The following is a 117900-nucleotide window of genomic DNA, read 5'->3' on the forward strand; positions in this document are numbered from 1 at the left end:
ATGTCGCCTTCAGACGTCGGCGCTAGAATACAATCGCACGCCGGAATGGCGGATAACTTTCTGGACAATTCAGGCGGTTAATAATGGGTCCTAAGGAAAGAACGTCCCAGGGTGGGTATTAGGAGGGCTACCGGGTATTTTTTTTTACTTTATTCTGTTTTGTGCTATGTCCTTTTACTCCATACCTGATTCCTATTTAACTTCCAAATCTAATTTGGTAACGGTGATTTCAAATAAACTTCTTTATCTTTAACTTTATCTCTGATTTTTTTATGGAGGATAGCAAACTTAACGCTTCGAAGCTCTGGATAAGAAAGACGCTTATCAAGTTATTACCCGGATGCTTGACCCTCCTTTTTCCATATCCTTTGTTCATGTTCCCTTTTTGACGTGTCCAGTTCCGGTATCTGTGGCGAGGGGGGCGACTCTATCTACGATGCAGGAAATATTGTGTTTTGCTGTGGCTAGCTGCGCGTACGCTGAGTAGATAGAAAGAAGATTTATCACGATTTTGAAGATTTCCTGCAAGTAGATGCGAGAAATGAAAGAAGATTTTTCGAAGATTTATGCGAGATTTTTTCAGCATCTAGAATTGAGATTTAGATGTGTCGCCCCCCTCGATCTGTGGCAACTCTTGTTTTCCCTTGTTGGCTCACTTCATACTGTTGTGTAGTGTGTGTTGTGGTGTGAAGTGTGTTAACAAATTATGTCCTTATTATTAGCTACTCCGGAGTATTTATCAATTTTTAGCATAAACATTTACTAACATTTATAATTATTTACTTCACTAACCTACTAACAAACAAACATTTAATTAATTTGTTACAAAATCTAGGTTAATTAATCTCAACAGTAACATTAGGGCGTAGCAAACCCTCACTACTTCTTTGTTTAAATATTCTTGATGCAAAACATTCTTTTCGATAACTGACTTTCTTGGAACCAGAAAACGATACTGGCACTGTTATCAACACAGGTAATGCACCGCTGCAACATTTCATGCACAACAGACACAATTAATCGCATCCGCATCGAGATGCTATAAAAGAATGACCACATACAATTTTGTATATCAGAATCAATTCTACCTCAGAGTGAAAATCATTCTTCAAGTGATCAAGTTTTAGCCCGTTAAATAATTAAACAAAATGAAGTTGTTCACTATCTTTATTCTTATTGCAAGCATCATTGCTGCCGTAAGCTGTGCCCCACAGTATCCAGTGTTGAGCCAGCCCTGTGGGTTACTGGTTCCGACGGTGAACCTCAACCAGCCACCTTGCTGTATTGGACCACACGATTGTCCTTGCATACTCCCTGCAGTAACGAACGGAGCTGTCTTCTATAATTAACTTGCACTTTTGGAAATGGTCGGCAGTCCAAGGATTCGGATTCGGCGGTTGAATATAATATCATCAGAGTGTGTTACAAAAGGTCAATCAAAGTGTCAATATTTTTCCCAAAACCGTTAAGACCAATAAATATTGTTTTTGACATAAAAGTGTCTGCTGATCATATCATGATGACATCGTCGTATATTTTCCTCATATCATGATGACATCGTCGTATATTTTCCTGGTAGGGTTGGCCACGAAGATGTAACATACCTACATAATTATATCGTATTTCAACACCCTAATGAAAGGACAAAACGGGGCAACCTGCGTAAGCAGAAAAATGAGAAAAGATAAACTGGATTATACATGGCATGTAAAAAGTGTCGAAAAGTAGAATTTTTCGGCACGGCGTGCTGAAAAGTAGTTCTTTCCGGCACTGGTATTTTAGTTTAGAAAAGTAGGTCATTAAACAGTGTCGAAAAACGACACTTTTCAACTTTGGGAGGCAAAAATAATCTAACGAAGATTTTATGCCAAAAACTTGACCCTGGTAAATGCTGCTTGTTCACTATAGGCTGCTGTTTAAACTACCCTAGAAACTACCATTAAAGTTCTCTCAAAAAGTAGAGAATAGAACGTCACAATAATAGAATTTTGTTATTTTTTTTTATTCTGTGTTGATTGGGTTGGTCATTAGACTCAATTGTGAAAAGTGAGAGGTTGATCTCCGAAATTGTTTAAGAAATCTTAAATTAAAAAAATAGTGACCTAGTGAACAAATTCGGAGGTCTCACACACAAAAAATCAGGTTTTAAAATCAGCGGGATTTCATTACACCTATTTGCAATGAGAGAATGCTTTGCTGAACTAATCACTGCCGGAGACGAACCAGCGTTCGGATGAAAGTCTCCTTAATAAAGATAACTAACTAACTAACTAACTAACTAACTAACTAACTAACTAACTAACTAACTAACTAACTAACTAACTAACTAACTAACTAACTAACTAACTAACTAACTAACTAACTAACTTACTAACTAACTAACTAACTAACTAACTAACTAACTAACTAACTAACTAACTAACTAACTAACTAACTAACTAACTAACTAACTAACTAACTAACTAACTAACTAACTAACTAACTAACTAACTAACTAACTAACTAACTAACTAACTAACTAACTAACTAACTAACTAACTAACTAACTAACTAACTAACTAACTAACTAACTAACTAACTAACTAACTAACTAACTAACTAACTAACTAACTAACTAACTAACTAACTAACTAACTAACTAACTAACTAACTAACTAACTAACTAACTAACTAACTAACTAACTAACTAACTAACTAACTAACTAACTAACTAACTAACTAACTAACTAACTAACTAACTAACTAACTAACTAACTAACTAACTAACTAACTAACTAACTAACTAACTAACTAACTAACTAACTAACTAACTAACTAACTAACTAACTAACTAACTAACTAACTAACTAACTAACTAACTAACTAACTAACTAACTAACTAACTAACTAACTAACTAACTAACTAACTAACTAACTAACTAACTAACTAACTAACTAACTAACTAACTAACTAACTAACTAACTAACTAACTAACTAACTAACTAACTAACTAACTAACTAACTAACTAACTAACTAACTAACTAACTAACTAACTAACTAACTAACTAACTAACTAACTAACTAACTAACTAACTAACTAACTAACTAACTAACTAACTAACTAACTAACTAACTAACTAACTAACTAACTAACTAACTAACTAACTAACTAACTAACTAACTAACTAACTAACTAACTAACTAACTAACTAACTAACTAACTAACTAACTAACTAACTAATCAGTGGCCAAAAACTAAAGCATTCCTACGGCCAATAAAGCAACATTGACATCTGATGTCTAAACGGGTGCTCATAGTATATAATATAAGTATATATACGACAGTTAGAAGATACTGTGTGAGTGGTTGCGGTACAAGCACATATCGTCGGTAATAGACGATTGTTGTGTATTGAGAACGCTTGCGCAAGAAGACTAAGGGAGGGAAACGGATTCGAAACTCATATGTCATTAGCCAAATACATCCGTAGACCATAGGTCCACCGTTGTATAATTGGCAATGCACCCGTGTACTGAATGGGAATTGTGGGTTCGAATCCCACCGGTGCCCTTAGATTTTTTCGCAAATTTTCTCACACGCACGTCTCTTGCCGATGATATGTGCTAACCTCTCAGTATCTTCTAACTGTCGCATATAACAAATAAAAATTGACTTTCAGTCGCTAACCTAAATCGTTAAGTATATACACAGACAAACAGACATAACACTCGCAAGATGTACATCGAACAAGCATTTATCGGTCAATTTAAAAGTATCTTAGTTGGTAGTACCGCCACCTGTGGCGCGCATAGTCAATTCCCTTGCGTTTGACGTTTCCACACTACCGCCATCTGTTCAGCGTACTACCCACCACAGTGTACTCAACAGATGGCGGTAATGTTTTAACTACGATGTTTTACAGTGAGAAATATTGAATGTGTTATGTCTGTTTGTCTGTGGTATATATATAAAAGTATAAGTCTATAATTAATTATAAAGGCAATTGTGGTACAAATTAAACCCAATCCACATCATTTTACTATTCAGAATGGATTAAACTTCAATTTAATGGTATAACTTGCTACACTAATTAATGCCAAAACTGACTCACCTCCCCATTAATAACTTAAAAACAGTCTTCTTAGATTACGAAAATATTTTTTAAACATGCACTTGGGTCTAAAGCTTCGTATTACTTCTGAAAGCACTTCTTTCTTGCACCGGTTTTAACTTGGATCATAGATGCTAATTTTTAAATTGCGGACCATAGTGCTTATGTCCTCATCGTCCAACAACAGCTTATTTGTGAAACTTGTTTTTTGCAGATCGAACATGTTGGTACCGATACCAAAGATGAAATGTAATGAGTTAAGTTACCATCATTATAAGCAATGTATGCTAACCACAATTTCCTGGAATAACGCGTAGAGGCAGCAGTTTCCTTTAAGAACGTCCGCATATTAAGGTTCTATATTAAACCGAAAATGATTCAAAAACAAGTTTAGTAGTAATTCAATTTTAAACCAATAACCCTAACCAAATACTGATCGAAAATTCATCGATACACTTCAATAATATTTACATTTTTGACAAAACCCGGGTAATCATGACAGTTGCATTGGGGGCATTTTTTTTATTTTTTCATTGCCCGCTTCATCAAAGCAGACTTTGTTCTAATTGGTGATATTTTAAATCTAATTTATTCGTTGTTTAAGGAGAGATACCTGGCGCTGATTTGTTTCAGAATGCGGATTTAACAGATCGGATTATGTTCAACTATTCCCATTTGCCAAGGCATTTACCAGGGGCAATTCCTATTTAGGCTTTGAAAATGGGTTGAAGCTTTGAAGACGGAAGACAAACAAGCGTTGTGGTTCATGCACGGCGGGAAGATCTACGTGATGGACTGTGCGATATTCGGAGCGACGTGTTCACCAGGTCAGGCGCTTTTTGTGAAGGATCGTAATACCAGCAATTACCGGAAGCTGTTAATGCGATCGTTAACCGTCATTACGTCGACGATTACTTCGACACCACGGAGACTGTTGCGGAAGCGGTGTAAAAGGCGAGCGAGGTTCAATACGTCCACTTCAAGGGCGGATTTGAAATCCGGAACTGGGTATCCAACTCCGAAGAAGTACTTCAGCAGCTAGGTGAGTCAAACACGAAGCAAATTGTCCACTTCAATTCTGACGAGACCACGGGGTATGAGAGGGTGCTGGGTATCGTCTGGGACTCCGAAGCCGATGTGTTCACGTTCGCCCTGAAGCTGCAGCCTTATCTGTCTGACGACAAGCGACCTACCAAGCGGATCGTGTTACGTATAGTAATGAGTTTGTTCGATCCATTGGGCCTGATGACCCTGTTCACCATCCACGGGAAGATATTAATACAAGACCTATGGCGTATGGGCTGCGACTGGGATACGCCAATCGACGATGGTAGCTTCGAGAAGTGGCAGCGCTGGACAGCGCTGTTGCCAGATGTCGAGCAGGTGAAATTCCTCGTCACTATTTTGATGGTGGTAGATCTCTGGACTATGAATCGTTACAACTTCACGTTTTCGTAGACGCCAGTGAGTACGGTTGTGAGGCATATTTCCGTATGCTAGTAGATGGATGTCCCCTTTGTTCCTTGGTGCAAGCTAAGTCTAAGGTAGCTCCACTAAGACAGTTTTCGGTTCCACGTTTGGAGCTGATGGCGCCAGTACTAGGAGCGAAGTTGGCTGAAACCATCGAGGTGAACCACAGCTTTTCGGTCAAAAGCACATTTTTTTTGGACGGATTCCAGTACGTTGCTTACAGAATCGGCGAAATACTAAGCAAAACGAGTCCGTCGGAATGGTGCTGGGTGCGTACAAGGCGGAACATAGCGGATGACCTGACGAAGTGGAAAGATGGGATCAAGATCGACTCGACTGGCCCATGGTTTACTGGTCCGAGGTTCCTATACGAAACGGACGATAAGTGGCCACATCCAGAGCCACCACGGCCTAACGTGCAGGAGGAGATTCGCGCGAGTTGCATGTCTCACAATGTCGAAAGCACAATGGCGTTGATTGACTGTAGCCGCATATATCGATATGGAACATCGTAGGAAGCAGATGGGATCGGCGATTGAGTTATTACCTGTCGATTTACGATCTCGGATAGTTCAACGGCCCGCAGCAGTGACGGCGCGATCGTTATCAAGAGAGGAGTATCAGGCGGCGGAGCGTTTTCTGTGGAAAATGGCGCAGGAAGGTTTGTTTGCTGACGAAGTGAGAGTTTTGAAAAGATGCCAAGAAGGGAAGAATGGAGTAATAGAGCGGTCCAGCCCGCTTTTCAAGCTATCTCCGGTGTTGGACAAATACGGTGTAATGTGAATGGATGATCGAGTACAAATGGGAGATTTCGTTCCGTTCGAGCTACAGTTTCCGGTGATTCTTCCAAGAGGCCACCCCGTAACAGTCAAGTTGATCGAATACTACCATCAGTTGTTCGGTCACGCTAACAAGGAGACTGTGGTGAACGAGCTGAGGCAACGTTTTTACATCCCTGATGTCCGCAGAGAACTCGACAAAGTGACGAGACAATGTGTATGGTGCAAGGTATTCAAATGTAAGCCGATGATTCCGAGGATGGCCCCTCTTCCAAACTAGTGTACGACCAACAATCAATACGAAACTAACGATTTTAAATTGGCTCACTACTCGACTAGCCTATTGGTCCCAAGCAAACGATTAACGTATCCCATTCTAGTCGAAATTCTAGTACTACGCAATGTTTGTTTTGATTTGCTATGAAGATTTGACAGATAAAATGAGGGGTTCGTGGATTTTCCTATGTTTCGAGGGGTGAATCGATTAGCTTGGGACCGAAGAGAGTACCAGAGCTGAGCCAAAAAGTTGAGCACGTCATTTCGGGACCTTCTAGTCTTAGAGTTACCTCTATGGTACGACTCCTTTCCTTCGACCGTTCAGTTACACCGGAGTGGACCTTTTTGGCCCGATCATCGTTGTCGTTGGGCGGCATACAGAGAAGCGATAGGGGTTTGTTGTTTACGTGCTTTGGAACACGGGCTATTCATTTGGAAGTGGTTCACAGTCTCTCTACGCAGGCGTGTCTGATGGCTATCCGACGTTTCGTTTGTCGACGGGGAGTTCCTGTTGAATATTTCTCTGACAACGGAACAAATTTTGTTGGTGCGAGTAAGGAGATTGTGAAGAGAATAGAAACAGATTGTTCGGAAGCGTTAGCGAGTTCACGAACACGGTGGAATTTCAACCCACCTTCGGCGCCACATTTCGGTGGAGTGTGGGGACGGCTGGTCTGATCAGTAAAGGAGGCGATGAAGGTATTGGACGATGGCCGTAAATCAACGGATGAAGTGCTGGTCACGACCTTGGCTGAGGCCGAGGATATGATTAATTCCAGGCCACTGACATACGTTCCACAAGACGTAGGAAATGTTGAATCGTTAACTCCGAACAGTTTTCTCAAGGGGCAACCGGAAAGCGAAACTGAATGTATCGTGCCACCTAGCGACGAAGCCAAAGCACTACGAGACAGCCACGAGCGTTCGCAGATACTAGCTAATCGCCTGTGGGCTAGTCGAGTATCTTCCGCACCTCAACCGGCGTACGAAGTGGTACAGTGAACAACATCCGTTGGAAGTTGGTGAGATAGTCTTCATAGCGGATGACAACAACCGGAAGTGCTGGGTACGAGCGATAGTGGTAGAAGTGGAGCGAGGAGTCGACGGCAGGACCAGGCAGGCGGTGGTCCGTACATCTAAAGGAGTCTACCGACGACCGGTCGCTAAGCTCGCGGTGCCTGAGATAGGGAGCGGTGTTACGGTGGGGGGCTGTTGAGGCACCTGTGACGTCATAGCTGGCGACTAATGTCGTTTTCGTTTTTGCGGTGTAGCTACACCGGTGCTACACTGCCGTACACCGAAATATTTTAGGGTATAGAGTGCTCCTTTGTTTACAAACAAATGATGTTAAGCTGTCAAAGGCTCGCGCTTATTCCTGCTTACACTACACCAGTGCTACACCGCAAAAACGAAAACGACATAAAACATGCGCAGAGAGGGAGAATGTGGACCTGAGTGTAGCTGTCAACAGCAGCTGGATAGAAACGAAGAGGAAAACAGAATTAAAACATTAGTACATTAATTCGGAGAAAAGTGATTCTGGATGTGGAAATTATTAAATTTGATCAGTTTAATTTAGTAAAAGTAGCTAAATACAGCGAATTAGATAGAGGAAAAAGTGGGTGAAAATTAAAGATAAAGGTGATGAGAGCAGTAAAAAACAGAACATTGGTAACATTATTGCAAGGGAAAACTATTGATGTAGGAAAAAGTATGAAAAGTGCGGTAGCTAAATCACAGACAAACAGACGTAACTATTTGAAAAAGTTTTTCTTGAAAACATAGTATCTCAAAACATTAGACCTCAGTAACGACATCTCTCGGACTTCTCGCGGAAAACAAGCTTGCTCGCTAGCTCGCAAACAATATTGCATAAAAGTTCTATAGAATGTATAGAAACGTCAACGTGATCCGATGCCAGCGCTGCGGCGAGTAGTTCGCGGAACTGATAATATTCAAATCAACCGTTAAATGCATGAACTAAGATACACAATGAAGTGTTACGTCTGTTTGTCTGTGGCTAAATCATAATATATATTTTAGTTTTGAGCTGTTGTCTACAAATCGACTGCTGCAAAAAATAGTACTTTATTGATCCGAACAGTGAAGGTTTCGGGAATTCCAAATTCCGTGTTTTGAAATTATTCTTACAAATATACAGTGACCGGCAGAAAAAAAGATAGGCCAACATTAGAGCCGTTACCCCTATGTTATTTTCATTGGTATGACATAAAAATAGATCCACTCTCTGTTTGACAAAAATATTCAAATAAAACCAGCCCAAAACTAATCACTGATAGTCAATTTGACCTTCCTTCGATTCAGTGATCAACTGCCACCGCTTTGACATGCTTTCCACAAAGTTTTTTGAGCTGCTGAAGATTAAAACTGTCCAAGGCCTTATGCAGTGCTGCAAAATATGTTTGTTTGCTGGTAACACCGGTTTTCTCCACACAACTATCGAGGATAGCCCAAAGAGTTTCGATAGGGTTCAAATTTTCACAATGAATATCGATATACCCATCTGCGGTCATTAGACCAAGGATTTGGGTCAGATTCCCTACAGCAAACCATGAGCAACAGCCTCAAACCATAACATTTCCTCCGCCGTGTTTCATGGGTGGATGAAGATGTCTCTCCTGTACAGCACCTCGTCGCTTTTCCGCCATACTCTTCGACGTTGTTGCTTGAACTTTGATTCATCCGACCAAACAACAATTTTCCAGAACTCCAGCGGCTTGTTAATGTGTTTCCTTGCGAACATTAGCTTCGTAGGTTGGTAGCTTTCGAGTAAAATTGCTCTTCAAACCATGTTCAGCAATACGTCGACAAATGGTTTGATCAGAAATCGACAGATTCAGCCTTTTGACGTAGGACTACGTCTTTGATTTCTATATGGGGGTACACTTTGTGAAAACCGAAAATGGAACACGTAACAAATTAAGAAAGATTTTGAACGTTAATAACTCAGCTGCCCCTGGTCCAATTTCAATGATTTTATCACCAATCGATCAGAAATATGGCTACGCATCGATAACAATGCTTCCGAATGTTGATTTCCAAACAAGAAACTATTGAAAAACTGGTAAATGTCCAGCATTGTCCAAAAGCGTCGAATTGACTAACAAATCCACCAATTACCTACATGCATATGCTGCTTCCCCAGCACAGTCATCAGAGAGTAGTAAGTAGACAAAACAAGTCGAAGTAGCATTCGCCTCCGATCCTCGGGCGCGTGCGAATAGGGAGGATGGAATTGCGTAATATTTTGCACACTCATCGCCATATTTAGAACCAAACGCAAATTCTTCGAGATAACCACCATCCGTCGTCTGGCTCGCCGTGGTGGTGTCTGACGTATCTCCGGTCTGATTTATGAGGTGTGCTGAAGGTGTTTCTGAAAAATGAGATCCGTGATGCTGTCACCTACACTAAACACGCCAAGCGTAAGTGGCCATGGATGTCATCTACGTTTTGAAGTGACAGAGACGCACTCTGTTTGGTTTCGGAGGTTAAATCATCACCAACTTTGGCAACAAAACGGCTCTTTTAAGGGCCACCAAGCTTATTACAGTAAAGAGTAGGAATAGAATTCATCTGCCTGTTTGTCCATATTCAGAACCAACGACCACACAAAATGCTCATGTAATCAAACTGGAAGCAGGGGTACAAATTATTTTGATCAACCTTGATCAACTTTGAATCGCCACGGCCGGATATTTTCGATGGAAGAAGCAACAATCTAGCATCTAATTCGACGAAGACGACAGGAAACATTTGTGAAGCCGAGTTATTTACGAAAGAGAGTGTCGATGAAGAGAATCGATCAATGTAGATAGGACCTATTGAAAAGTGACGCCAGATTTGTTTTCCGTGCTGAGCACCAATGCTACCGACGTGCCAGGAAGGCAGCTCCCACACCTGGACCCTACCTATCGACCCATCAACTCATGAACCGGGGACCAACGGCTTTACTTCCCATCCGAAGGAAGGCGTGATCAGAGATGTTATGCCTTAGAACATGCCGGTGGCGCCGACTGAGATTGGACCCAGGCCTGCTGGGGTGAGAGGTAATCACGCTAACCACCGGCACCGATATCTTTCAAGGTGATATCACGGCGAATGAGAATGACCCAAATTTGAGTTTAGTTATCTCAGAAATAAGAAATAAAGTGCAGGAACTCAGCGATGAGTAAATTTGCCTCATGTTTTCGCAGGTTTTTCCAGAATTTTCCAGGTAAAAATTCCCGAATTTGAGAAAAGTAAAGCTTGGATTCACTCAGTCCATTGGTACTACTCCGAGACTGAATAAAATTTTCGTCAATTTCCTCATTTTATGGCAGACTTTTAGGTTTTCCACAGGAAATCATGAGACAAATTTACTCATCGCCGAGTTCCTGCACTTTTGGCGATTATGAGTGAACTAAACTCAAATTTTGGGTCATTTTCATTCGCCGTGTACGAAAAAGGAAAACAGCCAGTGTCGCTACTTGATAGCAAACTTCTCATAATGGGAGGAGTCTTTGTAGCTTTTATACCACTTGGTTGCACATCATTCTGCTTTAACCTGAAAAGATATAAAAGAGCGCTGCTGTATGGCATTAGCTCATTTTCGCTTCAGACGGCGTGGTGAACAGCAATAGCAGCAGTAGGAAGGTGGTGGCTAGTCCACTCCTTCACACCTAATAAGCATCTATTGACTGGTCGTGGCAAAGGAGGAAAAGGTCTGGTAAAGGAGGCGCCAAGCCTCATCGCAAAGTTCTTTGAGATAACCGCCACCGGTCGTCTGGTTCGCCGTGGTGGTGTCAAACGTATCTCCGGTCTGATCTACGAGGTGTGCTGAAGGTGTTCCTGGAAAATGAGGTCCGTGATGCTGCCACCTACACTAAACACGCCAAGCGTAAGTGGACATGGATGTCCTCTTCAATAAACGGCCCTTTTCTCATGGCCATCAAGCTTACATCAGTAAAGAGTTGGAATAGAATTTATCTGTGCTTGTTTGTCCATATTCAGAACCACAAGCCCCCAACGACCACACAAAATGCTCTCTAGAGAATTGTAATCTTGTAACCAAACTTGGAAGCAGGGTGCAAGTGATTTTGATTGATTCTCTTAATCAACGTTCTCTTTGAAAAAAAAAAACTACTACAAATTTGGTACGCCTACAATTCAAAAACGGAAAGAGTTGAGACAATAGATAATTGATCAATTAAAACAACTAAATGCTCTTCACATTTATTCTGTCCACTATTGGTCCTACGTCAAGCTTCCGTTCGTGCCCCTAGGCACAGACCCTTCTACTTTTTTCACTGCGCGGATAGTGATGCGTGAATCTTGTTTAATCTCATGGATTATTCTGGTGTCTGTTCGTGAATAACTTTTCCGTTTTTGTCCACTTCCAGATTGATCAGCAACACTCCCAATCAATTAATACTTCAAATAGATCTTCTGAACTGTACCACGATTTCCACTTCAGAGTTCTACGCAGCAGACTTTTGTGATGCATATAAACAATGAAATGCCAAACCATGAAATACGAGGGGTGTGCCAATTTAACTCAGACGACTTAATATTTCTTTCGCTGGTGGATCTTCTTTTATGTCATTTCGGGATCCTTATAAATTTAATTTACAGTTGACTGAAACTGATGTTTTTTTCAGTAAAGTGGTATGAAATTTAACATGGAGAGCAGCATGCTGGAGCAAATTTAAAACATGTTTTGAAATAGTTTTTATATGATAAATAGACATTAATAAGCGTTTGAGTTATATTTGAGCGGATGGATCTTTTTTTGTGATCTCAAAACTCCAAGCATTTGGAATCGAAATAATTCCATACACAGGATCCCTAGCTCAAGGTTTACAACTTTCTCTTCTGCTGCTTTGATGAATTTTCAGTTCATTCGTAGCTGGAACGGTGTTTTAGGAACAGTGTTCAAAACTAATTTTTGGCCAATATTTGATTGCGGCAAATGTTCGATACAGCAAATGTGGCAAAAGTTCGCAAACGGAGAACGTTCCCGGTAGTAATAGTAGTCGCTCCTGTTGAATTTGAGCTCAAACCGATCCACTCCTGTACCGATCCTTTACATCCGGTGCTTAGCTGTCAGCATACCGAGACAAATTTTGAAATCACAAACGACAAAAGAATCAAATCAAATTGAAATCGAACATGTATTTTTTGCTAGTCATATTTTGAGGTTATCTTAGCTAGGTTATACAAATATTTTGAATTGGTCAGCGTCTATTTTTCGATTAATGACAGTATAAACTATACGGAGAACTTATAAGTTTTCAATTCAAATATTACAACAATCTTTTAGCTACCGCATGGTTCCAGAAATTCACCACCCGACGAAATGCGCCTCAAGTGATCGCCTCTCGCATACAACATAGCATACAATCCACCACCCACAGGGACAGCACTGAAAGTGGAACAGCGCATGACGCAAAATGTCATCCTTATGCTGTTTTTGTCTTTCTCTGCTATGTTCCTGCCATTCATAATCTCAACCCCTTCTGTGCAATAGCATACATAGTAGCGTTCTCGCTTGTATTTACATACAACGCACTAACAAACGTTCTCAAAATTGGTGTATTTATTATTTTATTCCATCAACCGACAATGTGTGGTACTGTTGCTGTGGCTTGCAGTTTTAATTAGTATTACAGAGATCGTGTACAATTTCTTCTTTCGTTCGACACTGGCTGGCGGCAGCGTCTGGCGATTTCAATCGAGTGAGTACATTCTGGAAGAACGGATCGTCGTAGTCTTCGTGCTGGAAGGATTCAATCTCTTTCTCGCTATAGGCGTCGGTAGGAGCGGCCATTTCACACGGTTGCGATAGTGTTTTCAAAGGAATTTGACACGGTCCTGTGAATAAATGTCCTAGCATTGTAAGCAAATCAAGTCGAAATGTGTTCCAGAATAGTTTTAGTGCAGTTTGTGGCATTGTTCATCATCGGACTATGTCACCGGTGCGTGGGAGAAGGTAAGTTGAAAATGATCAGTATTACAGTGGGATCTTGATTTCAGCAACATGGCGATTTTAATTCTTCTTAATTCATACAAAAAGTCAAAATTGTAAAGTTCATCACGTACATTCCATTTAGAATATAAAATGACGTGTCCAAAAATTAAGATCCCATGCTAAAGTAGTAATTAAATGATTTATAAACTATGTCAATCCATTGAGTTCCTATCAACGTTCTTCTGAACGTTTAAAAGCCTGTTCAAATTTTAACTTCGCGTAGCACAATCTAAAAACCAGATGCGACCCGATGATAAGCGATTTCATTAGCACGTTCAGCTATAAGCTGTTCGAGTCCCGAAGGAATGAAAAAAAAAATATGCCGAGTGTGGAAATGCTTCCGTTCTCCTCATAGCCGTTAATGTGAAAGCATGTAAAATAAACATTAACAACTCTGTGTCCTACTTCTACCATCACACCCGGCCATATGTACCACCACCTTCCTACGCACCATATATAACAATTCCGTCAAGCTGGAAATAAGACAAATCACGTACGCGGTGCTACTGCTGCCATATGTTGCCGTCGTCGTCGTCGTCGTCGGTCGGTCGGTACGGATTCTGTGATCTATAAACAAACGCTGCTCTCGGTTTCGGTACGATCGCTGCACTTGATGGTGTGTGCGGGTGATTGACTGACTATAAGAAATAGTGAGATCATTTCGGTGCAGTCTGCAGTAGGATTGGGTATACCACATGTGCTGGCATAGGGATGAGTATTCGTACATGCATGACTATAGAGTCGCGTCTATGCATAAACATTTAAACGTGTTGAGTTTATCCGCGTGTAGCTAAATGAATATAACAGATTTTTCACAAACTAAACGAGGGTAACTTATTTGCGTTTGGCTTTTATGAATATAACACATTTGCACTAATCTAATGCGGAAGTTTGGTAGACTTCCCACACCCAAAAAAAATTAATGAAATTAAAAACTCATCCTTTTAGCATTCGTAGTCAGTTTGATGATCTTTTTATGATATATCGTCAAACATGTAAAACTCAAATTTTAACGAAACTTTATGAATCATTGAAAATCTGTACGCAGATAACAATCCACGCCAGTCCTCAACTCAACTGCTCTTCCAGCAATCCTGCAATTGTTAATTGAGAGTATTCAATTCAAAGCCTGCTAGTAGTTTTGCATTCGTAAACAAATACGTGGCACGCAGAACGATACTCTATGTGCCCTGGCAAGTCGGGAAAATTTATAACCCGGAAATAAGGCTAGAGGTTCACGACGAAGAAAACGAAAAAGACCGTTAACTGATGTGATGGAACAATCAGCGCAATCGACGGCGACTCATGGCGTCCATTCAAACACTCAAGAACAGTGTCTGACAACATTGAAATGAATGACAATGTAACAACATTTAAACGAAGCTTTATTAAACTAGCTGCGGGGTAAGGGGTTCTCTTTATCATTATCGGCGACAATGTTTTCGATAGTATAATATAGAGGTTTCCAAGTGAACTAGAGGCATATCTACTGTGAGAGGGTGAATGAGTGAGAATGGGTGAGTGAGTGAGTTAGTGCAAGAATAGGTGTGCCAACGAGGGGTGACAAAATAAGATAATAAATGAATGGTTTAAACACAGACAAACAGACATAACACATTGTATATTTCTCACTGTGAAACATCGTCGTTAAAACATTACCGCCATCTGTTGAGTACACTGTGGTGGGTAGTACGCTGAACAGATGGCGGTAGTGTGTAAACGTCAAACTCAAGGGAAATGACTATGCGCGCCATAGGTGGCGGTACTACCAACTACGACACTTTTAAATTGACCGTTAAATGCTTGTTCGATGAACAACTTGCGAGTGTTATGTCTGTTTGTCTGTGGTTTAAAGTTTCTACTCACAGAATGAACGAATGAGTGAAAACGTAAGTAAATGAGTTTGTAGGCGAATGAAATCAATGAGAGAATAAAGTGTGAGTGAGTGAGTAAAAAAGTATGTAAACCAGTGTTGCGAAAAATCACGATAGATTCTGTCACGTCTATCAAGCTTTATTTAAGGTGTGCAGAAAGATTCTGCTTTGCTGTCGCGAGATTAAATAGACCGAAGATTGATGCAGATTTCATCGATGTCCTGCAAAACGAAGGAGCGTGATGTGCGTGGATTGATCCGCTGATGTGACATTTTTCAAGATTCTTATGATTGAGATGTGTCACAAATGACAACAACGCAATAAACAATGTGAGCTGAATAATAGCAGAATAGCCAGCTTTTAGCTGAAGAAGTTTATTTTTGAATGAGTAAGCCTGCTTGCAATGTTTGTTGGAAAGGTGCACAAAGTGCACGGGGATGTCCACTCAAGCTGGACATTGCATTAGTGCATTAGGTCCTTAGCTGGGCGGGAGACGCAGACGCGAAAAATATGAACGTCAAAAGGAGCCAGAATCAAGCTGTCACGAACTGTCATTGGGAGCCAAGCAGTTTGATGATGTTTTTCTTACAGTTGAACAAGAATACTCAAGGCGGTATTGAAATCTTGCGTGAAGTATTTTATGACAAACTGTCGTTTCCAGCTATCATATTCAATGGTACATCGTATTTTAAATTCATTCATTGAATATACACAAATCAATATTGATATCATTAACCAAGTTTTTAGTCAAAATGTTTAATGGCATAACATAATACAGAACAGAAAAGTACATTTTATCACTGCACACTGGACAATCTCAAAGACAATCTATTTTGCTACGCCTATTTTGATTTGATTTCAATGGCACAAATTTTCATGACAAGTAGATCAAGTTATAAAATAAATTCCGTGTGTGTTCCCTCTTATCGTTTTCAAGAGCTGACATCTACTAAATTGATCTGAAAAAGAAATGGCACCACTTTTTTTTTTTTTTACATAAAATTTAGTTTATTTTTGTTGATTTTGTTTAAAACTAATTGCATAGGAATTAATTACATTTCAACTTGCAGATAAAAATCTAGTTCGCCTACGTCTACTACATTATCACAATTCATGACAAAGGTGACATAATTAATACAAAGTTTTAATATTTCATTTTTTTGTCTTCTGCCTACACTTCCCAAAACTGGGTGCATGAGTTCATCGAAAGAGAGCCTCCTCTGGCTGCCTAGGTATGTCGTCAATATGCTCTGCAAATGCGTCCACGCCGCAGTCACTCGTGGACACTCACTCAGCTTGTGTTTCAGTGTTTCTGTGGCTGCATTGCAGTGTATGCACTGTTGACTATCCGCGCGCCGAATGGTGTGCCACAACTGTCGGTGCTCGAGTTTTTCGTTCACAAGTAGGTACCAGTTACTACGCTGGGTTGATGACAGCATCCTACTTCCGATGTTGAGCCACACGCGTCTCCAATTCACTGTAGGGTGGCGTATTTCTACTCTCGGTTGGTTCGTTTGGCCGAGGTAAAAACTATGAATTTGATCGGAGGAAGGGTTTTGTTGGATTTGAGGTGGCAAACGAGGGTAAGTTTGCAGGATTGTTTTGAGGCAAGGAAGATCTGCAGGGGGTGGGTGAGGATTTGTACGGGTGAGGAAGGAATTGTAAAAGGGAATGGAACCGATCTCCTGGAGATGGCGGTTTATCAGCAATGCTTTGGATTTCAGCGCCGGCAGCTGCAGCTTTAGTCCTCCTTGATCGCGTGGTCTAGCCAGTTGTTGGATTGGTACACGCGCTGGCTGTCTTCTCCACAAAAATGTCCCCATGGTGGCGGTTATTTTGGCCATGTGTACACAGTATAGCGGCAATACGGATGACAAGTACCAAATCTTGGCCGTGATGACGTGTTAAGGAGAATCACCTTTTGATGAAGGGTTAGCGTGCGCAGTGAATGTAGCCACACTTGATGCGCTATTTTCCCCACCAGCATGTCCCAGTTTAGGGTGATCATGAGCCGTATAGAATTGGCAAAGATCACACCCAGTATTTTGATCTTATTTTCGGTCCTCATCCAGTTTGCTTGAATCGGATTCCCATTGATGAAGCCGACATCAATGGACGTCGTCTTGTGAAGATTGAGTACCGCTCCAGACACTCTCCCGAAACGATCAAATAGTTCACGCATTGCTTCGATTTTGCTCGCCGATGTGGTGATGACACTAATATCATCCGCATATGCCACGAGCAAGTCGGTGTCGCACACTCGCTCGAGGGACTCAACTAGTGGGTGTAAATACAACACAAACAAATGCATCGAAATGGGATCCCCTTGCCTCACTGATCGCTGTATGGGGAACGATGTCGTCAGGTGCCCGTTTATCAACAGGCGGGAAGAGGATAGAGCTGAAATCCGCGAGAGCAAGTCCACGAGCCGGTTGTTAATGCCGAGGGAGCGCATATTCTCGAAGAGGAATGAGTGCCTCACCCGATCGAACGCGTGGTCCAGATCGAAAGAGATTAATTTTCCAACCTGTTTACGAGCCGTCAGTTGAGCGATCCTGTCCTTCAAAGCCAGCGTGGCCTGAAAGATGTTGTTGTGTGCGTTCGAACACTTTTGAGCGTTGCTCAGTATTCGGTGTGTTGTCATAACATTTTCTAGGCGCGCCTTCAGTATACGGGAGAGCAGCTTGTAGTCGAAGTTGAGAAGCGAGATGGGGCGGTAAGAGCCAACAGTGTTACCGGATCCCCTCTTCTTCACTAGAACGATGACACCGTCAACAAATTCCGATGGAAAATTTGACGATAGCGCCTCGTTTAGCAGCAGATTGAGCTCGCGATGAATGACGTTGAATGTTCGAAGGTAAAATTCTTTCGGAATTCCGTCTGGCCCTGGTGACTTTTTGGATGCGCTGGATTTAATCGCAGTCCATATGTCCGCCGTAGTAATTGTGTCCATACATGCCTCGTTCGAAACATCGTTTTCTGGAACAATCTGGTCGCACTGAAAATCCTCGGGCTGAGCTGCATCTCCGCCTGGCTCCGAATATAAGTCGGCGAAATATCGATGTACGTGATCTTGAATGGATTGTGAGTTGTCCAGGATCTCACCTTGTTCGCCATCCAGTCGTGTTATCGTTGTTCTTTTCCTTCTCCTTTCGCCAAGCTGGAACACGGAGAGCGGTTCTCCTGCTACGATTTGCTCGTGTATACGTACAAAGGCTTGCGTGAAACCTCTCTGTAGAGCGAGCATCTTTCCCTTGAGTCGGTTGATGGTTGCTAGCATTGCCGGATTTTGGTAGTAGCCGTCGTAGGCCCGTCGCAGCTGGTCGTGAAGCGACTGCTGCGCATGATGAAATTCGTCGTATGCTTCTTTGGATTTCCAGCGGAAGAAACTAGCAATTTTTGGCTTACCACACGCCAGCCACCACTCCATCCAGCTTCGGTAATTGCGTCTTTGGCGAGTCCAAAACTGCCATCGTGTCTGGAGCTCCGCCACGTTTTCGTCGGTGAGAAGATGGGGACGAAGTGCCCAAAACCCGCGCCCTTGTGCTTGCCCGAGATGTGGCAAACACACTCGCAGTGTAACAGCCATGTGATCCGTGAATGAACACACGTGAGTATTAACAGTGCGCAGCTGTTCACACAGTCCACTGTTTACATATATGCGATCTAGTCTGGAAGAAGAGTTTGCAGTAATATAGGTGTGACCAGAGTCTCTCGGGCGCAGCTTTAGCCACACGTCGTGAAGCTGCAATTGTTGAATTGTGGCTTGGAGTGACGGACTCATATTGTATCCTGTTGCGTCGCACTGCCGCAGAACACAATTGAAGTCACCTGCGAGAATTACGTTTTCGGTGTGGTGACGGAGGTAGTAGGCGATCGTGTTATTGAAAAATCTCTCTCTCTGGGCGCGGAGTGCTGTTCCAGATGGAGCGTAAACACAGCAAAGTGTGGTATCGTGGACGCGCACTGCAACAAGGCGTCCATCCAGGCTCCTCTCCACATGCGAGAACTGTATGTGTTCTTTCAGTGCGATGGCGGTGCCTCGTCTCGTGTGGTCAACGTTGGCAATTACGTTGAAACCAGGCAGAGTGAGCTGCTCGTTTTCCATCTCCTGGAGAAAAACGATATCGAGCTCCATCGTTCGGACAAACGTTCGAAGTGCGTTTATTTTAGTTGTATTCGTGATGGTGTTCACGTTTACCGTTGCGATGTTATAGCTGGTGAAGAGGATGTTTTAATGGTGGGGGTCTTTGTCGTGCGAGTTGTTGCCATCATCGCAGCGCATTTTTTTGCTCGTCAGCCTTCGTGAGCGCCTACTGGACGTTGACGAATCGGTCTCGTTGCCGTCGCTTTTTGGATGCGAAGCTGATTTGCGGGCAACTTTCGTCCATGTACTGTTGTCATCTTCTTCCTGCTGCACGTCTGCTGGTTTCAGAAAGTCGTCGAAATCGACATCGATCGGCTCTGTACCAGCAGAAGGGCTCGTGGTATCACTTGGGCACGATTGTACATCTGTTAGTGTTGGCTGTTTTTGACCTCCCGGCTTCGGTGCAGCACCAAGTGGCTTCGGGGCATGTGGCTTTGGAACAACTGGCTTTGGGGCGAGCGGCTTCAGGGCGGGCGGCTTCGGGGCGGGTGGCTTTGGAGCTAGTGGGTTTGGGACGATTGGTTTCGGCTTGTTTTTTAGTGCGTCCGCATACGAGGAGCCGGTTGCTGCCAGTTTTTGGATCAGCAGTTTTTTGTTCTGCACACACGAGATACCGTTGTGGATATACTCGCAGCAGTACCGGCAGGTTTGCTGCTGGCCGTAGTACGACACGAGTGTCGTTTCTCCGTCAATTGTGACGTAGGATGCTATGCCCTTTTTAATAGTCATCCGAGCGATCCGGACCCCGGTCGGCAGACCAGGAAAAAAGTGTTTCTCGTCTGCTAGCTCCTCTCGGATTGAGAGTACCTCCCCGTACGCGCCTAGAAACTTGGCAATTTTATCGTTCGTGACAGCTTCGGACAGATTAAAGAGCCTCACCACTACCGCTCCATCCTCCATCATCAGACGTAGTTTGTACACTTACCCGTCGATCCTCAGCTCAGATCCTCAGCGTCGCACCGACGAACTGGTGGACCTCCTCGGACGATGGCTTCTTCGGCACATTCGCATAGTCGATGCGAAATGTGTTTTCGCGGCGTTTTATCGCGGACATTTGCACGCGGTAGCATCCACACGCGACGCGAAACTAACATTGATCACTCACTCACTCACTTTCGTATTAGGAATCGCTCGAAAAATAGTCGGCAAGAAGCTTCCGTAGACGATAACGACACATGCGTCTGTTCGGCTCGGAAGTTGAGCGCTAACTGTGGGCACTGACAAGTTCTACGTAAGGAGACTTGCTTAACGCATCAGTGGCTTCACCAAGACAAATGCGAGCATATTCCTTACTAAAACGTTATTTGCGAAGTGTGTGATTGTGAGTGTTACGTCTGTTTGTCTGTGATTTGATCGTAGGCAGCATAAAAAGGTTAAAACAAAGCAAGCGTGGGCCCGCGGTTATGCTTGCTACGGCTACTTGTTATTAGTAGAGATAGGGGTGCCACTTCCCTGGTGCAAACCTTCATATCACGCGTTTTCATTGACGTCGTTATTAACTAAAGTATCGTACCAAACGCATAATTGACTTGTTTACTCTGAAATCATGGACTTATTTGAAGTTTGCTGCTCGATAGGCCCAAAATGGGCGATTAGGCCGAAGTAGTTCACTAACCTACCAAGATTGGTTCTGTTTGTTTTCTGACAAACGTAAGTTTGATCGTTTGTTTTTAAAACCTACCTCAGTTTGAGGTTCACACTGAAAAAAGTTCGGTTTCGCACTGATAATACCATTTACAGAAATGATTTTAGTACCGTGGTACTCCTTTAATCTAGTACGTCGGTTGTGGTACTGGAATTGACCAAATTTGCGTAGAATTCACTCAGATCAGACAAAACTGAACCTACCCAAAAATGGGTAAACTATGTTGGGAGCGACAAATTGACAAATGGACAACATCAACATGAATTCGATCGACTTTGTTCATTTATAAAATAGCGTGTAATACCCCGTAATAATCTGTAATGTGAACATAGTCTGGCGGATAGAATTTCGATTGATCAAAAAGCGGAACCAATTCAATATATTTTAGACCAACAATTGAAAAGGTACTATCAACTATTATAAACAAAACGTTGATTATTCTTTCCTCTCCAATCGAACGAAATTACCGGCATCATCGGATAGGGGAAACTTTCCTCAACCCAAATATGGCATTAGTTTGCGTTGGCGAGCCTTCACACTAGGATTTTGTTTTCGTGTTCGGTAAATTTTACCGAAATCAGATCTGCTGAACGTTCGGTAAAACTTGGACCTTCATTTTAAAGGCTATTGAATTTGAAAATAATTTCAAAACATTTTCAACCTTGTTTAAATGATCAAATCTTGTCAGCTTAGAGGAGATTTAGTTTCAAAATACCTGAAAAGCAATTGAATTTAATTGCATAAATTTTACCGAACAGTTCAGCTGTTCAGATTTCGGTAAAAATTACCGAAGTCGGCGATAATTTCTAAGTGTGTTGAGTCACGAGAAAAGGGTTTCCGAAGTTTTGTTCGCAAAAGCTGATGTGCTCTGTTCTGTTGTTGGTCGTGATTTGCTCGATTGGTGAACGGGGTATAAACCGCGGCAAATTGACACTGAATGAAAACATCCACCAGATACTGAATGTATTTTGAGTTGACGGAGCTCTATACGGCTTTTTATTAGAAACAAGCGACCGATTCAACCTCTGGTGGTAAATTGGAGAACGTCAAAAAAAATGTTGTGAGAGCAGAAACTTCGGAACAATTTCTCACTTTTCCGGATAAATTTATTCATCTGAGATGGTCCAAAACATGATTTACAGTGGAAAGTCAGGTTAATGTTTCCTCTGGAACTCGCGTGGCGCACTCTACGTTAGTGATGCATTGAAAAGGCCTATACCAATAATCTTTTGATATTCGAATCATTGTCTTTCGCTCTTTCTAATCGCTCATCCAATCTATTTCACATACATATCATCTTGATTTTGATATACAAGCATATCATCATTCACTGCTTGATCGTCAAGCAGTCCAGTCCGGTTTCGTCCGATCTCTCTCTTGAGTATTAGTTTTGTGACAGTCCGTTCGCGTCTCCCTTTCGCGGTGATAAGTGAAACATCGTTCGATCCCAGTATGGGAAAACCGCCGCGTGGTGATGCGGTTGCTAGCGCGTCCGGGAAGCGTTCCCGTCAGGAAATCGCCAACGCTCAGTCGGCCTCGAAAAAGCTGCTGTCCAACAACCGGTACGCCATTCTGGAAAATGGTGATGAACCGGAAATAAAGAAGAAGGAGAAACTACCACCCTTTTTTGTCAAGGGATTCCCGCCTGGACTTCGGGAAAACATCGAGTACTACATCGAGAAAGGCTTCTTGAAGTGCACCATGCGCCTGTGCTCTGAAGGCATCATGCTGATGGTACCTGCAAGGAAGGACTACAAGGCCGTTGAAGTGCTGCTGAAGCAGAAAAAATGGGAGTATTTCTCTCACGACATCGAGGAGGACAAGCCGCTCAAGGTGGTCGTGCGTGGTCTGCCCGGTATGGAAATCGCCGCGCTGTCGGATGAGCTGAAGAAGAACGGCCTAAGGCCTCGCAAGTACCGTGACCAGCTATATTTGGTCCACCTTGAGCGAAACACAACGTGTTTGAAGGACCTGCAGTGTATTCGGGCGCTTTTCCACATCCTGGTTAAGTGGGAACGCTACCAACCTCGCCCCCGTAACGTCACCCAATGCTCAAACTGCCTCATGTTTAAGCATGGGACCAAAAATTGCCACATGGCTCATCGCTGCAACGAATGTGGCAAACAACACGAACCCGAAGAATGTGAGAGCATGGAGAACGCCGATCCACAATGCGCCGTCTTGTCCGAAGCGTGCGGAATTCATGGAAATCCGCAAAAGGTCCTCCACGCAGAAACAGCCGGGTCGGAAAAAGGTACCGGCACGCAATGAGCAGAATTTCCCCGCCATTAGCCAACGGCGTCCGTTTCCAATTCTTCCGCCACTACCGCTCAACAACCGTTTGGCTGCTGCTGCTGCATCGGTCCCACCAACTGCTGAGGTGCCAAACCATCCGGCTAATCCAAGCCGTCAGTCCTTTGTGGCAACGGTTTCGTCCCCTCCCCCGGGTCTATCGTGGCGTCGAGATGATGCCCTACCATCGCATGAAAACGAAGAGCTACTCACAACAGAGGAACTTATTACCATCATGGCAGAAGCAATCATCATCAAGCGCTCCTGCAGAACCAGAACCGAGCAGATTCTTGCTGCATCACGTTTCATCGACAATTATGGACCGTGAAACCATCAAGAACGCTTGCTCAATGATCTTGCTCTTCATCGAGTTCATTGACTTCCTCAACAAACAAAACATCGACATTGCCGTTATCACCGAAACCCACCTGAAACCGGAGGTAAACGTCTACCTTCCTGACTTCCGGCTTCTAAGACTAGATCGAACCAGCTCCGGGGGAGGAGGAGTTGCTATTGCTGTAAGGAGTCCTTGAAACTAATTGATTCAGTGCAAACTGAAAACTAAATTTGATGTGCATTTTTCCTGTTGATAACAAAACAAGTCGGTATTCAATTTGATGTTTTGTAAGGCAATAAAAACAAAACCACAACAACATATTGTTGAAGAGCAAATGTACAGCAAAATGAAAACCAAATTTGTCAATTGCGAAAACTGAAATCCAACCAGTCTTGTAAGCGGTCACGGTAGTCGACACATTTTCTGTGATAATCGACTGCCTTTGCCTCCGACACTTGCAAAACAAGCTATCATAGTACAGTACCAAACTCAAATGTCATTTGACAGGCTCTGTCATACGACACTGTCACCGAAGACCGTCACGAATGTATGTATTTTAGTTTCTCTCATTATAAGAGCTGCTGATGTTGTGCTTGAGTGAATTCTGAAAAAAATCAATCTATGATGTCCTAGGAATAACATTTCTGATCAGAAATGGTTTAATTTACACCAAACTGAGGAATTAGAACAAAATCACTCATATCATTTGATAGTTATTTGATCATTTTCTTTTTGTTCGAATGTTATTCTACCGGTTGTGTTGTGTGAGAGAGACGACGGTAGAGCATGATAGTACGAATAAAAACAGACTGTCGCGCATGACAACGAAGCGAGTGTCGTAAAAAACGTCAACAGTTTCAACCTCTGAATCCAACTATGATTTCAGTTTGATGCTGATAGCAAAATTTGATTTCGATTTGCTGTCATTTAGGGGCTGGACTTTGCTAGAGCCGTACAATCAACATCAGGTGCTCATTATGCCCCTAATCCCCCTACCTCCCTCCAATTGAGAAACTAAAAAACAAATTACTCCATCATAAATAAAAAAAATAACGCCCAAATTCAATATGATTGTCAATAGTTCTAAACATGTCAAATGAAAGCCCTAATGTTTTCCTTTCGAATAGTGTGCAAACATTTGGATTTTTAGCATGAATTTTTAGATATTATTGGTTTAAACAATCCAAGTATTTGCAAAAATCGATCTTTTTCTAAAACTGTTTGAGTCTCTAGGTAATAAGGGTCCATCGATTCAACATACTGTAGAGTGTTGAACCTCGATCTAGTCCTCGGACAAATAAAGTGGCCGGTTACAGGGACATGATTGTAGTACCGTGGTACTTCTTTAATCTAGTACACTCAAAAAATAAATCACATTTCCAATGGAAAATATTCATTAGAATTTCACATAACTTTCATGTGTTCTCATAATTGGGAATCGCACCACAAAATCACATGAACCTTATGTGTCCAATGAAGTTTATGAGATTTATCACATACAATTCATGTGATCGTATGAACGTTATGTGAAATTCATATAAAAATCATTAATTTTGTTATTGGAAAAATATCATGTGCGTTCCCAATGGAAACTATATGAAAACTTTTTTCAGTGCACGTCGATTGTGGTACTGGAATAAAGGTGGTGCTGGACTTTGCTAGAGCCGTATAAGATAAAAAGAGAGAGAGAAACGTGAAGACAAATAAAATAATAGGCAAAATGATATTTCCTCAAACCCACTAGCAACTCTAAAGGCCCAAGCGCAATGACAGCGGCAGCGGAAATACCCTATCTGAGTAAGCCTACTTGTCGGATTGAAAACTAGTTAGAACCAAATCGACTTCGGTTAGGTATCTTGATGTCATTTTTGAACAACTGTCAAACTTTCCGTTTCCGTTCCGCTTCCGCCCACATTGCGGTTGGGCCTTAAATGTTCTTGTTGGGGTGAAAATTGAGATTTGCAGTGTATCGTTATTAAAGATATGTTTAAGATGATCCGTAATTTGTTTTTAACTGTTTTAATTTAGCTCCTAACTATGTCTAATCCTAGAGCCAATCCAACCCATGGTCGTTTTATTTTATTAAAGCTTCGTCGTATTATTTGTTGATAGATAACAATACTTCAATTTAAAAGTTGAACACGAAAAAATCCGGCACGAAAATCTTGTTGAGGTTTAAAAATGCGTTTTATTTTCATAGTTCCAATATAACAACTAAACATTAGTAGGTATTATGCTGATTGTAAGACCATTGTTTCTGTCTTTCTTCTTATCATAAGCCATTGCTCGAACTTTTCTTCGTACACGGCCCATCATCTTTTGCACGAGCCCTGTTCCCATTTGTTTGGCTGCCAAATTCCATTTCCGCTTGAAATTCTTCAGGCCAAATGCAGTTTCACCTTTTTTCTTCAGCATGTGCTTCACAATTGACCAGTGTTCCTCAATTGGCCTTAGTTCCGGAGTATTAGCTGTCTCCTTGGGAATCACTGTGACAGCATTTTCGCTGTACCACTGCTTGGTGGAATTTGAGTAGTGGCAACTTGCCAAGTCCGGGCCGTAGACACACCTTCTGGTAAATTTTCTGGTTCAAGGTCCCAGAAGTAACGAAAGTCTCGGTTTTCAGCCCACAACTGCAGATTGTTTGCCTGACTTTTTGGGAAATTTCGACTTCTTTTTGATTTTACATTCTTCCGGGGCACTCTTCCGATCAACCAAGGTATACAGTTCCTACCCAGGAATTTGATCGAAAACTGCCAGGAGCAGATTTTCGTTTCGAGCGTGAAGCCATGATGTAAACAAATGAACTTAACCAGACAACCACTGCCTACTGTGATTCTATACTCTCTTAGCTTGATCCAGTGAAATTCTGAATTTTTTCTTCCAAAAATGCCTTAATGGCAGCGTTTTTAATGTGTCCGGATTTTTTCGTGCCTTTAATGGTCCATTTTTTATTCCGTTACTCAGTAAAATTTAAAATATCAGAGAAAATACATACGACTAAAAATATCTTGAAAAAATTGCTTGACACAAAGTGGTCAATTTAGTTAGTATAATAGACAACATGTGTTTGTCATCGAAAATAGTGAAAATAGTCTACACTGTCTATAATATAAAGAGCACGTGCCTCCTCTTGCCCCCCTCCCCAACATCTGCAGTTGCCAGTGAATAAAGATAACAGATATACAGATTCTGTAATGTGGTCGTATGAAAACTAACTTTCCAAATTAGTTACTGTCTCATACATTTGAGTCGAAACATAATTTTATATTAACTTTGGAATAAATTTGCTTGTTACATTTCTCGTAAGAAACATAATACAGCGATCATTTTAGAAACCCTCTCTTACATTTGAATTACGTGCCATTGGTTTCAACTTTTTCTCTCTTTTCTACAAATCATTTCCAGAAAAATCCCCTCTAGTATTTACGGTTGCCAGCAATGAGACGGAGGGATATCTGCGATACATTCGTTCAGCGAAGTACTACGGGATTGAGGTATGTATTTTGCAACAAATATCAACACCGGAATAAAAAAAATCTACGCATGCAGGTAACCACCCTCGGTATGGGAAAACCATGGCTCGGTGGTGACATGACCAAACTGGGAGGAGGCTACAAGATCAACCTGCTCCGGGACGCACTGAAACCGTATAAAGCGGACGACGATCGGATGGTACTGTTTACCGATAGTTACGATGTGCTATTTTTGTCCACCATGGACAAAATCGTCGAAAAGTTCCAAACATTCAACACATCGATCCTGTTCGGTTCGGAAGGATTCTGCTGGCCAGATGAGGAACTGAAGAGCAAGTATCCAGTGCTGGAGGGCAGAGGTACACGGTTCCTGAATTCGGGCATGTTCATGGGGTACGCCTCCAAGGTGTATCGAATGCTGAAGACTCCGGTCAAGGATACGGACGATGATCAGCTGTACTATACCAAGGTGTATCTGAACGAACAACTGCGAAGTGACCTGAACATAAAGCTGGATCACACGGCGGCTTTGCTTCAGAATTTGAACGGAGTGGAAGAACAGGTTGTTTTAGCCTTGACTGAAGACTCCAAGGTAGCGTACTTGAAGAATACGGAGTATTCCACGATTCCATACGTCGTTCACGGCAATGGACCGAGCAAGATTGTTCTGAACGGGTATGCAAACTATCTGGCGGGGGCTTTCGTCGACGGAGAGTGCAAAACGGTCACCGAAGATCTCATCAAGTTGAATGAGGACAACCTACCGACGGTTTTGATGGCACTTTTCATCGAGAAAGCTACTCCATTCATCGAAGAATGGTTCGAGGCTATCGCCGATATCAACTATCCAGGCTCGAAAATTGATATTTTCATCCACAACAATGTCGACTACCATAAGCCAACGATCGATGCGTTTTTAGAAAAGTACAAAGATAACTACCGCTCGTTCCGTATGGTTGACTACACTGACGATTATGAAGAGCTGGCCGGACGGTCGCTAGCTGTCAATCAGTGCCTTAAAAAGAAATGCGATTATCTATTCGTAGTCGACGCGGATGGTCACATTGACAATCCGGAAACCCTGCGTAAATTGATGGTGCAGAATAGGAACATCATAAGCCCCATGTTGAATCGTCCGGAGAAGGTATGGAGCAATTTCTGGGGAGCGCTAAGCAACCAGGGCTTCTATGCACGTTCAAGCGACTATATGGATATCGTCAGTAGGAAGATCCTGGGCCAGTGGAATGTTCCGTTCGTCTCTACTGTTTACCTGGTGAAGGCATCAGTATTACCGCAACTCAGCTTCGAGCTACAAGGTACCGATCCGGATATGGCATTCTGTTGGCATATGCGATACAAGGGGATCTTCATGCACGTGATCAACGTGGAAGAATACGGTCATCTGATCGATAGCGATTACTACGATACGACCAAGACTCATCCGGATTTCTATCAACTGTTCAATAACAAATACGATTGGGAGAAGAAGTACATTTCGCCGGAGTATTACCAACAGCTGGAAAAGGATTACGTACAGACGCAGCCCTGTCCGGATGTATACTGGCTTGCGATCGCGACGGAGAAGTTTTGTGATCATCTGAGGGATATTGTCGAAGCTTTTGGACAGTGGTCCGATGGAACGCACAGCGACAAACGTCTACAGGGTGGCTACGAAGCGGTTCCGACGCGGGACATTCACATGAACCAGGTTGGGCTGGAACAGGTGTGGCTGAAGTTCCTGCAGTTGTACGTAAAACCACTGCAGGAGAAGGTGTTTATCGGATACTTTCACGATGTAAGTGTAGTTTTGGAAAAAAAATGTGTGGAGAATTTCTACAAAATGAATACGTTTGTTACAGCCTCCGAGATCGTTGATGAACTTTGTCGTACGATACCGACCAGATGAGCAGCCTTCTTTGAGGCCTCACCATGATTCATCTACCTATACGATAAACATAGCTCTGAACAATGCCGGAATCGATTACGAAGGAGGCGGCTGTTATTTCTTAAGGTAATATGGTTCATGAATTTGTATGCAAGAAAAAATTCACATCAAGCATTTGGTTCGTTCTCAGGTATAACTGCTCGGTAACGGATACTCGCAAGGGTTGGATGTTGATGCACCCGGGTCGGTTGACTCATTTCCACGAAGGACTTTTAACTACCAAAGGAACGCGTTACATTATGATTTCGTTTATCGATCCATGAACGTCGGCCTTTCCGCCAGCGTCAAGCGAGTGCACAAGTCAAATGAAACTACTTAGCGTTTCTCGTCAACGTCGTCTAGTTATAGTATACTTAAGGGAGCGTTCCATATAAATCAGATCTGCATTTCTTTCGTACTGTTTAATGTGCCATTTTGTTAGATAAACAGTTTTCTTCATTCACAGCAAAATTTAAAGTCCGAAGTGAACATATCTTTTGACATAGCAATATAAGATGAATTATCATGACAATACTTCTCACATGCGACTGTAGTTTGATAGAACAAAAAGAATTCAACAATGTTACGAGCCTCCGACCACAACAGAAAGGATGTTTCCCGAGGGAATCGTAACCTATTAAATTAAATTATTATTATCGAATGTCGCATACCCAAAATCGATCACAAAGACACACCCGCATAAGTAGCATTTCCATAGTGCGTGGTGGTGTAACACGAAACTAAGTGGGAAGCATGCGGAGCGTGGAAAACACGTTCTATTCCATTTTTGGAAAACAACCCACAGACATCCATGTGTTGCTTCGTTCCGCATACGAATATGCCTTTGCGAAGGACGTTCTTCTGTTCGCGAACTCTGTCGAACTAGACAAAAGTAGCACCAAAAACAACAACGACGCGGAGGGCGAAACCTACCAAGTGTCCTGCACATCGATCGACGATATTAGGCGTGGTGGACGTGGATTCCTAGCAGATGACAAAGAAACACGCGGAAAGCGTAAAACGATGGCGCAAAAAATAATCCAGGAAAATGGTTACCAGTAGGGGAGGTCTGGGTACATGGAGGAACCACGATTCTTATAAACTGCAAACAATTGCCTTTCAATATTGCACAAAGCAAGTGTTTTGAAGTTGGCCCCACAGCCCTGTATATTGGGAAATAGCGATTGGATGGGGAAGCACACACGGTTTTCCACAGTAAAGTAGCAAATTTAATTAGCAATAGTCCGAACGACGAGCGCTGATTCCTGACGGTCCTGGCAACCCACGCTTGGACGGGCCAGTTCGTATCTGTTGTAAGCCGTGGTCAGCTGCACCGTTTTTTTGTTCAACCAATAGCTCAGCTACAGGCTGATAATCGAGTGGTTGATTTTTCCTATTTTTCGGTGATTCAATTTTGTGGAATATTTCTGGCAGAAGTCGCAACTCGGAACTCATTTATACGTAGTGAATTTGTGTGGTGAAGATATTTTCTACTGAACATACAGACACACAATGGCTCCTAAGGATGATCCGGAGGTGACCGCCTTGAAGAAGGAAGTCAATGATTTGATTGCTAAAATGAAGGTACGTGTAATCAGCGATGGATCGCTCTTTTGGGGCTCTTTCATTACTTTTTATTATAGAATGCTAACGGAAAATCCTGTTTAATGGATAGTTTAATGCTATTGATCTCCATATCAAAATGCAAAATTTTCGCATTATGGACACTAGAGTGATGCAAAATTTGAAATTTTCGCTCCACAATACTTAAACGATTCCAAATCGGATCTTGACTAACCTCTCAAAATTTGAAACCATTTGGTGAGAAACTGAGATGGCACAAACCATTTGAAGTTTGTATGGGAATTACTATGGTAAAACCAAGATTTTTGTTCATGTCTATCTAATAATTCACTTTATCGGTCTGCTTCAAAAGTTTTCAACTGTACTTGTAGGAAATTTTCCCAGCTACAACTTTGCTCAAGACCGCTTTTTGATTAAATGCAAGGATCGAATGTTATCAATGGTCCAATGCGCTGATGTCTTATGATCATGCTCAATCAACTGCTCAGCAGGCAACATTGGTGTTTCTGGGGCGTTGAATAGGACACACAAATCATAACTACTATGTCACACTGCAAAATACAGTGTTGCCTACAGAGCAGCTGCTTGATCATGTCATAAGTTTACCAATCTCTTAAATAATTAATAACTTTTTCCTGTCTCGTTTTACATAGAAACGATTTTCAGCAAAGTTGTAGCTGAGAAAATTTTCTATAAGAATGGCTATCAAACTGATTCGCAGTTCAATATGAAAAAAGACAAGAAGGCAATGAACAAAAAGTTGAGATTTCCTATAGTAATTTATATGTAAACTTCAAATGGCTTGTGCGCTGTCTGTTTCTAACCAAATGAGTTGTAACTTTGGAAGGCTAATCAGGACCCGATTTGAAACCATTTAAGCACTGTGGAGCGAAAAAGTCAAATTTTGCATCAGTCTAATGGACACCCTAAGGATTTTACCAAGTTTGACGTGATAGGAACATACTGTAAAAGTGCTGTGGTCAATTCAACTGATTTAAATCAATGAGCCAAAAAATATCGCACTCGGCTATTTAAATCTTTAGCCTCGGTAGAGAAAATTGTTACTTATTGTTAGAAAATATTACTAAATTGTTACTTATTGTTAGAAATATTTGGATCGAAGTTATATTCCATAAATGTTCATTATTGCTCACAATCAGCTCTATGGTAATTGAAAGTAGAGCCGTTGGGATTAAAATTATTTCTTGGGATATTTCAAAAGTTACTGGAAGATGATCAGAACCGAAGTCAGCATGGGTAACCAATTGGCTACAAAGTTAACATGAATCAGCTAAGACGAAATCAATAGTTGAGCTGAAGAAAAGCATGTTGGGCTGTTTGGATATTGAAGAGTGTAATAACCTGCAGAACAATCACCAAACAAAATATTACCATTGCAATTACTTTGAGCATTATTCCATGAGTGGGTAAGTTCCTGAAGGTCACCATTGAGAAAATTCTTTTGCTGACCATTGGAATGGCAAATAGCTACAAACCTAAGTTGTCCAAATTATGTTTCAATAGTAACTCCCAAAGTTTCAAAAACTTTTGTTTCAAATGAAGAAAAAACTGATATATGAACAATGATGGCAACCCCACCACAGGCTCCATCAAGACGATCATTTCTATGGATGAAATAATTTGCGTCCACTTTAACCTTATGGTCAGGTTTAAGGAACGTTTCAGTTATAACGGCGATATGGTTATGAACTCCCAAAAAGTTAAATATCTCATCTTCCTGATGAATGCGGGCGTCTTAGTGGAATATCTGTATAATGAGAGAGAGAAGGATTAGTAATTTCCATTTAATTCCACTACCTTATTTGCTTATCATTGACGGATACGCGCATTAGTACAAGACACTGAAGAAGTCTGCTCATTGTAGACGAAATACGCGTATCTGTCAAGGATAAGCAAATAAGGTAGTGGAATTAAATGGAAATTACTAATCCTTCTTTCTCTCATCTCATCTTCATTGCCTTTAAGAGATCGAGCATTCCAATTCAAAATATTTAATGATTTAAAATCCATTACTGAATTTCGTTGTTCGCTAATTTAACTCCAGTTTGAATAGCATCAAACATGGAGTTAGCTTTAGCATATCAGTAATCATGCCGATTAATGATTCCTATTAAAAATTCCATTTTAGGAGCAGTAATGCTACTTAAGTCAAAATCATCACAATTTCCGTTAGAATTATGTTGGCTAGAATTTTGATTTCGGTTTCTACCCGCGATTTTAAATTGGCTCACTACTTGACTAGCCTATTGGTCCCAAGCAAATCGATTACGTACCCCATTCTAGCCAAAATTCTAGTACAACACTATGTTTGTTTTGATTCGCTATGAAAGTTTGACAGATAAAATGAAGGGTAAGTGGATTTTCCTAGGTTTCGAGGGGTGAATCGATTAGCTTGGGACCGAAGATAGTACAAGAGCTGAGCCGAAAAGTTGAGCACGTTTCTTCGAGGCCTACTAGTCTTATAGTTACCTCTATGATTGTACTGTATAGGTACGAATGTAAAATTTGTTCCTCGCTGATTGTTAGCAGTAGTGGAATTAGTACCTCATAGAGAACGTGGAGCGTTTTCTACCTGTCACTTAGAACAAGATTGTAGGATCGCGAGTCTTAAATTCCCAAAAAAATGATTTTTCGGTGTAACATTTAAATTTCTCAGGATCTTCCTTCACAGGACAGTCGTCCTTTGTGTGAGAGGAATCACCACAATTCGTGCATTTAGTTGGCATGTAGCAATTGTTTGTTCCGTGACCCCATCCATGGCACTTACGGCACAGGGTGAGGTTTTGGAAATTTCCTCCAGTCTTCCTGAAGTGTTTCCACTTCACTCGGACATGGAGCATAAAGCTAGCTTTTTCTAAGGCCTTAAGGTTGTTAAGTTCACTAGACTTGAAGTGAACTAAATAAAAATCATTGAAAATCCCGTTGAGTGAATCGCCAGGACGGGATTTCATTTTCATTTTGATTACTATGACAGGCTCAATTCCAAGTAATTTAGTCAATTCATCTTTGATCTGATCCAGAGATTAACCACTTGACACACCTTTCAAGACAACCTTGAACAGACGTTCAGTTTTGGTGCTGTAAGTAAAAAATGCGTGTTGCTTTTTAGTAAGGTAGTTGAGAAGACGTTTGAATCCGTCCAAGGTTAAAGAAAACTTAAATTGAACGAAGTTCAAAAGTTCCTTGCGAAGAGCATGGCAATCGGAAGTGATTACAACAATAGGGGGGAGCCTTTTCCTTTTTGACATTAAGCATGACATGTTTAATGGAATTTTGCCTGGATGTTTGATCATTCTCATCATCCGTAAGCACATCAAATTGATTGCTCAATTGAATTTCATCAGAAGGGGGACCAAGCCGTTGCCCTTTTCTTTTGCGCTCCAAATCGACTTCCAAGCAGATTACTATAAGGATCCGAAGGATCGAAGAAGAATTTTCCAAATCGATGGCCAAGCAGGATTACCTCGTGTAGGGTCTAAACAAGGATCGAAGAGGAATAAGAGTCAAACAAAGTAGAAATTTTACAGATTGAGCACTGAAAAGTGCTGTTTAAATTTGTTGTAGCTTTAGGTAGCAGTAACACTTCCTTCAGCAAAAAGCAAATAGATCCGCACGGCAAGAGAGCACGATGAGGACTGATAGTCCATCTCTCTTTCTTTACACAAGACCGTGAAATTATAGCTTGGGTTGTTTGCAATAATTAAGGCCACCCCCCGAGCACAGTCTGAGATCAAATTGAAATCTAAATTTGATGTTGTGATTTCGCTGATAATGATTGTTCAGGTTGTTGTCGTTTTGGTCGTTTTAACGGTTAAAATATTAAAATTGAGAGCAAAAAAATCTTCCTGTGACATCAAATTGAAATCTATTTCTGCTATCAGTGAGAGCAAACTGAAAACTCAATTTGATATCGATTTTTCCTGTTGATAACAAAACAAGTATAACCTGGCGGAACCTGCTTCGAAGGATGATCGACCTCAGCTCTTGCTGCACAATCGGTCCTGTAAACAGCGCATCGTTTAGGGAGACGCCCGTTGATGTTTTGCAGGATGCATCAAACACCACCCTGACCTTGGTTGTTGTGCTCGACTCCTTGATCACTGGATGATGGGGTAGGAAGACTCGTTTCACCACCTCTTCGTTCGTATCCACGACTTCCTTCATATGACCAAGTTTGACATATTCCTCCATGAAGTCATAATACTGTTTTTTCAAATTTGGATCCCTCGATAATCTTCTTTCTACACTTCGTAGACGTTTCAGCGCTATGTCCTTTGATTCCCCCAGCTGTTCCAAGATTCGCTCGTTTTTAGGAAGAGTTACCGTATATCGACCATCTGCTTCCCTTCGCACGGTACGCCCAAACTGCTCCTCGCAGCGCGTTTCCTCTGGAGAATAGTTATTGACGGCTCCCACCTCCTCGCAGGACCAAAAACGAGACAATAGTTCCTCCATATTGTCAAATATTGCGAGATTACACGAGAATCTTGAACCTTCCGCTGATCTACTGATTTCTCCGGACATCACCCATCCGAAAACCGATTCAGTGAGTGTAGGCAGTCCGTTGCCCAATGGAATCTCCCGTCCAGATTGGAAGAAGCTGAAGAATGCTTGGATTCCTAACACCAAATCCACCTTTCTTGACTGAAAGAATTCTGGATCCGCAAGTTCGATTCCTTTCGGTACCTCCCATCTGTTAGTCTGTACCGTGGCAGTAGGCAAACATGCTGTGACCTTTGGCAATACTAGGAAATCCATAGAACGAGAATACGACGAAATCCGAGACTTGACCGTAGCTTGAATCCGTCGGGTGACTCTCGTGTTCGTCTGTCCAACACCTTGAATAGCGATATCGACCTTGATGCTAGCGACCTTCATCAACTTATTCAGATCTTCCGAAATAAAATTACATTCCGAACCAGAGTCTAATAGGGCACGAGCTGGATAGCGGGATCCTTGATTATCCTCAATGATGACTATTGCTGTAGCCAAGAGCACCTGGGATGACGTAATCTTTGCCACATTAGATGACACCGATTTTGTTGAAGCAGCATTCAACACCTGAGAATCTGCAGCAGCTAAGTTTTGCTTAGCGCCTTCACCCGAAACTTCACTTCCGGACGACCTCTGGTTCGAGCTGACTCCGTCTGGCTTGAAACACATAATCGTATGGTGTCTGGCCTTACACTTTCGGCAAGACTATCTCGATGAGCAATCTCTTGCGATATGACCTCGTTTTAGGCAGTTTCGGCAAAGAGAATGACTACGCAGAAAAGACTCCCTACTGGATAACGACATCTTTACGAAGTCTGGACAGATGTGTAATCCATGAGTTTCTGAGCAGGACGGACATTGTGCACTGTTGGACTGAGTAGCATTGTGGCTAACCTTCTGGTAGACAGGTTTCCGCCTTTCCTGTGATGTAGAATCACGCTTGGCTTCCGATTTCACTGGTAGCGATTCAAGGATCTGGATTCGCCGTTGGAGGAAATCCATTAAGTCCTTGAATGTATCCCTTTCCTTGGTAGACGTAAATTCCTCCCACCCTCGTCGCGTAGCTGGATCGAGACGAGAACTGAGGAGCTCCACTAATAGCAAGTCCTTGTAATCAGCAGGTTCGAGTACCTGATCTAAGTTCCGAGTAGCTCTATCGAATCCTTCCACCAATTTGTGTAGTTCATCAACGGATTCCTTGACGAGAGACGGCAGTTTTAGCAACGCCTGGATTTGTCTTTTCCTCAAGAGCTTGCTATTATTGTAACGCTTTAGCAGCGTATCCCATGCTAGCTGATAATTGTTCGAAGTGATCTGTAGCGGATCAACCAGAGCCTTTGCCTCTCCTACCAGACATCCTTTGAGATAGTGGAATTTCTCAACTGGCGGCAAATCGGTTTTGTGATGAATCAGAGAAGTGTAGATGTCTCTGAAGCTCAACCACTCATCTATGTTCCCATCGAAACTCTGAAGCTTTATTTGCGGAAGACGGACATGATCAACCGCACCATGCAAAGTAGCATCGCCTCCCCGAATAGATTGATTTTGGGAGGGAATCTCTTGCAATTCGTTCGCCTTATCCATCAGGAAAGATTTGACATCGTAGAAACGGGTTTCAGACTCTTCCTGTTCCTTATGAAATGCTTCGTTGTCTTCAAAATCTTCATGAGATTCTATCTCCCAAGAAGTCTCATTAATGGATTCCCACAACTCATCGAGACGACCAATACGAACATTGATCTGACTTGCTGTTGTCCCTTCCTTAAACTCACTAACAAACCGTCTAATGTTGCTGAACGAAGTGCGAAGACCTCTGAGCTTCGTCGTAAGAGACTTCAGTTGTCTTGATCCCTTGGTTGCCATTGTTGAATCTTGCCGACGCAGTATGTTTTCCAAAAAGCGAGAGAAAACGTGGATGTAGTTTCAAGAATTGGCCCGCTTCGGTGAACATATACTGTTCAGCTCACCTGTGAGACTAAACAGCGGTGCCCCTCAACCGATCAGAACCAAATCGAAAATTGTTGTGCCTTTTAGCGAATGTCAGCAGCGTCAGACTCCAAAACGATCCAGTGAATGACAAAAGGGTAGAAAAGAGCGGATGTAGTATTCAAAAACCCAATCTTCGGCTGTACATATACCGTAAAGCTCACCTAGAGAATTACAAAGAACGCCAACAGCCAAGTTCGAAAAACACCTTCGATGTACAGCAACAGAGTAGCAAGTTGTCTCAAAGAGGAATATCCAGTGCAACAGAGGGAAAAACAGCAATGTAGTATCGACAGAATGCCTGCGACGGCAGGACATATACTTTAGCCTCACCTGGAGAGTCTAAAGATGGCGCTGTACGACTCAACAACGACTCAAAGCTTCGTCCAATGAAGCCCTTGAGCATAGGGATTGCCTCCGTAAGGAAATTTAGCCAAATTTCATCAAAAAAGGTAAAATTTATTCTGTGGTGCAGCATCAACGATAAAACCAGCTACGGCTGGGCATATATCTAAATATGTATAAGTTTACCTGGCCGAAAGGTTCGATGGGTGTTGCCCAAGCCCGTATGGTTTCGTAATGTCGTGGTGTAGCTTCGTTGTTCCTCTTCATTAGCTCCTTAGCCAATCCCTGACTACCGATTCGCCACTAGTAGTATTCGAATGGTCTGCAGATATGTCGCGATGGCTCCCTGTTAGCTGGCTCACCATTTAGCACACCGGTCGATTATCCGTTGGAAAGTGAAGAAATGGTCGAATTGTTGATGTTAGATAAATGAAGATTGGCTTCGGCCGGACATACACCTGTTCAACCTACCTGAACGATGGTAGATCAACACTAAGGTTGAACTACGTAGCCCTGAAGATCTTTCTTGCGTCCGAAAATATCAGCAAAATGCGAAAGCACCTCGTTGCAAACAGTTACTTCAATCGGCCATTGCCATGCCAATAAGTGCCTATTGATTACGATGTCCAAGTGCAATGGCGCACTGAGACTGGATGTGCCAAACCAGTCACGATCGTGATGGCGATCAGCGTATTGACGTCGTCTGATGATGACGAAGGTCCTTTATGTGGACCACCTGCGATGGCGTAGATCTCTTTCAGGTAGGGTGATAATGGCCTACCTCGATGGCGCAAATCCTTTCAGAAGGACACAATGGCACTTCTTGGATGACTCTTCCGATGCAATGGCGATGTCCTCTAATATCCCAACCGTTGACTCACCGGTAGTTGAAATCCGGCTCGAAGGACCAATTTATGTTGGGATACCTTCAATAATTCCGTGCAGTTCGTCCTTGAGCGACCTTGCCAAAGTCACTGCATCGCTTGACCAGTCGTTGATGAACCGTTTTACTCCGCAGAAAAAGGCAGAACTATCCTGGACCTCTTATAGTCACTTCGTGGACACTCTTATTTCACAAGGTAACACACATTTTACATTAAAAGGCTACACTTTATTTAAATGAACTACAATTTCTACATTAGACTAATCAAAACATTCAACATTTATTTTTAACTTCAACGTGCGGAGGTTTGCCCTCCGATGACCGATCGCGAGCTGTGGTAGATGCAGACTGGTGCTCTCCGTATTGATCTTTGTTGATCTGATGGTCTTCTCTTCTTCGTCAGTGGTATGTGTTGATTGCAGCGAAATCCTTCCAACGAATGAGTTACCGGTATGGTTCTCGCCCGACTCCGACACTGCTCCTCAATCAAACAGTTCGATTGCGTGGTGTGGCTGCATCCGTATGGACCAATCTCGTCATTCGCAGACAAATTTGATGTTATGCTAAAGCAATGAAAACAAACCCGCAACAACGTATTTTTGAAGAGTAATTGTACAGCAAAATGAAAACAAAATTTGGTATAAAATTTGTGAATTGCATAAACTGAAATCAAATTAGGATTTCAGTTTGATGTTGATATTAAAACTTGATTTCAATTTGCTGTCATTTTGATGCTGGACTTTGCTCGGGCCGCCAGTCTGATTCATATAATCTCAAGATATGCGCCTGTGCAACAAATGGTGATGATTGATGAAGGTTTAGAGTTTAGTGAGTGAACTCAAATCGATCCGTGCACTCGTCCATAGACAGGGTCAAACATTTTTCGAAACAAATAGAAAATGAACTCACCACCAAGGGGTAATCAACTCTGCACACTGTGCCGAAACACAGCATGGCACACTATTCGGCGCTTTAGGACAAACGTTGACAAGAAGGATACAATCAACATAATATAAAACGGCATCACTATCGAGGGTTGACGTTTTTCCAATCGTTGCTAAGGTTGACTTCTTTGTTTACTGCATTGGGTTTGGATTCCAAGGAAAAATGGTGTGAGTATTGCCTGCATCTGTCTGCATCATGAAACTAATAGCGAATTCGTTTATTATTCAGTTCCAACCTGGATCGGGTATCAAGATTGGGTTTGCTTGTTTACTGACAAACGCCAGTTTGCTCGTTTGTTTTTAAAACCAAGCTCAGGTTGAGGTTCACACTGACAAAAAGTTCGGTTTCGCACTGGGTTGGAACTGGTGTTAACCCCGATAATAAACGAATCCGCTATAAGTTTATCTCATCCGATTTGAAGCAAAAATTCCAGCGGCTCGTGGTTTCGTCCAGAATAGCTTTACGCCAACAGTGTTCTTCCCAAGGGGTAAGTCATTCATCACTGTGTGCCGATAGTAGATTCGGCGCAGTTTAGGCACATCCATCGGCACAATCTCGTAGGCATTGAACTGTTCATTGAATAGAATGGGAGCACTGCTGGACAGCTGTCATTGAAGTTGTTCACAACATTACGTGCTGTTTGACTGTGTATTTCAGAAACATACTCTAATAAAATATACTAGAGAAACTGAGACCAGAAATTCACTTCTCAGTTCACATTTAAATTCGAAATGTAGGCTTCCTAGGGCTGTCGATTTCTATCGATGCCGGTTACAAGTCTTTCCGCTACTACGCAAATGCAGTTTACTACGAACCGGAATTCAAGAGCAATTTGGATGCATTGGATTATGCAGTGGTGGCGGTTGGATACGGAAAACTCAAAGAAGCAGATTACTGGCTATTCGAGAACTACTGCTCCAACTACTGGGGCAACGATGGATATGATTGTGAAGGGTAACAACTATGGCCTTACCACCGATTCGACGTAGGGTAGAACATTTTGGACCTATCGAACAGAAAACATCAAATAAATCCATGATTTCAGAGTTAACAAGTCAATAATGCGTTTGGTATTATACTTTAGTTAATAAGCTACCGAACGAAGTCAATGAGAACGCGGGATATGAAGGTTTGCACCCATTATTCTCAAAAACAAAAGAAGTGCTCCGACCGAATCAATTAGTATCTTCATCTGATAGGCCGAAGTGAATTCATTGGCGTTTCAATTGCGTTTCAATTTGGCCTATTCTGCGCAGCGTGTGAGGTGAGGTGACTCACTCTCACTAGTGAAGTGACAATTGTCACCTCGGGTGAGGTGACTCTCCATTTGATTTGCATGGAGAGTCACCTCACCCGAGGTGACAATTGTCACTTCACCATCACTTCACTGTCACGTCACCTCACACGCCGCGTAGAATAGGCCTAAATGCGTAAGGCCGAGTTTAGAATCCGTAGGCCGAGTTTGGCGTCAAGAAGTAGTGTTAGACAATATCTCAACGATTGGTTTCTCTTTATGAAATCTTACGTTACGTACGGAAAGGTAAATAAATTTGGAAGCCATCAGTAATAATAACATTCCGTTTGGTGCTAAACTGCGGTAGATAAAGAAAGACTAAGTTGGGGTTGTGCTTAATAGGCTGGAAATGGGGTAGTTAACCCTATGTAAATTTTAAGTGAGATTTCGGTTTAAATTTGAATGAAGTAAAAGAGTAGTTTTATTTTCGGATACGAATGAAATAAATAATGAGAGAGAGAAGGATTAGTATTTTCCATTTAATTCCACTACTTTATTTGCTTATCCTTGACAGATACGCGTATTTCGTCTACAATGTGCAGACTTCTTCAGTGTCTTGTACTAATACTCGACTGGTCGAGTATTAGTACAAGACACTGAAGAAGTCTGCACATTGTAGACGAAATACGCGTATCTGTCAAGGATAAGCAAATAAAGTAGTGGAATTAAATGGAAAATACTAATCCTTCTCTCTCTCATTATACAGGTATTCCACTAAGACGCCCACATTCATCAGGAATGAAATAAATGATTTTCGATTTTTGTAAGCTAATTAGGTTCCGTGAAAAGTAATCGGTCAATTGGTCGTCTACCAAACCAAACTCATTTGAACAATGCCGAACTAATTTTCACGGCACAATTACACGGAATTTGTATTGCTTCAACTCAACCTAATTAACTTACAATTTTTAAACTGAACTTCACTTGTTCAGGTACATCCTACGATCGCATTCTCCCGGAACTTCAACCCGATGGTGAAACCGAACGTCTTAGCTTGGCATAAACCATTCCGACGTCGAAAACATCCGAGACCTTCTTGTCCGGAATCATCACCTTCAGCAGTTCCTCTTCCAGATTGAGCAGTAAGGTGTAGTGCTTCTGAATCGTCGGGTTGACCAGCAACGTTAGTAGGACTTGTAACGCGCACCCCCAGAGCACAGATGATAGATCCAAAGTGCAGATAGTTCTTGTCGCTGAATGTACTGAACGCTAACTGAACTTCAAGCTGTAATTGCCACCCGACTGGATAATCACCGGGTAGCACATGTCCAACTGAAGACGTACCTTTTGTCCGTCAGTGCCTGCTCGACACCCTCCGACAGTTTGATATGTTTTACTTTCTTATCAGCATCTATAATCTCCATGATGTGATCCTTGAGGTACTTGTTCAATACGTCTACCGATGGTGATAACCTCGGAGTCCTCCTTGGAGGGCATGATGTACGCGATTGGGACGCTGATGTCCACCGTGTCGAAGCTCTTGTCCTTGGTGAAGGCTCGCCACGATTCACAGAATTCCCCCGGGAAGTTTTCCTTGGAGAAGACGTCCAACGTTTTTGCCATGGTTGGATCCCTTAATCGTCTTTGTCGTTCTTTCCCGAACCAACCGTTCTTCTCGATCTACTTCAGGAAATCGACCTTCTTCTTGCTGGTCAGAAAAAAGATTGACTTTTCGCACAGCACCGTAATCGTATCTCGATCAACTCGCAGCCAGATCTTCAACGAGGTTGATTTGCTGTGGATGGTTTCCTCGTCTACACCGTCCAGCTGGTGTAGAGGCGTTTTATTTGTCGGTAGAAGAAATCCTTATCGAGCCTTATTGGGGCCGTTGCGATTGCAAACCTAAACATTCAAGCTGTCAGAAATACTGGATTGCCAAATATATTCGTATGTTTTGAAAAATCGCAGCTTACTCTATGCCCGGCACTGACGGCAGAATCGGCACACCAGCGGTATACTTGCGAAACACAGAGAAAATTGTTGACCCAAGATTGGTGTGCGGAGTGACCTACCCCTTGGTTCTTCCACACCATGGTCGGTCGAGAGGGTCGATACGACAGTCAAGATGGCCAAAGTGGGTTTCCTTCCAGCAATGGTTGGTCAAATACCTGTAAGATCATCCAATACGACGGTACGGTGCGAAATGCAATCGGCGAACTGAATGGACTACAATCCTCTGAACGACGACAATATTGTGCCAGCTGCGGAGGATTTTTGTTTTGTTTTACAAGGTTGTTATGCAGAACGAACGACAAAGAAAAAATCAACCACATCATAGGGGGTGTGGGTGATGGGTTTTGTATTTCGGCCAGGTTTGAATCCCGGTCTTGCCAAGAGTCTTCCGGGATGAAAATTTTATCGTTTCCTCCTACGTTTTTCCTTAGGTATCCTTGGCAGCCATTGGTTTCAATTGGTATGGACTTTGATGGGAAATTCACAGGACTTTATAGGGATGTTCATACAAGTCCCAGTACTTATTGGGGGATGTCGATACGTATTAACCTCAAATATTCCATCAGATCTGGACGATTGCCTTAGCGAAACAGTATAGGACTTTTAGGAACAGATCAATGCAATCAAAAATGCAATTACATTCTATTCCGTGAGTACACCCCATCATCAACGATCTAATCTGCATTCTTCTGTTGCACTAGTTCGTCTCAAAAGGACGCGGTGCGATGGGTGGCCTTGCTTAATCTCAGTTGAACTGCAGATGCGAAGTTTATCTGGATCATGTAGCATTTCCGAGGCATGACAGATATGAAGTGGGGGGACATTTCAAGACCGACAACTGAAATGGCCTTAACTCCATTTTGTAAACAAACCTTGTAAGGCCATTTTCTCGCGAACCGAAGTCCGAAAAGGCAAACCAACATAATGGACAGGTAGGAGAAATTCTCCTCTACCCGATTGTGGTTTAGGTTTGAAAATGTAGGTTTCGGTTCGCGAGAAAATGGCCTTACAAGGTTTGTTTACAAAATGGAGTTAAGGCCATTTTAATTGTTGGTCTTGATTTGATGGTTTTCACTGCAAAGGATTGTGAACTTGATAGGCTTGAACGTGTCTAATTGGGTGATGGTAGTAGACATCATAATCTGCGATACTATAGGCTTGGCGATGTCTTCGAGGTTGCGTAGTTCTGAATCCATCAGAACTGTTTCCAGGATGTTGTTTCTAAGGTGGGAGTGAACTTTCGTCCGTTCGAGTTCTGGGTTTGATTTGGGCGGGGAGCATTTTACTGGCAGATGGTGAAAATTTCATATATCGTTCGCTTCTTGTGTGCGGGTCGAATAGGTTGTATTGCTTTCAGTTCCTCTTCCACTGCCCAATCTGCTCTCATTCTATTAATAATGAAGCTTAATATTTGCCATGAATCATGGTCACGAATTAAAGAAATTGAAAATGTAAACACAATCTTCGGCCTACTTCGGGATAATCGGCAAAACGCTTGGCACAACTTTCGGCACTGCCAAAACTGGCACAGATTTTGGTGTGCAGAGTTGAATAACCCTTGCTCACCACACATTCTATTTTTTTCGATCATGTTCGTGTCATATATTCAGCTACTTGTCATTGAGTCACGATGAACATATGCTTCCTGTCAGATACGACTTTGCTACAGGCTATTTCGTTTTTTTCGGTTCATTATTTCATTTAATTTGAAACAAAGTTTTGTTTAAATTGACGGATAGGGGGTTGTTCATTAACTACGTAGACCGTATTTTTTCCCCCTGCGTAGACAATTGTCCATACATTTTTTTTAAATTCCCCCCTCCCTAATCTGTCTACGTAGTTTATGAACAGCCTCTACAATGATTCAGAATCTGTCTCCTTCGTTTTTTACACTTTCACTTCAATTCGTTGCTGAATCGACAAGTCACGCCGCATCGCGTCGTAGGAACCACTTATTAAATTTTTACAGTGTTTGGTCAACTAGAACCAAAGTTAGGGCGATATTTTGTAAGATTTAAACTGCTTCCATACACTCTGAAAAATTTTCGCGTCCGATTGACGTGAAAACATAGGTTGTTTTCGTCCACCCTATTTTTCACGTTACTTTTACCGGAATTGCACGTTGCCGATGAAAATTCAGCTTCAATTAACTGCGTTGATTAGTCAGGTAAATAAAACCTGATTTCCACGTACTGCTAACGTGAAATCGGGGTGAAACCTACTGGATATCTGGTAACTTTTACGTGACATTCCGTTTTATTTAAAATGTTTTTCATGTAATTTGTACGTGAAATTTTAATGATAATAATGGAAAGTAGGGTAAACGCTCCTATAGTTGCGGTACGTTAGAAGCGTTAGGTTCCTATAGTTGTGTATGGAGACTCCATACACAACTATAGGAACCTAACGCTTCTAACGTACCGCAACTATAGGAGCGTTTCCCCTATATGAAGAAACAGTCAATATTATGCAATTTTATCGGGAAGATATAAATTTCACGTGTTTAAATTAATACATAGATATATACATACAGTTGTAAAATATTGACTAATTGATTATTATAAGGTAGAAACGTGTATGAGTTTTATTTCTGACAAAATATTAACACCTGTTTGCAGACTCAAAATGATGTCACCGTCTGAAATTATAAAACTAGAAAAGGCCACATATAATCATAAATAAATTAATGTTAAAGAATCTAATTACCGTCCAACATCTGCAGCAAGCTCCACCACGCCCGGTGACGCCATATTGATTTTATTGCGTACCTGAAAATCACGTAAATCTCTTTTCGCGGAAATATCGAAGTCCCAAACACACAAACACAAATACACTTAATCTGCGTGAATAAACGGGCAATTTTACCAACATTTTTAGTGGACATGACGTGTAATGTAGGTCAAAGTTACTAACGTCACGTAACATTTGAGATTTTCTAAATACAGATCAGGTACGTGATATTTCACGCAAATCGGACGTGGTGATTTTTTAGAGTGTAGTAATCCCCATACGAACTTCAAACCACATACACACAGACGTAACTCTTTGAATAATTCCTTAAATATATCATCACACTAAGGGGCTGTTCATTAACTACGTAAACAGAGAGAGTGAGAAGGATTAGTAATTTCCATTTAATTTCACAACCTTATTTGCTTTCCCTTGACGATACGCGTATTTCGTCTACAATATGCAGACTTCTTCAGTGTCTTGTACTAATTATACTCGACTGCAAGTATTAGTCGAGTATTAGTACAAACCACTGAAGAAGTCAGCACATTGTAGACGAAATACGCGTATCGTCAAGGATAAACAAATAAGGTAGTGGAATTAAACGGAAATTACTAACCCTCCTCTCTATCTCTTTATACAGGTATTCCAGTAAGACGCCCATATTCATCAGGATACGCAGATGTTACACGCAAGCTAGATATAGAAACTTCAAAGTGATTCGCTGAGGGTGAGGGATTCGCCCAACTAATAATATTTAAATTGAACGTCAAATGTACGGCTATTGAGGAGAAAGAGTTACGTCTGTTTGTCTGTGATCAAACCATTTGCACGACCTGTAAACCTTCATCAATCTTAACCGTTGCTTGCATTATGTGTAAATGTCGTGTTACACTACTCGAATCAACTGATCGATTGTCCGTTTGACATGCAGACAAATATGATGTTACCTTTGGAAGCTCACATCTAATATCCAAAGAGGGAACCTTACACTAGTCACGTGCTTCCCGAGGCACATGGTGGGATTCTAGTATGAGCTATTTCACTTTGCGTCTCGCGCTGATACCAACTAATTCAATAGAGCAAACCATACCGCTCGATCCAATTACGATAATTTTCCTTCATTCCGACCTCAACAGGAAGAACAAAAGAAAGCGGCCGATTGCACCCTCCAGGACAAATGTTCGGATATGGGCGATGCGCCAAAGGTACGCATCAGCACGAAGAAGTATCTCAAAGGTCATATCAACAAGGTCAACTCGGTACACTTTGCCGGTGACTCGCGCCACTGCGTCACCGGATCGCTGGATGGCAAACTGATCATCTGGGACACCTGGACTGGCAACAAGGTGCAGGTAATTCCCCTCCGGTCGGCATGGGTCATGAGTGTGGCGTACGCGGATTCGGGCAATTTCGTCGCCTGTGGCGGCATGGACAACATGTGTACAGTTTACGATCTGAACAACCGCGATGCCCAGGGTAATGCAAAAATCGTTCGTGAGTTGGCTGGCTACGAGGGTTTCTTGAGTTCGTGCCGCTTTTTGGACGACACCCATGTGCTAACAGGATCGGGTGATATGAAGATGTAAGTAGTGATTGGAGAGTTTGGAGCGTTCTTTGAATGATGGGAGATTTTCTTTTTTAGCTGCGTATGGGATCTGCAAGTGGGCAAGAAGACGTCCGAGTTTGATGCCCACGCCGGTGACGTGGTGTCGATTTCGCTCAGCCCAGACAAGAATACCTATGTAACCGGTTCGGTCGATCGCACCTGTAAGCTGTGGGATGTACGAGAATCGACGCCGAAGCAAACATTCTTTGGCCATGAAGCGGACGTCAATAGTGTTTCCGTAAGTTGGCTTTGGTAGATGATACAGACAGGTACTTCGCAAGGCACATGTTTGACAATCATAAATACTACTTGCAGTACCACCCAAGTGGATTTGGATTTGCTACCGGATCGGAGGACAAGACGGCTCGATTGTTCGATTTCAGGTCTGACCAGCAGATTGGACACTACGAACCTCCAAACAAGAGCAGTGGATTCACATCGTGCGGTAAGGAATTATTAGTGAACAGTTGTTCTATGCACAACGAATGTGTGGATTTTATGGACCACATTCAGACATGTTCCGGGTTCTCTCGGAAAAGTGACCAGTTTCTAACTTAAGCCAAAATTAGTTGAAGTGATGAGAATGAAGAGAAATGAGTATGAGAATTCAAAACCAAGTTCAATTGTAGCTATATGAAATACCCAGGACCACATTGGTCATATCTGGACATGTTCAAGGTACCCCCAGGGAAATAACCTGTTTCTGACTTGATCCAAAACTTATCATGCGACACCTTAAATCACACCAGAATTCAAAACCTAGTTCAATGGAAGTTATATTAAGTGCCCATCATTTGATAAATAACATTGGTAACATCCGGACAAGTTCTAGGTACCTTTGGGGAACCCAAACCCTAACTGGACCTAAGACATTTTATACGATAAATGCAGAGATGAAAGTGTACAGTTGATAGTTCCGTAATAGTACGGTAGTATCAAAATTGTATATAGAAAGTAGAAAGCGAGCAAAGGACAATTTGAGGAAGGTACGAATCGGGTTGAGCATTCCCTTTACCAGATTCATCCGTTGATGAGCGATGGTGAGGAGTGCCCCCTGGATTTTTTTTCGGGTTTGAAAAACGATTGTACTTGCCACACAATTACACTAATGCAAAAATTGTACAGGCATTGAAGGCTCTAAATTAATAACTGTAGAAGTGCATCTAAGATGAGAGCACGCAATATGCTAGTAAGCAATAAGCTTGAAATCCGACGAAGAAGAAGAAGATATTTCGAGTTGGAAATGTTTTCATTGAGTATCATTATGCAATTACTAACTGTGGAAGTGTTCCAAGAACAGTAATAGTTGAGAGCAGAAATGAATCAAACCATTATTCGCGATCATGTTACAAAAGATCTCAGATCCCGAATGAAATGTTAAATTTGGAACTCGTGATTGCCGACTACGAATCCCAGCGAACGAAGTTGAATTAGTTTCACTCATATTCGCAGTTGATCTGTCCAAATAATATCCACTTAGAGACTCTGCATAGAATGTTGATATGCACATATTCTTACCTATACAAATTGTAAAATAACACGATCATACAAATTAGGAACTCTTATATTAAATTGAAATTGTTGAAATTTAATTTCCTTTGACAGCTTCTGCTGGTGGCTTTCACAGGATTGTGATTTATTACCTTATTTATTCCGATGCATACACAATACCTGCCCTACCTTAAGTAGTGCATCACATGATTGAAGTACTCCACAAAGCTATATAGCAATCAATGAAGGGTTGAGAACGACCGAATTAACCTATAGAATAAAGTACAATCTGCTTTGTTACCAACTACACCTACTCCCTTCCTCCCTCTCCACAGCATTATCTCTGAGCGGACGATACATTCTGTGTGGATCAGACGACAACAACGTCCACATTTGGGACACCATGAAGGGACAGCATAATGGTAAGCCACAATAGTGTGTTTTTTTTGTTTAACATCCTTCATTGAATTGAGCGTCTTGGAAATCTTCCACTTTAGGCACCCTGAGCGGCCACGAGAACCGCGTCACATCGATTTGCATGGCTCCGAACGGAATGGCAATGGCGTCCTGCAGTTGGGACAACAACGTTCGCGTATGGGTGTGAACAAACGAGGACAATCGGAATCAAGGGATCTACGACATCCGGAGCATTTCCTTATATTATTGATATGTATTTTTGTCTCTCTTTCTCTCTTATTTTCGGGCAGCAAATTGACCTTGTGAGACACCTAAAAAAATGTGCTGCTCTGATTAGTTAAGCTTTGAATCTGTCTAACAAACGGAAGCAATAAGAACCGTAACACCACCACATAGCCTTAATCTTTACAGTAGTAATCTATCACTAGAAACACAGTCCATGGCACAGGGCGATCGAGCATTAATCGAACGCAATCGAGAAATCCGTCTTGAAACTCCTCCGGTCGATCGAGTACATATTGTCTGCCGTGCATTCGTACACTCCGGCGTCCATCTGGGTGGCGGGGTCTATCTCTATCTTGGATTTTACCTTGTCCTTCCCAATGTACCACTCGTGAACCTGCAATTGAGAGGGATGTTAGCAATTTTCTACCATCAGTGAAGATTGATTAGATTAGTACGCACATGCAGATAAAGGTGACTGAAGATCTCCACTCCATCCTTGAACCACGTGATCGTCGGCCTGGGTGTGCCGCGAGCTACGCACAGGAACGCTATTTTGTGGCCCAGAACGTATTCATAGTCAAAGTGCGAGGCAAGTGTGATTTTGGCGCCCTGAAAAGGATTACCTTTTGGTCAGTTTTGTGTTCCATCACGATGGCTGCTTCTGTTGCTGAATTACAATTTCTTTTGCTCATTTAATAAATAAGGATTTTTCCATTCATATTCAATACCTCTAAACGAGTGATATCATGGAGACGCTTGATGGATTAGGGAAAAGTGGGGCAGAATCGCCACCCTACTAAAACTCAGTGGTGGGCACATTATCGTTAAATTGTTAACCGTTCATCAACGGCGTTAATTTTAAGATAACGAATTCTTCTTCTTCGCATTTCAAGCTTATTCCTTATTGCATATTAGCTTATTGCGTGCTCTCAACTTAGTGTTCTAGATGCACTTCCACAGTTATTAATTGAGAGCTTTCGATGCCTGTACCATACTCTATGCCCAGGAAAGTCGACAGATTTTCCAACCCGAAAAATGTGCAGACCGGAAAGGGAATCGAACCGAGCCACCTCCAGCATGGTCTTGCTTTGTAGCTGCAGCTTTACCGACTGAGCTAAGGGAGGCCCCATGATAACGAATTAACGTTTCCGTTAAATATGAGAAATTGTGCTTCGTTATATCATTCGTTGATATTATGTTTATTGTTGGAGTAAATCGGTAACGCAGTGTGCTGATCACCTCCTTGGAGACCGAACGTCACCCCTAGCAACCTAAGTTTTCTTAAATAAACAACGGTGAAAAACTTTTCATTCCTGTTCAAGACTCCACTCAAGCTAGTCGTTAAATAAAATCCATTCTACTTTTAAACTTTGCTGTTCCGGTTCTTTCTAACCATCAAGAGGTTATGGGCGACTCACGCAAGGATTTGGTCCACGGGATCCCGCAGTTCTCGGGCACCGGTTTCGACAATTGGCAATTTCGAGTGGAGAAGTATCTGAAGTCCGTGAAGCTGTTGGATATCATCAAGAAGGATCCTCCGATGGAAGCGGCCGAGCTCACGAAGTTCCAGGAAGATGACGGTAAGGCGGCGTTCCTGCTGACGTCATTTGTTCATGACGATTTGCTGCATTTGGTGCGGGACAAGGAGACGTCCAAGGAGATGTGGATGAACCTTGAATCCGCCTACGCCAAGAAGTCCGTCTCGTCGCAGACATTCGTCAGGAAGCAACTTGCGAAGCTACGAATGATGGAAGGTTCGTCTGTGAAAGATCACCTGAAAACCTTCGAAGAGCTGATCCGACAACTGAAGCTGGACGGAGCGAAGCTTGAAGAGAACGATATTGTGTCCCAGCTGTTTGCTACCCTTCCCGAGTCGTTCGATCCGTTGGTTACGGCACTGGAAAATCTAGGTGAGGAAAACCTAAAACTGTATGTTGTTCGCGAGCGCCTTCTTACCTAGGAGCTCAAGAAAACCGACCGGGCAGCGGATTCCTGCCAAGAGAAACCTGCAGCATTCCAAGGATCGAAGCAGAAGCCTGGTAAGTTCACCGGAAAGTGTAACCGTTGCCAGAAGAAGGGGCACAAGGCCAAGGACTGTCGTGTGAAGTTGAAGACAGATGGGCGCGCTGAAGCTAACGCTGCTGCTGGAGGTAAGGCGGTGGCTTTTATGACCGGGAGATGCTCCCAAACAAAGGACGAGGGAGCAGTTTCCTTTAAGCTGGATTCCGGAGCCTCGGACCACCTTGTGAATGTGAAGCACTGTTTCGCCGACCTCACGAAGCTGAAGCACCCTGTCGTCATAAACGTGGCGAAGGATGATCAATCCCTGATTTCCCGGCACAGTGGCACGATCAACGGCGTCAACAAGGAAGGTAACTATATCAGCTTGAAGAACGTCCTCTTCGTACCAGATCTTCGAGCGAACTTGCTATCTGTGAAGAAGATGGCAAAAGCGGATCTTGATGTCACATTCACGAAAAAGGAAGCGATCATGAAGCAAGGTCGTGACCTGATTGCGAGATGTCCCATGCGGGGCGATTTTTACGAGCTCGATCTCCGTGTCGATACGGTGGCGGTCAACATGTGTGGAGCTGTGACTGGTAACCTGTGGCATCGTCGACTGGCTCATTTGGGGAGCAAGAGTTTGCAGACACTCGCGAAGCATGGCATGGTAACAGGTATTCCCGAGAAACCAGATAAATTGGATTTTTGTGAAGTTTGTGTTCTCGGAAAGCAGTGCCGAGAACCATTCACGGGTACTAGAGTCCGTGCTACAAGACCTCTCTAGAACGAGTGCACTCCGATGTGTGCGGTCCAATTACACCAGCGGCTTGGGATGATTCTCGGTACTTCGTCACCTTTATTGATGATTACACGCACTTTGCAGTAGTATATCCCATCAAGAAGAAGTCCGAGGTGTTCCAGAAGTTTCGAGAGTACGAGGCCATGGCGAGTGCCGCTCTGGGACATTCGATGTCGAAGCTGACTGTCGACCAAGGGCGCGAGTATTGCTCCAATGACCAGCGTGATTGGTACGTTTCCAAGGGGATCCAAGTCGAGCCAACCGCAGCATACACACCACAGCAGAATGGAGTGTCCGAACGGTTCAATCGGACAATCGTCGAAAAGGTGCGTGCAATGCTGATTGAAGCCCAAACTCCGAAGAATCTGTGGAATGAAGCGGTTCTAGCGGCGGTATACCTGACGAACAGAAGTCCAACCACCGCGGTATCTGATTGGAAGACTCCTGCGGAAATGTGGACTGGTCACAAGCCGGACGTTAGTAAACTACGTGTGTTCGGCTGTAAAGCATTTGCTTGGGTGTCCACGGCACAGAGGAAGAAACTGGTTCCGAAAAGCAAGCCTGCTGTGATGATCGGCTATGCGCCGAACGCCTACCGCCTGTGGAACAAAGAGAAGAAGCAGTTATTCCTAGCCAGAGATGTCAAGTTCGATGAAAACAGTTTTCCGTTTGCCACCCAGATCCGTGACGAAACTCCTTTGGTTGTTGCTCCGTACGAGTTCGAGGATCAAGATGAGGAAGACGTGCAAACCCCTGAACAGTCCGTTCAACCCGATGAGCCGCTGGTGGCTCAACATGACGACATCCTGACTGATGATGAAGAAGGCGAGGTTGAAGACGACGGTGTTGAAGAAACCGGAGCGCTCCCTTCGCAACTAGACCGTGGTTCAAACCTCGAAATGGAAACCCCGAGGCGCAGCGAACGGGAGCGCAGACTCCCCGGTAAGTTGAAAGAATTTCTGGTTGGAAAAATTTTCACTGCCGCGCAATCCCATTCTGCAGATGTTCCCCATAACGTTTCCGATGTACTATTTGACAGTTCCGTTGGACGAGATGAGGCCGAGCGTTCGATCTTCGATGTCCCGGAGGCGTACAAGGAGATCGCTGGACGAGCCGACGAAGCTCTTTGGCAGCAAGCGGTCCGTGAGGAACTGCAGTCGCTAGCGGACAACCATGCTTGGCGATTGGTGAGATGCCCTGCTGGTGTGGTTCCGCTCAAATCGAAATGGGTCTTCCGAATCAAGCCGGACGAGCATGGCGAACCGATCCGTTACAAGGCGCGCTTGGTGGCGAAGGGATTCCAACAGAAGCCCGGAGTCGACTACAACGAAACATATTCCCCCGTAGCAAAGTTAGCCACGATACGAACCGTTCTTGCTGTAGCAACCCACCGAAGGATGCACGTTCACCAACTCGATGTGAAGACCGCATTCCTCTACGGTGAGCTTGAAGAAGACGTCTACATGGCCATACCCGAAGGAGTTGCAGCACCGCCGAACTTCGTTTGCAAGCTGGATCGATCGCTGTACGGACTCAAGCAAAGCCCCCGCTGTTGGAACAACAAGCTAAACGACCTTCTACTGGATTTCGGCTTTACCCGTTCCCGGCATGATTACTGTCTATATACCAGGATCGACGATCGAGGGGGGGTATACATAATCATCTACGTGGACGATTTGCTCATTGCTGGCGATCGACTGGACCTGGTGAAGGAGATCAAGCGTGCTCTTTCCAAGAAGCTCCAGATGACGGATTGCGGCGTGGTTAATCATTTCCTTGGAATGAAGATCCGATACGACCGCGCCACCGGATGCATGTACCTGGCGCAAGAAGCTGCTGTGGACCGTGTGCTGACGAAGTTCGGCATGCAAGACTGTAACCATGTCAAAACCCCAATGGAGAAAGGCTGTTTCCTGCCACCACAAGCTGCGAATCCTGTGTCGCATCCATACCGTCAATTGCTGGGCAGCCTGATGTATACGATGCTGTGTGTTCGACCGGACATATGCTACGCTGTTGGATACCTAGGGCGCTTCCAAGTTCAACCTGATGAGGCCCACTGGGAAGCCCTGAAGAGAGTGATCCGTTACGTGAAGGGAACGAAGAACTTGAAGCTCCAGTACAAGCAAAACGACGACGCCGAGGCACTTGTCGGGTACGCAGACGCTGACTGGGCATCGGATGCTGAGGATAGGAAATCCGTTAGTGGCTTCGTCTTTAAGGTCTTTGGGAACACCGTGTCTTGGGCAAGCCGCAAGCAACAAACCGTTGCACTGTCGTCGTGTGAAGCCGAGTATGCAGCTTTAAGTGCCGCGGCCTCCGAAGGGCTGTGGCTGCACGGAAACCTTGAAGACCTGAAGCAAGTTCGACCGGACACGGCATTCAAGGTGTACGAAGACAACCGTGGGTGCATTGCAATGGCCACAAACACTGAAAGCAAGCGTGTCAAGCACATCGATGTAAAGCACCATTTTTTGCGCGACCATGTGGCACAAGGAAGACTTCAAATCGAAGCAATTGATACAGCAAACCAAATAGCGGACACGTTCACCAAGCCCCTGGAACCTGGACGTTTCCGCGAACTGAGGACCCTCCTAGGACTGACCGATTCAGGGGGGGGTGTTGGAGTAAATCGGTAACGCAGTGTGCTGATCACCTCCTTGGAGACCGAACGTCACCTCTAGCAACCTAAGTTTTCTTAAATAAACAACGGTGAAAAACTTTTCATTCCTGTTCAAGACTCCACTCAAGCTAGTCGTTAAATAAAATCCATTCTACTTTTAAACTTTGCTGTTCCGGTTCTTTCTAACCATCAGGATTTATCGATGATTAAATAGGATTAAATCTGCTATGCACGACATGCTGATTACTGGACGTTGAACGATGGTAAACTCAATGAATAAAGTTATCACTTCTCTGCTTAAAACAAACCAACAGTGACTTTCCCGGGAATGTAAAAATTGCGATAGTTGTCACTGTCTAGAAACATTCTGGGATCCATAGATGAATTGAATGATGCAGTTTTGATGAGTGTACAAGTTATAGTCTTAAACTTTGATCCCAATGTTGATTGATCTTCTAATCTAATCTAATCTTATCTAACACTAATACAGCCAGTTCATAAAAGCATTCTGGAAAATGCTAGATATACCTTCCACCAATTGTCTTGTCTATTTGGTATATGTTGCACATCAGAGTTGTGCAAAATATATCAAAACGGCCAGGCCTACTGTGCATCATTTAAGGGACAAGATGATTCAGCAGCATCGGGTCTGTTTAAATCAATGATTTAAACACGATGCTTCAGAATTCATTAAATGGATGAAACATCTCGCATCGTATGACCTCATTCCAAGGGAGTTCTGGGGCAAAAAATCTTTCAGAAAAACATCAAATGCAATCAGCTTTCAAGGTAGTTCTGAAATTTTTTAGACTTCATGTGAAGCCTGATAGTTTTGAGTAGAACTTCAAGAAACCCTGAATTGAATTAAAAGTAAATTTTAATGAAAACTCTTAGGAATTTCTGAGGAGCACAATTCCTGTGAACTTCAGAGGAAAATTCCAATTTCATAAAGATTGTGGGAGGAAATCCGGAGCATTAGTCCTTGGATTTTTTTATGAAAATATTAAAAGGAGGATTACAATTAAATCTGAGAATAACTTCAAAGGAATTCGGAAAATAAATTCAGGAGCGTTTGCCAAACAAATTATGAGAAGAAATTTAAGGAATTTTTGAGGAGAAATGCAAATGAATTCTTATGAGACTTTCAATGTGAGTAGAATCCCAAGGGAAGGAGTGAGATTCAAAATGAAATCTAAAATGAATTCAATGAATATTCGGAGAATCTTTCCAAGGGCTTTCTTATTGTGGAGAATTATAAGGTAATTCCGAGGAAAACGAAAAGAAAATTGAATTCGGAGGAAAGCTTCATCAAAATTTTGAGGAACATTTCAATGGAAATCTCCGTCGAATATGGAGTGGACTATTCTGAGGTCTTCAGAAGTACTTGAAAGTTACTTAATTTTTCCAGAAGTTATTGGAACTTCCTTGAAGTCTTTTGTAGTTTGAGAAACTAGCCTGATGCTCACAATACTTCTCATAAAATTCTTAAAGCTTCCTTAATTTTTCTAACGATTATGGATCTCCTCTAAAGGTTTAATAATTCGCTTAATTTCTCTAAACTTATTTAAAATTTATGAGAGTTCTCTAATGTTAACGGAACCGCTGTTCTTTTCTTAAATTCTCAAAACTTAAGTTTTTGCAATTCTCATGAAGCTTGTTGTACTGCACTGAATTTAATTGAACCGTCCTAAAAATGTTTACGTTTCAGTGAACTTCTGAACTTATGCGAAGACATCAGTTAACTTTTTATTGTCTCTGAAGTTAAAGTCCTGCTTTTAATTTCCCACAAATTTTCTGAAACTAACGGAACTGACCTCCCTCTGAAATTCTTAATAATTTCGGAGCTTACTAAACTTCATTCAAATGCTCCCGCATTTTACTAATGTTCATAAAAATTACTGAACTCCGTGGATGTCGCCTTAAGCTCCATGAAGTTCTCGAAATGTATCTGAAGATCACTGTCCTTCTGCGAAGATTTCGAAGTTTTTCTAAATTTCTGGAACTTTTGTGCTCCCGCAATTTTCATGGAATTAGAACGAAATAATTTATATAGTTCTATGATTTTCACCGAAGTTCATAAGATTTTTGTGAAGTTCATGAAATTTCTCTTAAATTATCGGCATTAATTTAAAACTTCTCAAATAGTCTAGACTTTCCTTGTGTTATGAAAATTGTCTAAACTTTTACTGGATTTCTTTAAAGTTCTCTAGATTGTTCTGAATTTATCAATATTTTTATAAGAACCTGCAACTTTGCTGAAATTAATTGATTTGCTTTGAAGTTTCGAAAATTTTCCTTAAGTATTATAACCATTATAAACGCCCACTAATTTTCCCTAAACTTATCTATGCTAACCTGAAGTTTTCTAAATTTGTTTAATAATCCGGCAAATTTTCTTATATATATATATTGATAATTCCTTGACGCTTCTGACGTTTTCGGATCAATCATATATTTCTTGGAATATTCCATAGTTCCACGGAACTCCTTGTAAGTCGCTGCAAATTTGCTTAAGTTAATGGGATTTTTCTGAAGCTATCTGATCGTCATGTAAGTACTTGGAACTTCGCTGAGTATCATGAAATTATCTAAAAATATCTAAATTTATTAGAAGTTCTCTGGAATTCCTAGATGTTTGATAAAAGTTCTCGCATTTTTTGACGTAGGATTACGTCTTTCGGCAACATATTGGGGGTGCAATTTAAAAAAAAACCAAAATCAACCGCATTACGAAAAGAGGTCAGGTTTTGACCACATATAAGTTTGTCCATAGCAGATGGATTTTCATTCTAAATAAGCCAAACGATTGGGAATGTATCTACCAATCTGCAAAAATGAATACTTTATTAATTTTAAATAGGTCACCATTGAAATATATAATAATGTCCATCTATTGCAATAGTGATCAAAATTATCACCGATTGCCTGCAAACAGCGCATTGCCTAACACAGATTTAAAAATCGAATTCGATCCTGTCTCACTGAACGGTGCTCATTCAATCACCATGTGTGGTGGTGTCCGGTCGTCGGTGTCAGCAGCAGCAGCATCAGTAGCAGCAGTGTTTTCGGCGTGTGACGTTGAACATTGTTCTCCAGTACACAACGAAAGGCAGTCTGCAATCAGCGAGCTGCAGAGCCCACATGAGCATCCATAGAAGGGGAAAGAAGCCGCACCGCTATGGATCGAAATCAGTTTATTTGTGAGTCGCTGGGGGTCATCTATCCCAAGCGCGTCACTCTTGCTCCAAACAACATACAGCTCGCCAGCCTCATCCGTGTTGAACACCCTAATAGCTCAGCATTACTAAACCATCACGACAAAACGTTTTACACCAATAATTTGTTAGAGAGTATGTTTTTGACATTTGTTAAGGTTAAAGTCTAACATACCATATAGGCAACATTGGCAGTGTAATTTCAGAATCCAAAGTCGCGTTATGAAAGTGGTCTGATTTTGATCCAGAGATCATGGATTTTAATTCTGAATACGCAAATCGATAGGAAATTTTATAACGAATCTGTTAAAATTAAGGATTTATCATTTTTCAAAACATCACTATTGAAAATTGCACAAATGTGCAAGTGTTGCTATGATCATAAGGTCACCGATTGCCTGCGAAAAGCGCTTTCCCTAACACAGATTTCAAAATTGAATTCCATCGGGTCTCAACAAACGCTGTTAATTCAATGACCGCGTGTGGTGAGTGGTGGTGGAAGGCTCCCCGCAAGCAGCTTGCTATCAAGGCTGCCCTCAACCGCTGATCGGATTCAGTTGCTCGTCGTGATTCTGTGATTGATGTGTTTTCCCTAATACATATTTCATTTCCGCACCGCTATCATCTCCAAGAACATCGAGGACGTATTAATTTTGCTCCGCTAGGTTGCATTCTTGGCCCAGTGTGCAATGCCGACAAGAAATCCGTGATGCCAAGCGATCCAGCTGAATGGAGTTCCTGAAAGGGATGAACGCATCGTAATCCTCGGCCGATCTCTGGCAGCGAATCAACGCCCTTAGTGGGAAACGACGCACGACACCACTTCACGTCCAGGTAAATGGTTCCACGGTTACCGATCCGAAAACGGTAGCTGATGAACTAGGTACCTACTTCGCCGAGCTCGCAACAATTGACAAGTATGACAACAAGTTCAAGCAGAAAACCAAGCCATCGACCGCATCCATCGCATGCTTCATAGTACCCCCCGACACCGCCAGTACCGGTATAAACCAAGCTTTCTCTTGGCAGGAACTGCAGCATGCCCTTCGCTGCAGCAACGGGAGGTCGGCGGAACCCGACGAAATCGGATATCCTCTACTCAAGAGGCTACCGGTACCAGGATAGCTACGGATACTAGACCTCTTCACAGCAAAAAAAAATCTTTTAATATCACGTCAAAGTGGATGCACTTTAATTATGTCGAAAATATGGTGTAATATTACTTCCCAAAAAGGACAAAATTATCATTAATACAGTGCATGAACTGACATAACGTTGCTTTTACTGCATTTGTTTATTTGTGTGCATCCTCTTGGATGTGATATTAAAATTCTCACAAACGGGTACCCAGCAGTATGGAATTTAAGCTTGGTAGTTCCCATCCCGAAAGCCGGGGTAGCCACCCGTGAAGTCAGCAAGTTCCGTTCAATAGCGCTAACATGTTGTTTGGCCAAAAACCTAGAGCGTATGGTCAATCGAAGACTGAAGCAACACCTCGAAGCTGGAAATTTCCTTGATCACCGACAGCACGCTTTCCGACAAGGTTTCGGAATGTCCATCTATTTCGCAACCCTAGGGGAAGTTCTCAAGAACGCCTACGACAGTGGTCTGCACACCGAGATATTATCGCTCGATATATCGAATGCCCCTCGTCCTTAAGCAACTAATCGACTGGGGTCTTAACGGACCCATCGTTCACTTCATCCATAACTTCTTCTCCAACCGCTCATTCCGAGTCACAGTCGGCAACATTAAATCCCCGGCTTTTCCCCGAGGAAACGGGTGTCCCACAAGGATCGGTTATCGCCGTTACCCTGTTCCTCATGGCGATGAACGGAGTCTTCCGTCAACTACCGAGAAACATATATGTGTTCGTCTACGCCGACGACATCCTCATCGTCACCACCGGACCCACGCCAGTACGTACAAGGATGAGAGTCTCCGCCGTCGCCAGGTGGGCCCACTCAGTAGGCTTTGAATTATCAGCCTCTAAAAGCATCAGGTGCCATGTCTGCCCTTCTCGACACAGAATTAGCGGTCCATACCGCTATCCGAGTTCTGGGAGTTCTCGTTGACCGATTCATCAACTTTCAACAGCATTTCAATGCAGTCAAGAACAATTGCCGCAGCTGAGTGAATCTTATCCGGACCAGAAGAGATCGAACAGTCGCCGCAATTATCGACAGTCGCCTTCTATATGCGTTGAAGATGACCTGCATCGCAACGTATAAGCTTTTAGCTACGTTAGTACCAGTCTACAACACCTACGTCCGGATTGTCTCTGGCCTGCTGCCATCCACACCTGCTGACGCTGCATGCATCGACGCAGGCATCCTGCCTTTCCGCTTCCGTATAACCTAAAGTATCGCAACCAAAGCCCCTGCTTTCATCTCGAAAACATCCGGAAATCAAGGGATCTTCCTCCTCGACGAGGGGAACAGACTCCTCCGCACGGCTGCCAACGAAGATCTTCCCACAGTGGGGTCCACTAGTATGGCGACAAATGCTGGCAAACACCATTGCCAAAAATCGAAAGCCGGATTAAGGACAGGTTCAAAGCCGAAGACAATTCCGTGGCCATGAAAAGGACTGTAGCTGAAATGTTAGACGAAAAATACCTCACGCACACTCACCGAAACATCACACCAACCAGATGCAGCTTACCGCCGCAATGTTCTGTCTTCTCTGCTGAAGCTGCTGCCATCTTCATCGCTGCTACAACGCTCTCCGCCCGACCGATCCGGGTCCTCACGGATTCACACAGCGTCATACAAGCCCTGACATCCGAGGCCCCGACTCATCCCTGGGTACAAGCGACGATGAAGTCCGCGCCACCAAACACGGTATTCTGCTGGGTTCCGGGCACTGCGGAATACCAGGCAACTCTTAAGCTGACTTTCTGGCTGGGGCAGGACCATCTGCCCCTCGCTATATCAACGGAGTACCGTTACAGGATGTCAAGCGCTGGATCGTGAGCAAAGTACGGAAAGCTTGGGACGCAGAGTGGGCCCAAAACCGCTCTCTCTTCATCAGACCGAACAAAGGGACGACGAGGAAATGGACAGAACAGTTGAACCAGCGGGACCAGAAGATAGCGTCGCGTTTGATGACCGGTCACACCAAGATCTTGCACAATTTCGATGGAATGCCGTTTCACAGGACTTGCGACGGTTGTAGAGCTCCAGCCTCAATCGAGAACATTCTATGCGTATGCCCGCAGTATCAGAACCTGCGGGAATTCCACGGGCTTCCAAATAGCATACGCGACATGCTGGGTGATGATCCCTCCACACTGGTGTCGTGACCGGACCGAGGTTTCCAGTCTCGGTCACGGCTACACGAATTTCGGCTGATCTGCTTCCAGTACTGCTGCTGCTCCTGCTGCTATTTGGTCTCCGTTGCTTCCAAAGTTAGTTACAAGAATGACCTCTACGAGTTTTTTTTAGTTTAAATGATCTTTATTTTAGTTTAACTTGGACGATTACCATATAAATTTTTACTAAGTGATTTAATTGCTTTCTTCATCTTTAGGTATGGGCAAAATTCAAAATTTGTTTTACAGAATTAGTCCTAGACTTAGTACACGGTCGACCACTTTGGTGGGATTGGTTTGTTTTGTTTTTAGAATTTGAAGAGAAACTACTTAATACTACTATTTACAGCTTAAAACTAACCTACTCTACTATATACACTTAACCTACTATGTACAAATTGCTTATTAAAGCATGTTCAGAAAGATTGCATTTTTGAATAAATTTAGTTGTCATATCATCAATTTTGGAATCTACTTTGGGAATTTCTGCCTCTTGATGGAGGTCTGCTATTCTTGTGTCGAATGGACGATCTAGGATCATCCTCAACACTCTATTCTGTGCAACCTGGATTTTGTTCCTGTGGGTCTGAGCGCACGATTCCCACACCGGGGCGGCATAGAAGATCGCGGGGGCTATGATCTGTTTGTAAACAGCCAGTTTGTTTTGCCTTGAGAGGCGGGATCTGCGGCAAATGAGCGGATACAAACACCTAACCAAGGCGGAGCACTTAACTAGGGTTTTCTCTATGTGCGAGCGGAACAGGAGCTTCTCATCGAACAACATCCCGAGATAAGTAACATCAGTGGACCACTCGACCCTTGTACCATCCATTATTACGGTACAGGAGGGAGACGGTTTAAGTTTTGGTGATTGTCTGTGAAGGAACATGATCGCTTGGGTTTTCGAGGCGTTGATTTTGATTTTCCACGTGGTGGCATAATCAGTAAAGGTGTCAAGGCATCGTTGCAGCTTGTTCGTAATTTCACGAGGCATCCTACCCTTGACGGCTATCGCGGTGTCATCTGCGAACAGAAAGAACACGCAACCGTCTCCTAGAGGAGGGATGTCCGACGTGTAGATGCTGTAAAGCAGTGGTCCCAGCAGACTCCCTTGCGGAACACCTGCTGGGATCGGAAATTGTCCCGAAAGGGAACTATTCAACGACACCCTGAACGACCTTTGCTGGAGATAGTTACGGGTGATTTTCACAAGATATGGTGGAAAGTTGGAGTTACAAAGCTTGTATATAAGTCCGTCGTGCCAGACATTGTCAAACGCCTTTTCGACTTCTAACAAGGCCATGGCTGTGGACTTGGATACAGCTTTGTTACTTCGGATGTTATTCATCACCCGCACTAGCTGATGATTAGTGGAATGCCCCTTGCGGAACCCGAACTGTTCCGGAAGAAGAATGTCATGTTCCTCCACAAACTTGTTTAGTCGGCTGAGGATCAATTTTTCGAACAGCTTGCTCAGCGCTGAGAGCAGGCTAATCGGTCTGTAGCTTGACGGTACACACTTAAACAGAGACCCTGAGTTCGGTAAATAAAATTACCGTCTTAGATCGGTAATCCTAAAAATTACAGATGTTTCGGTATTTTCTCGCTATATTACTGAAAACTGTAAAAAAAATTACCGAATTTCGGTGATTTCATTTCAATTCAACGAAAACGGTAAACAAAAATACCGGTAGATCTGTAAATCAGCTTAATCACTGACTTCGGTGAAATATTTTACTGAAGTTTCGGTAAACAAAGCGTTCCATTACCGAGTTCGGTAGCTTTCACAGCGAGAAACGTCAAATCCGCCGTAATGTGTTTTCGACCTTTAAAAAAAAGTGTGTAAGTGGAAAATGTTATGAAAAACAAAAAGTGAAATGATGGAGGCTTTTATGGACCAGCTGCAACGCATAAAGATGAGCAAATCGTAGATATTTTCCGTAAGTGATGGTATTTCGTTATCTAAATAAACACCCATTGTTACAGATGGCCGATTTTTTCTGTCGGTCGCAAGTACCAGGCTATGTTACCGGACTGCACCGACATATCAATGACCATATAAGAAGAGAAATTTTATACCGGCAGCAATTTTCAACTTTAATACATTGACCACAACTGGAGCCAAATATTTGCATGGATTGCAGTGACCGCCAGCGCTACGAGTAAGTTTTGGGTTTTTAGATTTACGAAAAGCATATCCGTAAGAATAAAATAAAATAAAGGATAAGGAAAAAATATTTAATTCAATTGATAAAACCAAGAAAATACCTTGAAACAATATTTAAGCGAATTACAGTTGAGTCGGTAACCTTTTAAAAAACTACAGATCTTTCGGTAAATTTCATTTTCCATATCGACTTCAAAATTACAGTTCTCCGGTAAAGTCGATTACAAATCATGCTTATTTTTTCGGTAAACGTTACCGATCGTTCGGTAAATTTGACAGCTAATTTTGCTGATTCAGTTTACAGATTTTTCGGTAATGTTCTCGATTACCGAAAACATTACCGACCGTTCAGCTGTTGAGAATTCGGTAAATGAATTACCGAAGTCGGTAATTTTTTCTAAGTGTGTAGTGAAGGGTCTTTCCCAGGTTTGCGGATCGGGATGATTTTTGCCACCTTCCAGATGCTTGGAAAGTAGTGCAGCTCCAAGCATCTGTTGAGGATGGCAGCCAGCAGCGAGTGCACCCTCGCGCTGAGATTTTTCAACTCTAGGTTGAATATTCCGTCAAACCCGGGAGCCTTCATGTTCGTACTGTGTTTCAGCGCTGAGCAAATTTGTTCCTCTGTAATCCGTTCTTCTGGAGGGACGGCACAAGGGGAGGCATCTAACGTCTGGACGCACTGCACAACCTGGTTCTCGAGTGGACTTGGGATTGTAGAGCCAAGCAAATGCGACTGGGCAATGTGCTCCCCAATTGCATTGGCCTTCTCTTCGTTGGTGATAAGCCGTTCGTCATTGACTCTAAGTGGTGGAATGGGCTTGGGGTGAGACTTCAGCACCTTGGCAACCTTCCAGAATGGTCTGGAACGGTCGTCCAGGTTCTGAACGAGCCGCCCGAAACTCTCGTTCCGGATTGAGACCATTCTGGAAGCGATCTGCCGATTCAGATCGACCATTTCGTATTTACGCTGCAGATCCCCAGTCCGCTGAAACTGGCGTCTACGAACATTTCTGAGCCGAATCAAGAGTTTGGTGTGGGAATCAATTGCTTGAAACTTACCCCTCACAGGAACTCGTCGAACGCACTCTTCGTCAGCCACGGATATGGCTTGATGGAGACCCTCCAGGGCCCGGTCGATGTCCTCCACTGTGTCGAGCGGTGGGTTGTCGTAGATGTGGCGGTCGACCACGCGTCGAAACTGGACCCAGTTGACTCGATGGTAGTCCTTCCGCTGGCACGGTGCAGGGGCCACGTTGTAGCCCAGCTCGGTCAGCACCGGTTGGTGGTCCGAACTCAGGTCGTTGACGGCAACCGGCTTGGCTAATCTGGTGTTTGCCAAGAACAGGTCCAGCGTCGATGGGTTGCCCGTGGGTGATGTGAAGGTTGGTTCGTCCGGAAACCAGACGGAATAGAGACCATGCTGGGAATGGTCGAATAGCAGGCGGCCGTTCTGGTTCTGCTGGTAGTTCCGCCAGGCCTCGTGCCGGGCGTTCAGGTCCCCTCCGATTACAAAGCGGGCATTGGTGTGGGTTATGATGGCAAGGTCGTTCTTGAACTGCTGTGCTGTACCATTGCTAACGGTACATTGCCGGGGGCAGTAGACAACGATGAACCGGACGTTTCCGGTCGATGTTTCCACCTCAACGCCGACGGCCTCGATGATGGAAGTGCGGTAGTGGGGTAGGGTGCAGTACTTGATGCCTTTCTTGATGATGACCGCGACACCGCCCCCCCTGGAGCTGGTGCGATCAAGCCGGACAATGCTGTGGTCGGGCAGCCAGAAGCTGTCACCGGTCTTGAGGTGGGTCTCGGTGAGAAGGCCCACGTCGATGTCGTGCTTGCGGAGGAAGTCTGCAAGCTCAATGTTTTTCGCCCCTACGGAGCGAGCGTTCCAGTTGGCGATCTTTATGGGTTCACGGTCCATAATTAGCAACGAAGGAGATGATAGCTTGGAGCTGTTGTGTTCTTGTTGCGCAGGTGCGCTTGATGATGATGGCCTGGGCCAACAGTGTGACGATCTCATCCGTTGACAGCGGAGAATCGTCTGTAGCTTCACCGGTTGTACCGGCCAATCCCGGAGCAGGGGGATCCGTCGATGGCCCGGAGGCTTGACCGGGTACTGCAGCGGCAGCCAACTGTTGGTTGAGCGGGAGCGGCGGCAACACTGGAATTGGCCGTGATTGGACCGGTGATAACGGAGGAAAGTTCTGCGCGTTGTTTTCTGGAACCTTCTTGCGACCGGGCTGGCTGTTGGACGAGGCCTTCTTCCGGATCTCGGCGTATTCGGCCCGCTTCGGACAGGCCTTACTCGTGGCCTTGTGGGCGGCACCGCAGTTGGCGCATGTGGGAGTGGCTTCCTCGATGCTGTCGCAGTTGTCGATCTTGTGGTTTTTGCCGCATTTGATGCAGCGGCTGGCCATGCGGCAATTCCTGGTGCCGTGCCCGAACAATAGGCAGTTCGAGCACTGAGTGACGCCACGGTGGATGGGTTTATACCGCTCCCACTTCACTACGATGTGGAACAGTGTGCGTGTCGTCTGGAGATCCTTCACGGTTGTGGAGTTCTTCTCCAGATGGATCAGGTAGAGCTGGTCACGATACTTGATGGCCTTGCTGCGGGTCATCTTGTGGACTTCGACCGGCTTGAGGCCGTTCGCCTTAATCTCGTCCATTAAGGTGGTGGTGTCCATGTCGTGGAGCCCGCGCAGCACCACTTTCAGCGGCTTGGTGGCCTCGATATCGTGGGAGAAGTACTCCAGCTTCATTCTGTCCAAGAGGGTCTGAACTGCGTTGAAGTGTTTTTCGGCCGGGACCATCAGTTTGTAGCCTTCCGTGCACCGTTGAATGGTGCAGCGAAGGCCCTGCTTAATGTAGAAATCCAGCTGCTCCCATAGCCCGGGAGGGAAGCCCTTCACATAGAAGGGTGGCAACTTAACTTTTTTCGGCACCGTCTCAGGGTCCGACTGCGGCTGGGCTCCGTTCTGCAGGGCGGAGAACGGATTGTTGCTCAGCAGCTTTTTTGCTGCTGATACGGTGGCGCTGCTGTCTTCAGGTCTGGGTCGTTTAGTTCCGGGAGGCCCCGGCTGCGGGTCCGCAACGCCTGTCGGGATGGGCAATGGGTTTTTCTTCTGCTTCTTCTGGGCTGGCTCGGTGGTCGCGCCGTCTCCTGGGAGAGTCTGTTTTCCCGGTAAACCGGCACTCGCGTTACCGCGCGATTTCTTACCCATGGCTGGATGACCTCTACGAGCTTAGGTAGCTCGTTTTTTATACCTCCGTGCTGTGTCAGAATTTCCCCTCACTAAGCATGAGATTTTGTTCGCATCTCTCTATTATCACTTCTGCCACGCTCCTCTCTAATTTAGTTTAACTCAAATTGAGTGTTTCATTACTTGACTCACCTCTCAAGTTTTTATTTATTTCATTATTATTATTCCATATCAACTCTATCTACCACAACTGGCAGCAGTAGCTTCATTGTATTTTAGTCTTTTTTAATTCCTTTCGGCTGTTGGGACATTTCTGCCTGGTGGGGGCCCTTCCGGTTCCCCCGGTGTGGAGCTCTGTCTTATTCAGATTTTAATGTTGTGTCTTTAATATGTTGTGTAAATGTACGATCGAGCCAGGAACCAATTTTCGGTTGAAGTAAACACTGTAAAAAACTACTCTATTGAGGGTTCTCCTTCTGAGGCCCCACCTTTTATGGACGAGATGAACTAGCCCACGGCTAAAAATCTCAAAAATAATGTTTAAAAAAAACTCTAATATGATAATTTTGACAACAAAGTTATTTTCCGTGTAGATCTAGCTTTTCTGAGGAGCTTACAACTTCTTTAAAAATAGCACAATACGCCTCAAGTTCGCACCTCAATTCTCAAGTTCGCTCCTTGTGAAATTCTCTGAAATTCTAGGAACATCAGAAAAGTTCCTGAACATTTCCGGATACTAAAATAATCGCTTTGAGGTCTTCCCCATATTTTCAGCGTGTTAACTTCTCTTTTGTTCCCGCAGTTTGTTTATGAAGCTTCACTGAAATTCTCAGCATTTCCTTTCATTCCTCAGAACTTCTCCAAAGTTCCTACAATTGTTGTGAAGTTAATGGGGCTGCAATGAAGATCTCTAATCATTCATAAAGGTAATTACGAACTTGAAATAAATCATTTATTGTTTTCCTTAATTCAGGCACTTTGAAAATTTTCAATATTTTGAACTTGTACATGGAATAAGAAATGTAGAGACATTGAATTTTTTTAGATTTTTTTTTTTTACTTTATAAAAAAAGAAATTAAGTAAGTGTTAAACTTCAGCATTCAATGGATTTGATTGTAAAGCTGTTTCTTAAAAACTGATTGCCATGTCTTAAAAATGTTTGGGTTAGTTGCTGTTGTTCTTGATCTCCACAAAAATAGCATATTTTTGACGCATTTAAAAAAATAGCTTTCTTATTATAAGCCTGGAATTTATCCGTTAAAGTTACCCAGACAACCAGAATGCACGTATATTCAAAGTTGTTTTCGTGATATACAAACATATATACAAACGAACAATTCGTATAGAATGCAAATAAATGGCTTATACGTACAAAAGTGGAGGCCATATACGTGCATATTTTCGTTTAATTTTAAACGAGTTGATTTAACATCATATGCGATTTGATCTGTAATAACAAATCCATTTTGAAAAGTCTTACGATGTAATCCGATTAAATTTGTGATACAGTACGACGGAAAAATGAGTCATCGCATATAAGTCGGAAATTTGCATTCTATACGATTTAACTTAAACATAATGCGAGGTATGCCATTCTTATATGCGATTTTGACTTAAACTGTAGCAATTTACGATACTGTGTGTACATTGTTATACGATTTCTGGTTGTCTGGGTATGGAAAAACCTGACAAACTTAGGTAATTTTATTTAGAAAAATAAGTAGACACCCTGTAGGTAGAGAAAGACGATTAAACGTCACAAAGCAAAGAATGATCAATCTTGAAATAAATTCACGCTGAAAAAGTTGGAAATAGTGACTGATTACGAGAAAAAGTGACTTTAGTGACTTGGCCTTAAAAAAGGAGACTTTTTAATGACTGGCTTGAAGTGACCAGCTCTGCTTCTTCTTCTTCTTGTTGTTGTTCGTATTTCAAGCTTATTGCTTAGCGCATATTAGCTTATTGCGTGCTCTCAACTTAGTGTTCTAAATGCACTTCCACAGTTATTAATTGAGAGCTTTCGATGCCCATGGCAAGCACAATGATACTCTATGGCCCAGGGAAGTCGAGAAAATTTCCAAACCGAAAGATTCCCTCGACCGGACCGGGAATCGAACCCACCGCCTCCGGCTTGGTAATACCAACAATCAATACGAAACTAACGATTTTAAATTGGCTCACCACTTTAGTAGCCTATTGGTCCCAAGCAAACGATTAACGTACCCTATTCTAGTTGAAATTCTATTACTACACTATGTTTGTTTTGATTCGCTATGAAAGTTTGACAGATAACATCAGGGGTGTGTAGATTCATGCAGAACATGCAGGGGTGAGTGAAATAGCTTGGGACTGCTTGGGACCGTTGTTCTGGTACTGAGTGAGCCAAAAATAATAATGATTTTCTTCGGGACCCAGTGGTCTTAGAGTTACCTCTATGGTAATACCGTGCCGTTACTGACTAGGCTATGAGGCCCCTTCGCTATCAGCCCTGATATAAGGTGAATTACAATAGAATATGGCTGGCAAATTACTGGGATAATGCGTACCACCGGTACTTTGCGTAATTGAAGGTTATAAAATAGACCCGTCACGCGAGTGAAAGTGGTCCTTAGCCTCTTGCCCAGTAACTCCTATCCCTTCCTCTCCGCGGCGCCGGCTGGGGTACAAGTAACCTTAGGGAAGATCGGGTAACCAACCCCGGTGGGAACTTTGGTCGTTTGCTGACAGGGAAGGGGAGCTGCATCCTTTTCGGAGGATGTGGCTTACAAAACCCGAGCGTCTGTTCTCCATGTTAGGGCGGCTCAAACAGCGTCTGACTGGCATCCAGCGGCTGAATACAAAATGCTTCTCCCCGAAAGCTATACCCAAGATGGCAGTCCCATCACGGCGGATAGGAGACCTTAGGTCAACCACCTACTGTCTCCGAAACCTTCAAATTGTTACAGAAACCTATGGTGAAAGATTACGAACTGATTTTATGGCAACGACTTTTAGCGCTAAACAACGGACAATAATTGGAACATGGAATGTACTGACGCTAGCCCAACAGGGTAAACTGACACAACTCGCCAGTGAGGCCCACCGTATGAAGCTAGAAATCCTGAAGTCCGCTGGCCGAACTTTGGAGAACACAAGCTGCCTTCGGGACAGGTACTTTTATATTCTGTTATGCGAGGTGAAAACACTCCGCGACATCGTGGAGTTGGCGTTCTGCTTAGCGCCCAAACACAGGCAGCGCTCATCAATGAGAGAATAATCGTTGCCAGATTCAGAACAAGGGTCCGAAACTAGGTGCGTCTCACTTTTAAAATGCTTATTGACGATGTATTTAATTTAAAACAATGCATTTAATTTCCATCGTTTACATCAACCATTCAGTGGGATGTGAACGTCAAAACAAAGCAAGATATACAAACAAAACATTAAAAGAAAAATCGTCTATCCACACGATTTCGGTGGACGGTGTTTCCACGCATTGTCTTCGGGGGAGCTTCGGCCAGTGAAGAGTTTGGATGCTGCCAACGGGATTTTCTCTCGTTCTCGGTGGAGGAGGTTCTGCATGAATTCTTTTGGAGACGGTTCTAGAACGCTGCAAACGCAGATTCTAGGAAAGTTTTTCTTGTTCATCGTTTGACTAAATTACGTAATTTACGAATTACGTTTCATTAAATAAATAACAATTACAATTACATACAGTATAATCAATAAAAAAATACGAAAAAACAAAATTTCGATGGCATTCTCTTGCGTTCATGGCGGACGAGGTTCCACACGGTTTCGGTGGCGATTTCTGATGCTTCAAGCGGAGATTCCAAATAATTTCGACGGAGTTTTCTCAGCGGAGGATCTGCACACTCAGAGGAAGGAGTGGATCACAGATGAAACCTGGAGGAAGATCGAGAAGCAAAGGCCGCGATAGAGCGAGCAAGGACCCGAGGAGCCAAGAACGAGGCGCGTCTGCGGTATTCGGCTCTAGAGAGGGAAGTTAAGCGCTCCTGTATACGGGACAAGCTATGAAGGGGATGAAGGAGAGAAAGCCGCAACAACTGGTGATATCCGCCTCCTCTGTGATGTTTCACGACGCCTGAGCGGGGCAAGGATGAACCCAAGGATGCCTGTGAAAGACGCGACTGGACTGTTGCTCACCGACCCCACTGACCAGTTGAATCGTTGGTTTGAGCACTTTGAACAACTTCTCGAAGTTTCAGCGGTCAACCAACCATCACCATCTCGGCATGATCCGCCAAGGGTGAGGCGCGTTACTCGCGTCAACACTGAAGCTCCATCGTTGCAGGAGATAGAAGCAGCCATCCGAAGTATGAAGTCCAACAACACCCCGGGGGTCGATCGCATATCAGCAGAGATGCTCAAAGCTGACCCCATGCTATCCTCACAAATGTTGCATCAACATTGGGACATCGCGACTTTTCCGGCCGACTGGATGCAGGGCGTCTTGGTAAAAGTCCCCAACTGTATGCGACAAATGGCGAGGCATCATGTTACTGTGTATTGTTCTCAAAGTTCTGTGTAAAGTTATCCTCAATCGGATACAGGAGAAGATCGACGCAACTCTCCGACGACAGCAGACAGGATTCCGTGCTGGAAGATCCTGTGTGGACCATATTGTCACGCTCCGCATCATCCTGGAGCAGGTCAATGAGTTCCAAGAGTCCCTGTACTTGGTATTCATTGACAACGAAAAAGCTTTCGACCGACTAAACCAGGAAAACTTGTGGGGCGCTCTGAGACGCAAGGGAGTTCCTGATAAGATCGTCAACCTCATCGAAGCGCAGTACGAGGCTTTCTCGTGCAGAGTGTTGCACAACGGAGCTTTGTCTGACCCGATTCGGGTAATCGCGGGTGTGAGGCAAGGATGTATATTATCACCGCTACTGTTCCTCATCGTAATCAATGAGATCATGGTAGGAGCCGTTGACCGTGTACCGAACCATGGTTTTGTCCGTTTGCGAAATGTATGGAGAGCGAATCAGATCAGTCGACGCACCAAATTCCGAATTTTTAACTCGAACGTGAAGTCTGTGCTGTTATACGCCAGTGATGCCTGCGGTACATAATTCGTGCCTGGTGGCCCCACAATTGGATCTCAAATTCCGAGCTTCATCGTTTGTGCCATCAGAAGCCGATAGAGACAGAAATTCGTGAACGGAAGTGGAGGTGGGTTGGGCACACACTACGACGGAGCGGAAACGAAATCTGTAAGCAAGCACTGGACTGGAATCCAGCAGGACATCGCAGCAGAGGCAGACCCAGAGGCTCGTGGCGGCGGAGCCTAAACAGTGAAATTAAGAACGTTGACCGAAATTTGACCTTGGCACAGGTCAAGGCCAAAGCTAGTAATCGCCCAGGATGGAAATCCTTCACAAAGGCCCTTTGCACCCCTGGAGGTGCGCAGGATCGTTAAGTAAATAATAGAATATCACATGCAAGGAATATAGACACTAATTTCATTTTTTGCTTGAGTCTAATTCCGTGGATTCCATTTGAAAATGCCGTCACGGAAAAATTATTCCGTACTTGCCTGAATAATTGTTAAAAGCCCGACATAAAAACGAAAGAGGCTCAAGTAGCCAGTCGCCGTATTTTTTTGTAAGTTCTATAACTTTTTGAAATAGTGTGACAAACTACATTTATACCAGACACAAACAAAAGAGAACTCTTTTGTTCATGTCCGGAATGTATGTAGTATGTTTGCACTATTTCTAAAGAGTTTTTGGTTTATTTTCAAGCATTCATAGAAGTTATCGTCTTTCAACGCCTTTTAATCAGTATATCGTGAATCCTGATGAATGTGGGCGTCTTAGTGGAATACCTGTATAAAGAGAGAGAGAGAGAGAAGTATCGCGTATTTCGTCTACAATGTGCAGACTTCTTCAGTGTCTTGTACTAATAATACTCGACTGCGAGTATTAGGCGAGTATTAGTACAAGACACTGAAAAAGTCTGCACATTGTAGACGAAATACGCGTATCTGTCAAGGATAAGCAAATAAGGTAGTGGAATTAAATGGAACTTACTAATCCTTCTCTCTCTCTCTCTCTTTCTTTATACAGTATATCCTGCATAGATTTAATCCTCGTATATTAATCCATAAACATAAAATCAACGAATGATTCAACGATGCACAATTTAACGATCAATCAATTCAATTCGTTATCATATTTAACGAAAACGCTGATTCGTCAACAGAAAATTAACGCCGTTGATGAACGATTAACGATTTAACGGAAATGTGCCACTGAATGTTACAAAGCTGCATATTACGCTCAATCCTGGATACATAAATGAATACTGTCTAGTGATCTAGTGGATTCAATATCAAATGCAATATTTCGCTCACATTATTGTTGTTGTAATATTGATCGGATTCCGGATCTCGGTACTTTCCCGTAATTGGCAAACCGATTTGCATCTGGAAATAAACATAAAAGGAAAGATATAACAGCATCATTCATTATTAAACATGTAGTGAATAAGTAAATAACAATGGCTATTCCTTCAAACGAACACAAGCCACATGTGCGCTGCAGATGGGATTTGGATTTACCCTTTGCCGGCCGACCCATTGAACCTAGCGCTGGCAATTTTCCACTTAGTTGATCATCTCCCAACCGCATTTAAAGGGGATGATACGCCGGTTATAAGAATTTCTTCTACTACAGCCGTATGAAATCAAACCACTCCAAGTAATAGAGCACACCTATCTCTTTCGAAACGTTTTTTTTTTCAAAACCGATGCGCTCAGCTCACATGGGACTTGTGCGTATACATACTGGTACATAATTTGATTGACTTACCCTTGACTTGGTGCGTCCTCGGGCACGACCACGTCGGGCATTAGCATCGTCCACCAGAACGAGCAGTATTACCAGACACAGCACTACCGATGCCTTCAGCTTTAGTTTCATTTCGTCTCGGCGAGGATGTTCTACGTTCTGTGGAATGATAATTCCTTGATAATGCAACTTCCAACTTGCAATAGCAGGATCAATGGCTTGTTACGATGGCGAGCAGCTTATTCTTATTATAGGTCATGTATCAATTTGGATAACCTGTGCCCGGTAGCGCCGAGGAATGCTACGAAATGAGTCAGACTCTGTGGTGCAAGTAATGGATCATCATCATACGTGTTGTTGTGAGTGAGGTCATTGCCATCCGTTGGAAACGCCTCAAATGTAAATATAACAAGGACGAAGCTTAGGCCAGGTGCCCACTTAGTGTGTAGCACCCACTAGCAATTTGAAATCCCCGGAATTCTGAAGATTTTTCTTAACCATGGACACTTTTCTTAGCATGAGACTAATTTCTCCCGAGTCTTAATTTTTTCTCCAAAAATTTTCTATGTTTTTAATCAAAATTGATTCCTTTGAAATTTTTCACAGGATTGCTTTTAAAATTTTCACGTGTCATTAACGATGTTGTGTTCGATTTTTTTTAAGAATACCGCGAGTGAACAAAGCGGTGCTATTTCCGAGGCGGAATTCCGTGAGATCTATCTGATTATAAATCAATATGCCAAATACTATAGGAAGAAATTAGCTAGCAACAATCAATTGAATTCAACTTTAGTCCGTTAGTTAGAACGTGATAACTCTACTGTAGATTCAGCAACCCATTTCAAAATGCCTGGTAATTCACATCCATTCCGAGGTCATTCTCACATACAATAAACTCCGCATGTAAACACTACCGTTGGCATATGGACAATGGTATTGTAAACACACTTCCAGATTTTGAAACGTGAAGTTTCGAAATCCAGCACGTATTTAGTATACTTAAGTAATAGTGTCAAAATGACGGGAAAAGCCCCTTTTTCGAATGGTTTTCGGGAATGCGATTTTTTTGTTTTAAAGTTATTTTAACAAAGACTCCGTGACCTGTCAATGTGCTCGTCTTAAAATTATCTGAATTAGGATTAGGGCTTGAGTGAGGCAAGAATCATTTGAACCTAGAATTATATATTGATTCAGTGTAGGGGGAATCAGTTTGGATTTCCCGAAATTGCCACGTATTTCGCCCCAGTACTACGTTGGTGATTTTCTTTGATATAACACTGTTATCCCAAGATTTTTTTTTCAAATTATCCTCAAAATTCCGTAGGAATTCTAATCACAATTATTCGATTATGTACTAGTATATTTCAATTCTTCTTCATGAGCACTAAAAAGCCTTCCATTTTCTCAATCCCATTGAATCACTGCTATTGCCTTAATCTTAAGTATTTGAACAGTCCATAATATACACTAGGTATCACTTGTGGAATAAATAATTCACCTTGAATAATTCCTGACTGTTGTACACTTCACTTTTGATCCAATCAATTCGCGCACTACCATATCCGACCGCTGCGATCGACCGCTCAGACTAGACTGAGGCCTAATCGCCGAATGTTTTCGTATGTATGTGATCCAGCAGCACCCTCTTCTGGAGAACACGCGCTCATTCTTCAACTCCGAGGAGATTATTCCGAAGGGAAAAGGAACCGTGCCGTGAGATCTACATCTGTCGTAAATTGAATCAGAATGATCGCTTAAGCGAGAATTCTCATTCCATTATCCAATTGACGGTAATCAGATACGCGAATGGCCGAGAAACCGGCTAGAGGTAGCTGCGTGATATCTTTGCACTGATTTGGCGTAAAAAAAAACCAAAACATGCTTACTTTCGTATAGGACTCTTGCTGGCGGTCTAAAAATAACACTTTTCGGAAGAAAGGGATTTCTTTTGTTCCATTCCTTGTATGGAAGAGCGGCAAGTATCAAAACAAATCATTTATATCGCAGTTTCGTCTAGTTTTAAGCAGTTTATCACGTACCTTTTTAGAACGTAGAATTCAACACCGGTAAACCACGGCAGACCATTGCACATCGGATACGCTTTGGGAGCCAGCTGCGCCGTCGAAACTGTGCCATCAGCGCCAACAAGTTGTCGCAACCAGGTTTGGATTGTGATTTTTTCGTTAGTTCTGCAACAATATATTCTCAGTCTTAAGTTTACAGTTGATTGACACAGCACAGCTTAACTTACGCAACGTCCCATACTTGAATGCAGACGAATCCAAATCAAAAACGGAATGTTCGCGATATTTGGGATTGCGAGTCGGAATCCACTGACCAACCAATAGAATCGAGTAGTAATCGGTGAAGTAATCGGTCAATGCCCACAGCGCTCCGACCACCGCAGGACATCGGGCAATGTTGTAGTACAGGTGACTACCGGCCATTTCGCGAAAGATGCCACTGGGAAACAATCGAACCGAGTCGCACCCGAATAGGAAGATTAGGCTTCTAATGTCCTGCTGTAGAATAGTTTCCCCATCTATAAACTGAAGCCCGGTACCATGACCATTGTAACTACCGGAGTGTAAAAGTACTGTATACTATTTCAATTTCAAGCATGCATTAGAAAAAAAATACTCACATCATGACGTCGACCTCTCGCAGTATACTGCTAAATTCAATATCACTCGGTGGACTATCAATAGTGAGTTTAAAATCTTGATACCATTCTTTGTAGAATGCCTGCAAACGAACGCTCATCTTAGCTAGGTTGTTATCTGCAAAGCATTGGAATAATTGAAAATTATTTACACATCTTCAAAACTGTCCACATTTCTCACAGCGCACCCGGATTGATAATACTGTGATAGGTCTTCACCGGCACCCTCAAATAGCCATTTTTGATTCCAGCCTCATGAGCCTCGAACAGCTGCATCAACAACCGAACGGACCCAAATCGACCAAACTCCTGGCTGGTATTCATCATTTCCCAGGGATAACTATCGACAAGTTCATCCACCACCATCAAACAAGGAAAACAGCTGAAACTCTGCAGTAGATCAAACTTGTCATCCTTCAGCTCTGTGAGAAGGTGATACAAATCCTTGAGCCCATCCTCGTCTTTAACCATTTCGCAGCAGAAACGATAGATCGTTTTCAAATCAAGCAGATCCATACGTCTGGCGACTAGGGAAATCAGCACCTGATCCCGTTTGCTATACTTGTTCGTGATGCAGAAGTCCTCCACCCGGTTGAAGATTTCCGCTTCAAATCTTTGATCTCGAGGGGAGGTGAATTTTCCACTAAAAAGTACAATCCATGGCCCCAGCCAGGCGGTCAGACGATCGATTATGCCGCCGATATGATTTTCAATTTCTTCTTGTCGTCGGGAACCGGAGTTAACCTCTTCTTCAAGGAAAGATTTCACCTCCGCCGGAATCGACGACAGCACCGAAAAGAAATCTGAACTGTCCGGCGGATCCAATCGTATCAACAATGGTTTTCCGTTCAGAGTTTCCGAATTGGGATATTTCAGCAGAATAATCTCCACATGTGTATTCTCTTCTAGCATTTGCTGATGGGTGAGCAAATTCCATCGGGGTGTATAACATTTGCTGATCTGGAACACGGTCCACTCTTCCGGAAGCTGCTGACAATGCTGGTGGAGGTTTACGAATCCCGCAGCTGGATCAATATCCGTTGGATCATTTTCATTTACATTGAGATCGTTAACTAACTTGGACAATATGTTATCTGAAATATTTACACAAATTAATGAACTTTATTGAAGGCTATTCAGGACTGGAAAATTCTACCGTTTTGGGTCAGCTTTCTACTATCGTCGTCGAACCGTCGGTGGATTCCAGCGCAGAGGGCTTCAGTGGCAAAGAAAATGGCATCGGATTCTCGTTGCTGGCTGTAGGCACGGGCAGCTTCGCGTTGGAGCGCAATTCGCGTAAGAGCTGTTGCATACTTCGGGTATAGAGGCATGGCAATTTCAGCTATACTCCGTTTTAGTTAGTATGGTTTTCATTCACTAATTTTCATCTAATATAAACCAGTAATAAAATTTATGTAAATTCTGAAATAAGTAACGACTTTTTTTCTTCGGACACCACGCTTTTGTTTTGATTTTTTGACATCATACACGGTAATTTGCAATAACTCAAAATTGAGTCGAAACTGCTCATTTCAGCACAAAAGTGGGTTTAGTGAGTCAAACCCTCTCGGTGAAAATGGTGAAAATAGACTTTTGTGCACTCAAAGAATAAATCACATATCCAATGGAAAATATTTATAATTGTCGCGCTTATGTTAAATTCTCATTTGGTGACGGTCGAAACGCGCCGCTCATACAAAGATGAATACTAAGATGAAACTGTCGGAAGAAAAACTTTCTATTTTAGTGTCCTCTTTCTCGGTCCCTTTCATCCATTGAATACCCCTCGTATTCAAGGTAATTTTGTGGTTTTGCTGCCCCCTCGGTAGAGATGAAATTTTGCGCTCATTTTTATCAAAACAAACACACCAAAATCAGAGGTGTCCCATTTTTTAATTACTCGATTAACAACTAATCGATTTTTTTTTTTGTTCGCTGTGCTGCCATTTTTCCGAGCATTTTTCCACCAAAGAGTTGCAGCACATGTTTGAAACGATCGGTGATGATCCTCTGGAAAAGTTAATGCTTATATCGGCATGATATCCCGAAAAAAAAATTACAGTGAAATTTTCAGTGGAAACAATGCTCTAACATTAATATTTATTGTCGACAATAAAAATGATTGTTATAATGTTGTACTCTTCCGAAAACGGCAAAACTGCTACCTAGCTGTACAATGAATGTACATAATAAAATGTTGTTACAATGATTTTTATCGTTTTTTTCATTTATTTTATTGTTAACATGATTCGATCATGAACAATAATGAACAACTCTATTACAATAAAAATTGTTGTTACATTAAATATTGGTGTATTTTCATTGTGGGTTACTTCACGAACAATAAAAATAAATCTGATTGAATCGATCCATAACCAGTAAAAAAAAGGACCACCCGTAACAGATATACCACCCTCTTCCCTTCCGGGGCAAAGTTTTATTTTTTCGATTTATTTTTAAAGTCGATAAAGTAGATCTGTCAAGCCAACACATACACTCTAAAGTACACTGTTATTTTTTTTAATAAATAAATTCGCCAACCAACAGTAAAATAACAATAATATATAATGTTATTGAAAAAAAATTATATGGGAAAATCACGAAAATTTCATTGTTAAGATACTTAACAACCCCCCTTTTTTATTGTAAATTTTCCATTTACCATGAAATTTATTGTTTTGTACAACATAAATCAAGGTAAATTTATTGTAGACGTAACAATATAAATCATTGTTAAGACAATAATTTTCGTCTTATTGTTACATTGTTTTTTAATGTATTTTTGTTGTTATTTTTTTTCGGGATAACCGATTGCAAATATTTTACTTTTTGGTTCGTTAATCGATTAATCGATAATTCGAATTGTTTATTGTTTATTGTTGTTTATTGAAAAATTCAACTGACAAATACTGTCTAAATGAATAAAACTTAAACTAAATAGTTACGGTCAACGGTACGGAAAAGGCCAAGTAGCCGATGACGAAACACGTCAGCTGATACATTGAAGTCGAACATATAAAAAAAGTTGTTGAATTGCCGGCTGATTGTTCGAATTGGCTCGTGTTGTGTATAATTCCGGCTCCGTGGTTCCAAAAACAGAAAGTCGCGTTGACGAAGAGACCTCTCAGGGGCATACATATTTAGCTGTGACAGCAGTGTTGGGCAGTCAATGTCACCTGTAAGCAGCTTTCCAGCGAACATAGCTTGAGCGACCGTCCGTCTCACCTCTAATGGCTCGATTCCCAAGAGTCGGCAACGCTCCTCGTACGGTGGCAAGTTCGTTGGGTCACGCCAGTTGAGGAAACGAAGAGCATATCTCACAAACTTGCGTTGAACGGATTCAATTCTAGTGATCCAGCTAGCATGGAAAGGGCACCAAACAACTGAACTTGACTCCAATAATGATCGCACAAGCGAGCAGTAAAGTGACCTGAGACATAGCGGGTCACGAAACTCGTCGGCAATTTTGAAAATAAAGCCCAATTGTCGATTAGCTCTGGAGATGATGTCATTGTAGTGGATTCTGAAAGTGAGTCTGCAGTCCAAGGTAACGCCGAGATCCTTTATGTGCTCTACACGAGCAAGACAGCGTCCGTAGAGAACATAGTCAAACATGATTGGTTCTATTTTTCGGTGATATGAAATAATGTTAAATTTTTCTATGCTTAGACTCATCAAATTTCTTGAGCCCCAGTCAGCAAAAATACCTAACATATTCTGGAGATCCCAGCAGTCCGAGAGGCTTTTAATAATTTTGTAGATTTTCGTATCGTCTGCATAGAAAACGCGGCATCCTAATGGTATCAGCAAGGCGACATCGTTTAAAAAGATCGAAAATAGTAGCGGTCCTAGGTTACTGCACGAAACGAAAATCAATTATTTAATTCATGTGTTTCACTTATACATTTTTGCCAAAGCATCAGCCTTATACATTCCATAAGACAAACCACATAAGTCCTATTAGAATGCATAAAAGGTATGTGTGACCGCTTATACATTTCATTTGACACATGATCTTTATTAACTTTTTGCAAGGCGTCTGCTTACATTAAGTCTGAATACATTAAGGTTACAGCAATACACGTTAAAATTTAATGTAATGAAGATGTCTGCTGATGTTTCCTACATTACAATTTCTATTCGGGTTATTAGTCGACTTATACAATTTATGAATAATCAGCAATGGAAATTTGCCAAAAGGTATAAGGAGATTTCTATCCGTGTGCCTTGCGGGACTCCCGAGTTGTTTGAGAAAACATCCGATTCCGACGCGGCAATCTTGACATGTACATAGCGATTCACCAAGTAAGATCTGAACCAATCCACAGCAGTTGACGAGATGCCAAGTATCTCCAGCTTGGTCAGCAAGATATTATGGTCCACCGTGTCAAATGCAGCTTTTAGATCCATATACGCAGTATCGACTTGCCATCCTGAATCCATGCATCGCAGACAGTTAGAAGTGAACTGCACCAGGTTCGTGGACACGGAGCGCTTCGGGTAGAAACCGTGTTGTTCTGTATCGATATAATTTTTGCAGCGTGCGAACAGAGCACCATTTATGATTATCTCGAACAGTTTTGAGCAGGCACACAGGGAGGTGATTCCACGATAATTTATGATATTCCGTTTATCTCCTTTTTTGTGCACTGGGAACAAATAAGAAAGTTTCCAGCGGCAGGGGAACTCACATTGCTGTGCCGAGAGATTGCATAGCCTCGCAAGTGGAAGGCAGAGATTGGCTACACAACGTTTTAGAACTGATGACGGAATGCCGTCAGGTCCAGAGGCGAACGATAGCTTCAGTCTGCGTGTTGCGGCAATCACCATGTCTTCTGAAATGCGCGGAATAACGAAACTAAACACATCACGTGGCATCCCAACAGCAGCATCCAGCACTTGTTTTGGCGAAGCGGAGAAATCGTTGAACACTTGCTTGAAATGACGAGCAAACAAGTCGCATTTTTCTCTTTCACTATTAGCCGAGTCATTCCCGAGAAACATGGAACAAGGCAACCCGGATTCCTTCCGTTTGGAGTTGACAAACGACCAAAAACTTTTCGGATTCGTGCGAAGGTTCGCTTCCGTGCGCCTCACGTGTCGATTATAGAGAAAACGATTGTAATTTCGATAACTACGACTCGCAAAATTGAACAGTCGTTTGTAGTACGGTGAGCGAGAGTAACAATACTTTCGGAGGGTGGCAGAGCGTTGACGTTTTAGCACGCGTAGGCGTGGGTGAAAATCGGCCATCACTAGATGAATGTGAAACGTCATTTCAAATATATGGACCGTACATAAATAATGATACAATTTGAAAGGGACCGGGGCTCATCACAAATTACGTCCACACGGTAACTGAAATAAACACAAGTGTTCACCGGTTGGCTCATAAGTGCGATGGAACCCCGCCCATAAGAATTATGCATATGTGCGTTACTTCACGCAGAAAAAAATATTATCGAAATAAAGATATTTGAGGTAAATATAAACATAAATTCAGTTTGTTCTGGCCACAAAAATAAATTAGATTGATTTCAAACGTATTTTCTGTTTAAAGTCCTGTGACATCAATGTTTAAAATAAAAGTCATGCTACGTTTATTTTGAAAATATTTGTGTTGAAAATAAACGTGAAAGCTTTATAATCAAAAATAAATATTTTTATTTTAAACATGATTTTGATGTTTATATTAATCGTACTTAATGTTTAGCGTGATTTTCTATTTATTATTATAAATTATTTTCGGATGAAACAAATAAAAGTGCTCGATTAGGTTAAATCACCAATCATGCGCTTATACATGCATTATCGTCGTCTTATGATCCGGATGCAATCACATCAGTCCTTCATCCAGAGACCAGTCCTTCACCATGAATGATGGGTGATCTTCCGGAAAACCCCTGTTCTGTGAAGAGTCACCAGCTCCAGTGTCGCTCCGTCCAGCTCTTGATCTCGTTTTCTGCTTGGTCTTCTGCGCCTTTATCACCGTCAAACATTCCCGCTTGGCCAGGTCCCACCGATTCCATTCTTATTCGCCACGTACAGAAACCGATCATTGTCAGTCAAACACAAACACGTCAGTGACAGATGCTGTCAAATACAATTTGTGTTTCGATATTGTTGAAATAAACATGCTTTTGAATTTAATTCAAACATACATATTTTAGTTTCTAACATCCTTTCAATTTACTTTGAATAATTCATATGGTTAGAGTATAAAGGTATAAACATGTATATTTTTAATTTAAATGAACAAAATTCGTATCCGTGAAGACTAGAAGGTCCCGAAATAACGTGCTCAACTTTTTGGCTCAGCTCTGGTACTCTCTTTGGTCCCAAGCTAATCGATTCATCCCTCGAAACATAGGAAAAACCAATTAATTAGTTTCGTATTGATTGTTGACAATAGGCTGATTTGGAAGCACGTCCCCCTTCAGAATGCATCCGACGAAATTGAGTACTATCAACTCACCCGGTGAGTAAGCTGAAGTAAGCGTGTAATCCAACAAATAATACCCTCTTGTGCCACACCTGTATAGACCTCATTGCCATCAGTCCATCACTATAGACCTCACGGTAACCGCAAAATACCCAATAATGACTACAAAGTAAGCATTTTCGAGGGAAACTGGGACTACCCATAAAATGAGTAAAATTTTACCCATTTATGAGTAATTACAACTACAAAAATAAGTAGTAAGTATTCATTTTTGAGTAACAAATACTCATAAATGGGTAATATTTTTACTCATTTAATGAGTAGTCCCAGTCTCCCTCGAAAATGCTTACTTTGTAGTCATTATTGCGTATTTTGCGGTTACCGTGCTCATTGCCATCAGTCCAACACTTAGCTCGAGCTCGTTTGGCTTGCAAACAAAAAGTTCTGAGAGTGGTTCAGAACTAAGAGGGTTCAGAAGTGCAGTATTTTTTTTATTCGAAAGTTCACATTTTTTTTGTTGGTAAATTTCCAATTTACTAGCATCGATTAGTAGTGCCTGGTTGGTATCGATTCAGCCATGTCTCAAGAGGATCACGACAAAGACCTCATCCGGGTTACCCACTACATCAATCCACACAATTTTTGGTTCAAAAGCGAGTCCGCCTACCTTTACAATGCGGAAGAGCAGAAATTCCAGCTGGAGCTGATCGAGTTCTGCGAGACAAACTTCGGAAGAGGCAACATCACTTCCGGCGTTTACAAACCAAACCAAGTGGGAGAACTGGTAGCGGTGTTCTATTTCCAGCTGGGACGCTGGACCCGAGCTGTCGTCGATGATATCCAGGAGGAACTTGGAGGACAAGTGATTTGCAACCTGTGGGCCATCGATGAGGGCGTTCCGATCAAGACAGGTGTCCGGTACATCAAGCCGCTGCCGGCTAAATTCGCCAAGATGCCCAGCAGCGTGAAGCACGGCGGTCTGGAGGGAATACTTCCGGCGGAAACGGTAGAGTGGAGATGATTTTTACTTGCGATTTCTTTTGATTGACTATGGTGAATATTTTCAGAGCTATGATTATTTGGAGGGTCGTTCCGTTCACAAGATTGTCGAAAACTGGGCATCAGGTGTTGCTATTGCTTTCCAAAACTTGATTGATGATGCCGTAGCGATGAAGTTTAGCATTCTTCACCACTACAAAAGGGGGGGAGTAGATATTCATTTCGGGTCAATGCAGATCATATCCCATAAGAACGTGTCAAACGATGCGATTGCATTGTTGGAAAAGGTCGCCGGAAAAATTGTGATGGTTGTCGACAAGGATGAATTTTACAACAGTAAGTTTGTGCAGTTACATCAACACAATTACAAGTCAGGGTTTAAATGCCGAATATCATGTATTCCACTTTTAGAATTTCCCCTGTTGCGAACATTGGATATGCGTCGGTCGGAAGATAACGAGTATCGTGAGAATATGAAATATCACACCAACACTTTTCGCACGGAGTACTCCACGACGACAGAAGCATTCGAATCTGAAAGGATGCGCTTCCAGGATAAGTTTCTCATCGAACAGGCTCGCAAAAAAGTCCTCGAGTGGGACATGCGTAATACAGCCTCCTCGTCGGTTGTATTCACCAGTCCTGAGGTCTCGGAGTTCACTAATCCCCCGTTGCCTGAATCTTCAGAGCTGCAAGGAAAACCCCGACGCCGGTATGAGCTTGCCTATAGAGAATTGATTGACGAAGATTCCGAAGAAGAACACGATACTGCGATGCACCGGAATAAATGGAAGCAAAATTCCAAAAACAATAATCCTAACCCCCGCAAACCGCAGGATAGCATATACGACAAATCTATGGCGGACGTGGCCCCTGCTTTACACAAGATAAAACTGCGACGACGGGCAGGAACCCATCAAAACCCTGAAGAAGCTAACACATCCAAAGCGCCAGCAAACGGCAATTCGTCTGCGCTCAACATAATTCCAGCCGGATTTAGTCTTGCCAATGTGCAATTTTCCAACGGATCGGTAATTTTGGGGACCGCCGAGCCTAACGTAAATCGCCGGATGAATAGTTTCGGTCCCAAAACCGGGCCGGTTGGAAACCGTAGGAAACCACAACAGCAGCAGCAGTATGACGATCAAGATTCCTCGTTCGATGAAAAAATCATCCGTAGGCTGGATCTTGGAGGAAGAGGAGGAGAAGGAACAACCAATGGATCGAATGATGACGCCGACGAACAATGGTAAATTCGAATTTTCACATTGTTCAATCTGACTTGACTTTAAATACTGTTTAAGCTTCGTATCTCCTTGAATTTCTGTACGAATCAGACGACTGATAAGAAATATATAGATTTTGTTATTTTGTTCTTAGTTTGAAATTTGTCTATTTACTTTATTTTGAAATTAATCAATTTCCCACCAATGGGTTGGTTGTCATAAAAGTTAGAAAGAAACTTTCGCACGTTTCAAGATAATATGGATTAGCTCACGTGTTCTGGATTTTCTCAAATAAAATAAAAATCAAATATGACGAGGGTTCGGATGAATACTTGGTCACGGCTCGGGACGATGTTCCTGTCAATAAATGATTTGCCAGATCATGGATATTTGTTTATTTGGTTCTACATCAACAGACTGGGCTTAGTCCTAATGATGGATTAAGCAATACTAGGAAATACAATATAGTCAAGAAGTAACAAGCTGCAAAGGCCGTGAAGTCCAACTTAATTCCTAGTTCTTAAAAATATATCACGGAATCTCCGACGCAGCGTCTCGCGTGCCAAGTGAAAATCAAATAAGGAAGCAACACGATTGAAAACTCTTTGTAGCCCATTGATAGCACCATACGAATTATAGTTTGTACGATGTACGTCAACACCTTCTAGGATATAACTGAATGTAATTGGATGTTTCTTCCGTGAGAAACCCTCCGTTCCCTCTGATCGTTGTTGGTGTTATTTGCGCGATTGAATGGTTTACAAGAAATGAAGTGAAGAAAGTCAGTTATCAATAATTTAGTCCGACCTGTATTCGCATATAGAGACTCCGTCTTCCGAGTTAATTGTCTTATCAACGACCTGCCAAACCATGTATTTCAAGTGTCGCGGATATCAAGGCCGCTTACGATACTATTGACCGTGAAGAGTTATGGACGAGAATGGTTTTCCCTGAAAAATGATCAGCTGTGTGAGGATATCAAGTTTCTTATCGGACTCATTTAAAACACACAAAGGACTTCAACGAGGCGCTGGTCCTTCCTGCCCCCTGTTCCAACATTTGGTGAATACGAAACGTGCGGGTTCACACCCCTAGTCTGTATTCCGTTCGAAACGGATTTCTAAAAGCGAATAGGGGTGACAATCTAAATCCAACCAGTTCATTTGCTCCGCTGACAACGTGGACATTGTCGGAAGAACGTTCGAGGCGGTTGGAAAGCAGTACATCCAGGTTGAAACGTAACCAGAAAAGGTTGGATTTAAGGTGAATAAGTTGAAGACTATGTATCCGTTGGCTGGAGGAACCGATCGCGATACAGCTCGCATAGACAGAAGTGTGATAATCGACGGAGATGAGTTCTAGGTTGTGGAAGAATTTGTTTACCTCGGATCATTGGCGACTGGGAGTGGCTTGAAGTTGGCTCAATTTAATTTTGTCCGCTTATTTCAATTATCGGTTCGACTACGACTGAACTCGTGCGGCTTTTTGGTACAAGTATGATTGTTCAGGATAAAGCAAATAAAACACGCCGATTTTCAATTGCTGTGAATATTTATTGAAATAGAACATGAAATTGATTAATCACACTGTCATAATATAGATATTCAGTACTGCTTTGCTTTCTAGTATGTGTGCTTATTATTTTATGTAGATTAAGCTTCGCTACTAATTCAGTGCATTATTAAATTTATTTTTGAAATATGCTTTTAGCCACAAAATACATTAGATTAAGATAATAGAATCAAACTTGTATGGTTGTTGTTAATTCAATCGGGTAGGTTCTACCATCACCAATCATCATCATCGTCGTCGTTGGAGACAATCCACGGCCAAACTCAAGCGTTCGAAGAAGAACCACCAGCAGTACTGCTTCCAGTAGTAGCCGTCGAAGCTGTCCCCGAAGCCGTAGATGCCGATCCCGGTGAAGGCAGCGACTGCAACAGTTCGTCTATCCAGCCATCCGGATTCTCGATGTCACCCAAGAGACCTACAAAAAAAATCACTTGATTTAACAAACACCATGATCGACGTGAACCTCTATCAACACTCACCAGCCACATCACAAAACTCAGCAAACGAAGTGCACGGTGCGTACTCCTCGGTGAACGTCTCCAACGTGCTGTCTGCGTTCTTCAGCATTGCCTCATCGTTGCGACGGATGTAATCGAACAACGAAATCGGCCAGTCCTCGTCCTTCGGCGTCGTCACCGTGCGGAAGAAGTTCTTGTAGATCAAATCCACCAGACCCCACATCAGCAGATACGGTTTGTAGACGTTGTAATCCTTCTGGGACTTGTCGTTCGGGGCCACAAACTTGCAAATGCTGTTCGGACTGACGTGACGGGCATGGCCAATGGCAATCATCCGCTTCAGGTGTGCCAACTTGTTACGATTCCATATTCCCGGGGTGTGCAATGCTAGCGACATGGCGATCAGGTAGAGCGGACCTTCCGACTCATAGGCGCATTCCAGCCAACGGTCTGATGGCTTGTTGTTAATGAATGCGGATAGGATCATTTCTTCGCGTGAATAAGAACGCGACGAAAGAAGCGTGTACAGACTGTAGAACAACAAATAGGAAACTAGGTGCATGTTGGACTGCGGGCCACCACCTCCGGCATCTTCATGGAAGCTTTTTTCTTGAGCGAAGCGCAGCAATAGCAGTTTCAGATCATGGATTGAGCTACTGAAGGTGATTTCACAGCGTTGGGTTGATTCCTGCATGTAATTGTTGTGGCGGGCCATGCAGGACGAGAAAGACGATTCGCTGACATCTGGGCCCCACAGTGGGAGCAGTCCGTTGCATCGGGTGTTAGCATTTTGCAACGATGCGCTTTCCCATTCATCACGGCTTCGAGCCAGTCTAATGGCCGACATGTGGCAATCGACGTGAACGATGTTGAAATGAGTTACCGTGGTATATCCGACGGTCTTCTTCTGCTTCATTTCAAACTCCTCGACGTTTGCACGCTTAGTGAAAGTGTAGATACCAAGTACTTTATTCGGTTGACAAGCGTAGCCTTCACGGCAGATGAAACAAGCCAAACCAGTTTCTTCGCGGAGCTTCTCAATCTGCGATAGAATTGCACCCTTGGCTGTAACTTGTCCCTTGTCATTGGTCCGCATACCCAGAGCATCCAGTTGTTTCTCCCGGGTAGCCATCGCTAGGCGTTTCTTCTCGGCTCGAGTGAAATCGCGAACTTCCTGAACACGTTTAGCCGTTGCTAGTTCCGTACATAGGGCCTCCAGAAGATTCTCAGCCAGAGATCCTACATGCTCGTCACTCGAAACTTGCTCCAAACGGTGAATGATTGGGATTATGTCCTTGGCAACTGCCAACTGGGTTGCTTCATGTTTCGTAGCCAAACCAGTCAGGAACCGCAGGATATATTTCAATGAAGCACGGGAAATGAACTCCTTCAGTTCATCGGAGTCCGTCCTCAGCAAGGTTGGCTTGACACAGGGAGCGTGACTTCTAATATACTCCAGAGCCTTATCTACAATGCCTAGACTCATGATGTAATCCTTCAGAATACCACCGATTGAATTATGCTCGATTCCAGTGGTCAGAACGCAGAACAACTCCATCTTGAACTCGTCTTCCGGGGAACGATCGGCATCAAACTTGTTAAAATCGAAAACTTCCTTGAAATGTTCGCACAACAAAGCCATCTTGATGTCGTTGCCATAAACGAGAGCAGCCAGAACTCGAATGAGATGGCGCAGAACCGACGGGTTGTTGCGAACGTTTGCGCAGTTGGTACAGGACAGCAGAGCTTGAACGTATTCCGGTCCTCCGAAGGTTAGCGAAAATTGTAGGAACGAATCGAGAGTATCCGAAGCGGCCTTGGAGAGGATTGTTTCCATAATTTCGAGCAGCTGTTCCGTTACTGCCGATTGTTGAGCGTCATTTTCACTCTGAAGACACAGCTGAAGCACTTTGAGAAGTGTGTTGATTGCTCCAAGTTCCGGTTGACATAGAACTTCCTGGCAGCGACGAACTTTCACACTGAGAAGGAAGAGCTTCAACAAAACTTGCAAAAGAGTTCTCGATCTTGAAACATTCTGGAGACTGCCGATACGATCAAGCATCACCTTCAAACCATCACAGTCCGATAGAACGTTGGCCATGCGATAGAGCTGCTCGTTATCCACTTCCTCCTGACTCTTGGCGTTCAGCGTCTCGATAAATTCCTCCGTGGCATCTCCCAGTAGACCACGCATGCGATAGACAATTCTCATCGCGTCACGTTCTCCACCTTCCTGCAGCCAAACTTTCTTGTAGACCTCCTTTACCGGCAAATCCAAACTGATGATCTTGTTGTGTACCAACAGTTCCATTCCGTTATCGTCATCGAGCAGCGCCACCAGCTCACAGTCAATGCAAATCTTATTTTTGACATCTCTCATCAACGGACCCAGTCCGGCTTCGTTCGAAGGGTACGGATTACCCAACATTCTTCCTTGCAAGAAGTCCTCCTGCTGGGGATCCTTCTCTAGAGTCAAGAAGAATTCCCCAACATCGTTCTCCTCGGGATGGATGATAGAGCACAGACGTTCGAACATAAACACCGGCGTTTTTACATCCGAAGTTGGTGTCTTTCGAACAGTATCAATACAAACCGCCATGAACGCCGCAGTTTCCTCCTCCGTTCCAGTAGTCATCTCTTCCAGCATCTCCAGCAGCTTCTCCTGAGCATCATCAATCAAACGAGTCCTCTGCACCACCAGCTTCCTTAAGTTCAAATAGCCTTGCAAGACCGATCCCAGCAGCTTGCCCTTGAAGGCTTTTCTGATGGGTGGATTGTCCAAGAACATCGCCATCATTTCTACCAGTTGCCTCAAAGCATAACCCTGCGCCAGATCCGATGAAAGTGTCGTCTCCTCCAGACGATGAATCTTCTCGATCTCCACCGTCAAAAGATCCGCAATCAACGATAGCACTCCCTTCAACGCAAGATACTGACGCCACGGGGTTTCATCTGCTAGAATGCGATAGAGAGCAATGAACTCAGCACTGGCTTCACCACATTCGCCGATATTTTTCAGGAAACCAGTCAGCAAATCAAGAATCTCCCGCTTTCGCTCCGGTGTTCTACTCAAGGAAGTAACCAATGCGCAAGCCAACTGTCGACCTAGGCGAGAATTGGTGTTGAACAGAACCGGTTGCAACCACGCAGCAGTTAGTTCCAGCGGAACTGCATTAACACCCTTGTTGAGAACCTTCTGACGCCAACGTTTGCCGTACTTGTCGAACAGATAGGCATTCCTGTAACGGCTACGTTTCTGCTCCAGAGCCGAACGGAAACTGCTTATTGGAGTAGTTACTGCTCCCTCTCCGGATGCCGATCCAGCCGTTTGTGCCAACTGAATGGTACTATCCTCGGCGCGAGGTGTAGCTGTACCCGTTATCGGTGGCATACGGGCCTTCCAAGCGGCGAACGAGTGCTGCGGGTCACCGGAAATCCACTTCTCGTAGCTTACGGTGAGCCCTTCATTGGGCTGTACGGTACAGAGCTCCTGGGTTGTCAGATCTTTGTTCGTCTTGCTCGTCGGCAATGGTGGACACATTAACGATTGCACAATGCGCAGACACGGTTGGATGACGGCCACTGCCGGACCACGTACGTCTCTGTGTAGTAAAAACAAAATATAAAAGTCAGGGCAAGACATAATTAACACTTCCGACCGATGATTGTTTGCTCAAGAAGGGCACATCATTGAAGCAAATTGTTCGTTCCGAAAAAAAAACATACCTTGACGCTTGCAAAAACAGTTCAATCACTGTCTTCAGCTTCAACTCCCAACACGAATCATCCTGGGCTGTCATTGCTTCCAACAGGGCCATCTCGTGACGCACGGCCGAATCTAAGTTGGCCAACGGAACCGTGCCACTGAGGGCCATCTTAACACGGTCCTGCAACAGTTGGCATAGGTCGGCAGTAGCGTCCTGTAGATCACGAGTCAACAGGCAAAGCAGCTGGCGAACTTCATCTTGGATTTGGTTGGTTCCACGACGCAGATTGTTCATAGCAAGTTCTTGAACCAATCCCTGATTGCAAAGCCCCACACGACATGGCATATTGGAAGCCATTGCTCTCAGCAAGGTCAAACATTGTTCGGTTGAAGCCAATGCACAACCGTAGCACTTGTTAAGAGCCACGGCTCTATCCGACGTCGATCCAACGGCTAAAGAACCACCACCCGGCGAATCCATCTGGCTTCGATCATACGCTACTAGTTCTCTGTAAAATATCATAATGAGGTCACTCTAATGTCAACCAAAAAAAAAAAAAACCTACCTTCTGCAAGCCTGCACTTTTTGAATGATCTTGCTCAACTCCTCGAACGTCGACTTGGATTCAACGCAGTACTTCTGCGCCAATAGTTGGATCACCTTGTTCACCTGGGACGATCCAACGACTGAACCGATCAGTGTTTCATCCAACGTACGATCCAGTTTATGTTCGGCCACCTTTTGGACCAAAAGTTCCAATATTTGCTTATTGTTCTGAAGCGTTTTGTACGAACGATCAGCCTTCTCCAACGACGCATGGATCGTCTGTACCGTTTTGGTGCGATCTTCAGCCGACTCGATCGGATCAACGGCACAGCAGGCTCGACCGAAGATGCTGTAGTCAAACTTGGCATACTTGCAGAAGCCGCACGAATGACACAGGAACGGATCCTTCTCGTCGTAGTTGATGGCGCGGCATTTGTGACACTGGAACACGTTTTCACCGCAGTTGCCACAGACGCCAGGATTCGCTGCCACGACGGCACTGCAACGTGGACACTGCAGACTCTCGCTGGATCCGCTCACTGTTTCGTAGAAATCGGCGTACTCAATCATCAAGTTGCACGCTGTTATCGGCAGAGAGAAATCAATCTTGACATCCGTCTGGCCGGACTGGAGAGTCACCTTACGAGCCTTGTGCCACATCGAGGGACGATTTTTGAGCTCCACCACGGCTTGGACCGTGCGGTTATTGTAGTAGATGTTGATTGTACGTACCATCTTGGCTCGCTTCAGGTCGGCAATACGGAGAATAATCTTCGAGATTGTGTGGCTTTGGACCAGCTTGACAATCGTCGTAGTGGTTGTAAATTTAGAATCGACCTTGATCGTTGACAGTTTGATGTTTGAGAAAGGAACTTCAGGATTATTGCAAACCAGACACGGTTCCGATTCCAGATAGAAGCCTTCCAATTCAAGAACGTGGCCAAGCGCTGTGTAGATCGGAGCATTAGGATGTTTGGAAAGTAGTTCGTTTTGTTGACGAAGTACGGAAACGGCTTGCGCAGTGTAGTCCGGCAGCTTGTCGCTCAAGGATTTAGTGTTGAGGGTGAGGAATCCGAGTAGATCCACAAACTGAGCAGTCCGTTTTCCATATGCCGGCAACAATGGCCACAGTCCCCACAAGCATTGCAGTAGAAGTTCTTTGTTCGCTTCGTTGCTGTTCTCGTAGAAAGCATAAACTAAGCTATGAGCTTGCCAACGGATAGCGGTGGAATTTGTTTCCAGCAAGAAGCTACGAATGAATTTGGTCAGATTATGGAACGGCACTTGGTTGAAGATTTGAGTCACCAGAGCAACGCATTGCGCCGGATCGAACTTGGATTCCGTTGCCGTATCCGATTCCTCTGACTTGTCGCGATCCTTGCGTTCTTTCAGCACTGATATTTTCATGCTCGTCGATGAAGCTGATCCAGAATCCTGCTTGCTGCCTTGGGTATTGCAAATCGCTGATTGCAGAAGTTGTAGGATGATCGAAGAAACACCCTCCTCTAGCTGGCAGCAGCTGATGTTCAACAGCGATGGTAGAATATCTGAATTTCGAACGCAGAACTTTTGCCAATTTCCGGTGCGAATCGAGGCAATCTCCTGACAGGCTCGGAAGTGTTCGGTCAGCTCTACGAGCGCATCGTAGCTCAAAATAGCGCTGGTGCTTGAGCCTATGGATGAAATTGGTGGAGCACTGCCATCACAACATTCCTTCACGGCCTTCATGTGGGTGTCCAGGGAGTGTAAATCGCGCAGTTGACGATATTTTTCCTTGTTCCCGCAGATGTACAACAGCAGCTTGCGGACTTGGCGGCGTAGAACAGGAGACTGCATGTACATCATGTACTCACAGAGGGTGTTGGTCATGTACTCACACAGCAAATGGTACCAATCGTGAGACGATGGATGACCCGATGACAGTTTGAGAATCTGGTAGGGTAAACGAACTGCCATTTCTGTAAGAACCTGCGGATACAATTCGAACACGTCAGTGCAACCCTTGACGTACTGACGGGCAAAGAAGGGCTGCATATCCGGAGAGAGTCCGTACAAAGTTGCCTTCAGCAGACTATTGGTAGGAGCTCCACCAGGTGTAGTTATAACTGGACCCGTGGTTGTATTGGCAGAACTGGTTCCAGATAAAAGCTCCTCATTGTTGGCAACGTTCTTCCAGTGAGGGAGGAACGACTCCATTATCATCAGACAGTAAGGGATCGCATTGTTCTTCATAAGTGCGTTGGCCGTTGCTTGAGCTACAAACGTAGCATTGTCCAGAACGGTTTGGCTCACGGCGGATCCAATGGCAGCTGACGATGACGATGATTTTGACTTCACCTTACCCATGAGGACCCCAACCAGGCGAAGGATGATTAGTTGAACTTCAGTTTTCGATGTACGGCCCGACATCTGGTAGGTTTTGGTCGTCGGAATCTCCAAACGATCGATCAGTGCCTGCAACAACCGGTTCATAACCTGCTGGTCAGCTTCCTGACTTCCGTCCAAATCCGAAGTTAGCATTAGAATAACTTGCATGAACGGAATACATTGTGAGCCGTTGACTGTGTCCAGCGTAATAAAGTTGTCGACCAGTTTGTTTAGGATCGAGTATCTCAGGATGTGCAACTTGCAAGCATTCTCACCTCCAGCTTCTTCGGTTTCAGGAGGAGCCACCGGTTGGGGCGGAATTTGGTCAACTCCAGAAGTTCTCGGAGGTGAAGGATTGGGTTGTTCTTCGTAGGTTGAGCTTCTTCCTGATGTTCCGCCAATGCTCTCAACTCCACTACATCCACTTTCTGAGCCACCACTTCCACTTCCGGGATGCTCACCGGCAGGAGATGTCCTCAAAGTAGATCCCTCGGTAGCTACGTTGGATATTTCGTCATCATCAGAGCCACCACCGGATGTGTTCGATTCAACGTTGAACGATGAACCACCTGCAATGGCCGCAGGTAAACCTTGAGCTTGATTGCGATTTCTGCCCTGGTACTGTGCGATGCTCTGTTGCAAAGCAGCTAGATCCGTCTCGTTGTCCTGCAAGCTCAATGCAATGGCAATCTCCATAATGGCTTCGTCATCTGTGTCTTGTGCTTCCAACAAATGTGGGAAACCAACTCCCAGAAGAGCTTCCAACGATGCCAAGGCCTGATTTCCACCGGATGGTTCCAATCCAAGCGATTCTATGGCGTCCACTTCCTGCATTGCACCAGCAAAGTCTTCATTTCCAGCAGATCCCCCAGCAGCAATAGCTGCTGCAGCAGAAACTGCCGCTCCACCGACACCTCCAGTTGAAGAGGATGGACCGGACGAGGTGGACGGTCCAACCAAAACCGAAGTCACAGTCGATGGGGTTGGGGTTGAGCAGACAGGAGGGCTTTCGATGAGAACCTTACGCCGACGGATTTTCGGCCGGAGAAGACGAATCATCGCCTGTTTTGCACTGTGGCTGATGATCGGTGCAGGATCAAGGAGCAGTTCAACGAAGAATTTGGCCATCGATTCAATCATTTCGCTATCGGAAAGCGCAAATGCATAGATGATTTCCACCAGCGAGTAGACGACAGCTTCCACATGCGATAGACCTTGCTTTACGATTGCGAGAGGTTCTTCGTAAGCCGGTGTGATTTTGTACAAATCTTTCATCAGTTGCATCAGCTGTTGCAAGATTGGGAACTGATTCTCGGAACAGATCTTGGTTAGGGCTTGGGGTCGCTGGATGGCGATGCCACGTGTCATCAGAACCACTCGGTAGAATGCTTCCGGATCAATAAACTTGTAGTCTCTCGCATCGGCCATCTTTTTCAACTGAGCGTTGATATCGGCAAGAATCTCCTTATCCTTATAAGCATGATAAGCTGTCTTGCTTGGGTGGCAAGTGACTAGCACGTTGCGAGCGTCCAGTTGAACCATGTTGGACGTTGGAAAGAGAACCAACGAGGTGGACACATCGACCGCAGTCTGTTTGCAGTTATCTTCACTGTTTGGTCCACCCAGCAGGGACAATCCACTGTCCAGCACTTGTAGCATTGTGGAGACCATTTTATCCAGTGGGGTGATCATCATTCCCGAACCTCCATTACCGTCTCCATTGTCCGCACCATTCAGAGAGCTAGCCATCTGACCTGGGGTCTGGGTGGCTGAGTTCAACTGCGAAGATCCTCCGTCTTCCGACTCTTCCGGCCAACCGAAGACGTCTTTCGTTTTGCCATAGATCTTGATACTGTCTAGGATGGTGATATTTTCGGCATCCTGTGATGGTCCAAACAGAATGCTCAGCTTTTTGTCACTCTGAAGACTCTCTTCCCGGGTCAGTGGAATATCGAACCAGCGTGCACGTGTTGCCACGGTAGGTACGACCCGACCGAGGATAGTGACGTTTTGTGGAGCCTTGCTGATGTCTTGTGAGCCGATCGAAATGCGGATACCTGCAATAGATTAAATGTTAGCAACATGTTTAATTCGGTAGCTTGGTGTGCGGAGAATTTAGTCGCTGAATGATAACACGTGACTGAGCTCCTTCAAACTTTCTAATGGACTATAAGGTTATTACTTTTTAGCCGCAAAGAGGTACTCGTGTCTTTCTCACATTCGCGTCAAAATACAAAGTTGATTGCGCCATCAAAGCATAACTGAACCAAAACATCCTCCTATCATTGAATGGAAAGAGATTCACTTGCGTCCTTTAATAATAGCAATCGAATTCTAGGAGCCTTTCTCTTCACTTATTGTTAAGAAGAAAACAATACAGATATAATACCAAGATAAGTACACTAGACGTTCGCAAACTGGAAGACTTTTAACTGAACTTCCACTAACTGAAAGAAGATTCAGTTAACTGACAGAACCCCAAGCCATCAAAACATCCCCAAAGTACCAAGGCTGCAAACTGTGTCGATTCGGTCGATTCACGGTTGACATGGATGGTTCTCGACAATCCAATTCAATACATAGTTATGATTCAGCCACCATTCGAATGGTATTGGCGTACACGGCGACTCTGTAGCTCTTTACTTCTATGGTAAAATCCATAAACAAACGTCAGACCTCGCGTCAGACTATGCGTGAAACATGAAGGACTTCGTACTATCAACAAAAAATACGAAACTAACGATTCTAAATTGGCTCACTACTTGACTAGCCTATTAGTCCCAAGCAAATCGATTAACGTACCCCATTCTAGTCAAAATTCTAGTACTACACAATGTTTGTTATGATTCGCTATGAAAGTTTGACAGATAAAATGAGGGGTTATTGGATTTTCCTATGTTTCGAGGGGTGATTCGACTAGCTTGGGACCGAAGATAGTACCAGAGCTGAGCCAAAAAGTTGAGTACGTTATTTCGGGACCATCTAGTCTTAGAGTTACCTCTATGGTACTATCCTTTCACACCACCGAAAAATCCCATAAGAAACTGTCAATCTTTTCTAGAAGAGACAATTTTTCGGTACCAGGTAGCAATCCGATTGTCCGGGAACTGGCTTTGTAGTGCTGGGTAATATGCGCCAACGCGTGATTGGTTGGCAGCCGATCAACGCGAGGATGTGCAAGTTGAGGATTAAGGGCCGTTTCTTCAACTACAGCATCATCAACGTGCACTGCCCAGCTGGAGCAGGTGTACGACGGCTGTTCGCAACGGGACGTCAAAATCGTCATCGGTGACATGAACGCTCAGGTAGGACGGGAGGCAATGTATAGACCGGCAATAAGGCCAAACTGCCTGCATGCCGTATCGAACGACAACGGCCAACGATGCGTGAACTTTGCAGCCTCTCGGGGTATGGTAGTTCGAAGTACCTTTTTCCCCCGCAAGGATATCCACAAAGCCACCTGGAGATCACCTGACCAACACACAGAAAACCAAATCGATCACGTTCTAATCGACGGGGAATTCTTCTCCGACATTATCAACGTCCGCACGTACCGCAGTGCGAACATAGATTCGGACCACTACCTAGTTGCAGTATGCATGCGCTCAAAACTCTCGACGGTGCATAACACCCGTCGAAGTCGAACGCTGCGACCCAACATTGAGCAACTACGGGACGTCGGAGCTGTTCAGAACTACGCGCAGCAGCTGGAAGTTGCACTACGCACGGAAGAGCAGCTTGACGCAGCTTCTCTTGAAGATGGCTGGAGGCATATCCGTTCCGCCATAGGTAGTACTGCTGCAGCGGCACTAGGTACTGCAATCCCGGACCGAAGAAATGACTGGTTTGACGGCGAATGCAAACTGTTAGTAGAGGAGAAGAATGTAGCACGGGCGAGAATGCTGCAACACCGCACGAGATTGAATGTGGAGCGATACAGACAAAACTCGGTTTTCCGAAGGAAGAAGCGTCAGCAGGAAGACCGAGATCGCGAGGCGATGGAAAATCTGTACCGCGTAAACGACACACGGAAGTTCTATGAGAAGCTAAATAGTTCGCGCAATAGTCCGGCAAAGTTGGATTGCTGCACCGCGCGATCACACTGCTGAGCGCCGCCTACAAGGTACTCTCCCAAATTCTATGCCGCCGCCTGTCACCATTTGCAAGAGAGTTCGTGGGGCAATACCAGGCGGGATTCATTGGTGCCCGCGCTACCACGGACCAAATTTTCGCGATTCGGCAGGTTCTGCAGAAATGCCGCGAATACAACATGCCCACACATTATTTGTTCAACGCATCAAAGACAAAATACATGAAAGGAAGAGGTTCTAGGGAAGACAATGTTAGCCTCCTACCCCGGGTTCAGATTGACGGTGACGAAATCGAGGTGGTCGATGAGTTCGTGTATTTGGGCTCACTGGTGACCGCCGAAAATGATACCAGCAGAGAAATTCAAAGACGCATTATGGCAGGGAATCGTGCATACTTTGGACTCCGGAGGACGCTCCGGTCGAATAAAATTCGCCGCCGCACGAAGTTGACTGTCTACAAGACGCTGATTAGTCCAGTGGTTCTCTACGGCCACGAGACCTGGACTATGCTCGTGGAGGACCAACGCGCCCTTGGTGTTTTCGAACGGAAGGTGTTTCGTACCATCTACGGTGGATTGCAGATGAATGACGGAACCTGGAGGAGGCGAATGAACCACGAATTGCACCAGCTGCTGGGAGAACCATCCATCGTCCACATTGCAAAAATTGGGCGACTACGGTGGGCTGAACACGCCGTAATAATGCCGCACGACGAACCAGTGAAAATGGTTCTAGTAAGCGATCCAACAGGAACAAGAAGAAGAGGCGCGCAGCGGGCAAGGTGGATCGACCAAGTAGAAGGTGACCCTTCGCAGACTACGAGGCTGGCGAACTGTGGCCATGGATCGAGTAGAGTGAAGACGACTTCTTCGGACAGCAGAGGACAACAAGGCCTTAGCCTGATTGGTAAGGTAAGTAAGAAATCTGATTGGACCTGTGGTTGGCCAGCCGGAACGGAAAAAAAACCTGGCAAGCAAAGTTGCTCTGCGGAAATTCAGATTCACCGGGAAAATGGCCAATTCCTGAAAGTAGACCTAGAGATCATGAGCATACAGGAAATATGCCATCACCACATCGATTCTGCTACCGGGTGGTCAGAAAACGGTCTTCTGGCTATAATTTTTTTTTTCCTTGGTTTGTTTTTCGTCGATCTTGTTTTCCGTGCTGAGCACCAATGCTACCGACGCCAGGATGGCAGCTCCCACACCTGGACCCTACCTATCGACCCATCAACTCATGAACCGGGGACCAACGGCTTTACTTCCCTTCCGAAGGAAGGCGTGATCAGAGATGTTATGCCTCAGAACATCCCGGCGGCGCCGACTGGGATTGAACCCAGGCCTGCTGGGATGAGAGGTAATCACGCTTACCACTACACCACCGGCGCCGCTAGGCTATAATTTCTGTCAAATGTTTCATTTCATAAAATATTCATTTCAAAATTTCACGATGAAACAGACGAACACGAGGATGAACGATGCATTTTAGAAGCATTTGACAGCAGATTAGACACATTAAATGCATTTTAGTTAGCGAATGCTGTCGATCCGCTATGTGAAAGTAAACATATTTTAGAGAACATCTAGTGTATTTTTACAGTGTTGGGGATTTTTTATTTTAGTACCAGGCAAAATGGGCGGAACAACAAATGGATCTCAGAATTTTATGAAACACAATAACAGTTTAAAGTCTGGTCCACTTAGAATCCGGACACTTTATTTATTCTATAGCAGTGCCTCTAGTGGTCAGTTTTGGAATGTTTCGAAAAAAAATTCGTCTCGATACGTGCAGTATTGAAAAAGTTGTACTAGATGGAAGACGAAAAAAGAAAATTGGGAGAATATTTTGCTGTGATTGTGTGACTTATTAAATAATTTAATTGCCACTTATAGTAATAAGACACATGTTTAAGGATCGTTTTTGATCGATCCGGTAGGTTAAAATAACAAAAAACAATTCTAGTATAATGGCGAAAGTATTTTTTTTTTTTAGATGGTGGATTCTTATAACAAAGTGAGTACACATTTGCTTTAATTTCTTGATAATTGCTGAATGTTTCTATAATATTTTTGGAACGTTGAAGCTTTGAATCATCAATGGGCATTTTCTAGAAAAATAAGATTTTTGAAGAAAACATAAGGGGTGCTCATCTTACCCCGTCCTACCCTAACTCAAAACAGGTAAAAGACACCACCCTGTAGTTTTCACCAGAGAAAGATAATTAGTATTGAAGCATGAAACAATCATTAGAAAAATTTACATTACCCTACACACAGAGAAATGATTTTCAAATTCAAATGGATATATTTTTGGCTCAGGGCCTAATATATTTTTGGTATTGATTCAAATATATTATTCGGTTAGTTCAAAGAAAAATATTTTGGAATCTACAAACCGGTTGTAGAGTCAATAATCTGTTTGTTGATTCTAAAAACCATTTTGTTGATTCAAAAATATGTTTCGTTGAAATAGTGATACAATATGTTTGAATCAATAACAAAATACATTAGGCCCTGAAACAAAAATCCAATTTTCTGCGTGTAGCAATGGTTTTTCATTCGATTTCCTTCTTTTTTGTAATTATTTTTTTCAGCAAATGACGTATACGATTGAATTATTTGCATCATTATTTTCAATGATTTGCCATATCCATTTCAATTTGGGATAACAATCATTCTTTCAGCAAGCGGTTCATATATTCGAAAGGAATATCATCCGACTACAATCGTCATCCGGTTCCAGTTATCATTCGCAAAAGCGATTTCGATTTGAATGGTCCGAGGATTTATACACATAGAGGATGATTTTTTGGTGCAGTGCAGTCTTTTCTTTGACATTGCTCGACCAACAATTGAAAAGAGCGTATCAGCTTTTGTAAGCAAAACTTATAACATCCTTTTCGCGGGAATCACCTCACCACCTAGCAGGTTTGCGAAGGCAATTTTAAAACTTTCTATCATTCACAACACTTTCCCCGTAAAAAAAAGAACCGAACTCTTATCTTACCCGTTATGACCATATTAGGATCATTGTTGATAACGTCGAGCGTGAATCCATTGGCCCGCGTCGATGTAACGTACAGTCCGGTCGAATTGAGCCGATGCTTCAGATGTTGAGTGTTGTAGATTTGCAACAGGTCGTTTCCTCCATACTCGACCTCGTTCATCAGGGTGCAATGTTCGAAGAAATCGATCGGGAACGTCGGGGCTGATCCGCTGCCACTCTTACCGGTCACTTGGCCGCCACTACTCTGCTTACTGGATTTTTTCGACTTGCGAGATTTTGAACAGGCTCCCGTCTGGAATTGGTGTCCGATTGGTTGAATCTCCGGCGACAACCAGTAGCCGGTGTTCTCCGGGTGAGCTGCATAAATGCGCAGACTACCATCCTCGCAGAGCAGAATTAACGTTGTCTTTTCCACACCGGACACCGAATGACGAATGGCCACCATGTCCATGATCTTGGCCTTTGCATTCTGCGCTTTGATTTCCTGAGCAACATAACCGTCCGGCTTGATCATGAATATGACGGGATTGTTAAGGTTCTGCATCATGGCGCAAATGAGACCCGGATGTCCGGGAATTTCTGTCCATTGGCAGAGTGGCTGAGTTAAGGACTTGGAGAATACCTTCGATGCAGGATTGCAAATAAGGTTGATGACACACTTGACACCTTGGTTTACGTTGGCCAATGGAGCCATAAAGTTGCGTCCGGCTACGTAACTGAAGAAGAGCATCTGCAGTACGTGGGAATAGTAGATCGATACACCTCCAGCCAGGATTTGACCGTTATCGTCAGTGATGGAGGGATGGTCGAGTTCTAAAGTGCTGGTGACGTAGAATGGACCATGTTTGGCAAGACTCTCGTCGCTAAGCGGTTGGGTGTAGATATACCCGTGCGACGACATGATCAACATGTAGTAGGTGTCTTCCTGATGGACGAAGGTACAATCCCTAATTTTGCCACTTGGGACCAGGAAATAGTACTGTGGGCTGTAGCTATCCTCCGCTAGATCGTAGATCTTGACGAAATCTGCTGTCACCAGGGCCAGTTTGGTCTGCGAGCAGGGTAGCCAAATGGCTCGTTTGATAAAGTTTCCGGTTTCAAGTTGCGGTGTCAGAACAATGTGTTCGTTGGTAGTTCCGGTGCTGGTAAACGTTAAGATATGACATTCTTTTAAACCGCAAACTGCGAGGAAATCTTCATTGGCGGGATTGGACGCTAGCGACAGAACGGTGCACGGAATCGGCGCTGAAGCTAGTCTCGTGAGGGTCAGCTTTTTCTTGGCTGCATCCGCTTGCTTCAACAGGGCGGATAGTTGCAGGATGGTTACTTTGCCTTTCTCGTGCGAAACAGCCAGTTGTTGGCGTTTGCCATGCGGTGAGGCCAAACAGCAAAGTGCAACGCGACGAACTAGATTCGAGGACAACAGTTGTTTTATGGTTTGCCCTTGTTCGCCGGAGAAGTTCATACGGACATTCTCGAATGCTCCTTCCTGTGAACCCAGGGTGGCGACCATTATCTGATCACTGAATGAGTAGGATTTTTCTGGTTGATGTAGACGTTCCAGTGCGTTGCGGGCACGGAGATGGCAGCCTACCGTAGAATATTTGGCGCAGTGATCTTTAATACTGGGCATCAGAGAGTTGAAGAAAGTCAAAATGCAACGTACAACGACCTTCCATTGATCCGGGCTACTCAAGGCTTCCTTGGAGCTTTCAATAATCTTTGCAAGCAGTTGTTCCTTTTCCGACATTTGACTGTTTCCGGATTGATTCAGTTGACTAGTGGGACTGGAAGCTCTACGTCTCAGGGAGCTCGTCAACAACACCGAATCTGCTTCGGACGATCTTGGCAAAGCGGATCCCAAGATCGAATCTTCACCGTGTCCAGAATTGCTGCGGCGTGACAGTGCTTGACAAGATCCGTCTTCCTTTGCACCACAGTCACAGAAGAAGTTTCCATACTTGGCATAACTGATATCGTGGTTCTTATGGCATACTCGGGCACAAACCGAACATACTCCAACGCCGTCGACCATCTTGCATGTATGACAATAGTACCAATGTTGGTTCATGAAGTCTTTCTGGGTGATCGAGAATGTGCACAGCTTATTGCTGAGGCTATCTTCGTCGGAATCTTCTACTGCACTATCATCATCATCACCTCCCAAATCATCTAGAATGTCTTCAGCGTCCAGTGGCGACTCTTCGTCCCACGGAGGATTAATCGAACGGCTTCCGTTCGCTCCCAAACCGAGTAACAAGTCGCTCATGTACTTCAAAATTGCAGTCACATTTTCCAATTGAACCGCAGCCTTCGATCCACTCCTGCCCGTTTTACCTTCCAGGACCTGGTTCTTGGAAATCTCCAACCAATCGATAGCCGCAGTAAACAGCATAGCATGACCGCGGCCTTTCCCAGCATCAGCTAGTGTGATCATCACTTGCAACAGATCAGCAAATTCGATGGCTTCCTGAACAGGGCACAACAGATTATGCCCAATCTGAATCAACGCCTGGAAGAGGGCTTCCGAAACTGACGGAGCAATTCTGTTCTCCGCTACAATATACTTCACCAACGCCTGCAGTAGTTTTCCATTTTTCTCCAAAGCTTCATCCACGGTATCATTTCCGGTACGACTATTCTCCCTTTGCCATGGCATTGCCATACACTCGTAATCGATGTCCATCGCATCCGGATCGCCTCCTACGGATGCATTGTTGCCGGTGTTGTTGTCCGAAGTGGCCGAAACAGCCAACTGATCTGTAATGCTGGGAATTGCCGAGACGGTCGCCATGTTAGTAGGCGTAGGGACGTTGCTCGATGCATTCGAACCTCCGGCGGTCAAACTAGCTCCCCTAGGACCGAGCAGAATGTGGCTCAGCCAACTCTTCAGTTTTGCCGCATCGGCATTTACCAACTCGCTGATACAGTTGCACACTTCTTCTTCGTCGAATTGGGCATCGAGTTTTTCGGAAGCGGCGAACAGCTTCTCAAAGAATTGGAGGACTTTAGTGGAATACTTTTGCGAAAGGCTGGTTCCGGTGAAAGAAAGTAGGATCTGAACCAGATTACCCTTCTTGCTTTCGTAGAAGAATTCACGCATAGCTTTCAGTCCGATGGTTTTGTCCAGCATGGATTCCCAGAATTTGATAATGTTGTGAAGGACAGTTTCGTCTATGTTTACCGTTTGTCCTTGGGCAGATAGTTCGGAATATTCGATCAGGAACTGATAACTGTGGCGAAGAATGTTCGAGTACGCCAACAGTTGGTAGGTTTCCGAGTTTGAGTCACCACCCAGAAGTGATTCCAGGCACTTGTTAACCACATCGTACAGGTATTCTGCTCGAAGATCGAAAATCATCGGAATCAGTATTTCCTTCAGTTCGTCATCGAGTTGCTTGTCGTCATAGTTCGGTAGCATGTAGTAGATGAGATTGATGCACGATTTGAGTGCGTGCTTCAGAGACAACAGAATCGAGTAGGTCAAGTGCTTTGATGTTTCCGTCAGGTGACCATCTATTACGGTCAAAGTGTGCACTTCTACCGGGAACGATCCGCTGGTAAAGTTATCCTCGCTTGCTATGGACAGGTTCTTGCGCCATTCTACCGAGATTACGTCCTTATCTTGGCCGGTGATCAATGCGACCAGCTGGGTCGACAAGTCCTGACAAAAAGTGTTCTTTGAACCACAGATTGCGATCAGCGGCTCGATTAGTGAGGATGGAATCTGCCCGCTCAAATTTTGGAACATGGTTTTATAGGTCGCCTCCTTCACAATCTCCAGTACTTCCATCAGCTTGGACATCAGATTACGAGTAAGATCATTTCGCGATGCCATCTTGACCGTTTCCAAGCCTGGACCGGTGGTGGTTGATGCATCGGCAGTAGCAGGAGTTCCTGTGTTGACGGTGAGTTGTTGCTGTCCGCCGCTGGTCACGCTAGAGTCACTAGCGTTGGAGCTAGTCGAAGTTGAACTGCTGTTGCTGCTAGTTGAGCTGCTGCTGCTGGTGCTGCTACTTGACGAACTGCTGCTGTTGGTGGTCGATTTGGTTTTTATGTTGACACCTTCCTTTTCAGCCCAACAAATGGCATATATATGGGACACTAACCCGTCCAAAAGGATGATTTTGGACAATCGAGGCTGATCTGGAGCAAATGAACTGACAAAAGAGTCCAGTCCCATCACCGTCAGCTTCAAGCTATATTTCACGTCCGATACGTGATCCGTTAGGCGGTTCCACAGTGCTTCTGCCGATTGTGTGTACATGCCCTGAAAATATGAGGTTTAATATATATTTATAGGAATAGGATATTTTGCATAAGACTTACCTGCTTGACCAAACTGTTCACAATCAAATAGTGCGAGTGGGTGATCGGATGCAGACAGCGGATCGACCACAGCAGCGAATGCAAATTGGGTACCTTTTCCTGCATAAGTGCTTCTACGTGTTGCGTTGAGGGTGGCAGTCCGAGCAATAGCTTCCAGCATAGACTGAAGCAGTAGTGAACCGCGCAGAGCGTTTGGAAGGGGATCTTCGCCAAGCACATGTCCGTGATACTAAGAATGTCGATAAGTGCATCGATTAGCCATGGATACTTGAGCTTGTCCGGTGTGCACAGGATAAAATTCCATGCCAGACCATCTAGTTTGAACTCCTGCTGAATCTTGGTATCGACTGTGGTCAACGAGTAGAACTTCGGTTTGACACCTCCAACGCTATATTCGTTTACCAGCTTCCGATGTTTGTCTTCGATATCCTTGCGACAGAACGACATCATTTTGGTTTTGTAGTTGATAAGATCAGCAATCTTCTGTTCGGAGTCCAGTGTGAACACGCTGAATAGATTCCAACGGACCTGCTCCAGCAAAACGTTTGGAGGGTTGTACAGGTGCTTCATGAGGTATTCCAGAAATAGTAGCAATCTGGATAGGAGCATGATTTGATGGTCACGTAGCGGCTTTTCCGGAGTAACCGTGCGGCATACCTCGGAGCACCGGATGACACCGCCGGCCGTCAGGAGCAGGATCGATTTCTTCTGCATTAGGTTGAGCGAATGGAACAGGAATAGCAGGAGTTGAGCGTGCTCAACGTTGAGATCCTCTATTTCCGACTCGTTCGGGATCGTTTGATTCGAGCAGACGCCTTCCACAAGAGTGTTGACCAAACGGTGCCAAACTGACAGACAAGCGGCTTCTTTTTCCTGTGAAGGTTTCAACAGTAGAATCTGCACGAGTACGGCCAGTGTTCTGGAGTACACTTGGAGGGGCCATATGTTGGAATCTTGTGTCCACGGAGAAACTCCTAGGTGCAGCAGCAATGCCGATTGCAGTGACTCATTCAGCAGAGTATTGGAAATCAAATTGTGCAGATAGCGCCCCACGGATCCGGAGAATTTGACCATAGAATTTTGCCACTGAAGACATCCGGAATTTTCCGGTTCGCCACGCGCTGAATCACGATCCAAATCACGAAGGATGTTGGCGAGGAGAACCATCTGTTGCTCGCTGAGGCCGGTTCTAACGTAACGATTCAGATAGACGTGTTGTCCTCCAAGGGATGCATCAAAAAAGTTGAAAATCAACGAGCTCAAATTAAGATATTCGTGCGGTTCGTCCTTGGCCGGGACCAGGTTGCTTCCGTGACGTTTCTCGTCTTTCTTATCCTGCTCTTGGGACTCTGTCATTTCCTCGTTAGCTTCCGGTGAAAGTGTTTCTTTGAACCAAAGCCCTAGATAACTATCGCTGTCCTCCTCTTCCGGTTCACTTTCTTCCGAGCAGGAGAATGTATCGTTGTAGTATGTTGTCGAATCGCTGTAGCTCATGGGTTCGCCCTCATTTGTGTTCTTGGTGTTGATTCTACGCAGCGTGCATGCTTTTCTGTAGGATACGGTCGCTAGGAAGGTCATAAGCTGCTGTAGCGTGGCACTGTTAAGCACCCGGACAACCCGTTGGATAGATGAATACTGTCCGAGGATGTCAAAACCAGCCGACTCGATGCTGCTATACTCCTCATCATCCGAGCGGGAATCAATCTTGAGGTCATCGATTAGCTCGGTCAGCAGAGTAATGCTATGACGAGCAATCGCCGCATTGAGGACCCCGAATCCTTGCTGAACTTTGAATAGATTTACTCTCAGAGCAGGTGTTGGAGCTGCCGTGGAGGCCATCTGCGGAACGTCCAATGTTTTCAATGGGCTTCTTCCTTTCATACTTTCCTCGGAAGTTTTGACCGAAGCCGTTTGCTGAATAGTACTTCCACTGGGATTACCGGATGCACCCATCGTTCCTTGTATTGCGGATATCAATAGCCAGGCTCCCATACAGACGTGGTTCTGATAGATGTGAGTTCGAGTGGAACTTTTTAAAATGCTTCCAATTTTAGTGAATATTTCAAGCGCCCGATCTACTATCATTCGGGCGTAGTCTTCCTCCTCGTCACTTTCCTTCTGGGCGCTGGATGACTGTTGCTCCTTCTGCTGGAGCTGGGTGGATGAAGCACTTTTCTGTGATCCACTGGCGGCCATGGCTAGTACGCTGTTGGCCGTCGAAGTCAGTACTGCACAGTAAAGAGCGGACATGGCGCATTGTGACAGAAGTGTAATCTTTGTCGGCGTCAGCGATTCGACAAGTGGAAGCGAACCCGCGAGCAAAAGGTTAGAGATGTCTGATTCGATTTGGGAGAGGTTTGCCTTGACGGCACCTGCCTCCACAGTCGTAATTGGTAGATACAATGGTTTTCCTTGCACGGTACATTCCTCATACTTGGCACGGTACTTTGCCAGTGTCGTTAGCGAATTGGTGCACCATTTGAATAGTAAATCGCCTCCGTTGGCAGCTTGTAAACATTGAATATTAGATTTTATGAAGAGATCCTAAAAATTAAAAACGTCGCATGAAAAAAACGGATTCGGTGATGTAGTAACATAGTACAAGTACTCACAGTACAATCGATCTGCTCTTCGCTGAGTGTCGCAAATGTAAACACGCCGGCACCAAGCGGTGTCGTAAGTTGTTGCAAAATTACGGTGGACAAATCCGACCGCGATCGCTTCATTTCGCTTTTGGGGCTTTCCTTCTCCGAGCTACTTCCTCCGGAACTGACAACCACACCGGAAGGACTGCCAACGCTGCCTACTGAGGGCGATTTGCCGTGCATTTCCGGATACTTGAGATACTTCATCCCGGATGCGGGAATGATCGACGAAGCGGATGTGCCGCTCGTCGGATGTTCGGAATCCTTGCGTCCTTCACAGAGCACCTTCAGCGCCATCAGCAGAATGCTGGGTTTATTCGGTGCCTGCGTGTCCAGGTGTTGTAGGATGTATCGAATAAGAACGGCTGCTGCCTCCACAATTTGAGGCAGTTGTGTTTGAGATACTGCAATTAGGAAAAATGAGAAATTAAATTTTGTTACACAACAAACAAAAATAGCTAATAGCGGCACAAAAATCGATAAAAATATGAAGGTCGGGAAAAGAAAAAAAAAATACTTACGTGACGTGACCTGGTTGGTGAGATTTTCAGCTGCCAGCACGACAAAGCTGTCGAAGAACTGCTTGTGGCCGGCATCGTGATCCAGAATTTCATTTTCACTATAAAACGTCACAAGAAAAACAAATCAATATCCGCATGATTGCATTGCAAAAATAGTACACGGCGCTATGTAATGGGGACATGATGGCAGCCATTGTGGAAAGTTTCGAGTCCCAATTTTCAAAGTGCCATAATTCGACGGAAAACACACTCCACCAGAAACTAACTAGCTACCCACCTTTGGATGATCGTCTTCACCAAATTGAGCGTATCATTTTTACCGATATTTTCACTTGAACTGCTTAAAAAGGGCTTTAAAATCGCAGCCCAATCTACTCCTCCTGAATGTGCAGCCATCTTGGTTTTCCTTTGTGAAAAAATCTGCACTCACATGAAATGAGTCGCACTTTTCAGTGATGATTAATCGAAAAGTGTGCCCGGGGATCAACCTGCGATTACGTAACGATCGTAAAAATATGGCACATCTGGCATTCAAAATCTTGTAAGCGAGCTACAACTGTGTTTCATAACATTTTTCACTTAAATAGGAAAAATATGAACACGAATATGGAGAATATGGAGAATATGAAGAACATTCATGAAAATTTTACTCAGTCTAGGAGTATATACCCATAAAAAAACAATGGCGAGTATTGTCATTGTAACCATAATATTATTGTCAAAACATTTGACATTTTTGTCGACTACCATAAAACCACAACGAAATTCATGGTTCACAACAATGCAAATCATGGTATTTGAGAAATTTACAGTAAAAAAGGGTTGTTGTTAAGCATCTTAACACTAAAAAAGCTGATTTTTCTCGAACAATTTTGATCTCATCACATTAATTTTCATTGTTTGAGCATTGTATCGTTAAAAATTGATGTTTTTTTCTCCCGTATATCAACTTCACAATAAATTTTAATATATACCCGCAGAAACAATAACCATAAGAAGCGCCTAACCACCAATTCGGGATATCATCCCAACTTTATGAGGTATGGTCGTACCATCTATGATATCGTTAGTGTATGGTGTCCGTTTATTAGGGTAGTCGAAATTCAACAGAGAAAATCATTGTAATTTCGTTGTTTTATTTAAATTTTTTTTTCGGATTTACACGGATATAAAACCCCTTATACCCTTTGGCAAATTTATATTGCTGATTATTCATAAAATGTATAAGGCAACTAATAAGCAGATGCCTTTTAAAAAAAAGTTTATGAAGATCATGTGTCAAATGAAATGTTTAAATAGGCACACATCCCTATTTATGCCTTCTTATAAGACCTAATGGAATGTATAAGACTGAAGTTTTGGCAAATATGCATAAATGTAACACATGAATAAAATAATTAATTTTTGTCTAGTGTAATTAATAGACTGAGTGACACCTCTATCGATTTTCTTCATATGCGAGAAGTTTTTGCAAAAAATTATTGTTCAGTATTTTTTTCCCCAGAGGCCACAACATTGCAAAATCGACTTATTTGAAAACAACAGCAGCTTAAGAAACGTGTTGGCAAGCTGCACTAATGAATTCGAGCTTTAAAAAAAATAAAGAAGTTCAATACCTAAGATTAATTACCAGTGCGTAAATATTACTAGCGTAGGGGTCTAATGATTACACGATCAATGAAATGACCTCTGTACAAACAGTTTCAATGCTAATATTCACCAACTGTTTTTGTTCTGCACAATTCAACCCGAGCACACTTGGTGCAGCCTTTAATTGCATACCGTGGTACATCATTTGCGTGTGTCCCACTACAGACATTTGTTTCAGTGTGGATCCATTTCCGAAGGGTTTGTTTTGAAAAAACCGGCATCGATTTCAATTTGTCAGTGGACACTTTCGTCGACAAAATTTGCATCTTTGTCGATCAAAGTGGGAAGGCCGTACTTTTTTCGCTGGATGTCTGTCGTGCGTCGGACGCTGTTTTTGTTTATATTTTTTTACGAATGAGCATTATGCTGCTGGCGGCCGGCATAAATCAGCTGATCAGATGTTTAGGCACGCTGCCCACGTGTAGCGGTACTATATATGGTAGTATTGGTAGCTATGTTTTGATGAGGATTTAATCTGATAGGAATGTTTCTTTCTGTCTATGATGCATAGTAACGTAGTACATAGTACAAAATTATATTTCAATTAAGGTAGTCATAGCATTACGATATAATAAAAGAATAAGTTCTTCAGGAACAATTTAGATCACTAAAAACCACACCAGATCCCTCTATCGACATCGAGTATCTAAAGAAAGCGCTGCCTCTTGATTCGCTGATAGTCGCCGATGGTAGATGATGTTCCGAGAGGCCTTGCATCGCTACTTGGAGGATGGTAAGGCATGTGCAAACCTGTACGATGCTCTAGTATGCCATCCTGAACCATTCTTGCTCCGGGACGTTTCCAGTTGATATGTTCAATGATGCCCTTGCAGCCGTCGATGTGATCGCCAAACAGTTTCCGTTTGATCTTTTCCTGACAGATCGGGCACTGCATGTCGTATGTGTCTCGCGTTAGGGCTACCGAGCGGTTGAAGCACTGAATGAATTTGTCCGCAGCCTTGGTATCCTCGATGCTTGACCCCTCATCGTCTAGCGAAACCGTTTCGGTTACTGTTGGAATCACCAGCGGTTGGTCACTAGTCAAGTCGATGGACTCCTTTGGCGGCAGGCGAGTCTTGAATCGACCTCTAATGTTCTCCCGTTTGGGCTTCATATACTTGACGTTTACTGCATACCGAGTGGATACCTCGCCATCGACGATTCGACTCATTTCGTATATTTTGTAGAACGTACCACCGCAGGTTTCCGCATGAGCTCGCCACCATTCATTTTGAAGACCAGGATCTCCTTCTGTAGAGCGAACAATGCCTTGAAATGGGTTATAGTTGTGGCAGATACCGGTACAGCGATACCATTGCGTCCTGCATAGTGTGTTGATATTGGTTAAACGATGACTGAAGGAAATAGTTGTCTGCATCATCTGATTGAGGAAGATCATCATCTTCCGGAAGTTTGCACCATGACCACTGTTCGTTTCCTGGACGTTTTCCAGTTTGAGGTATGCGTGAATCATTTCATGCTAAAAAGAAGGAATGTTTAGATAAACCTTACTGTCTTGAAAGTACCGTTCATCTTACGAGCAAAACGCTGATAATTTCGATCCTTGGTCTCAATGTAAGAAGAGACTCATTTAGAGCAATCGTATACCGGCCGTCAACATCATTAAAGTTCCTGTTGGTACAATGCTGGCCAATCGAATGACTCCAAATCACATTAAAGCCTTTTGGTTTGAAACGCGATTGGAAAAATAATTCGTCCAATCGGGCAAAAATTCTTTTAATGTTCGGCATCACCTCGACAAACTTCCAATCGAAATTATTCTCAGGGTCAACGTACGTCTGTAGATCTTCGATAAAGTACTCATCCGTATTCAAATCCTCCCGTTTCGCTCGGATTATTTTCACTTCCGGCCCGGAATTCTCATCGCCATTTACTTCCTCTTCCAGAGCCACCGAAAAACTGCGTTTCGGAGATCGTGCCGTTCCACTACCGGACGCTATCGGCGGAATTTCTGCCGCGAGAATGACATCATCGCCGTCATCATCTGATACCTCGAAGGCTTCATCGTTGTAGCGCTGTTGTAATTCCACGGCCAATAGGTGGTCGGATCGGTTTGCTGCTTCTTCTTCGCCGGAACTAATCTCCACTGCCTCACGGTCGAATTGGTCCTGGAGTTGGCGGGCCAGCACCAAATCAGGATCTTCCAGGTCTATTGTGGTCATGATGTTTGCGCTCCGCAGGATTTTAAACGATTGAAATCGGGAATAACCACGAATTAATGGGGTAAATAAAAACCAAACAAATAACTTGCGCGCGCTTTGACAGGTATAGATATCGAATTGGTATCTTCTCTTTTTCGAGCTTACCAATGGAAGTAACTCAACATTGAGTCGAATTCGACTCAAAATAGCAAAAGGTACGCTCAATCTGGGTAAACTTAATCTATTAATTACTCACCTTTGGCATTACTTGATTCAAACATCAAAGCCTACCCATCAAGTTTTCAGTGGGTGCAGCTCGTGGAAAAAGTGTCACGCAATCAGCTGTTGATAAAAAATCGCAACAACAACAACAATACGCATATATGGCAATCGGCGGTTTATTTCATCAAGTTTTGAGGCAAATAAGTGTTGTTTAATCAGTGAAATTTCGTCCAAATCTGGAACCATGAACGACGAACGGACGTGTTCGATTCGGATCTGCCAGGATGGACACGCGAATGCGCTCGCTTTGAACCGGGAGAGCACGCAGATTGCCGTGGCGGGCCGAAGCCTGCTGAAAGTGTTTTCCATCGAAAACGATGGCTTCACGGAGGTTTGCAATATGCGTGGCGGGAAGAACCAGAACCTCAGCTACTCGTCGAATGATGTTGCGTGGAGCTCTCTGGACTCGAACATCCTGGCCACGGCAGCCACCAACGGTGTTGTGTCGGTGTGGGATTTGTCGAAATTTGGTCGCCAGAAACAGTTGCTGGTGTATAATGAACACGAGCGGACGGCTCACTCGGTGGCATTCCACGGGACGGAATCGAATTACCTGATTTCCGGCTCCCAGGACGGCACCATAAAATGCTTTGATTTGCGAGTTGATAAGACGGCAATCAATACATACTTCAGCAATTCGGAAAGCGTCCGGGATGTGAAGTTCAGTCCACATGCTCCCAATACGTTCGCCGCTGTATCAGAGAACGGAACTGGTAAGTTGCGTCGCAAAATTGCACCTAGTTATTTTTTACTAAGAAGATTTCTTTGAACAGTTCAACTGTGGGATATTCGCAAAAACGATCGCTGTACGTCGCAGTTTACGGCGCACAGTGGACCAATCTACACGTGCGACTGGCATCCTCAACAGCAATGGTTGGCCACCGGAAGCAGAGATAAGCAAATTAAGGTATGGCTCCCATATTGTCCAAATTCTCAAACACCGATTCTAATTTTCGTATTTCTTTTCTGTAGATTTGGAACACCAATCCGAAAAATTCCTCGCTGGAGAATCCAAAGAACGTCTCGCTAGAGTACAGCATCCACACGATCGCCGTTGTTGGTCGGGTGCGCTGGCGCCCGGACAAGATGTACCACATCGCCAGCTGCGCCCTTGTGGTAGACTACAGCATCTACATTTGGGACGTCCGGCGACCGTTCATCCCGTACGCCTCGTTCAATGAGCATTCAAACGTCACCACCGGTATCGCTTTCAAAGGGAACGATTCGCACATTCTTCTCTCCACCAGCAAAGACTCCACCATATTCAAGCACGTGTTCAAGGATGCCTCACGTCCGGCGATAAAGGCGAACCCACAGGGAGCTAGTTTCAACTTCAAAGGAGACCTGCTGTATGCGTACAAAATGAAGTTGGTTGGTCCTCCGACGCCACCTCCTGTACAGAAAACAAGTCTCCTGGGTAGCAGACAGAAGACCCCTCCCTCGACGGATCAGTTCCATCTGGCAAAGTCCAGCTTGTACCACTTCCTAACGAAGGTGCATTCTCCTAGTTCCAAAGATGTCACCAAAACCTCTTTGTTGAAAGACTATCATGCTCTCAAGGGTTGCGCGAGGGAGTACATCCTAACAGGAGCCTCGCTTGCTGAAATTTGCGCACACAATGCGTCAGTAGCGAAGAAATATGGCAAAACGAATGTTAGTTTCCTGTGGAACTTCATCAGTCAGCTGTACGCATACACCTCGATTGCAAATCTAAAGCTAGAGCAGCGTAACTCGAACGCAAGTCAAAGTCACTCCAATCGTCTCATGGCACAAAATTCAAACCAATCGAGCTCAGGAAGGGCTGGCGATGACAAATTGGGAAGCAATCCTAACCTTGGCAGTACAGGTCCGGTCGCGAGTAACGCCGATGATTTCCTGGAATTTTTAAATCCCAAAAGCGATTTAACCACGCTTCTTTCCGGCAAAGGTCAACTACTATCGGTTGACATTGAACCCAACTGTTGCGATTTCGTGTTCGGAGAAACGGAGCTCACTTTTGATAACGTAAACTGCATCAAAGGCTTCCGGGATGGTTTCCTGTACACGGGACCGCATGACCTCATCAAGGATTACACTTTCCCGTCGTCGAATCTGATGAACGCTCATGACCTTCACCAAGCCCGTCCGAGGAAGGAACTTCGTGCGGATAGCACGCAGGAAAGCTCTCCGCCTCCGAATTTGCCCTCTTTCCTCAAAATATCCGACAGTAATCCAATCAATCCACCCCTTTGGGAACCGCACCAGGTACTAGCCGATTGCCTGACCCTGCAGACGGAAATTGGAGACGTCCAAACATCTACCTGCATCTTGATTGCCCTCGGCGACCGTCGGCACAGTCTTCAGATTGATGAATGCATCCACGAAAATTGGCTTCTGTCCTATGTTGAACTATTGCATCGCCATCAGCTGTGGAACGAAGCTACGCAGATCATCAACCTGAGTTGGATCCGGTCGGTTTCGGAAATGAATCAACAATCAACTACCATGCACACGAACTGTGGCGATTGCGGAAGGCCGCTGCTGACTGCCGTTGGATGGTACTGTGCCAAGTGCCGCTCGGTGCAGAGTTCCAAGTGTAGCGTTTGCAACGGAGTGGTTCGAGGCTTGTACGCCTGGTGCCAGGGTTGTTCCCACGGGGGACACCTGCAGCACCTGAAGCACTGGTTTGCGAATAATCCAAAGTGTCCCAAGTGTGGCCATCTGTGCGAGTACGAGTAAGGTATGTAGGTGATTTTTGTTTTATATTTTATTTTTTTTTCAATTATAAATTGTATGGAATGGAATGTGGAGAGACTGTTCTTGCGATGACCTTCCTCTGAAGCCGATCCAAGGGCAAAATCAATCTTATACCAAAGAATTATCAAATTCGCTAGATTCTACTATGAGAATGTTGTTGTCTTAACTCTACTCTGATGCACCACGCCCTTTTTCAACATGGATTTATGAAAGTTCAACCTAATTTTGTGAAATCATTGTCGCGCGATTTTTGATATCCTGGGTTATTGAAAAATTGCTTAAAATATTTAAAAATCGATTAAAAAAAAATGTATATCCGGGCATGGAAAAATTAAAAATTATCGAGGTGTGTGTCATCCTCTATCCCTCACCCAGCTGGAAGCGTTGGACAAATAGAACTGGGTATAATTAGATCAAATCTAATGCACCGTAATGGTGTCCTTTATGTTGTGAAGATCAGTACTTTAAAAAGGATAACTTTTGAGGCAAGACAAGGGGTCCTCAACAAGTTTAAGGACAAGGATGTGCTAATGTCCACAACAAGTACAACAGCAAAACATCAAATATATAGATTCGCACTATCTATTCAGGGGTTGAGGAAAATCAATTCCACCGCCAGTGCGTAAAATTATTGACTGCTTAGACTGAGTGTGAAAGCACTGCACTATTCAATTCATTGCTCTGTCCAGACCGGCAATGAAATAGCCAACAAAAGCATTCAGTCACTCATGAACAGGCGAATTACACCGCATGCTTTCGCTCACAGAGCATGCAATTGAGAATTTGTTCTATAGAAAATGTACGCTCAGTCATTGAAAACAAGTATTGGGTACCATCACGGAAGAATAAACGTGCTGATTGAGCTACTTACTGACTGAGTGTTCGGCTGTCAGTGACTCGTTTACCTCTCAATTATTCAGACTCTCACGAAGCAGTGAATGATGAGGCAGATGGCAGTTCATATTCATATGAAAATGATTCATTAAACCTGACTGTTTTGCGCACTTGGCACCGCAGACAACTGAAGCTTGTGAACAACTGCAGTTCCAGCTAGCTTTCAGCAGTTGTTCTTCCTCCTCAGCAGCCAGTCCCAGTTGTCACTTCAAAAGGATCATCGCTGATGAAACAAGCTCTCCAAACAGCTATTCTTCTAAACATCTGGAATTTCACCTATAATGCAACGATCCTATCAGCATCGATTGATCCAGTAGTCGTAACAGCAGTCCCATTGAAAATGGTAATAACTAACTCCGATCTCCTTCTCGTTAGCACCATGCAAGTTAGCTACAGCGTGGAGATTCCATCACAGCACATCAAACATAGCGTGGTGAGGAATATTCCAACTGTGGCCCCTCCAATAAAATCCGCCGCTACAGTTTCCGATTAAGAAAACATCTCCCCGGTGGGAATGTTCAGCCAGAGCAGCCGCCGTCATTTCCGAAGCCGAAGAGGAGAAGGACGTTGAAGTAACCATTACCAATGTTTCCGGTGAGTGTGATCTTCGTTCGGACTTCAAACCCATCAACGATCAACCGGACGAAATCGAAGTGAAAACCGGTCAGGAAGACGAAGAATAAATTAAGCTGACAGATTATCTTCGTCGACTTTCTCTTTGCATTTCCACGGCCATGTTAAGACAGTAAGTACAGGATCGTCATGAAACGTGATCAAGTTCACAAGATCGCTACCAATCACTCGATATCGTCTGCGCTGTTCATAAAATAGATGGAGACGAACAACAAATTCTACACCTGGGTTGCTATGGACTTACCCAACGAAAAACCGAAGAACACACCAACACACTTATGCAGTGATGTTCTATTTTAAAGCTGGGTTTAGACAGGGCAAGTCAATTGATCAAGTCAGTTGAATTCAACTGACTTGAATGCGAATTGAACGTGTAAACCATGTCATTCAACTGACTTGATCAACTCATTTGAATTGAAAAAAAGTTGAACTAGGCTCAACTGTTCAAGCCAGTTGAATTCAACTGAGTTGATCATTTGACTTGCCTAGTCTAAGCCCAGCTTAAAGGAGACTGCCATCGACGGCGGCAGCAAAATCACGGTGGTGTATCGCAGAAACGGGATCGTATCACGATCATCCGGAAGGCACAACAGAAGCATAAGAGGAAGCATGGATGTCCACCGACAGTAGAACGGCACAGTGGTAATTCAGAGCTCGGTTCGCAGTTTCATCCAGCGGCAATTTGCCAAGCCATGGGAACGGGATTGCTTCGACGAGTATTGTAGTACATGCGGGGTACGTAATTTGCCGGATTTTGAATATTTGGTCAGGCAGATCGAGTTTTTCCACCATATCAAGCCGGACAAGCATTCGCCCTTGGTAAGTTCGGGGAACTTTGTGATTTGGGTGTAATTGCTTTTGTAAACAAACAAGTCAATTGACGATTTCTCGTAAACAAACTATTCCAAATGATAGACGAATCATTCCTCTACCTGTTTGTGCTGTTAATTTTTTTAGATTGAGCTTCAATTCGCGAGAAATCGGCGATTGACGTGTTTGTGTACAACATCAATTACGCCCAAAACTCAAAGTTCTCCGGAAGTGTAATACAGCTAGGGAGCACCCTAATAAACGTGTACCATATACTGATGATATCTTAGATGGTGCGACCATACCACATAAAATTGGGATGATATCCCGAATTGGCGGTTAGGCGCATCTTATGGTTATTGTTTATGCGGGCAATAGGTTCCTTTCACGTTCACAGTTGGTAAGGGTTGAACGAAGGTTATTAAGCAGATATGATGCGGGATAATCAAATCAATCAATTCAAGTGTCTCCGAGTTTCGCTGAGTTATTGAGTTCTGTAAAAATGTTTTTTTATTTTTGTTTTGATTGACAGCAGATTTTCGGCTTCGCATGAAGGTGCTCCTTCATATGTTACTGTGATGCGAAAAGTGGGAAAGCAAATGACAGTGATCTTTCTTACTGAGGAATGTGAGTTACTCGAGGTGCATCAAAAGCAACTCAGAAATTGCTTATGTCTTCCCTAATAAAAAATAACCATAAACGAACGATAACCCAAATCATTGA

The 117900-nt window shown here is 43.6% G+C and overlaps 8 protein-coding genes across 8 annotated transcripts; 4 read left to right on the plus strand and 4 right to left on the minus strand.

Moving 5' to 3' along the window:
- The first annotated feature begins 13192 nt into the window (after positions 1-13192).
- Positions 13193-29874, plus strand: Plod (procollagen lysyl hydroxylase). The gene is made up of 5 exons (XM_065220041.1): positions 13193-13609; positions 27349-27437; positions 27493-29211; positions 29276-29427; positions 29492-29874. The coding sequence occupies exons 1-5, from the start codon at positions 13534-13536 to the stop codon at positions 29622-29624; spliced, it is 2169 nt and encodes a 722-aa protein (XP_065076113.1). The 5' UTR covers positions 13193-13533; the 3' UTR covers positions 29625-29874.
- A 784-nt stretch (positions 29875-30658) lies between these two features.
- Positions 30659-49483, plus strand: Gbeta76C (guanine nucleotide-binding protein subunit beta-2). Its single transcript, XM_065220066.1, has 6 exons — positions 30659-30924; positions 46715-47160; positions 47221-47422; positions 47500-47629; positions 49011-49097; positions 49173-49483. Exons 1-6 carry the CDS (start codon positions 30853-30855, stop codon positions 49277-49279), a joined length of 1044 nt encoding a protein of 347 aa, XP_065076138.1. The 5' UTR covers positions 30659-30852; the 3' UTR covers positions 49280-49483.
- Positions 49326-75045, minus strand: LOC135699757 (immunoglobulin domain-containing protein oig-4-like). The gene is made up of 5 exons (XM_065220078.1): positions 74938-75045; positions 73461-73598; positions 73004-73075; positions 49777-49926; positions 49326-49711 (listed from the first exon to the last, which is right to left on the minus strand). Exons 2-5 carry the CDS (start codon positions 73569-73571, stop codon positions 49553-49555), a joined length of 492 nt encoding a protein of 163 aa, XP_065076150.1. The 5' UTR covers positions 73572-73598; positions 74938-75045; the 3' UTR covers positions 49326-49552.
- Positions 75046-75461: 416 nt separating this feature from the next.
- Positions 75462-77532, minus strand: Sse (separase). Its single transcript, XM_065219966.1, has 5 exons — positions 77258-77532; positions 76290-77195; positions 76084-76219; positions 75691-76016; positions 75462-75628 (listed from the first exon to the last, which is right to left on the minus strand). Exons 1-5 carry the CDS (start codon positions 77430-77432, stop codon positions 75483-75485), a joined length of 1689 nt encoding a protein of 562 aa, XP_065076038.1. The 5' UTR covers positions 77433-77532; the 3' UTR covers positions 75462-75482.
- Positions 77533-83038: 5506 nt separating this feature from the next.
- LOC135699675 (uncharacterized) lies at positions 83039-84863 on the plus strand. Its single transcript, XM_065219968.1, has 3 exons — positions 83039-83549; positions 83611-83878; positions 83954-84863. Exons 1-3 carry the CDS (start codon positions 83121-83123, stop codon positions 84793-84795), a joined length of 1539 nt encoding a protein of 512 aa, XP_065076040.1. The 5' UTR covers positions 83039-83120; the 3' UTR covers positions 84796-84863.
- Positions 84864-86302: 1439 nt separating this feature from the next.
- Positions 86303-108423, minus strand: poe (E3 ubiquitin-protein ligase-like protein poe). The gene is made up of 9 exons (XM_065220019.1): positions 108288-108423; positions 108011-108108; positions 107457-107893; positions 104845-107388; positions 100516-104785; positions 91071-95475; positions 90525-91013; positions 86820-90400; positions 86303-86755 (listed from the first exon to the last, which is right to left on the minus strand). Exons 1-9 carry the CDS (start codon positions 108404-108406, stop codon positions 86604-86606), a joined length of 16095 nt encoding a protein of 5364 aa, XP_065076091.1. The 5' UTR covers positions 108407-108423; the 3' UTR covers positions 86303-86603.
- Positions 108424-110198: 1775 nt separating this feature from the next.
- On the minus strand, positions 110199-111938 carry LOC135699676 (uncharacterized). The gene is made up of 2 exons (XM_065219969.1): positions 111199-111938; positions 110199-111140 (listed from the first exon to the last, which is right to left on the minus strand). Exons 1-2 carry the CDS (start codon positions 111841-111843, stop codon positions 110307-110309), a joined length of 1479 nt encoding a protein of 492 aa, XP_065076041.1. The 5' UTR covers positions 111844-111938; the 3' UTR covers positions 110199-110306.
- Positions 111939-112215: 277 nt separating this feature from the next.
- Positions 112216-114825, plus strand: Wdr24 (WD repeat domain 24). Its single transcript, XM_065219970.1, has 3 exons — positions 112216-112817; positions 112878-113011; positions 113077-114825. Exons 1-3 carry the CDS (start codon positions 112289-112291, stop codon positions 114820-114822), a joined length of 2409 nt encoding a protein of 802 aa, XP_065076042.1. The 5' UTR covers positions 112216-112288; the 3' UTR covers positions 114823-114825.
- Positions 114826-117900: the final 3075 nt, after the last annotated feature.

This window comes from Ochlerotatus camptorhynchus, unplaced genomic scaffold, assembly GCF_037179485.1.
Source record: "Ochlerotatus camptorhynchus isolate MF236.1 unplaced genomic scaffold, CSIRO-AGI_Acam_v1.1 ptg000114l, whole genome shotgun sequence".
NCBI lineage: Eukaryota > Metazoa > Arthropoda > Insecta > Diptera > Culicidae > Ochlerotatus > Ochlerotatus camptorhynchus.

Excerpts from the sequence above, each read along its gene's own strand:
- Plod (XM_065220041.1), top strand. The coding sequence starts at position 13,534 with ATGTGTTCCAGAATAGTTTTAGTGCAGTTTGTGGCATTGTTCATCATC. Across the intron at positions 13,610-27,348 it reads TCACCGGTGCGTGGGAGAAG|AAAAATCCCCTCTAGTATTT; the intron begins GTAAGTTGAAAA and ends AATCATTTCCAG. Across the intron at positions 29,428-29,491 it reads GGCGGCTGTTATTTCTTAAG|GTATAACTGCTCGGTAACGG; the intron begins GTAATATGGTTC and ends GTTCGTTCTCAG.
- Gbeta76C (XM_065220066.1), top strand. The coding sequence starts at position 30,853 with ATGGCTCCTAAGGATGATCCGGAGGTGACCGCCTTGAAGAAGGAAGTC. Across the intron at positions 47,161-47,220 it reads GGATCGGGTGATATGAAGAT|CTGCGTATGGGATCTGCAAG; the intron begins GTAAGTAGTGAT and ends TTTCTTTTTTAG. Across the intron at positions 47,630-49,010 it reads CAGTGGATTCACATCGTGCG|CATTATCTCTGAGCGGACGA; the intron begins GTAAGGAATTAT and ends CCCTCTCCACAG.
- LOC135699757 (XM_065220078.1), bottom strand. The coding sequence starts at position 73,571 with ATGAAACTAAAGCTGAAGGCATCGGTAGTGCTGTGTCTGGTAATACTG. Across the intron at positions 49,927-73,003 it reads AATATTACAACAACAATAAT|GGCGCCAAAATCACACTTGC; the intron begins GTGAGCGAAATA and ends AATCCTTTTCAG. Across the intron at positions 49,712-49,776 it reads TCAGTCACCTTTATCTGCAT|GTTCACGAGTGGTACATTGG; the intron begins GTGCGTACTAAT and ends TCTCAATTGCAG.
- Sse (XM_065219966.1), bottom strand. The coding sequence starts at position 77,432 with ATGCCTCTATACCCGAAGTATGCAACAGCTCTTACGCGAATTGCGCTC. Across the intron at positions 76,220-76,289 it reads TCACAGTATTATCAATCCGG|ATAACAACCTAGCTAAGATG; the intron begins GTGCGCTGTGAG and ends AATGCTTTGCAG. Across the intron at positions 76,017-76,083 it reads CGAGAGGTCGACGTCATGAT|TTACAATGGTCATGGTACCG; the intron begins GTGAGTATTTTT and ends ACACTCCGGTAG.
- LOC135699675 (XM_065219968.1), top strand. The coding sequence starts at position 83,121 with ATGTCTCAAGAGGATCACGACAAAGACCTCATCCGGGTTACCCACTAC. Across the intron at positions 83,550-83,610 it reads GAATACTTCCGGCGGAAACG|AGCTATGATTATTTGGAGGG; the intron begins GTAGAGTGGAGA and ends GAATATTTTCAG. Across the intron at positions 83,879-83,953 it reads CAAGGATGAATTTTACAACA|AATTTCCCCTGTTGCGAACA; the intron begins GTAAGTTTGTGC and ends TTCCACTTTTAG.
- poe (XM_065220019.1), bottom strand. The coding sequence starts at position 108,406 with ATGGCTGCACATTCAGGAGGAGTAGATTGGGCTGCGATTTTAAAGCCC. Across the intron at positions 108,109-108,287 it reads GTGAAGACGATCATCCAAAG|TGAAAATGAAATTCTGGATC; the intron begins GTGGGTAGCTAG and ends GACGTTTTATAG. Across the intron at positions 91,014-91,070 it reads AAAGTGCAGGCTTGCAGAAG|AGAACTAGTAGCGTATGATC; the intron begins GTAGGTTTTTTT and ends GATATTTTACAG.
- LOC135699676 (XM_065219969.1), bottom strand. The coding sequence starts at position 111,843 with ATGACCACAATAGACCTGGAAGATCCTGATTTGGTGCTGGCCCGCCAA. Across the intron at positions 111,141-111,198 it reads AAATTATCAGCGTTTTGCTC|CATGAAATGATTCACGCATA; the intron begins GTAAGATGAACG and ends CCTTCTTTTTAG.
- Wdr24 (XM_065219970.1), top strand. The coding sequence starts at position 112,289 with ATGAACGACGAACGGACGTGTTCGATTCGGATCTGCCAGGATGGACAC. Across the intron at positions 112,818-112,877 it reads TGTATCAGAGAACGGAACTG|TTCAACTGTGGGATATTCGC; the intron begins GTAAGTTGCGTC and ends TTCTTTGAACAG. Across the intron at positions 113,012-113,076 it reads GCAGAGATAAGCAAATTAAG|ATTTGGAACACCAATCCGAA; the intron begins GTATGGCTCCCA and ends TCTTTTCTGTAG.